Consider the following 107,936-nt stretch of genomic DNA (forward strand, 5'->3'; position numbering starts at 1 on the left):
AGCATAGACTTTCACTTAAACTGGCATATAGTGTTTGATTGCTTCCAATAGTTCAGATAATTTATTTATAGCTCAGTGCATATCTGTGTACCCTATTCCAATATCTGCAGTATTAATGTACCTACCCTTTATTTAAAATTAATATGCATTAAGTAAATGCAGTTATCCAAGTCCGAGTAATGTAGTGCAAGCAAGTCCTTGTGCCAGATCTGCATTATCCATGCTGAGAGGGAACATCAAGAAGATGGTAAAGAAAGATATGGGAGAATCCTATTATCAGTCTGGTAATATGCATGTTTCCCTTATAAAGCTGTCCATGAGAATTAAATTTAATTTTATATGTGAGCTACAGGGAGTCATAAAAAGCTGTATAGTTTCAATATTCCAATCCAGTTTCTGCCCTTCTGCCAAGCGTGTTGCTTTTGATATCCTACCTACCTGCAGTAACCCCATAATTGAGACAGGACTGACACAGGCTTGGTTCTGAGGCTGCACATAGAAAACTGTAGTGGATTCCCACAACTTTCTTCCTCTCCTCCCACAGATCCACACTTTGAGGAAGGTAAATTATATTTATTCTGTATGCTGAGGACAAGAATCATAATGACTCATTGATAAATTAATAGTAATGAGAAACTGTGCCAATAAACGATGTGAATTATTATAACAGAGATCTGGACTCTGTGAGTTTACATGTGGATTCATTAATTTATCTTTATTTTGCAGCAGCTAAGTTTTAATTCATGGCTGTTGTACCAGAAGGTCAATCATCAAAGCATGTTTCAGTTTCATATTTGAGTGTATGGGTAATATAAAGAAATTCACTTGCTAAAGTTTAGATATTTGCAGCACTGTAGTTCTACATGTATGCTAAGTTCCTCCTGACCAAACTCTCCAGAAACTCTTGTTGTGAAGGTATGAAGGACATGAAAGCTGACAGTAAACTAGATGCTTATCAGATTAGGAAATAATCTTGTTCAAGTTTGTCTCTTTTTCAGAGAGTTATGTATTGCCTAATTGACTTCTTCAAGGAGCAGTTTGGCAAGGCACCATCTCTTCATCTATTTCCAATGTCCCTTTACTTTGCCTAGAAAAATTATTTCCATGAAATTGGAAGACTATGAAAATAGGCAGATGTTCTATGGATATTTGATAGTTTAGTTATTCTCAAAGCATGCATAGATCTACAGTGACACAACTTGTGACTTATTCTGCTTGTGGTCTGCAGATGGTCTGATCCCTGCACACTGAGTGCGCTCGGCAGTTATCTGTCTTACAGCAATGAATACTACAAAGTATATGTGAATATATTTTGCCTGGGAAATATCAGAAGAAACAATGATTCTATTCGCAAATGTTCTGAGTACCTTATTTTCCAAAATTTGAAATGTTGTGCACTACTCATAAGAAGGTCACTCAAACAGACATGGAAATGTAGAAGGGAAAAATCTCATTCCCTCCAGGAGGGTAGGAAAGAACTCAGTAAGAAATTAATATTTTGTGTATTATATTCCTTCTTATGTTGAATTGCTAGTGCAATGCTAAAGAAAAAAAAAAGAAGCCCATTTGGATCAAGTAAGCAATCTGTTATTATAATCCCAGTTATTCAATTAATATTTAATAAATCCCTTGGTGGAAATCAGGAGTATATCAGTTGATTAATTGGCCTGGTATCAATATTTATCCATCCCCATCACAGATAAGTGAGAATAAATTCATTGACTATAGTAAAGGAAATACAAACCTATTAGGTAAGCACTGTGATATGAGAGATGAAAGTGATTTGGGGTTAAGACTGTAGTGAATGCTGTATGTATTTAGTATTGACTTTTAAATTTTATAGAAGATTTCTATTTGCAATTCTGAAGACTTACAATCATTGAAATGTATGAAGAAGGGAAAATGTATCTGGAATATCATCCTCTAATCTGTTAAGTAGAGGATAAAAAGTAGGTAATCTTCATAAAGCTTCCTGAAAGATTTTAAGTACAGCCTACTTAGATTTAGTTACATCTAAAGGTGTAGCTATCCAGCTCCATGTACATTTGAGAGACCAGAGAACATTCCAGGATTAATTATAGAAAAATAACATGGAGTTCCTTTCTATATAAAGAAATACAGGCATTATTAGAAAAGGCCACACCATTTGCTGGTTTTAAACTCAGTATATAAACACAGTAGCTGAATCAAATGTTTTTGCAACGTAGCTAATGGCTGTGAAGCATCATGTTTCAGTGCACCTGCAGACCAGTCCTGAGGTAATCCTTGTCCTGCATGCCAGGGTGGACATTCACTGACCTAAAGGGTGATCCTGGCACAGCACCCTACAGTTTCAGATCTGATCTTTGCTGACTGTTCCCTGGCCTTCCATTTCCTTCCAACACATGAGACTGCCCTTGCTACTGTCCAGCACGTCCCTCCCACAGTGCCAGGACTTGTTTGGCTTGGTGTGCCCTCGCTGGCTACTGTGGCAGGGAACACTGAGTGTTGTTTGCTGGGGCGGTTTTGGACAGTGAATGAAGGTTTCAAAGGAAAAATGGCAAAGGGGAAAGCCACCCTCCTGAGTCTCACGAGGAGGAGGAGGAGGAGGAGAGGGAAAGGCAGACATATCTATGTAGACTCATTTGTCAATGCCCATGGGGAATGGAGGAGAGGAGAGGGAGAAGGAGTGGTCTTTGTCCCTTCTTTTGCTGAGTAAGTTGAGCAGAGAAGATGTCTTGGCTGTCTGTCTTGAGTCTCTGTATCTACCTGAAGCCCACAGAGCAAGTAGGATCCACCTACAGCTGTGTCCCCCACAACATTTGGATAACAGCCTAGTAGGAGATCTGTCTTCCAAACTGTGGTGCCACTCATGGGGATCAGTTTGAGATCTGAAAACTCAGTGATGTGGCTGATAGTTTTTTCTTCTTCTTTCCCAGCATCCACAAGGTGTGGTTGAACATTAAGAAACAATGTCAGAGTGTACAAACAGTGAGTTTATAACTTCGGTAGTTGTGACTGAAGTGTCAATTCACAGAAGTAATCAGAACCATGAAATAGGGAGCTGAGGACTGTCTAGAGGATACTCTCTATGTGGAGACAGGCAAGATTTTGAATCCCTTTTGGCTGAGGTATGTTTTCTTATATCCTCCCCCCTCCACCAATGGAGAGAGATCAGGATTATTCATTTTCCCTTGGAAAGAAGGGGAGCTGTACAGAACTGGTTCTGGCATGAGTGTCTACTTTGCATGGGTGAATACTTTGTGTTTGGTGCGAGATCAGCTCACTTTAATTTTTTTACAGTGAGAAACTTGAGACCTTGTTTCTTTAGAAATCATTCCTCCAGTTGTGGGTGAGGATTTATACACCTGTGTGAAATGTGGGGGATTTAACTTTTTTTAGGAATCAAGATATTTGTGTTTGTGGAGACTGTAAGCACTTTGACCCCTCTTTTTTGTTTTACACACCGTATTTGAGTACTCAGTACAATATATGTGATTAAGATGTGCTCACCCTGGCACTACTGATCTAGAAAATTTATGGTTTATTGCTTAATGTAATTTGGTGACCTTCCTCTTTATTTCCCAGCTGTATTTTTCTTTCTTCTCCCTTTGTCATCTAATTACTTATTCTCCTTATTGACCTTAGTAGAAAGTTAGCCCTATCTGTATTTGCTTACCTTTTTGCTCCTTTCCCAGTAATCTGTTCTTCCACCTATGTTTTACTTTTCTTTATTTTCATCATGTCATTTTTATATTGCTAATCCTCCAGTTCCCATTTTTTATATTTTTTGTGTTCTTCATTTTCTCCCTTAATTCTTCATTAATTTACAATCTCCTCTTGAGCCATTCTTTTTCTCTATTCTTTTCATATTTTCCAGCATCTTTCTATAATTCTTGGGGTTGTTTGTCACCTTTTAATTTGTTTTCATGTGTTTTCCCCCAACCATCTCTTGTATTCTTACTTCTCTTTCATTACATATTTCTAGCTTATTTCAGTGACTACTGACCTGCCTTGACCCTTGAGTCTCCTGAAAGGCTGACTGATCATTTCATAAGGATCTCTGCAATGGGTGGAGACTGCATTTATCTCTTTACATTCAGACATATGCACCATTGTGAGCCCAAATATATATTTTACCTGTCTGTCTGGTGTCATTAGAAATTTATTTCAGCAGCATGGAAGATGCCAGATCTGTAGTCTTAACAGGACTTCTTTTTTTCTTCTTTTTTTTTTTTTCCTTCCCAACAGGTTTGTTTTTGCAGTTGCAATATATAAATAAATACATATACTAGAATACTTCCAGAATTTTCCAGTTACAGCAATTGAATAAAGAACCAGACACACAGTAACAGCTAAACTGAACTAATACTAGGCAATTGCTCTTCTTCTTATCTAGAATAACTTCCCATACAAAAACTTGGAATCACCGTTTTAATATTTCATAATATATGGACCTGATTTTTTTTAATAGAAATTCTGATTTCACAGTGCTTGTTTTCTGATACGTTTGCTGATCTCAGTGAAATTTTCTGTTAGCTCTCTTGAACTGTTCTATTTATAGTTACCAATGTAATCCTGATTGATTCCAGAGGAGTGTGATTGTAATAGAAGTAGAGTTATGAGGAAAGAATGTATTTAATTATTCTTAAACATCATACTTTTTCTTCTTTGGAGTAAAAGACTATCGTAGTCCTGAAGTTGAGAAAATTTTACAGTTTCAATAACTAGTGTAAAAATACAACTGCTTTTTACAAATACCAAATTACCAGCTAAACTGCTTACTTTGTCTTTTCATAACTTTCAAATTGTGTATTTTAACAATTCAACATACCATAAACAATAACATTTAAAAACAACTGCTACATCTTTCTTACTTGGTGATTTCAGCTTATTTGACTTCTATTTTCTGCTTTCTTTTAGTATTTTCCTATGCAGAAGAATAAATGGTAATTAAAATGTGCAGGATGAAAAGATGGAGCAGTCAGTGCTTGTACCACCAGGACCAGACAGCTTCCAATACTTCACTAGAGAGTCTCTTGCAGCTATTGAACAGCGCATTGCTGCAGAAAAAGCTAAGAATCCTAAACAAGATCGTAAAGACGATGACGAAAATGGGCCAAAACCAAACAGTGATTTGGAGGCAGGAAAGACACTCCCCTTTATATATGGCGACATACCTCCAGGAATGGTGTCTGAGCCCTTGGAAGACATGGACCCATATTACATCAATAAAAAAGTGAGTCTAATACCAATCCTGTTCATATGCCAGTGTTTGGAGTGCGTTATCATGCTCATTTCATTTTCTTGGAGTGGATCATATAGTTTGTTACTTCAGTATGTTAATTTGCAGCCAGAATCCATCTGCCTTAATGGTTACCAACTTTTCACCCTTTTAATTTACCTCAAAATTTATTTCTTTGATACAACTGACTTTATATCAAAGGCACACATATCAAAGCTGAAGCATTTTATGTGGTCTTTGATTATAAGAAATATGTAATACAAAGATGTGGATACATAATACATAGATATTTTGTGAACTTTTAAAAAGTGAGCACACATTCATACTGAGTACACCAAAATTCTCTAAGGTTATTCAGATTTAAAACTGACAGCATGAACCGATGCATAGAACCTTTTGTTCACAGAAATCTGCTTTGATAGCAAGTGCTTAGGAAATTTATGGAATCAATAGGGAAACAAACAGATAAGCAGGAAATTAAAAAAAAAAGTAAAACTGATTTTAAAGTTTTTAGTAGAACTGGCCTTGGAGAGGCCTGAAATCCTTTCAGAATGATCCTTTTGCATAGCCCTTAAGCAGCAGGAAAAGTTCATGCTTTATAGAGATAGCTAGATTGGGTGATACTTTAATTACTGGGTTCTGTGATTGTAAAAACTGTCAATATTAAGACAGGAGCTATTTTGATTTTCACAAACTACTGTGTTCTAAGTGTCTCAGCTTGCGAAATTTCATGTGATTTATGAGTCCTATTTTGACAAGAGAGAAAATACTGTGTGAAAGAACAATATTTTTATCTCTATTATCTGGTGCCTCTGAAAGAGCCTTTATCTGCCATTCATAGCATATGAAGATTTATCTTTAAATCACAGTTCTACTTTTACAAAGATAAAAGATGTGTTTCTATAAAAGCAGGCCTTGTAGATTTCTGTACTGATTGTGTCTGTTCATGATACAGTATTCCATACAATTTTATCCCTACCTGCCCACAACTCATCCTGCACCTTTCTAGCCAAATCAATCTGTCTTATGTGTCTGGCAGTGAAAACAGATACATGATATATGCCTCTTGAGCCCTTAGGAATGGAAGACCCTTTCAGTCCCTTCACAAATGGAGCTAAAAACTTACTACATCACCCAGGTCTGGTGGTAGAGTTGCAAGTAATGGAGAGAAACCAGCTGAAAATATTCAGTCAAGTTTCTGTACTGCTTGAAAGGAAGAATCTTTTTATTTGCACACCAGATATGTATGGTCCAAACACACACCCTCTGGGATTCTCTTCTTTCTGCTGAAGTCCACATATCCTCTCTATGTACGTGCTTTAATCTTCTACAGGACAGAAATAGAAACAGCTCTGTCAGTCCAAGACAAGGCAAAAAATTTCTCAAATGCTATGATTCTCTCTGTTTTTTCTTCCATCAGTAAGAGGAAAATAGATGTTCCTAACAGAAAATCAATACCTATTTCAATTTTTCACCTGCAGTTTTACTTCAAAATATCTAATTTCTTGATTTTATTATCTAGCTGCATGTGAACTCTGGAAATAGTTATGTCTTGTTTCACTTGTATTTTGAAAATATTGGAAGCAGTTGATGAAATTCTCAGAAGGAGAAATAGTTTGAGAAAAGCTTGAAGCAGAAGGGAACATCTCTAAGAAGACACATAGGAATCTTAATGCTGAATGTACGTATCTCTGAAATGTTTAACATTTCAGCTTTACCTCTCTCTGAATTCCACCTTGTAAAGCCAAGAGGTCCATAAGCACACCCTCTCCAATGTAATAGTCTGACAAGTGCTGCACAATCATTTGAGATTTTATGTTTCTCCCTGGTGAAACATCTATCTAAAATGTCATGGGTCTAATGAAAAACACCAGAATGAAGGAAAATACTTATTTGCAAGAAGGGTTTAGGACAAGTGTAGGGAAATACCAGATGCCACTCTTTCTTCAAACCTCTATTAAGATCTCTGCATAAACTACAGCTGATTTACTGGCAGAAATGATGAGAAAGTTTGGCTTCTAAACTTTCAAATAGGGAATAGCTGTATAGGAGTTTTAGGAATTGGGTTTTTTTTTGCAAGTTTGAGTCATGAATGAAATCATCCATCATTTGCCTTATATGCAAGTATTGCATCTCTCCTGTTGGTTTTGGTTTTTTTTTCCTATTATTTTTTGTAGCAAGATTGATCAAGCTCAGTGTATGTTTCATGTGGTGAATGTTTAAATGTCATCTAGAGTGTTTTCGTATTCCATCCTTGGGACTGCTTTTTCCAAGCAAAACATTAGTGCATGCCATAATTTGATACAGTTTAATAGAGAATAAGAAAGGAATAAATACATATGTTAAGCTGGTTTGAAGAGCCCTAATTTGTGCCTGAGGTAGCGCTGAGATGATACGTTAAAATGAAAAATCTTTTAAAAGAAGCAAAACCAAATAGGTACAATAGTTTTATGGTTTTGAAAGTGTGCTTCTATGCAACACCTAACACAAAAGAGGACATATTTGTACTCAATACTAATCTGTACTTGAAAAGAAAAGGAAAATAATGACAACTGCTGTTTGACAATAGGACAGTCCATTAGAGCAGGTTTACACACTTGATAGTATTTTTGATTTACACTGTATCAGCCCGAACGCCAGCAACTATACCCTTGAAATGCAATTATTTTATTGAAAAGAATAGAATACCGTTCTCATATACTTATGATTTCTTTATGCTGAAATGCTGCTGACTGTGGTGATCAATAATGCTAGTCTTTAGAACTGTGAAATTTAGCATCCTAAAGAGTTGCAACGCTCTTTTTTTAGGTTGTTTTTGGTTTTCTTTAATCCAAAATTGAGTAAAAGTGAACTGGAACTTCACTCATGTTTTGTGTTCTGCTTCTGTGTAAGTGCAAATCTGTGTGCTCCCAGTATAATAGTGACTGCCTATTCATGCTCAAGCTGCCATCACAAAGGATCAACGATGTTCACATCATTGTCTATAGAGAAAAGATCAGCTGGAATCCCCTAAGATCCTGACCTGTGGGCATGAATCACAATCTGGTCCACTTGGTTTCATACTTTAAGGGCTGGCTCTTTTCCCTTGAACCTAGGCTGCTGCATTAAAGAGAAGGGAGAGAGCAGGTGAAACTAAGTGGGTAAACCTTCACTTTCCTACTGCTTTGATAGAGATACAACATTGTTTGTTGCCACTCCATGTCCTGCCTCTTGCCAGAAGGATCTGAATGACATCTGTCAGTAAAGAGGCCTCCTTTTCTCCTGGCATTTGGTGATATCAGTCCCTAATCTGATCAAATCACTAACTCCTGGGTTTCCCAGACATGTCTTGAGCAGCAAAAAACCCAAAAAGATTCTGTAAAGTTGCTTCACATTATTACATCAGCAAAGGTGAATGCACTAGTGATTTTGGATATTTTCATAGTTTTAAGTGCAATAATTTTTAAGTGAAAAGTTCTAGCAAAGCAAAAAGTGAAGGACTTGCTAGAAAACACTGTTTCAAAAGATAAGCACAAAACCAAGAAATGGCAACTCCGCATATGCCATGACGTTCCTGTTCTAGCTGCTGCTGGAGCTTTTCCAGAGAAGCTGAGGACCCAGCTCAATGTTATATCACCTCCTGTTTTTCAGAAGGTGGAAATGCAATGTGGTAGCAGTCAGTGTACTAAATCCAGCCTTCTGGAAACTACATTTACAGCTAACTAGGAGGAAGGAGAGGAGATACAAGGTTTGGGAACTCTTTATCCCAAGAGACCATATCTTTGTTCAGTGTTGTCTCTTCTCTCTTAGCTACGTCTTCTCAAAACACTCCTCCTCCTTTGCCCTGCTAAGAATTTGGTTTTTGGATTTATTTCAAATATGGCAGAAGATAACGAACTGGGTTTTAGGTTACAGATGAAAAGTAGCAAATCAGGGACTTGTCTTCAGGGAATTCTTTGAATTTATATTCACACTCAAATACTTTGAGTGTGAGTCGGTTTTGTGCCTTTATAAAAATGAATAAAACATGATGCCTGAAATTTATACATAATCCTTCATGTATCAGCATTAATCTTACAATTTGTTTAGAATTTATCTAGCTTTTCTCAGTGTATGTCTACTTTGTCCTGACAGTTTTGGGTACAACACTTCATGTTCATCCACACTACCTACACATTGGCTTGCATCTGGGTTGAGAATGGAGTGAGATATAGCAGGGAGCTTACGCAGGGCTTGCATATCAGCTCTTATCTGTACTTTTTAATGAAAATTCTTCTTCAGAGATAAGGTACAATTTTAATTCATGTTTAAGGCTAGAAGTTAGAGGACCAACAAAGTCACTGAAAGCTCGAGTCACAAAGATGCTTTGAGAGAAAAATTAAAACTGAGGTAGGGAATTTATGTCTTGTTGGTTCTGCTTATGCAGGGCAGCAGAAAGTAGAACAGCTAAAATAGCAGCAGCTTCCAACTGAAACTGGAGCTGTGCCAGCATGCTGTTATTTTCCATAAGGCATGTTAGAAAATAGATGTATGTTTAATATGCTTGTGTTCAAAGATTTTTTTAAAAATGTAGGTTGACTAAATGAAGGTGCTGCAGTCTTAGATACAGAGTTAGTAGGAAGTGTGATTTTTAATGCATTTTGTCGACTACCTCATAACTACAAAAAAGAGCATGAGTTGGAGGCATCTGAGATGTGAGTCCTGGGGGCTGGGGACAGACCTGGGAGAGGAAATTCACCTTCCCCCTTGGGGTGTGAGGCTTTAAAACATTGTGCCAAGAAGTCATTCATCTGGTTGGTTGCTTCAGTAGCTGAAATGAAAGCTTAATGTAAGGTCAGGTCGTCTGCAGGTTGTTACCTGTAAGCCCCAACTGGAAGTGGGAAATTTGGAAACATTAGCTCAGGGTGTCCTCAGCTTCATGTTTCTCCATTTCTATGCAGAAGTGGGAAGTCATATACATATCTTATACATTCCTACACATCCTGAGTTTGTACTCAAGATAGTGTAAAGTCTGCCTGGTAGTGTCCCTTACTCCTAAGTGGTTTGGTTTGTATGAGAAGGTGTGCTGTGTAGAGCTGTGATGGAGGGACAGCTCAGGGAAGAAGCTGCTGGAACTGGGACTGGAGCAGGTTTCACTCATGATTTAATCCTTGCTTCTGCTCTGCCTTCAGTAAACCCCCATCTCTGCATCCCTCTCCACTTCCTGTGTGGTTCTGGACATTCGTATCTATACTTCATGGTCCATGCATACTAAACTTTCCAAATCTCAGCAGACTGAAGCATTGTCCTTCTTGAACCTCGTTGGCATATTTTCCCTGTCTACCAGGCTTCCTGGAAGCAGTCATGTGGTTCACTGCTTACAGTCTTGAACCAATACTTGATGTCACAGACACCAGATGAAACCAACATACCCAACATACCCACACTTCCACTGCAATTCTAGTTTACAGCTCATTTCATCATCAACTTAACAAAAATCAAGGAGTCTTTCTCATAGCTTATTTACAAAATATACAAGTCTGACAATGGAAAAAAGAAAAAATTTTAAAAGCAATTTAAGACATTTCCCTTTAATTTCATTTGAATTTAGGTTGTAATCCTTGAATCATCCCTTCCACTGGATGCAGATTTCTTCTGAGTTACTGAACCTTCCTTCCTTCTGCACTGTTTTTCATTCTTTTCTGATTGATCTTGCAGTTGAACAGCACCTTAGTGAATCAAAGAAACCTGACAGCCCACATTTTGTGTGCTGTAGTGTTAGAGCAGGTGCAGACATGATGGCCTGCAGTGGAAGCAAAGCAGTGTTTGCAGGGTTTGCTCTCATACTGTTTATGTTTAGCTCATGGATTTATTTGAGACAGTTAACCTACAGAGTCTTCTACAATTCTCTGATGTAAGGCTTGCATGCATGTAAGTTTCTCTAAATTTGATTATCTCCATAGATATTTAAACTTAAATTTTAAAAGTCTGTATTTTCTGGGAAAGTTTCACATCGGAAAGCACAATTGTGCAGGAAGATCATTTGGGATTGTCGCTTGCATTCCTCCAGTAAGGTATATTCAGATGTTCAGTCCTCAGAGACCTACCTAAATATGGCTGTGTATGTTACTGTTATTTCCCTCACTCCTTAGCAAAAAAACCCAAAAATTATAAACAAGTGGAGAGTGGATAAATCAGCTTGCAGAAGTATTTCTAGTTAGTAAGACTAATATGTCATTAAAGTCCACAGGTGAGGTTACCCTGCTTGTGCTATTTCAAACTGGGGGAGTTTTCTGTGGGAAAACATGAATAAAATTAGAATTTCAGTTAATAATTTGTGCATCTTTATTTACAAGGAACCTATTAAAAGGAATAATACTTTATTGAGCTTGTTTAATGAGGAAGTAAAACAAAAACATTAATGAATTGAATTAATTAAATTTTCATATGTCAGATTCATCACGTAAGTACTGGAAATAATTTTTATTTGAAAAATAAGTCATGCTTTTTGTGTATCAACAGTTCAAAAAGTTACAATTTTGGTGATTGCTTGCTTGTAACAGTTTTTGAGAATCTATATGAATAAACACTGATAACATGTCTTTTCTTTCTCTTTTCCAGACCTTTATAGTATTGAATAAAGGGAAGGCAATCTTCCGATTCAGTGCCACCTCTGCCCTGTACATTTTAACTCCCTTCAACCCTCTTAGAAAAATAGCTATTAAAATTTTGGTACATTCATATCCTTTTTTAGTGGTTGTTCAAAACATTACACACTGAAATTAAGCAAATGTAATTATTTCATAATAAATAAAGGTTCAAGGTTCTTCTGGGGCCATCCTCAAGATCAGCTTTCCAGTCTGCTGCAGCAGTGTGCCTGGAAGCCTGGCTCGTGCATGCTGATTCTCACATTCCCAAACCCGCCCATTTGCACCATAAGCCTCTGCCAAATTTACTACATTGCCAGAAAGCATAGGCAGCATTCCTGCAGGCGGTTTGTAAAGCATCTGCACATGCAGATGGTGGACAGATTGGGAGACCATAACTGATGGGATGTGCACAAGGTAAAGTTTTAGACTGACATGGGGGATTGCTGCCTGATGGTCATAACAGGTTGATGAGAATTTCCAGTGGGTGAGGTTTTGGTGCAGTTGGTTTTTGTTTTGCAAAACCTCAGGACTGGGAAATGTAGTTACCAAATTAAAATTTCAGTGTGACAGTAAGACTTTTAACATTGAACAAGTAATCAAAGGCAGAAGCCTTATTATTAGAGAGTGCTGGCAGAATTTTCTAGGTCTTTGGAAGAAGTAAGAAACAAGGCTGATGGTTGCTGGCTCAGAATACCTTTCACTCTGAGCTCCTGGGAAGTTAAAGCAGTGGGAGAAGGGGAAAAAGGTGTCTGGAGAGGAGTCAGGGAGCATTTGGGGACAGTAGCTCAGGGACCTGACAGAGACCTACAGACACAGTGGTGGTGATGGTGAAAAAACACAGCCAAATACTGTCAGATCGCAGCCTCCAATGAATGCTCATCCATTCACACGACCCTGGTTTACAATACCTTCCCACACTGCACCCGGCTGAGTTGTGGGTAATGCTTTCCACTGGCATACTGGTTATTGAGTTTGGTCTTGGTTTTAGGTTTCTCCTAATTGTGTTCAAAGAGTATCCAGCTGGTCTTGATGACATTGTGAACAAAAGAAATTCTAATAGACAGTATGTCATTTCAGTTTTTTTCCTTCTATCTATTAACCGATTGTGTAATTTAACTCTATTACAGGAAGAGGTTTTCTTTCCGTATATGGACTGATTTCTTTTTACAATCAGCTAACTATAGCTGTTACAGCTGTGTAACTATTTTTAGATATAGACATAAGATTTTTTTTATCTAAAACATAAGAATAGATGTGCAGGGTCTGTAATTTTCTTTTTTTAAATTTTTAATATTTTTCATTATAGTACAAACACTGCAAATATTAAAGTGTTTTAACTAAGAATCATAAAATATGTTTCCTTTTGCAGTTCAAATTTCAGCTGCTTATACAAGGTTACCTACCTATATAAAAAAGGTTAGGGGTAAAATTATTATTTTTAATAATCCTCTGACTTTTATCAATAAACTCTACTTCCTCCACATTTTGTGGCAGGTATTTGGCATTTTGGCCTTTGTAACAAAAATGTGCCTTTCAGTGTGAAAGACAAGTGTTGAGCACAATGAAACTGGCACATTGGTTGGAAAACCTTCATCTGTCTGTCCTCCAAATTCTCTGAACCTCTGTATAGGGCTCTCTGATCACATGTGCCCAGACGTGAGCAGATGTTGCTGCCCTGCAGAGAAACAGAGGGTGTCTCTTTCCAGTACTCACAGAGTTTTCCTGCAATTATTCTCACTGCCAGTACCTACTGTAATACTGGATACAGAAACTGGTGACAGCATGAATTTCTCTCTGCTGACTCATCTCCTAATAGTCTGCTTTGTTTTTTTTTCTTTTTCCCCTTTTGCCTGCCTGACTCAACTTAAGGTAGAACATGGAACTGAGGGGCAACACAAGAGTGATGGGAGATGGTCAGGCTTTGGCAATTAATAAGAAAGAATGAAGAGGTGAGAATAAGTAGTGTTGAACAGTCAAAACCAGGGAGGTGGCCGTGGCTGGAGCTGCAGTGTTAAGGAATGTTAGAAAGAACTGGGGAGGTGTTCTAGAGAAAATGTGTAAGTACCCCTGTGCCAGGCTCTGGAAGCTGACATTGCAGTGTTCCTCAGTGTGGCCTGACTGCCAGAAGGTATCTGTGAAACCAGTTGGCAATGTTTGGGTTTTTTCCAATTGTTTCATCTTCCACCAGTCCACACAGGCGATAAGAGACTTCAGCTGCTCCTGTAATTGATTAGCTTGAGGCTGTGTGGTGCCTCTGCTTGCCTATATGGGAAGAGCATGAAAAAAGCAGTACATTTCCATGAAAAAGTCATCAGAGATCAGAATTTTTTGCCTATGTGTATAGCTAAATTATAGAATGTAAAATAGTGAATTAAGGGAACACTGAGTTGTAAATCAATCACGCAAAATGTGGGAGAGGACAAAAGAGATACACAGACATTGAATGTGTCAGTTATGTTTGAGATTCCCGTAAGAGAAATGGTCAGAGTTTATATTTCTAAGTATGTTAGCCCTTACTGAGCATCTGCTCCCTATCAGAGTCAACAGCACTTTGGCCCCACAACTCCCAGATGGGGTAAGTTTTGTACAGAGTGAGCAACGTGCAAGGACCTACCTGTGGCTCTTGTTATGAATGGTACCATGACATTGAGCTAGAAGTGCACAACACACTGCACAGGGGTGAAACCTCAGCTCTCCTAAGGGCACATTGCATTTCTCTAACTCTGAGAACGTCTTTCAGACGACTGAAACTGCAGCCAGGCATTTCCAGGTTGGATTCCAAAATGGATTCTCTATACTTAAAGGAATTTCCCCATTAAATTAAAACAGGCTCTTTAGACTGTCTGTGGACTGTGGTGGCAAACACCCTAAGGCATTCTAATAATTTATTCTAAGGCACTGAATGATTTTTGCTCTACAGAGCATGTTTGCATTTAGGCAAAGGTCACGCACCTGTCTATGGGAGTCAGGCAGCTAAATCCTTCCCTGTGATTTCAGTGTTTATTGAAAAGGTAAGCATAAGTTTGAATTTTTCAGCTGCTGTAAGCAACAATCTTAATGATGGCACCAATTTTCTGAGAAGTTTAGACCTTGGTGCTACTTCTCTTATTTCTCCTTCACCTAGAGTGAAGGGTTGCATTTTTGGTTTGGGTTTTGTGGTGGTGGTTGATTGGTTTGGTTTGGTTTTTGTTTCATTTTGGTTTTGTTGATGGTATAAAAATATACCCAAAACAACCAAATGCTATGTACTTGATTAAAAAAAAAAAATTCAGTTCTGGGCTATCAGGTACAAGCTTAGCTGTAAATAGCTTTCTCTAGTTTAAACTATTTTCTTTGTCAGTTATGGTGATGCAAGTACTTTTAAGGGACACATAATTTAGAGAGATGACTAGAGGAAAAATAAGTTAACCATTCGGTATAAACGTGTAGCACAGCTTATTTTTTGCTGCCATCATGTGGCCATTCTGAATCGGGTTTTCGTCTAGTTTGGTTACTTCAGTATTTCCAAATGTTTGAATCGAGTTTATTGCCACAGAAAGGGAAGAACTGCACTGTCTGAAGAGGCAGTGATCTGGTGGAAAAAGAACATCGCATTGAGTGTCATGAAACCCCAGTGGATTGTCCCACCTCCCTTGAACCAGCCCATCTGAGCTGTTAGTCTGGGTTTCATAGTCCCAGAGTACCTAAATGTTCCTTGCTGGAACTTCAAATAAAAATTCATTTTCATTATAATCTTCACCAGTTTTCTGTGCTTTTCAAGCGATTGACCACACTTATTGAAGCATTTTCAAATTATAACATTGGTAGAAACAAATAAGATGCTTTTGCTGCTAATGTGTGTTTTGAGAGAGCCCCAAAATAATACTGGAAAACTATTCACATTAATTTCTGAGCTCTCTGTGGATTTCTGTTTCACTGATTGAAGCATGTATCTGCTAAGCTAGTGTTAGGGAAACATGGAATACACTCACCTCAGCAATTAAAAACAGTATTCTGTGTTTTATTCTGGGTTTTTGACAGACCAGCTGTGCTGGGTGCTGGAGTGGCACTGACTCAGCTCAGCTCTGACTCCGGGTAAATAGCAAAACCTGTTTTTACCTTGCATATGCTAGCTCTTGGGTTTAGTACCAAGACTGTAGAAGTGAACTAACACTTATTCAGTCGTTCTAGGTATGTATATATACTCTTGCAAGTTATTTTGGTTTTGGCTGTTGCTCAACACATATTACCTCCCAGGGTGTGAGGGCCATCTCCTTTCAGTACCAGCTGAAAACAGAACATGAAGACACCAACAAACCAACATCAGAGTGTCAACAAATCAAGACCAGTATTAAAGTCTAAGGTACTAAAGTGAAAAATATGAGGTTAGGCAAAGTGTATGTCAATGTTTACCAATGTCTAAAAGTTTTGTGGAAGTGGCAGTATTTTGCTGTACTTAAGTAATGACTGGTGTGATGTTGTGTGAATAACTACTGTGTTTTCCTTAACCTTACCTACGTTATTCAGCATGCTTATCATGTGCACTATTTTGACCAACTGCGTATTTATGACCATGAGTAACCCTCCAGACTGGACAAAGAATGTAGAGTAAGTTGCATGCTATTTCATTATGTCTTTGTCTGTTCTACCTCTAGGAGTTAGCATGCCAGTAACTGCAGTTCAAGATGTGCTAGCAGGAGCTATCATGAGGCACTATGACTATTTCCTCTCTAAACTGTGTAGAAATGTTGAACAATTATTTGAACCTCAGTCTAGTATACAGATAGTATTGTACTGAGATTCCATTAGTTTTCTCCATGGTTTAGCACCTCCCCAATGTTTTTACCCTTCCTTACACCACTGCATTAGTAGCAGAACCATGGGCACCTGTATGCACATCAGTTAAGAACAGCACAGTAAAAGTATTACTAAAGTGAGAATGAGGATTCAGTGCATTCTTTCACCCTTCCCTCTTTAAAGCCAATACCAGGTGTTTTACATGTTAGTGATTCAGACAGTGTCCAGTAACTTAATGCTCACATCTTTCTTGCTTAAGAGTAAGGGACCTAGTATGGCATACTTTTAAAATGAATGTCACCAATAAATTTTAATATGCTATGTATTTGATGGATTTATTTATTTTTATTTATATGCAAGACCAGGACAGCTGAACTTCAACAGTATGTCACAATTAATGCATGTAAATACACAAGTATGTCTGATTCATGCATTTTAGAAAAAATTGCTTATTTACTGTACTTCTTCTCCAGTTGTGAAAAAAATCCCCTTTCATTTGATCCTCGAATTTCTTTCAGAATACCAATGTCAAATGTTGCTACTTCTTTTGATTAAATTTTCCCATATTTTTCAGGTATACATTCACTGGCATTTACACGTTTGAGTCACTAATAAAAATCATTGCAAGGGGCTTTTGCTTAGAAGATTTTACTTTTCTTCGAGATCCATGGAACTGGCTTGATTTCACTGTCATTACCTTCGCGTAAGTTCCTGTTCTTTGCTATTTCTTGGAAGGAAAAGGGCAAAAAGGGCATGAAATTAGTATCAATACATATCAATTTTGTTAAATGGAAATTCTTTTATGGACTTACTTTTGTCTAAAATAATTTTCACATTCAAAAATGCATATTTTGATGTAAACATAAATACTGCAGAAGCCATTAGTACAGCTAGTATTAGAGAGGCTAATTTCATGTCCTGCTTTTTTTTTTCTGAGCAGAAAAGGAGCTTCCCTTTGACTTCATTCTCCGAACTTACCAATCTAGTCTAGATAAATTTTAGGCTTTCAAAGTAAAATCAGTGTGATTCACTTCAGAGATATTTAATTTAGCTGAAGGCTCTGAAAGTATATTAATGCAAGGCAAACTGCAGTGAAAGGTAAACCTCTGACTGTTGATATTTAAGTTTTTGCTAAAAACGCCAAAGTGGTCTTGATGAAAGACCCAAGTAAGTAGCATAAACTTTGCCTAAATTCTGAATAACTGTGATTTAATCCTACAGGTATGTAACAGAATTTGTAAACCTAGGCAATCTTTCAGCTCTTCGAACTTTCAGAGTATTGAGAGCTTTGAAAACTATTTCTGTAATTCCAGGTAAGAAGTAACTGGTGTAAGGTGTTAGGCCCCTCGTACCTCCCAACTGTTCCTTTTTATCCTGTCATTGTGTTTGTGTGTGAACTCCCCTATTACAGATATGTGACAGAGTTTGTGGACCTGGGCAATGTCTCAGCGTTGAGAACATTCAGAGTTCTCCGAGCTTTGAAAACAATATCAGTCATTCCAGGTGAGAGCCAGGTTAAACACTGAGGCTGACTTTAATTCACTCAAATGGAATTCATATTTTTTAAATATAAATCTTATTTCTTTCCACAAAAAAAGCAGGAATCAGAAGGTATCAGAATTCACTGAAATCTCTGATTCCTTGCTTTTAAAAATGAGCACTTTCCTTTTGAAATCAGCCTTTGAGTTTAACAGATTCTTGCATGAGACATTGCAGTACACAGCGTGTGTGGTTTGCATCGTATGACGTCAAGCTTTCTTCTCCACATTCAATGAATATAAGTAGCCCTGAAGTTTTCTTACCCATGTGTATCCTACCTACATGATGTTATGTGGTGTTTGTTGCGAATATTGGTGTCTGAAAAATGAAACTGTTTGAAATGTTGACTTACCAAGAAGATGAAGGAATAAGATAATAAAGAATAGCATGGGTGTTGCATGGGGGATTTATTATCTTAAAAAGCTACAATTTTCCAAACCATTTCCAGTTTTATAGCATTAAATTTGAATCCTATTTGTTGTTGAACAGGTTTTCTGTCTTCTAAACCTAGTATGTTATAAAACTGATAGTAGTAAAGGTTTGGAGCAAGATGTATTGACAAATGAAAAGAAAGAAGACGTTTATGTGAGATTAATGTACAGCATGAGTAAAAAATAGTTGCTTGTTTTATCATTAAAACAAGTGTTTTGAAATATATGCAACTCATTCCACTCACTGTTTCAAATGGACATTAATTTCAGCTATTTATTCATTTTCACAAGTGAAAAATCTCTTCACAAAAGTGTTGTTTCACAGACATTACAATCATGTATTTGGGCTTCTGCATGAAATCTGTAACTTTACTGGGAGACACTGCCATATTTGTGCTTTGAAAAAGTTTCCAACAGCAGAATAAAAATTCTTTTCCATTTGCAGGCCTGAAGACTATTGTGGGAGCCCTGATTCAGTCTGTGAAGAAGCTCTCAGATGTGATGATCCTGACTGTGTTTTGTCTGAGTGTATTTGCACTGATAGGGCTGCAGCTGTTCATGGGCAACTTGAGGAATAAATGCCTACAGTGGCCTCCAGAAAATTTTACTTTGGAAACAAATATTACTTCTCAGCTAAACAGCACCATAGGTGAAAATGGTACATTGGTTAATTCAACAGTGACTCCGTTTGACTGGAAGGGGTACATTGAAGATGAAAGTAAGTATTGTCTGCAGAATTCCCACTGAAGTGTTTTGTGGCTGACCCAGTTCTTAGAAGGAAGGAGAGGAAGGGATGATACATTTAGTTACGACAGAAGTGTTTTCTCTCTCATATGTCTGCTCTAAAGGCCTGCATGGAAGAGGGAACAAGGGGCATGGTCTTGCTACTTGATACAGTTCTTTTTCTCAGCTCTATCTGCCAAATTCACATCTCCCCTGAGACAGAAAGGACTCCTAAAATTACTTAATAGTCTTAAATATTTTTCATTCTGTTATCCAAAGCAAGATGAGCAGCAGCATTCTATGTCTTTTTGGGCAGATATCAGAGACTTCTGATATGCAATGAGAAGTCCAGTGATGAAGTCCTCAGTATTTTCACCATCCATTCATTCTTGTGCCTTATTATTATTATTATTATTATTATTATTATTATTATTACTACTATTACTTTTATTGAGGTGGGTTGAGGTCTAACAGATATTTTCTGCTAAAATTAATGCTTATTGTTCTTATAAACTGCAACACAGGCATCAAAAGCAAATTATTCCCTGTCATTAATCACAGTTTCTGAAGTTTTAAGAGACTATTCTTATGTTTTCATGCCCTGTTCTCTCCTCTTTCAATCTTCTTGTATGCTAAACAACACGGGTCATTAACCATTTTCTCCTACAATGTATTTTCTAGATGTTGATCTCTCATCCGGATCCTTTCTTTTTCATAAGCATGCTTCTTAAAGTGCAGCACCCACATACAGGCATTTCTACTCCACATAGGGAGTACTAAGTAGGAAAGAAGTAGTAGCATAGTGACTTATACTTCTGTTTCATATATTCTATATAGCTTGCTGTTTGCAATGGTAGTAATGTTTTGCCTTTTGTCTACCTGCTCCTGAATCAGTTTATTGTTCCAGCCTGAACAACACCCTATTTTTTTCCAACTATTTCTCCAGCTGTCTGGAACCTTTGGAAATTGAATTTTTTCCTCAAACTCACCACCATCCTTATTGGTGTCATTTCCAAATTTGATAAGTGTTCTTTCATCATCTAGATTAGTTAAAACGTTGAATAGCAGCAACCTCAAACAAATTTCTTCAGACATTGTTTTAGTGCCTCTTTCCACTTTGATAATTTCCCAAAGTATGAATTTTCAACCAGTTTTGCTGATGCAGAGCAGTCTGGCAAACTGAGAGTAGATAAAGAAATGCATTCCAGTACAGTTAAATGTGAGCGAACAAACCTATGCTCCCTATCCTACAAATGAATGCTCACAGTTCATGTTGAGACAGGTTTGCATAGAGACTGTAGGTGATGCCATGCATCATCTCTAACAGTGAAAGTTACTTTTGGAGTAAATTAAGAACTAATAAGGAGAGAGAGATAGAAAAGGAAAGAGAAAAGAGATCACAGTGACCAGCTGCAAAGAGGAGTCGAGGGGTCTCCAGGTGAGTCTCCTCACTTGGGTATCCTTTCCAGTGCAGCAGTGACACTTTTCCCATAGCAACTTTGTGATTTTCGTTAGCATCTCCTCAAATTCCCTACAGCTTGCTCCTTCTTACAGTGCTATTAGCACTAGTTGGAGTGCCCTTTGATCAGAGTGGGTGCTGCTCAGCTGTTGGTTTTTAAGCTTGTACATGCACATTATTAGGTCACTTAATATAAACCAAAAGCTACAAGCAAAGAGTAGGAAAAATGGGGAGAAAGAGGGGTGAATCTCACACCAGAGACAATTGCTTCCTGTGAGCACCTGCTGTGGCAATAGTGTGTTTGCAAGTGTAATGTCATGAGAATAAAAGCAGCACGAAGAACAGCATGAGGACAAAGGAAAAATAGTGCCGCAGAGGCTCTGGAAAACACTGCCCCAGCAGCTTACATGTAAGGCTGCAGGGAAACTGAAAGGCAGGATATAAATTGCAATTGGAAAGCCCTTAACAATAGGGATGCTGAGGCACTTAGGGCACTCTGGGACAGCCAGGACTGACTAATTAAGGCTAAAACTCTGCAGCCAAAAAGCTAAATAATATCCTGTTCACATAAATAAATTATTGACCAGGAAGAAAGAATTACCCCTGTATTTAGCACTACTGCAGCTGCTACTGGAATACTATATAAAGTTCAATTTAGATAGAAAGTTGAAAAAAATGGAGGAAGTTCAAAAAAGAGCAGAATGATTAAAGGGTTGGAAAACATGCTTTATACCAAGATAGACCAGGAGCTCAGCCTACTTAGCATATCAAAGAGAAGGTTTAAGGGGTGATTTGATCACAGTGAAAAAAAAAAAACCATGGGGAGCAGAATTTTCATCCTAGACATATCTTTGATCTAGCAGGCAGAGATATAACAGGTTCAATAGCTGCAAGTCAAAGCCAGACAAATTCTGAATAGAAGTGAGACAGCTTCTGACTGTGATCACACAACTAATCAATGACTATGATGGATTTCCATCTGAATTTCTTAAACCAATCTTTTTGTGAAGCTCAATTTACTTGAACACGTGAATTCATGGAGATCCCATGCTATGGGGTATAACAAAGTCTAAGCAGCCTCCTAATGAAAACTTAGACTTCAAGGCCAAACTTAATTTCCTGGCTTTTAAACAAAGAATTTATAAACTCAAGTTCTGATTTCAGTTGACTTAAAGAAGACCTGAAGCACCCTGAAAACAAAGATCAATTGAGTTAGTTCCAGGAAGTACTTTACTGAGTGGCTACATGAACCCTTGGTATATTTACAGGATTTCATATGTATTATGAAATTTATAATGAAATTACAAGTCTTATTATGAACTTAATAACGTTGTCCTTGCTTACCAGCAATTTCTAAGAGAAAAATTATCTTCTCACAGCTTCCTACTCTCTTTTTGCATATGGGCAGGCAGACAAGATACAAAAACCAGCTGCTTCACAGGGCAATAAGAAGTGCTCTACCTCCAGCTCAGAGCAGTGCAATGGCAGTGTCTTTTTTAGGAATTATGGAAGTTATTACGCCATTACTTGTGTATACTATGCAGAAAAAGGCATGTAAGCCCTAATTTTACCACTGAGCTCATTTTTGGAGGCACCATTGAGAGGGTCTTCATGCAAGCTTTCCTGGCATTAATGAGTCAAGCACTTTTTTTTTTCCCCCTTTTTCTTTTTCCAAGATAAGAATTCTGATAAACTTAGTTCCAGATAAGATGAGGTTTATCTTAACAAGCTTTCCACAAGCAATTTTTTCTGAGAAAAAGCATCTCACAATTTATTTTGTGAAATAAAAATTATTCTCTGTGCTTCTCATGTTATACCCTATGCTTACTCAAACAGCTTTAATCTTGCTTGAAGTAAAGCACTTACCTACCAGGGAGATTTTCCCACTTCCCAATCAATTAAAGAGGAGCCAAACATACCTCATTGGTGTAGAAAGGGATTTTTCACATTACTTTGGTAAAACACAATTCATAGTTTTGCATTTAGATAGGGGCACATGCTTATACTGCTCAGCTTGTGTGTTATAAAAATTCTTCTATCACGATAATATTTTGAGCACTTGCCCAAGTGTATCAGTGCACTCAGAGAAAGCCTGTGTGGCTCTTGTTTCCGTGTAGCTGGCAAGTACAGCACCCTTGCAGGGCACATCTTGTCTGAGGCACAGAACCTGAATGCAGACCTGTTGTAGCAGTTCAGCTCAGCTGGTGCAGTGCTGATTAGGACTGACTGCTCCATGTAAGCTATATCAAAGCGGGTTTGCTTTCTTCCCAACCAGCTGTTATGTTCCAACATGTTTTAATCATGATTAGCTGACTGAATGCAGAATAAGATTTTCTTCCTAAGGGTCAGCAGTGGCCAGCATCCTGTCAGCTTTCTGTTTACAGCTGTGTTTCAGCACATAGCAGCTCTGCAATGCACACCAGCCCAGAGTGACAGCAGCCACACACAGGGCTGTGCACTTCACACAGCACAGGAGATTGTTCCCTCTGAGATGCAGATACGTCATTAGACAGTGAAAATGAGTCCTTCACACAGTGTCAGAACAAGGTCTCATTTTTCCCAGTGGTGAATTTTGCTCACAGGATGGAGCTGACCAGGTACTGTGTCCCTTCTTGCTGAGCCAGCAGCTTGTGACACCTCCTCAGACTCAGCAGCCTGGCTTGGGCAGCACGGGCAAAGTCAAGTTTAAACTCACTTGCACTCATTTTCAAATGAGATTTTAAGGGAATCTAACAGGACAGTTCAATGGAAAAGAAATCCAACGTGGGGTTTAAATCTTCTCAGGAAGCAAACAAGGTGCCACCTTAATTCTGAAGCTGCTATGCTTCTTAAGTATTGGAGCTAAGGAAGTGCTCGGGGGAGCACCACCATGTCCCTGCCCTGTCCTTACAGACAGCCTGAGACAATGCTTTTGGATTCCATCAGAGATGGGACACATGGTATCACCCTGTATAAAAAACATCCTTATGCCTGTGACCAAATGGGAGATTGTTACTACAGGAGAAGCTCCTCCTGTGATAATTCTTCCAAAAATCAAGACTTCAGCAATCAAGACTGCAGGCATCTGCTCTGAGGGGAAAAAGAAAAATACTTCTCAAGGATACAGTCAAAATGAATCTTAATAAGCACAAAGTTTTTTTAATCTCTTTGTTCTTGTAAGAAGAGATAGGTCAATGTCTTTGTTATTTAAACCATTTAAAATGTCCTTTAACTATGGCATTACTGTACAGACTATGGGATGGTTGGTTACACGGCGATTTGATGGAACTTACCCAATTTATTTTCCAAAGGTCTTCAATAATTCTGTCATGTACTCTTAAAATCTTTCTTACAGAAGTTGTGACTGCTGCAGTAATTATGTCTGAGTTAAATTTAGGTGTATGCCAGGGCCTTCATACAGTCAGTGGGTACAACTGCAGTGTGTGCACACCCATTACCATCAGAGCCATCAGCAGCTGGGTGGGTTTTTGCAGAGTTTACGTATCAGATAACAAGTGCTTGTAAGCAACAAACTGGAACCCCTGGCAATACCGATCAGAAAGTTTTAAATAAATTATGAGAATATTTTTTTCAGATCGATTGTAATTATTTTAATAAACAACTGTACAATACTATTTCATGGAGCATGATTTAGTTCAGTGATCAGACAGAAGGGAGAATCTACATCCAGAAGCATTTGACAGAATATTTAGTACATTTTGGCATTTTAACAGTAAGTGCTGTGAGTGATAGTGCTTAATGAAATTAATAATGTCATTTACTCTAAAGTTGTCCTGCTGAGAAAATAATACTGCTTGTTTAAAATTGGATCAGAATTCACCTTAAAATTTTTAGAGTCAAAATATTTATTTAATAGAGATTTAAGATAATGGCTATATTTGGAATTCTATAATGTTTTAAAATTCTTTTCTAAACAGGTCATTTTTATTTTCTGGAAGGGCAAAATGATGCTCTGCTTTGTGGAAATAGTTCTGATGCTGGGTAAGACCGAATTTTATCATACTATTGCACTGTGTAGAAATTAGATCCATGTTCTGTAGATGTGCAGTTGGAGCAGGGCTATATTTTGAGTGACCACTTCCTTTCACATAGGAAAGGCTTTTACACTGGGCTTAGGATCTGTGTTCCTGATCAGAGCTCAGTAAATTGGTCGGATAAACAGTCTTTGCATGGTGAGTGAGTAATTTAGTATTACCATAGCCCCTGCCTCATTGATAACAGGAACAGCAATATGGGATGGGAAAACCTGGAAAAACTTGTTATTTTGCAGTTCTGGCTGCACATATGAATACACCAATATCCAGTTGACAATATTAAAATTATTAAATAGGTAATGTCCAGTTTGTCTTTGTAGGCAGTGTCCAGAAGGATATACTTGTGTGAAAGCTGGTAGAAACCCCAATTATGGGTACACAAGTTTTGACACCTTCAGCTGGGCTTTCTTGTCACTGTTTCGGCTAATGACTCAGGACTTCTGGGAAAACCTCTATCAGCTGGTGAGAATTTTTTAAATGAAAATAGACTAAATATGTTTGTATCAGTGATGCAAGAGAACTAGAGTCAATTTCCTTATCTTAATTTTAACAGTATGAAAAACAGAGCTTCTGTTAACCTATTCTTGCTTCTAAATGAATTATTATTTCCAGACTCTTCGTGCTGCTGGGAAGACATACATGATATTTTTTGTTCTGGTGATTTTTCTGGGCTCTTTCTACCTGATCAACCTGATCCTGGCTGTGGTCGCCATGGCCTACGAAGAGCAGAATCAAGCAACCCTGGAAGAAGCAGAGCAAAAAGAGGCAGAATTTCAACAGATGCTGGAACAACTGAAGAAGCAACAAGAAGCAGCACAGGTATAGTTTATGATGTAGTAATGCAGGAGTGTAAGGAAGTGAGTTTAATAGAGGTATTCACCCTATAGTTTCTGAATTTGGAAATATAAAGCACCCTGTTGGTCTTTCAATGACAGAGCTAGCTCAGAGGTTTTCTATTCTGCACTGAAGACATGAAATTGTGAATGATTCAGCCATCAAGAAGGAATATTCAAAACTAGGTATAGGTTATTCACTATGTTTTTCTAGTCTAGTGTCATTAATACAATCTGTTAGACTTCTGCATTTAAAATTTACTCATGAAGGATGAGAGAAGTCCATGACCAGCACATATCTTGAGTCAACTGATTAAAAATAATTAGAAAAAAAACCTAGGGAGAGGATATCCTATAGAAAGTAGGATATAAGATCTGAGACTTTTGGAGTAGAAATTATGTATAAGTAAATTAAAGAAAGGAAAACATTATGTTGTGTTTTGCTCAGTGACATAAATTCCTTCTCCACCATGGTAGGCAGCAGCGGTGACAGCAGCAGCAGTAACAGCATCTGCAGAGTCCAGGGAGCCCAGTGCTGCAGGAGAAGCAGGAGGGCTCTCAGAAAGTTCCTCAGATGCATCAAAATTGAGCTCAAAGAGTGCAAAAGAAAGGAGAAATAGAAGGAAGAAAAGGAAACAGAAAGAACAGTCTGGAGGAGAGGAAAAAGATGAAGATGAATTTCACAAGTCTGAATCAGAAGACAGCATCAGAAGGAAAGGTTTCCGATTGTCTATCGAAGGCAATAGACTGACATATGAAAAGAAGTATTCCTCTCCACATCAGGTATTGCCTATAATTATTTTTAGTAAAAGCATATATTTAAAGCATCATAGGCTGTTTCAAAACTACTTTACTCTTCTTAAAGTACAGTAATGTGATGCTACTGCATAAACAAAGGAAATACTGATACTTTCATTAACCTTAATTAGCGTTGCTAGTGCTTGAGAGGAAGTGCTCTAGCTGCCAGACTGCCTTGTAAAAGAACCCCTAGATTTAAACGTAACCTCATATCTCTGTTCTTCTAATAGAATTATTTTTAAATCATGTTAAAATATTTTCTGATTGGTTATGTGGGGTTTTGTTCCTTTTAACATGATTATATATTACCTAGACCTGTTAAAATGCTACAGTATTTTTCTGTTATAATAGCCTCACATTTTCTTCCTGTTTAAAAGATGTTTGAACCAACGTTTGTTCACTATGGGCAAGATGCTTCATACATGAAACAAAGTGCATGTACAGACTTCCTTTCTTGGTAGGAATTATGCAACTAATCTATTTGGTAGCTTTAGCTGAGAAAGGAGTGTTCAGGACTGGTTTTGTCTTAAGAATCCATGAACAGCAATACTTCTATCTGCAAAATATATATCTGATGAAATACATGCAAAAATTTCCCAGCAGCATGTAGCTTCTGGGTAATATGGTTACTCTCATTTAAGAAAAAAAGAAAACCTATGCTAATCTAATAACAGTGCTAAGTCTGAGGATTTCAGCTAATAACCACATATTTTGTTTGCCTGCAGTCTTTGCTGAGCATTCGTGGCTCCCTGTTTTCCCCAAGGCGCAACAGCAGAACAAGTCTTTTCAGCTTCAGAGGTCGAGCAAAGGATGTAGGATCAGAAAATGACTTTGCTGATGATGAGCACAGCACTTTTGAAGACAATGACAGCAGAAGAGATTCTCTCTTTGTGCCACGCAGACACGGTGAACGGCGCAACAGTAACATTAGCCAGGCCAGTAGGTCATCCAGGATGCTGGCAGTGTTTCCAGTGAATGGGAAGATGCACAGCACCGTGGATTGCAATGGGGTGGTTTCCCTGGTTGGTGGACCATCTGTTCCTACATCGCCTGTTGGACAGCTTCTGCCAGAGGTGATAATAGATAAACCAGCTACTGATGACAATGTAAGAAAGTTTTAAATAGCTTAGGCATGGTGGCCTTTTTTTACTGCACCAGCCAGTGTTTTCTACAGAATGGAACCCTTGGCAATGCTTCCTGGTTGGTCAAGCTGTGAATGCTCCTGCATCTTGTAAAATCTTTAGTAAATAAACCAGCTGAGATAGGTTGGCAACCTAAGCATTTACTTACAAAGATTCTCATAACTAACAAACGCAACTCACAGTTTCCAAGTAATAAAAAAATATCATACACATTCATAAAAATGCTATGCTTTACTGTATTACTGTGTCATACTTTCCTTTAGCTGATCTAAAGGTCCATCTAGCTATCGTAGTTGACATACAATGGAAAATATTATACAAAAATGTTATATAACTGCAGTCAATATGATGCTGTATTACCACTATCAAAATTAGCATTATTAGTTAATTTTGATATCATTCTTCCTTATCAGCCTGGTTAAAAATGTAAGGAAGTTATCAATTCCTTATTACCATTTATTTCCCATCCCTATATATTTTCCATACATTTCTTGTGAAGTATTGTCGTATAGACAACAAATAGTTCATTGAAAGATCACAGTTCAATACATACTTCCAAAAATGAAAATGTCTGTGTGAACATATGTGCAGCACAAATTGCTGCCATTCTCTTACCATATACAAGGTAAGAGAAAATGTCTCCAAAAATTCTCTTGCTTAGTCAAAATTTGTCTACTCAGATTGCTAAAAAATACTAGCATGAGGAAGCATGAGGAAGTCAGACTTTTCTTACTTGCTACAGTTTGATTAGGGGAAAAGGCTATTATGTTACAAACCCCAGAATATTCTGTCAGCAGGACCACGGAAACAAATTGCAGTTTGCAAAATTTTGTGCAATATTTTGAACTCAATCCTTTTCCATTTTTTTAAATTACTTTTCATATCTTGAAGGAAAAAAATGCAAAATTTAAGTAAAGAAACTCTCTCTCAATCTTGAACTGTAGGTACCTATGACCTAATGCCTTTCTAAAATTATTTAAAAGGTACTAAAAAGTAATAAAAGTCCGACATGATAAAATATGAAGTGCACGGGGCACGTGTCCAAGCTAAGACACTACTAACAGGCTTATGTAGTATTTGCTTATCTCATTGTTTCTTCAACATGGTCTCACCTACTATTGTTCTCTGTATAGGGCACCACGACAGAAACAGAAATGAGGAAGAGAATATCAGGTTCTTTTCACGTTTCTATGGACTTCCTGGAAGATCCAGCTTTAAGGGAAAGAGCCATGAGTATTGCTAGCATCCTCACAAACACCGTGGAAGGTGTGTGTGCTATGCATAGTTTAATATTTAATCCTGTTTTTCCCATGGATTTCTGAAAAACTTGAGTTGAAACTTGAAAACAGATTTAAAATAGCTTAAGTAACAGATAACATCCCACAAACTGACACATATTTATCAGTAAATTCAAAGCTCTTTATTTATTAAGGTTATTACATAACTAAGCATTAAAGGTATTACATAAGGAAGCATTTCTATCTCGTTGTTCTGTCACCATCTAACTCATTTGCATGGTCATAACTGAGTGGATGCTTATGCATAGTAATTAAAAATGTTTTACTGGACTCAAAAAAGTGTGTCACAAAAAACACCGAATGTTTTTCAAAAGTATGCAACTATTGTTAAAATATATACGCATTTTTGCAGATATATTTATTCAGTTACTCTTTAAAGCAATTCTAGGTGTTTTTCTCTTGAATTAGGAATGAAAATTTTTACTTAAATGCCACAAATTTCAGAATAAAAATATTTACATACTAGAACAGTAGGTGGGAGAAACAAGTTGAAGTGTAATCAAGGAAAAATTAAATACATAATACAAACTGATGTATAAATTGATGCTGATTGGCATAGTGATTGGAATACAAAGAAGTTGTGCTTGACAGATAAGATTTGAACATAGTAAATATATTTGATAGCAATTTTTAAAGACCTTTCTTAAAAGCCCTGTAGAATAGAGGCTTAAAGGAGCTTAATCAGCACCACTACAGACTGAAAACTGGATTGGTACAATTCATATTGGAATGAGGAAGGTTAGAGAAATCACATAGTTATATGTATAAAATTTCTTCTCCCCACAGAACTTGAAGAATCAAGACAGAAATGCCCACCATGTTGGTATAAATTTGCAAATATTTTCTTGATCTGGGACTGCAGTCCGCATTGGTTAAAAGTTAAACATATTGTCAACTTAGTGGTAATGGACCCGTTTGTTGACCTGGCTATTACAATTTGCATTGTTTTAAATACACTCTTTATGGCTATGGAACATTATCCGATGACGGATGAATTCAATAGCGTGCTTTCAGTTGGAAATCTGGTAAGTCTGTTGGGTTTTTGTGTTCATGATTTGGAAGGAAATATGCCTGTAATAACTGAAAAAAAGAAGTTTTAACAACTTTTTGGATATTTATTGGCCTCCAGATATAAGTATCAGAACATTTTTGGAAAGTTGACTGTCAACCCTGACTCATGTAGCGTAGGATACTGTAAAATCAATATATTGCTGTGTTCTGCAAAACTAAATTAAAAATTTAAAAATTGGCTCCTACTACATTAAGTAAAGTCCATCTTAAGCAGAGTTTGATTTGTGTAACTACTAAACCAGAAAATGCATTGCTTCCGTGAAAGAAGCACTATGCAAATAAATGCAGTGTTAATTTCTCAATCAATACAATACAAATCTTTAAATTATGAATGTATTTTTAATTGCTGTTTCCTGAGAAGAAATTTACAATAGCTAAAAGATCCCTTTAAAAGTACTTCTAGAATTTTCTTCTGCAAAGGTTTTTTATATAGATAAGTGTATCTTTTTCTTTCTATGCTTCATGTGAAAAATATCCTGCCGTACTTTTTCCTCTCCTATTTTTTATTTTTTTATCCTCTGATAATTAGTAAAATATATTTTCTTTATGTTGTCAGCTGTATTTTCTCCCTTTCTCTCTGCTTCAAAAAGATAAATTATTAAAGATTTCATGAGTGAACTTTTTGTAGTTTTTATGCTTTTGAACTGACAGGTTTGATCACACAGAAGTATCTGCAGCTACAGTCCTACTTTATCTCTTACTTTAAGAATTTATTTCTTATAATGTGATTTTTAATAATTTTTGTTTTGTAATGAGGAACAAATAGATCATGTAAATAACTATAGGATTTAGGAGGGAGAGTGAACAGAAAATTGTACATCTGATTTTCATATACTTAAAATAAGGGAAATTCTGAGCTTTTGTTTCCTAATAAAATGTAAAATCTTGTATTGTAGCACTTAATAGGTTTGTTTTCTAACCAACAAAATTCAATATAAACCTTGATTTACCTCTGACTACAACGGGAGTGTGAGAGAACTTGTCTATAAGCACCACATTCTTCCTGATTTAGCCTCCCTAACATAAACCCCTTCTGCAATAGAGAGGCTCTCGGAGGTTGCCTGCTCCAGTAGTTCCACTTTAGAGCTCCTTGAAAACCTTCCTGTTCTGACTATTAGGAACCTAAGTCAGCATTTCAAACTGTATCATTTCTATGTCTTTCTCAGGGGTTCCAACCCTGTAGCTTAAACATTGGTAACCTTTCCCTCTCTGGTGTTTGTATCTAGAGTGTATTTAAAGACTGTAGCAATCTATCTTGAGTATTGGTGTTCCTAGGCAGAGCAAGTCAGACTCTTCTTTCCTGTCTCCTGATTATCCCAGTTAGATTATTCTCTTTAGCTGTCCTATTTTCTGTTCAGCTTGCTAGAAAGTGGGTTATCAAAACAAAACAAAACAAAACAAAACAACAAAAAACAAAACAAAAAAAACACAGATAACATTTCCGAGCAGGGCTCAAGACTTTTTTAATGGTGGCTTTAATACATTCCTATTCTACAAGAAATTCTCCCAAGACTTCTCTCAAAACTACTCAGGGTCATTACTTTGGTGGGTCTTAAATATAATTCCTACTTCATTCAGCATAGCAACTCCTGATGAGAAACCACTACCAACAGTACTTTGTTTAAAATGCATTCTTAAATACTCTTTCATTCCTGCTTTCAAAGTGATTGAGCCAACCAATTTTGTTGAACTCACCGGGCACACCCAGGTAGAAGTTACTCTGCTTCAGGAAATTGCTTTATCTCAGTACATGTATGTCAGTTGCTCTATCAACTGAGATACATTATAATATACCATTTATTCATCTGGTATAAATAATCACAGCTCTGTTGAACTGAATGGCAGGTCATAGCAGCCAAGAAGCTGCCCCCCTGTAGTCTTAGATTTGGCCTCATTTGTAATTTGTATACCAAGAGTTATACCATGTAATTTCTTGGAAAGCATTCTGGTTTATGGTCTGAAAATCAAATCTGGGATATTGTTTGTACAGTACATTAGAAAGTCCATATCCTTACGGAGTTGAAACTGGATTTTAAATCTGTTATAAAAGAGAAGTTTATGTAATTTGTTTAGTATAAAATTTAATTAATAGAAAAATTACTTGGTTTGTATGACACTTGTTAAGGGAATGTGGGCATAATAAATTACTACAGTAAATGTAACTGTTTTTAAGTATCACTTTTGGATAAGATGTAGCTTGATTTAAAAACCTAGACAACAGCTAGATCTGGAGTATTATATTTCACCATGAAATAACAAACTGCACTTTGAACTCAGGTCTTCACTGGAATCTTCACAGCAGAAATGTTTCTCAAGATAATTGCAATGGATCCTTACTATTATTTCCAGGAAGGCTGGAATATTTTTGATGGTTTTATTGTAACCCTTAGCTTGGTTGAACTTGGTCTTGCAGATGTGGAAGGACTATCAGTTCTTCGATCATTCAGATTGGTAAATATATTTCAATTGCACTGATTTTTCAATGGGGCTTCATTAAAATGATTTTATTTTTGCCTTAAAAATTTGCTTGATGTTTGCTGTGGTACTGATCTTAATGCAAGTTTCACTACCACAAATCCTTATTAACTGTGGTATCTTACCATCTTCAATGGGAATTGATAGGGATCCAGACAAACCAATAGCGGTGGGTGCCCTGGGCCTGTTTCCAATGTATCCATTGTATATACACCCTTTCAACATCCTGCTATGCAGAATTAAATTGACTCACTGTATGTATTATGCTCTGATTGGCATCACAGGAATAGATCTCTACAAATACTAGTTGAACGGTGGTCCAGATGATTTTAACAGATGAACCCTAGATTTTAAGTTCCAATCAGTCGCTTCTTTGGCCTTCAGCAAAAGCTATGCTTTGAGGATATCAAAATACAATTTTACAATTTTTTTTGAGCGAACCTTCCATCTTCATGCTTTTAGACAAGATGATACCCTCTGAACAGTCCTACTCAAGGCATATTTTGCACTAGTACCTTTCCACTAATTAACTTTAAATTATCTTTGTGTCTTTCTGGTTTTCCTAACAATATTTTTCTTTCCTTCCAGTTACGAGTTTTCAAATTGGCAAAATCTTGGCCAACACTAAATATGTTGATAAAAATCATCGGTAATTCAGTGGGAGCTCTGGGGAATCTGACCCTGGTACTGGCCATCATTGTGTTCATTTTCGCTGTGGTTGGGATGCAGCTGTTTGGGAAAAACTACAAGGAATGTGTCTGCAAAATTGCAAGTGACTGTGTGCTTCCTCGCTGGCACATGCAAGATTTTTTCCACTCTTTCCTGATTGTATTTCGAGTGCTGTGTGGAGAATGGATAGAAACGATGTGGGACTGCATGGAGGTTGCTGGCCAAGCCATGTGCCTTACAGTCTTCATGATGGTCATGGTGATTGGAAACCTAGTGGTATGTAATCAAAGTGTTAATGAAAAAATGGTTTGGCGGTAGAGTGGTCTCAGTCGTGAAGTGACGTAAGTGCTCTGGCTCTGCTTCAACAAAGCACTTAAGCAGGTGATTTAAAGCAATGCTTAAAGTTAAGCTTAAGAGCTTTTTTGGATAGAGAACAAAATATTCTGCAATATCAAAATCTTAAGAATGTCAGAGTGGGTACTTAAGAATGTGACTAATTTCTCTTTTGGCCCTTTGAAAATATTTTGTTCTTCAAATAATTTTAGTTTATGGGCTCTTTGTAAACCATTTGCTGTGGATTTTTTTTATTATTTATGCCTTATGATTAGTTGCCTAAATGATCTAATTTCTGTTGTGTGATGGGATAAATTAAACTTTTTAATGATGCTGAACAGCAAATCTGGTATCTCCATTTTTAGATTATAAGATTTGACACCAAAATATAAATATATTGTGGGGAATTAAAGACACATTTACAGATATTAGTCAGTTGTACAAATATTTTTGAATAGTGAACAGGACCTATGCTAAATGAAATAAGCTTGGTTTTTATGGAGAAGAGAAAAAGTTTTGACGGTAAATTTTTGGTTATGGTGAATTATTGGGATTTCAGTGTTTGATGTCAATAATAGGACTTTTTTTTTAAAAAATGGTTTTTTTCAGAATAAAGTCTAGAACATCCTTTTTTTAATCTTTCTGCAGGTGCTGAACCTATTTTTGGCCTTGCTCTTGAGCTCATTTAGTGCAGACAACCTTGCTGTGACAGATGATGATAATGAAATGAACAATCTCCAGATTGCTGTGGCAAGAATGCAGAAAGGCATAGATTATGTGAAAAGAAAAGCACGTGAATTCATCCAAAAAGCTTTTGTTAAAAAACAGAAAGCTTTAGATGAAATCAAGCCACTTGAAGATTTAAACAACAAAAATAGCTGTATTTCTAACCATACAACTGTGGAACTAAGCAAAGACCATGACTATATTAAAGATGCAAATGGAACCACCAGTGGTATAGGCACAGGCAGCAGTGTGGAAAAATACATAATTGATGAGAGTGATTACATGTCATTCATAAACAACCCAAGCCTCACTGTGACAGTGCCCATTGCTGTGGGTGAATCCGACTTTGAAAATCTAAACACAGAAGAATTTAGTAGTGAATCAGACCTGGAAGAAAGCAAAGAGGTATTTAGACATTTTTTGCATATCTCCCTGATCTTTTGACTGTCTTTGTTATGTGGGATTTAGTTTGATTGTTTGGGGTTTTTTGTTTTACTTTTCATAAGCCAGTGTATTCAATTCTTGATCATTTATTTTGACACTTCTTTGTGGGCATAAATGAGTGTATAAAGGAGGACTTAATTCTTGATGAACAAAAATGTGGGAAAGGGTTAAAAATTATAGCCTCCAAGAGGGGATAAGAGGCCAGGTAATGGGAGACTCAACTAATCCATAACAACTATGTATGGTCCATATGGTAGTTGCAACAACCTGTAGAGGACAGTGCCTTAGCTGCAGCATTATTCCCCCAGAAACTTCTGTTTGCCTTCTGTAACAAGAGTTGCATGAGGAGTGTGATACCTCGTCTCTCTGCCTCTCGAAAAAGCAGATATAAACCAGAAAACATACAGATAGTTTAAGTAACTCCTTTAGACATTTCTCTAGACATATGAATTCTTTTAGATTTTAAAATTGTCAGCTCTTCTAGACCTAGATTCCCATAAAAAGAAGTCTTAACCATAGACTCTCCCATATACTTCAAATTCATGTGGTTGTTAAAACTGAAAATTACCAACAGATGAAAATACCTACTATTGCTAAAGGAATGCTAGATCAGGTTATTGATATAAATCCTTTTTGAGAACTGTAATTTTAAAAAGCATATTAAAGCTAAAATTGTTCCATTATGTGACTTTTTGTATGTTGCTATTTTAGCAAAATAATTTTAATTGATTCAATGACAGAATTTTTAAAACAACTACAGTCTCAATGACTTATTTTGTTGCCATTTTAGTCAAACTAGAAATTTACCTTTCCAGGCACTTAACAATATTAATTTTCTCACTTGAGAAACCTAAGCCTTAACCAGCTAATTCCCATTTTGGTAGCAGTGCAGTTTCTTTATAGGATAGCTCACCTTCCCCCTTCCATCCCACTGTTGTACTTCTGACAGTGCTTCAGACACCCCATTGTGGGGTAGCTGAATTCTTTACCACTGTCCTTTCAGTGTGTATAAGAGCCCTCTAGTGCTCTCAATAAAAATTCAGTGTCAAGCTAAGTGCAATTTTTGGATCCTCCTCCAAGAAAGGAGATCTGTACAAAACAGACTCTCCCCATAGCAACTTATTTCAGAGACAGTGTTGCTCCCTTTTCCCAAATAATATCTGAAGTTTTAATAATTCTTTTCCTGTTAAATATTAGCTAAAATGTCTATAATTAATTTCACTTATGCTTCTGAACCACTGCTACAGTAAAGGTTCTAAAAATTTGTTTCAGCACATTATGAACCTCCTTCAGCATGAAGAATTTCAAAATAAAACATTTAAACAAAGATCCTTTGGAGGAAGACAATGTTCATCTACTCTCCACAACTACTTTCATGCTGGCCAGTTCACTCTTCCAACCCATCACAGACCAGACAGTCAAATAGAGAGATACCACCTGGTTTTTGACTGACCAATGGAGAATTGATCCTGCTTAGACATAGATTCAGTTTAGGAAAGCTTAGGAAAGCTGTCTGCCAATGTGCTGCTACCTGTAGGAACAGGGTTACCTTTTATCCCCTTGAAAAAGTACTTCACTTCTGATTTATTACTACCACTGCTTTAATAAGCGTTTTGTTGTTAGTGTGTGGTGGGTTTTTTGTCCTCAATATCAAAAAGCCTGCTGCCACCTAGCAGTGGTGAACCCAAGAGGAGGTTGTAGGGAGGTGGGGATCAGTCTCTTTTCCCAAATAAGTGACAGGATGAGGAAATAGCCTCAAGTTGCAATTGGGGAAGTTTAGACTGGATATTGGGAAAAATTTGTTCACTGAAAGGATTGTCAAGCATTGGAATAGGCTGCCCAAGGAACTGGTTGAGTTGTCATACCTGAAGGTATTTAAAAGATGTGGCAGCTGGGGACATGGCTTAGTGGTGGTCTTGGCAGTCCTGAGTTTCTAGTTAGACTCAGCGATCTCTACTGCAGTTGTTTCATTATTTTGTTTAACCATACATCTTTAAATATATTTCCTTCACAATTTTGGCCAAGTTTTAGCCACAATACCAAAGAGCTAGATTGCAACCAGGTTCCAGCTGCATGCTATGTTACAACAGTTTTAGAATTTTTAGGATCAGCATTATCTTAAGTGCATTATTTTATTTTTTTTTAATTTGATTTCCACCTCATGCCCCTCTCTCTTTATGTTCATCATGTTATTGAAAACTTCTTGATAAAACAGAGTCTGGTTTTCTATGGGCTTAAACTACCTCATACTAATTGTATGCAGATTCTGCTTCACTCTGAGCTAGACTTACAGCAATTTTAATCTGGAATTACTAATCTCTGAAGTATGGCATTCTCTGCTTTTTCGCCTCATTCCTCTGAGCTTTCACCTCATTTATGTAGTTGTTTTTAGACTCTTACCTGCTTTTAAGTAGACACTACAAATTCCTGCATATTTGTTAAAGCTTCATTATTTCTATGTAGGTCAAGGGATCAATATGACTATGTCTTATTGTGGTCATAAATCCTCTCAGGTTTAGCATCATTACCCTTTTTTTTCCAGTTTAAAGCATAATTTTATTTAAAGTCTGATCTATTAGTGTTACACCTTCTATTTAATAGATTCATACAGTGCAGGAGGAAAAACAGACTATATAAATTTCTCAGATGTTTATCAGCAATTTACTTATGTTGAAGTCTAGAACATTCGAAAACATTGTCTAATTTGCTTACTCCAAAATCAAATAATGTTTGCCTTAAAATTATTTACTGTGCATTTGTGATGCTTCTTTCCTTTACAGAAGTTAAATTCATCTAGTTCATCTGAAGGTAGCACAGTTGATATTGGACTTCCTGCAGAGGAACAACCAGAAGCTGAACCTGAAGAAGCCCAGGAGCCAGAGGCCTGCTTCACAGAAGGTATTTGGAACAAAAGTACTAGTAATACTTATTAATAGAATTGCAGAATAATTTTTCTATGCAAGTTAAGGATTAAGATTTATGAATCATACTATCCTTTAGTTAGTGTTTAAGCGCTGATTATTAGCAGTAGTACTTTTAGTCCATAACATATTATATGGACACTGATATCACAATTATACTATATATTGGACAAACAGTTAAGAAAACATTTTATCAGAAATGTATCTCTATTTTTAAAATAAGAAAAATATGGTATTTAAAGTTTAATTTTAGTATGTTACTGTACTTTATGAGTTTAGTTACAATCTCTTAGATAATAAAATAACACACTATTTTAAAAATATTCTTCACAGATGACTAAGTGCTTTATAAAGCATAAATTACTAAAACAGCTGTTTAGTGATAAATAAAAACTTCACCTAGATGGTCTTGTGCAAAATGCTAAATGAATCTTCTACAAATTGGCAAAAGGAGAAGGAAGAGCCTTGTGTGCCACCTGGGACAAGAACAGTCTCACCTGGTGGACTCCTTCACCTTTCATTCTTCCTTCTATTGGCCCACAATTCAATAAAACCACAATCTGGTCATAAATGTTTTTCCAATGGCATTTCCTTGCAAGAAACCTTATGGATGTGTGCCTGTGAAGGAGGTGGGGAAATAAAGATTTTTAAAAGAGTAATGTAAGGATACAAATGCCATTTTTGGTATCTGTAAGCAAAGGTAGATTTTGACATTTGAAAATAAATGCTATTGTCAGGTTGGGTTATTTCTGGACATGAAAACAGATCATTCTTTAGAAATTTACATTGAACTTGTAAGAGGTAGTACTGTAACAGTCTAGGATTTGTCAAGGAAAATACCACTATTTTTAACTAGTATTTTTCTACATAAAAGTCAGCAGCTAAATCATAAAAGCTTAAATATATTAGGGGCACAAGTTAGATAAATTAGCTGGTACTGAAAAGCCCAGAATTCAGATAAGAGGCTTAGATTTTTTCATGCAATGAATGCAACGTTGTCTGAATTGAGTATCCTGAACAAAAGAAGGTACAGTTTAATATCATTTGTTCATATTTTACTACATAAACCTACCTGACATTTGGATGAGTTTGTATATTTTAACACTTACTTTCTATTCTATAATTTGGCTTCACGTTTCATGGGCTTTTATCTTTTTGTGTGCATTGTATTGAGCACTTCTTGATAAATGAGAAACTCTTTCTTCTCGCTTGTTCATTAAATTGTAAATTCCAATTGTCTCAATGTTTTTTTTTTTTTTTCTTTGAAGTAAAAGAAGGTTATCTAGGTGAAAAATTATTGGTTTTTAACTAAATAGCACAGTAAAGATAGCATTGTATCATTACCAGAATGCATAACCAAAATGAATACAACTCAACAAAGTCTTCTTTTTTTCCTCCTCTCATTACATACACTGTTCTAAAGGCTGTGTAAGAAGGTTCAAGTGCTGTCAAGTAAGTATAGAAGAAGGGAGAGGAAAGCAGTGGTGGAACCTCAGGAAAACCTGCTTCAGGATTGTTGAACACAACTGGTTTGAGACTTTCATTGTCTTTATGATTCTCCTCAGTAGTGGAGCTCTGGTAAGTAAAACATGAACAGAATGTTGCCATGTTTTCAGGAAACTCCTTAAAATTGTCTCTTCTAACACTGTTTTAACTTAACACAATTCCATGTCTTCAAATAATAGGACTAAATTTTTATTCAGGCCTTGGGAAAAATAGCAAAAAAAGTCTCTTCTCAACAACATGTAGGAAAAAGAAAAGACATAAGTGATTAGAGAGAGCCTAACGCCATTGCTGGAAGTGGCAGTGTACACCACTGTACACCTCAGGTGGACAGGAGCAACATGTGAAGAAGAGAATATACCAAACTTTGTTATTTGAGTTTGCTCTCTCATTCACTGCTATTTACAGATGTAGCTCAGGGAAAAGAACTGTCACTGTTGAAGTGTTTGGAACTCTAATGGCATAAACAGTTCACAACACCTTGCAAGGGCCAGGGCTGGATTATGTAGTCCGATAAATGCTGTGTGCTAGAACAGCAAAAAAGCTAAGACTGTGTGGGGTTTTTGGATTCCTTTCTAAGAATTTATTATTTAGACTTACAATTTAGCTTCTACTGACTCATATTCATGATGGAAGGGACATCTGTAAAAACATGAATTTGCTCTAACAAGCATGCAAGGGCAGAATAAAAAGAAGGCAATCATAATACAAATCTACAAAAATAAATGAAAGAAGTCCTAATAATAATATCTTGTTTCAAAAATAAAAATAATGATGAAGAATAAAGAAATTAGAGATGAATTTTTAAATTGAAGTGAGCCTGGATATATACTGAGGTGAAGTTTCTTAGGTAAACTCTTTGCTTTTAGATAATGTAGAGTATATCTAGTATCTACCCTGGTAGATTTAATTACCCTTTGGCAAATTAACTTCCTACATAATAAAAAAAATTGTGTTGCAAAATTGTATTATAAGCTCCCAACACTTTAAAAAAACCACTCCCAACACTTTAAAATACTGTTGATACTGTTAGCAGTTTATGATAATACCCATCACTAGTTTTAACTACATCTCTGAGAATTATTCTGCTTTTGTTTGGTCTAATAGCAACACAACCATCAGAAAAACAACTTTTATGCAATACCATGTGACACCTTTCCTGTCATTTAAAACCCTCCAAATAACAAAAAACCTCAAGTCTAAACTATTGAATTTTGGTTCATACAACCAAGTGGAGAAAATCTCCAGTGACAAGAATTTAAATGAGAGAAAAGTAGTGGAGGGAGATCTGAAAAAGGTGAATTTCTATTACTATATTAGAGGAAGTATGAGACAAGATCCCATGGTGTTAGTATATCATGCTTGTGAGCCTAAGGTGTCATTCACAGAATCTTTATTTTGTGAAAATATTTCTAAGACAGTGGATTATCTCTGGAAGTGTGAGACTGCTCTCCCTTTAAAGTGTTTTGTGATAGTGAAAAGGTCTCTTTGTATCTGCCAGCACTGTATCTCAATATTCACCCCAAGAACATGCTCCAGACAAATCTCACGGCCATCACAGCCAGGAAATGTGGCAGGCACAGGCAGGATGCAAGCTGCATGCAAACCCCTCCCCAGGGCTCTCAGGCAGGGAGCAGACACATTTCTGCTTCCGAGAGCGCTGCTCGCTCAGCCTCTGGCATAATCCCACCTGTACAAATGAAATGACATGTGCTGACTTCCCAGTTTTTAGTGAATATACATGAGTGTCAGGTACCATGGTGCCTGATCTAAGTATAACCAGAATTACACAGATCTTAGCCTGATGTCTGATATACAAACACTAATTATTTGAACTGACAGATGTCAAGTGATTCAAAAGCAGGCTGGGTAAAAATGAATTTCAGTATCAATAAATATCCAAATCTTTGCAAGCTAGAAGATCATACACAAAAAGCATAAATAACATGGAAAGGAGCTCAGAAATTTTATGTATCTCATAAAATTAGAGTAATAAATCAAGTAATTGATTTAGATAAATAAGTTTTTTGAGAAAGGAAGAACTTATTTTATGATTTATAACTTAAAATTTTCAGGAATCCAGAGGACTTATAAGGTAGATTGTATTGTCATTGTCCTGAAAATTTTACAGCTATGGCCCTGGATTTTGCAATTGGGTCTACCTACATACAAGCCAAATGACCTCAGTAGGATTCAGGTCAGGCACAACATTTTGCAGAATCAATTCTCTTTGTCACTGTGGAATATGATCTGAGAAGAATAATTCACTATCAGCAATAAATAAATACATTTTAAAAAATCTCTGACCAGTGGAGTGGTTGCTGTGTAATATCTACTTCTTTCTCCTGTGAGCTGGAAAATATATTTCCATAGGGAAAAAATGAGTATATACTGAGTTATCAGAAAAAGAAGCATTACCTAGAAATTACATACCCTTGCCTTTTCTTGAAGACTATTTCCTTTTTTTGTTGCCTATTTGGTTTGTTGTGTTACAACCTGAAGCATGTGCAGTAACAAAAAAATAACATATCTTTGAATGTTTATACTCACAGGCTTTTGAGGACATATATATTGAACAACGTAAAACTATCAAGACCATGCTGGAATATGCTGACAAGGTCTTCACTTACATCTTCATTCTGGAAATGCTGCTGAAGTGGGTGGCCTATGGCTACCAAACATATTTTACTAATGCCTGGTGCTGGCTGGACTTCCTGATTGTTGATGTATGTTGTGCATTTCCTAAGTGACACTTATATTTATCTGATTATTTTTAAAATTAATTTCTCTGCAACCATAATATCTAATAATGCCAACTAGTTTACTTTTCAGTTTAAAAAGTAAGGTAGCTGAAAAAATTCCATGTTTCTCTGTCTTTTGCTTTATGCTTGCAGCACTGCCTTGCTATAGCACAGATTTAAGAAAGACGGGAAGTTCTCCTGCTAACAGAAGGAGCTCACATGGTAGTCCCACAAGCAGTTAGAGGGTTTATTCCAACACTGCTGTTGAAAGACGTCCTGCTGCCCTGTATTCTGGCCTGGGCTTCTCGGTCCCACCCTCAGACCCACCATTCCTCCTGCTGTGGTCTAGGCTGAATCCAGCATTCAGATGGGTGTCTGATCCACCAGATATCAGCCACCCATCTGAATCGAAACACCTTTGGCAAGATAATGAACATCATGTCCACAAGTGTCAGCATATGGATAAATTAGGGCTCCACAAGGAAATCAAGATATATCTCCAGCATTGGTAGTGTGGCTTAATTAGTACTGAGGTCCAGTAAATATTACTGAACTTGCAGCATTCACAGCCATGTTTGAAATCTTTGCTGCAAGGGTTATCTGATAGTTCTAGTTCTATGCTACTGTGCTGTGACATGGGAGAGAACATTTCTTGATGCATTGATACAATTATGGAGAATTTAAGAATATCCTAAGTATACCCCCTGGGAAAAAACCTCCAAGTGTGCAGGAATGCATACTGTTTCAGCAGTTCATGAATTTCTGTGGGTGAACCTCGACTACTATGTTTTACACAGTTACAAAACCAGAACCAGCCCCTGTATTTTCAAGACAGTAATTTCTGGTAAAACATATACAAAAACCAAGTACTGAACAAACTCAGTTTTAAAATTAAGATTCTTTTTTGTCCTGGTTTCAATGACTTAGAAATGTACGCTAAATAGACAAAAAGCAAACTTTATAAGAATTTATTGTCCCAAAGTATTGCCAAAAATCCAATGCTTTTTCAATCAAGTGTTGCCATCATACAAGGGCTAATCAGAGCAATTAATTTTCTTCAGCTTTTTTGGGGGGGGAGGGTGGGAGGTTTGATGGGTGTTTTCAACATTTTTGATTTGTGTACATAATGGTTTAAATAGATCCAAAATTCAACTCCACATATACAGATACAAATAACCATGTTTCATACAAAGAAAGTACCCTCTCTTGGAAAACACTTTGTTTTTTAGTATTGGAATTCTCAAAATGGGTATCTAAGTGACACCTACAACAAAAATGTTTGAAGAATCATGCAAGCAGAAGCAGCTGTTCCTTTTCTAAACTAATTTTCTCTAATATTTGACTTTATTTAAATCATAATATCCAAAAAAGCCATCTTGTGAATGTGAGAATTTGCATACATCATTATGTGAAGGTATAGTACATATTCAAGTGTCTGAATTAGTTCATGACAAATGCTGGATATTTTCTTTAATTTTGCTTTAGATTACAGCAGCTTTAAAGTTTTTAGTAATATGACGAATGTGCTGGAAAAAGAAATTTAGATTTCAAAAGAACAAAGCTATGTGGGTTGCCAGAACTGCTGAAAAGTTCAGAAAAGATATTAACTTTTAAAAGCTAAAAATTTCACATATAATGCTTGTTTTTAAATATGAGTACAGGCCTAGAGTTCTCTTTACCTGATACACTGTTATTTATAATGAAAAAGTACATGAGAACATTATGCTATTTTTGGCCCAATAAATAGTTAAGGAATAGAACAGCATAATGAGGGAACATTCAGGGGAAATGGGAAACAAACAGAAGGTAATATTTTGGACAGGAGCCATAGAAAATGTGAAGAATGTGGTATCTTGCACTGAAGTAATGTAGGGACATGGAACATATAAAGGCCTGTCAAATTCTTCCACCTATGGAACTGCTCTTCTAAGGTCTTAGAAACAGCACAGTCCAGGTTAACATCAGCTTGTAAAGCACACAATTTCAGCAGTCAGGCAAAAGGATTATCCAGTATAACTGACTGTAGCAAAAATAATCCTTTTTACTAATTTTCAGAGGAGGAATGTTGTTCTGTGACCCACGTGTTAGTTCAACACAAACTTCAATCACTTCCCTTTAAGTTGTGAGTAATCAAATGACATTATCAACCACAATTAGTGATCCCAACAGTATTGTGAAACAAAGAAAAAGTAAGAGCAATACCGAAATTGGTAAAAAGGAGAGATTCATTTAATTCAATTTTTGTGGTTTTAAGTGTCCTCAGATCAGTAGCAAAGGATGAAACTCAGAAGTACTAATGTTTCCAGATATCAGTTATCTTATGATATTTTTGTTTGTTTGTTTACCTATTCTTCTTTCATATTACTTCTTTCTTTTTTTTTTTTTTTATCTGAAAGACTCCCTATTCCTGAAGAAAGTGATCCAAAATTAGAATCTTCTAACGAAGTGTATATCTCACATCTATGGTATGTAAAGTAGAATGTACAGTATAATAATTTGTACTTTCCTGTTTTCATATAGGTCTCTTTGGTTAGCTTAACAGCAAATGCATTGGGTTACTCTGAACTTGGTGCCATTAAGTCCCTTAGGACACTAAGAGCTTTGAGACCTCTAAGAGCTTTGTCACGATTTGAAGGCATGAGGGTAAGACAACATGAAAGAATCTGAAACTATGCATGCATAGAAAGAATACATGCATGCACAACAAGGAATGACAAGTCCATGCAGAAGGGCTGCACTACCTTTTTATCGCATATCTTTTACTAACAGATAAGCAAAAAGCTTCATCAATTCACCTGAATCCATATGCAGTATCACATAGAACTTACATTCATTAAGGTTACTTTACTTTCTAGCCAATCTCAGGAGTTTTTCATATGAGTCTTTGAAATCGCCAACCATGAGCTCTCTTAACAGAGTCTTAATAATAAATAAAATGTAACAAAATTTTATTAGTTTTTTTACTGATAAACATATCACAATATTTGTACAGGAATCTAATTTAGCATTAGTTAACAAAGATATTTTCTGATAGAAATTGAAATTCTTCATTTTTCATTATATTTTATAAGCCCCCTTCCGTCTAACCCCACTGAATTTTATTAGATGATACTACAGATATATTCATACCCACTAGTGGTTTAAATCTATTTCTGAGTTTGGCTGACTTAAAAAGCAAATCAAGTTCTTTGATTCCTCTATGAAGTTTTTTTTTTTTTTGTAAGGTAAATGCTTTTTTATTTCAACTAATCTCTATTCAATATTCAATACAATGTATATAAAGTTATTTCTTGCTACTCAATAATTTAGAGACCCTGCTTACTATTCATCTCACTCAAGTAGGCATTTTGACTTATTTTTTCATTTGTTTATACCTTCTGTTCCTTAAAGCCACTGAATACGAACTAACTCTATATGCATGTCAATGAAATATGCTTTAAGAGAATGCTTTTTCCTGAATCATTGCAACATAAGAGGAAACAATGCAAAATCTTTAGAAAAAAATCTAAGATTAATGAAGTCAAACTGAGGCTTTGAATTCTTTTCCTGAAATTGTATTCAGCAGACTACCTATCTCTACTTCAGAACGCAGCAGAAAATACATTGCTAACCAGTAATTACTAGATTTAAATTTCAGCCTCATGCAGCAAATTGACTTTTAACAGTTTTCTCTTTATTTGAAACTCATGAACTGATATTCAAGAGGGTAAGAGCTGGTCAAGTACTACATAATATGCAACTATTTGATTTAGCCATTTTCTCTTTGTCCTTCTTTGTACATACTGTTCATGAACATTCAGATAAATGTATGTGGTTTTGTGCAGAGAAATGTTGGGAAACTGCTGTCAGCTTTACTTTTTAAATTATGTCCTGGTCAGCTGCAGGAGGACTGGGAGACCAGTACAGATATTACGCAAGGAGGAAAAAAATGCAGCTCTTAAAAAGATACTAGAAGACAAGGTCATTTCTAGAAAGATGTCAAAATTGATTGCCAAATGTTTTATTTCATTTTTCTGTATCTTTACGTGACTACCTTAGTAAATTTTCCACTTAAAAGATTTAGGATATTCACGCATAAAGAAGCTGTTATTAAGGTACCTGTTATTTGAAATCTATTTACTGCTTTCCCCTATTGCTTGCTGAATAATTATGAAACTCTGCCAGAAGCCCAATCATATGATAGAATTTCAGCTACACAACATTAATAATTAATGAGCAATTTACTTTGTAGGAATCACAGACAAGCTTGGAAAAGCAAATAGGCTTCAGCTCTGTCCTCCAATATTAATGGTAGTCAATGAAGTACCTGATTCCAGTCACTTATCAGATTTGACTGGCCAAATATATATAGGCCTTATGGTTACTACATGCACTTCTGAAATAGTGGGTTTTTTCCAAAGCACTTGGCAAGCATTCAAAACAGCTCACTGACAGTTGTTGGCATTACTTTATGAATGACTCACGAACAGTAAAAGATTCAAATAATAAAAAATTGACCAGCTCATAAGACTGTAGTCAAATTGCAGTCTTCTCAGAAACTGAGTTCATTACATAAGAATTAATAAAAAGAGATTCTTTTTTCTGCCTGCAGAAAGTAAAAATAAATCAGCCCTCTTTGCTTTCTTATATTGCCCATACCTACACTGAGCTGTGATAAAACAAACAGAGATTTTATTCAGCATGTATTTAAATTTTACTGTTTACCCATGTTCAAAACGGTGCAAATTTTGCATTGAAAATGTAGAATATCCTAAGCGTTCCACAAGAGGCTGTGTATATAAAAGGCCCTGGATCATTTTGTAAAACAATTTGCCAAGTACTCGCTACTTTAATTCAGTCAATGTTTTTCTTAAGTAAGTTTTCCATTCTGGTGAATAGGAAGAATGCAGCATTTTACACAGTCAGTAAATGCTAATGACTATTTTGTTATGCCTAAATATGAAACACACTTCAGATTTTAAGCTACGTTCTTAGAAGTCTTCCGCTATCCTCTTTAGTTACAACTTAATTTTATAATTATGTTGTTTCATAAATGGGATCAATTCTCTCTTTCCAAAGTAAATATAAGATACATGAATCACCTGTATCAAAATAGGGTACAAGTGATCCATAGCCTGTGCTTGCCTTAAGCACAGAAGTGAATTTTGCCATATTAAAGGCATTTAGAATATCTGCTAGTATACTGAATTCTGAGAGATTTTCATACTTTCTATATTGAATCTCAAAACCGACTCCACCCAGATGCTGGAAGGCAAAGTAAAGGATTGCTTTAATTTAATTTAAATTTCTGTCTTAGGGTTTATATTCTCATCTCAATTAGTGTATGTACTAAGCAGAAGTAGCTGCAAACTGAGATTTGAATATACCCATTGCTTTTTGTTTAGCTTTTTAGTACTCGCAATATAATGCTTTTGCGCTAGTTCTGAATTGGTATGCTACTTGAAAATATAGAATACTGAGTACATTTGCTTTGCTGAGTTAGAGAATTAAGTGACAACAAAGCATGCATTTGTGTCTAATTTCACAAAATAAAGCATGTCATGCTGTGCTTGATTTATTAGAGAAATAGTAGAAGGCAGCGAACAATCTGAAATCCACTTGGCACTTTCAGTTTTGCATGCCTTATGCATACTTCTGGCTGATGGCTTTAAACATTTACTGTATTTCAAATTTCCAGTCCAATTTAATAACTTTTAAAATTAAATTAGAGCATTTGATGTCTTCAATATCCTCTAAAATTCAATGGCTATTCCTTAAGATTCCCTTACCAGGAAAGTGACAATGAGGCATTTTCAAGAGTACTCAAAACTTCACTAGTATGAAAGAAACATTCCTCATATTATTGAGTTATAAAACAAAGTATCAAGTGTCTGTCATTACAGATTCACAACTAATAACAGGCTATATATTTCTATTTAATTTAGGATACATTTCAGCTTGGATGGGGTGGACCACTTGTTCCTCCCCTAATCTGTATTATGGGTACAGTATTTCTCCCTTTTCTACCCTTAATGAGTACACTCTGACTAATCACTACATTGTATATTAAGGGTTAGGAGGAGAGACAACCTTATCTGCAAATCCCAGTACCAGCAAAAGTAGATTCTATATATCCATCCTCCATTGCTTCTCAATTGGTTTAAGTCTTTGGAAATAATTCCTTGAAATTTTGATGTTAAAGAAAAAACATGAAAATGAGCAAATTAGTTTTGTTTTTTAGAGTTTCTGGAGGTTTTTTTTGCAGGAGAAAGGTACCTTTCTCCTGCAAAAAGATTTTTAGTTGCCTTTTTAACTGAGATAGAAGTTGGCTTTGCTTAAAAATTTCAATCTGGCTTTTATATTGTTTTGGAAAGATCTATGCTTTACCCCGTTACTAAATTTATAGCTATATATTCAAAATAACCTGTAGAAAGTTGTGAACATTACTCATAATACATGAAACACATTCCAAAATACTGTGATCTGAATAGTCACAACTACAGATATTGATATAATTGCAGTTCAAATTTTTGCATAATTTTAAACACCCTATATGTTACATTAAGCAAATCACTCCAAGTGTATACACACAAGAAATAACATATAAAATCCCTTCTTGGAATATGAATTCAGTCTTCTTTGGCCTGTGTTGGAAACCAGTTTTCATAATTTTTTATAAAATGCCAGTAAGAGTATTATCTTTCTTGGTGTTTAGAAATGTCCTGCAGGAGACACGTCAGTGACATAAAATTTTCGCATTCACTACAATCATTAGTAAAATGCACACCTTAGAGCTACAACCCTTGCAAGGACCAAGTGCAGGAGGGTATCATTAGTGCTGGGGTTTTTACAGCTTCAGTGTAAATGATGTGTCAATACTAACTATGTTCAGTGTAAATTTAGCATCTTATCTCACAGTTAGAAACTATGTATTCACTCTCAATAAAGTGAGTGAATATTTTCTGCAAATTTCTCTTAAAGAAAGAGGAATATATTTTGTAGATCTAAAGATTACGTACTTGGAAGGATTTTTTGAGGACTGTGATCTTATTCATCACCTTTGAGTTTTAAAGAAAGTTTATTAGATGTTTTATGTCTCCTGAAAGGCAAATAAAAAATTTATAAACTTTGAAGTCTCTCTATATAGATGTTCATAAACCATATAGGAAACATCTTAGTATTTTTTACACTGTAATTCTACAATTAGAAGTGAACTTTTGAAGAGTTATCTTATGCAATTGAAACTGATACCATTTTTTTCCAGATTTGCATTTGTTGCATCTTACAGAAAACTCTTACTGTTAGGATCAAAATTTAATGAAATTTGAATGGGATACATAATATAGTTTGCATTTTAATTGAAAACATTATAGGGCGTGTAAAAGTCGACAACATTTCATTAATGCAACAAGGAGGGCAAAAAGTTGGGGCTTTTTTAACTGCATCCAGTGAAATATGAAGATACTATTCCCACATCAAGTAACTGCTATGTTTTCATGATCATGTCTCTTTACAATATATACCAGGTCTTCTCAAACAAGTGGAGCCATGTGATTTATTGCTTGGCAGATAATTATTGTATTTTATCATACAGTATGTTAAATTATGTCTTTTCTTCTACATTGTCTTCAAAAGTACTTTTTGCATACTTGATTTCTGGTGAGAAACAGAATCAGGCTGCTCCAAAACCTCCAGTCTTCTGTTAAATCCAACAGTGTAGCTCTCTTTAAACAGACTGTTACATGAATAACAAAGGCTTGTGTTTCTACTTTAAACAAGTTAAACTTCCTTATAAAAGCTAGAACAGAACTGCAGAATCATGTAGTTGAACACTTCCGTTAACAATTGTGGCATTCCAAGATACAAACTCACCACACAATAGCATAAAATTTCTCCAGCACCAAGTGTTATAAAAACAGTTTGTGCATTGTTTGAGAAAGTATTTTGCTTTCTTTGAAGATAAAATTCACTATCAGAAGCATTCTTCAGTCCTGTGCACTTGTCCAGTAACAGTTACAGAAAAGTAGAAAATACAGTAATTGGCTTATTCAGGGACTGATTTTCTCCTCCTCTGAGATCTTTTATCCCTTACTTCAGTTTTATTTGTTCATTACTGTTCAGGTTAAGATTTACTTGTAACTCCTTGACAGGTCTCTTTGGTTCTTTCCACCTGCCTGCCTTTGCATACTCTCAGTTAAATCCAACTCTTTTTTTTTACTATCACTGCTTGAAATGGTAGTTTTCTAACAATGTTCACTGTATATTCCCAGTACAGTCTTTATTTTACTCAAAAAATTGAAGACATTGTCGTAAATAATTTTTTAATTGGTTCAGACGAGATGCTTCTCATGCCTAACACTGACAAAATGCATTCATTGTTTCTTTCAGGAAACAACCTTTTTTGCTTTTTAAAAAAATTGATCTAAATAATGGTATAGTCCCACCATCATAATTTACTTCTACAAACTTTTGGTTTCCTAAATTTTTAGTGATCATGACTTAAAGATAAGCATTAGTTTTCTAGAATAAAAGGGTTTTTTATTTTTTCAAATTTCTTACAACTTTTCTAAACATTTTTCTAAATGTTATTTAATTCTGGCCTTACATAAGCCTGGACCATGTAATTAAGAATAAAATACATGCATGGACATAGAATTAAGGCAAACTGTGTAGCAAAGGTGGAAACGAGTTTTTTACTACATATCTCTTAATGTCAAAGCCAGACTCTTCACAGATGTGCTCAGTGGTAACAAGAGAACAGCTGTAAGTTGGGTTATGTGAAATTCTTATTTGATAGAAGGGGTTTAGTGAGGTTTGTGGTTTAATTTTTTTCATTTGGGGGATGGGGGTATTTGATTTTCATTTTGGTGGGGATTTTTGTTTGGGTTGGGATTTTTTTTTTTTTTTTTTTTTCCCGTCAGGTAAATACTGTTACAATGGAATGTAATTAATGGATTATAGATCATACATTCATACCAACATGGTGCATCACTCTGATTTCTATTTGTGGGACAAACTTAGGAAAATTAGTTTCTTGCAAGAAATCCATTCAGATAAAATAGAGAGGAGTAATTAATTGAAAATGAGAAAGTTTGAATTACTTGGATTAATCTGCATTTTTAGGTTCCTAGAATCTAAAAATTCTCCTGATTCCTCCCTAACCATTATTTGGATCATGTCAAGTAAGTTGCACTTTCTCTCACAGACATACCTAATTTTCATCCACTGTTGTCTCCTACAGCGTGTTCATAGCTGATCACCAAGCATATGCAGCATGCTTCTTCCCAGGGTACCATTCCAAGCTATTCAATGAAAAAATATGTAGTTTTGAGGTAAAAGGATTATTGCAATCTCTCTCTCCCTCAATTCCTTCTCTCCCTTCCTTCCTTTCACTTTCTGTCCTCATCTGCTAGACTGCAATATCACATACGTTTATTACCTGATATAAACATTGATAAAATGGGATAATTTTTTGTTATTATCTGTGAGTAAAATTCCCATCTACAGTACTGCTGTGGAATGTATGTATAATTTATCCCTTCAACATAAAGAACTTTAATCCTTAGGTAGCCATTGTGTGAATCGACAGGTAACCAGGGCGACCACCAAAACATAGCTGAAATGCAAAGAGTAAACTTTTTTCATTACCTTCTGAACAATGCTGGGAGGCAGAGACACATGGGGACGCTGCCTCCTTTAGGATTACTTCATCCTTTTCGGGACAGCAGGGCTTGCAGCCTGCCCCAATATATGAAAGGACTTCGCGCATGCGCAGCTTATCACAAGGCTGTGCTTTTATGATCTCTCTCTGTCTCCCAGCAGGAGGCTCAAGCATGTCTGTGAGAGTGCATTATCTCTACACAGGAATTCTATTTCTCAAAACAGGCAGAGGATAAACAACACTAGGCCTAATAAATGGAATTTTCCCACACTGGCATGCTTAGCATTCCCAGCTGCAAGTTCACGTTGAGAGAAACTATTCCCTCCTCACCAAATCTTCCAATTTTAACCTTTCCCTCCCAACAGCCATACATCTTCAATCCAGCTCCATGTATACAGTCAGATGAGACAGGGTATCTCATGTGGTTATATTTTTCCTGTACTGCATCACCAGTTATCTTCCTTCATGAGTACCTCCAAACTTCACACTAAGCAACTGTGGCAGAGATCCCAGAGCCTCTACTGAGGGTCAGTCTTAATCCTCGGCACTGGGCTGTGTTTTAATTCCGTCTGCTGGCCCACAGCTCCACTACCTCCATTGCTTTTGTGACAAACACTTTCCACTGGCTTAGCTGCTCCTAAATTAAGGCCCATAACCATTTCCTCCATCCCATTGACTTTCTGCTGTGTTATGACTTGTAGAAGTGGCTCCTCTAACCGGAGAAAGGCAGTTTCCATGATCAGTTTTATGGTACCAGGGAGAACAGAAAGCCATTATAACAGAATCAGATAGTGCTAATCTTTTTGATTCAGGGATGGGCTTTCTTCATGGTCTGCCTCAGATGCTCTTTTGATCCCCTGACTGGGATAGTTATTGTATGTTTACATACAGTTACTATGTCTTTTCCTCCCTTGCCTCAACTCTCCCACAGTTTAAGAGAGAATACACCTGTCTGGGACTTGATACCCACTTGGTCAAGTCAGTGTGGTTTCAGAATCTTCTAGACTTCCTTGTGTATTGTCCCCCAGGTCCTTCACTATGAACACATGCTAAATTCAGATCCCATATGTCACCTGCACCTCCATCCGTGTCCATTCATGGCATACCTCCTGCACATTCCAGCAATCTTACCTATGTGCTGCACCAAGAATCTAAGCCAATGTCTCCTAGCTCATTTCTCCATCTTTCAGTGCAAATGTTCTCTCTGGCAGCTCTTTGGGAACTTTTCCTATTTAAGCATAAAATTATGAAGTTGACACATTCCAAGTGAAGGCAAATAAAGTACTTTTTAATTTTAAGTAGAAAGAATGTTCCAGACACAGTCCTATAATCTCCCTTTCCATCCCAAAGATGGTAAATTCCTCCTCATTTGCATCAGGAACAGAGTTTGGAACTTCTTCAAAGAATCTGCAAAAGTTATGGGAGAAGTGGATAAGTACTACTAAGATTTTTCCTTGTTTGTTTACAGATTGCAGGAGGCCCTGATATATCCATTACTCAGCTCCAATGTAGGAATTCCTGGAAAGTCTGTGTTGGCTGAGGTGCCAGGATCTATGGAAAATACTCTCCTCTGGCAACTAAAATACATTCATATCTCACTATGTGTTCAGCTATGTCTGCCACAGCAGGGCTCAATCTAGTAAAGCTTCCTTATATTCTATTGATACAGCAGGGATAAGCTGGTGTTTTGTACAATTCTTATTCTGCACATATGAGCAGTTCTGATAAAAAACCTGATTTTTGGTCCAGTTTTGGTGTTTTTTGGAGAGTTTTCCAAAAGAAGATACAAACAGCAACCATGAAAAACAACTGGACTACTAATTTGTCTTGACATAAAGTCATATTGGCCAAAAGATAGGACATACAACTAGTATTGCTGTAATTCTTTTATCTTATGCATAAATCTGATATTGGAAGATAAATCTTACAGAAATTTAAACATGAAAAATTGTGTATATATATGAAATACTGCTTTCTTCTAGAGGAGACATGGTTTCCCACAATGACTTTTTTTTTTCCCCTGGATGAATGTTGACTGAAATGTAAAATAGTCTAGAGCCCCTTCGTCTTTTTAGGCATCAGGTGTTGCTTCTCACTTGTTCTTATTGCTGTTACACCTACCTGAAGCTATAGGAAGGTGAACAAGCAGAATCAACTCGGGCTGTTGCAGCTTTGCTCACTGGAGTCAGCCTGACCAGCAACATCCCAGGCTTGAGAAAATGCATAGGTAATTTATAAAACCAAACAAACACCTATACAAACATCTTTTTCCAATTTACTGGCATTATATTCTGTATCAAGAAATAACAGAAAATAGGCCCAAGAGAACCGCCCCATTTAAAATAAAAAATGCATTTTGAATCATGATCAAGATTTAAAGAGCAAATAAAAATAAGAGCTGTAGTTGCCAACATTCTTTTAACCTTCTACAGACTCTTTCCAACAAGATGAGAATGACAATTTTTATTTGCTCAATTAATGCATTAAGAAATGCTAATTGACCTCTTTTCTGCTTTCAGTTCACTTTTCAATTGGTTCTCCCTTTCTTCTGTCCACTTGCTGTAGCTTATGTGTGTAGGTGTTGTCTGTGTATGCATGGGTGCTATCCCGGATACATATTAGGTTAATATCCTTGTTATCCTGAGATACCTCAGCTAATTCCTAAAGCAGATACAGAAAAAAAAAAAAAACAACAAAGAAAAAAAGTAAACCAGAAAAATGCTGTTAAGGCAATCACTTCCAACTGTATGTGTTGAAGAAATTAAAGACTTCTTCCTGAGGACTTTACAGTCAGATGAGCATCTGACCAACGTGTAAAAATACAGTTTTCATTGTTGGGGAAAAAAAATCAAACAGAAAAAAAGTGCAAACAGAAAACAACTTCTAAAAGTTTTAATTTTCTTTTCTTCTTTTCTTAAAAAACCTTCCAGGGGGACTGGATAGCTCAAGGGGTTGGTAATAGGATACAGAGCCTTTCATCTCTAGGTCACCAGTTTGCATCCAGGCCAGGTCAGTAGTGACCAAAAATTGTTACCATTTGATGGATTTTCAGTGACCTATATTAAATAAGTTGTTGGAAGCATTGTTGGAACAGTTGCTGGAAGCTGTTCTATTTTCATCCAAGAAGATGTGGCTTATCTTTTCATAGTCTCAGTGGTGAGACTGCATTACCTGTTCATCTAAAGATGCAAGAAACATTGATGCTTTTTGTAGAAATCTTTTTTTCTACGACTATTATCAATTCATAATTGTTGTAACAGTTATTGTTGCTGTTAGTATTCTGCTGCCTGTTCTGGATCTGTGCTGTGGTTCAATGGATGTCAGGGTTGTTATAAAGGTAACTGCTACAGGCACTCAATTCATGCAAAACCATTCTTTGTGTGAGCAGAGGTAACCTTAACTTATTTGAGCTGCAGAACTAAATCCCCATCTTTCTTTCTTGACATCTTTATTTTCAGGTTTTTCATCAAGACTAAACAGAGGAATTCAATCAGTGTAACACATCTGGAACATTTTTATGAGTGGGGAGAAAAAGAGATAAGACAAGCACTAGCTGGCCTAGAATTTCAAAGCAGCAATAGCCTAATACAGTGTCATAGATCAGGTCAGACTTGGAACAAATTTCAGAATTTCTAATTCCATTTCTAATTTTTATGTTGTTCTCAGTTCCATTAAGCTAAGTAGCAACAGATTTATCACTGGGATCTTTTAATCACCAAAACCACAAGATATTAAAAAAAAAAAAAAAAAAGAAGAAAGAATAACTAAATTATTTTTTAAATCATGGTTTTATAAAAGATAAGGATTATTCTGTTACAGGAAGGTCCCATTTCTACTGTCTGGCAATGGAGGAGACCCTTCTAAATGAAAAGAAAATATGGCCTGGAAATAACATTTCTACCTAAGATCTCTAAACAGGATCTAACTCCTGGCCATAACATTTGGGAGGAGGAGGGGAGGAGGGTGCTGAGTGATGAATAACACAACCACAATATTCCACTTTCAAAGACCTTCTAGAGGCTGTGAAATACAGGTAGTAAGACTGAGCAGTTCTAAGCTTGCTCACAACTATTTTGGTAGTGGGGAGGATGCATCTGTATCGTAGGGAAAAAAGATGAACTAAGACAACTTAATATATTCCATTATCCATGCCAATCTTTTCCTGCCTTGCTGCAGGACTTAGATGACCAAGAATCAGAGCCCTGCTTTATATTTTATTTTGCCTTCCTACCAGGTCCCAAAAGTTTACAGAAGAAAAAATGTAAAATTTAAAATAAAACATAACTTGTAAATGAGAATCTGGAATTGGATACTTAAGGAAAAATAATTTCTCATCACAAAAGTTTTGATAGGTCTGACAGACACATGTGATTAATTACTGTAATATCAGAACAATACACCTTTAAACTACATCAGGTTTATTGACATCTTGCCTGCAAGTGTCTGAGAAGGCAACCCCCCCAAAAGTAATTAAAAATGCAAAATCAGAAGTCCTAAATACATCCTTTTTTAGATAAATGAAGGGTATTGCTAACTTAATACATGAAAAAACAAGACTGGAGCTTGAAATAAATTATGTTGATTCAAGTAGACACATACTGCAAACCTGTCTTGCTTTCATATACAAAGAAAATAATCTTTGTTATAATCTTGCATGGAACAATAAGGCAATAAAGTTCTGTATTTAATTCGCGCATAATTCTTATATGTAGAGCTTAGTTTCTAGATTCATGGCATTTGTGTTTTCAGCTTGAATTTCCGAACTCTGTTGATCAAATCTAAAGGTTGTCATTTTGCTTTAAACATTTTTTAAGCTATGATTTCATGCATTTTTAGAATTTTATTATGTCTATATTTTTCATTTAGCACATTTTTCTTTTTTATCTAGAACACATCAGTGTCAGGCATCACCTTACTACTTCCAGGTCTTCTTTTTTGATTTTCTATTAATTATTTTCATGTTTTCACTCATTTTCTTTTCATTACATGTACTACTGTTAATAATGTAAAAGAACGATGCAATGCTACGGTTATTAATGTACTGCTTTAAAAATTACAGTATTCGTTTCTGAATAAGCCTTTATTAAGGAATGGTGAAACAGTATACAAAAATATATTGCTGTAAATATGCTTATACTCTTTTCTCTTTCCCCCTGTATTTGTGTACTAGGTGGTTGTGAATGCCCTTTTAGGAGCAATTCCATCCATCATGAACGTGCTTCTCGTTTGTCTTATATTCTGGCTAATTTTCAGCATCATGGGAGTAAATCTGTTTGCTGGCAAGTTCTACTACTGTGTTAACACCACAACTGATGAAAGGTTTGAAGTCGACCAAATCAACAATTTTAGTCAGTGCGAGGAACTCATAAAAAACAATCAAAGTGCCCGATGGAAAAACGTGAAAGTAAACTTTGATAATGTAGGATTTGGGTATCTTTCTTTACTTCAAGTAGTAAGTGATCACTCTTTATATACCTTTTCCTGTTTATATGCAGTAGTGAAAAGCAATTCTAGCAACAGAGAGAAAACATTTACCTGATGATTTTTATCTGTGACTTAGTAGTACTGCTACACTGGTAGTTGATTACTCTTTTCATCATAAGCAGCAAGTAGAGTCTATTATGATGAATAAAGAATTTTTAGGACACCTAATGACACATCTTCCTATTTATGGCTCCCTTAGTCCTACAGCTCCTTCTAATATTTAAAGTTTCTAGAAGTACCTAGGAATGGTATTCAGGTATCTAAATATTTTAAGTTTTCCAGTTGCTGAAAAAAAAATCTCCATTGGTGTGATTAAGTCACAAAGAATTCCAGGTAATAAATTTCATCTCAGGGATGTGGCTGCCACCAGTGCAGACCTATGTGATATAAAAAGCAATTTCTCATTCAGAAGAGAAATAAGAAAAGAAAAATAGCACTCGATACTGTAATCTATGAAATATTTTCCTGATATTTCTGTGCACAAGGACCTCATGGAGTTTAGTTGGCAAAAACTGAGGGAAGAAGAAAGAAAATATATGCAGAAAGTTACTATAAGTTTATGCCTTCGCTATCAAAAATTGTGTCCTCACTACCCCGTCTATCTTTGTATTTTGAAGTAGCTAACAATGTGACCTAGCTTTAATCAAGAAAATGAGGGACTCCAATCCCTGTTGTGTACCTTCAGCAAACTCTATGTATTTTTTTTTTGAGGTTACTCTCCAACTCTGCAGTATCTTAGGTTTCATTTTTATTGCTTTTAAATAAGTTTCTAGCTTTTATGTTGTTTATATAAAATCTCAGTAGAACAAATCATTAACATGATGGAGTGGTGTGGACATTGTCCTGCACAAGGTCTAAAACACTAGTTCTGAGCAGTATGAACTGCCTCTCCCAGCTAATACAGCATCTTACTTGTGTGATTGATAAGTCTATCAATTTAAATTTCATTATGATTACTTACTTTACTGTCACATCAGGAAGGAGTGGAGAGTGACCAATAGTACTAAAGAAATAAAATACTGAATACAATTTGATTTTGATAACTAAAGACTTTAAGTATTTATTTTCCTTGCCTTATTTATGAAATCTACTCACCCAGGGAGGCAGAATGCTTCATTACAGGTGTTCAGGAGAAACAAGACATCAACAAAGCTTTTTCCAAGTAGTTTGCAACTCTGTTTCTAGTAGTAATCTATTCTACTCTGAGACACAGGTAATTATTCTAGGTTCATTTCATTCCTGGCTTTGTGGCCACAATCACCACCCCTCAGCTACTTGCAGTCATATCTGTTTCAGTGTCCTGTCAGGCTATGCACAGATTATTTAATCTTCTATTTGTTGAAAAGCAACAACTGTTTCTTACATGAACACTTAGATTCTTAAATTACTGGAATTTTTTCAGAGGCAAATTAGGAGAAATTTGCCAATTGTTCCCACAATTCCAAAGGAAAAATTAATCTAGACCTACCACAGAGGGACGTAGCTCTCACAGAGGACAAGCCAGTTGTTTGTGCAGTATCTGCAATGTAGAGATTTTGCAAGAACATGGGACCCTCACTTAATGATGGGGGATTTTTTGTGTGAGTAGAATGTCCATGACAACAGCACTTAATTTTTCTGTATTGCTAAAATGCTTGTAAAAGCACGAAGGATTTTTTTGTTTGACATACCAGAAAAAAAGGGGCATTTCTGTCACTGCACAAAACAGAAACTTGGCCCTGCATCTTCTAGAGTTTGGTAAGTAAGCCAATAATAGTTATTTTGCAGTTATGGAATGATAAGAGCCCTAGGACCAAGAAAGAATATCAGCTTGATTTTCAGCTAATGCATTAAAATGTGTAGAATCTATGTTTTTTCACCTTCAAGAGAACAAGGCCACAATTAATCACTGTTTGAGATTCTTACATTGCTTTCTCAATCAAAAAACCCCACTGATAACGTGATTTTCTATTTGATATATAAAGTACTTTTGATCAAACTCTAGGACAAGACTCCAAAGCCATCATGTCCAAAACAAACATGAGACATGAATAGGTATGTCATAGCCCTAGATTTTCCTACCCTTCCTAAACAGCTTGCAGCAATAGAAAGATGACTAAATGCTAAGGTACTAACTAGAGGTATACATTACTGAGTCAGAAACAAGGATAAATGTATTGCAAGTTTAGTATTTGACCTAAAAGTATATATTGAGCATGAAAAATCTGATTAGGAAATCATGTGGATATGCTTTCTGTTAGCCTAATGTTATCATTAATGGCCTTTCTACTGAAGTCATTTGGTTCTCCACCTTAACAACCTCAGGCACAGATTTTATTAGTGCTGGACCTGAGAAAATAACCCCAGGGAGGTCAATGCCATTTTTCTAATAACAATCTCTGTGAAGAGTATCAGTGCATGAATTACTGATACAAGGCCAGGAGGCTAGAAAATAAATACAGAAAGCTTCCTCTTATTCCCCATTATTTCCATTCTCCATTCTGCCCTCTGGCTCATGCCCTTTGAGTCAGTCAAAGAATGTTGTAAATCCCATCAGCTTTTCTGGGTTACAAGAACCATAAAGTAAGTCCTTACTATCTGTATCACTGGCAGTTAGTACCATTTTCATGACAAAAAATTGAAATGAAAACAAGCCAAAAGAATTTCAACCCAAGGCATTGAGGACCTTATTATTCTGGGAAAGACATAAAAGAATCCCGTGAACAACTTTTTTTTAATGTTTTTAGCAGTATATGGGTCTGTTCATCACAGAAAACCCTTCTATTTTTAAGAGTGATATGGAAAAGAAACATATATTTCACAGAGAAATGCTCAAAAGCAAAGGGATAATTTCAGAAAGAAGTATTCTAGGTTCAAATTATAGAAATGTGTGATAGCAACTTCTTAAGCAAAAGGAACTCTCTAACAAGCTCTCTCTTGAGTTTGCTTAGCAGTAATGGTGGATGACTTTCCTGAATGAGGGGCCTAAGAAAAGAACATTACCTAATTTTTGTTTGACATTTCTTAGGTTTTTTTCTTTCATGGGAGGGGTTTGTGTGGAAAATATTCAGTATTATAGCAAATTTATAATTATTTCTGCCCAAAAATACAGCCTAACAACACATGTCATTGATAAAACCAAGTTCTATAGACTTTGTTGATCAGAGTGTTTTCCAGAATTCTTACTTAATTTGGAGTATATTTATTCATACCATCAGTCATATAAGTACACATTTCTTCTATGAGAATGTTTTTCTTCTATAATACAGCGTAGATCATGTTGGTTTATGTGGATCTTCAACATTCTTTTTTCATTTCTTGGTCTGAACTTGCTTGAGTATTTCTCTGTCTCTAAAGAGAAGCATCAAAGCAGAGACAGATCTGCTGGAGAAATTCCTTTCACAATTGTCATGCATCAATGGGTGAAGAGGAAGAGGCTGGTGTACACAAAGAGATGTGGCATCTGCCCTGATAATTTTATAGCCTTATGCCTTTTAACTTGAACCTAGTATTTGGATTCCTTGGTAAGTAAATCTCCCAAAGGCCTGCTTTTACCCTGCTAGTAAGGGTATACCCTGCTTACCAGGACAAAGTGTGACCCCAGTGGGTCTCAAAGCACAATATTATACTATACTGTTGTTATGAATATCAGTAGAAAATACATCTCTTGAAGTGTATGGTAAAAAAATCAGAAGCTGAATTCTAAGGCTAGAAGTTTAGGATACTTTCAAAGTTCAAGCAGGCTAGTATTTTAAAAGCAAGATGCTATTGTATCTCCAAAAGAGATTGTGAATCTTCATGGTGATTATTTCTGGTAAAGAAATTGAGTGGTGAAACTCCAGCATGACTTCATTAGAAATTATTTATCAGGGTGGAAAAAAAAAATCTATGTATTTTTACCAATAGTAAAGGAGATGGGGGATTTTTGTTCTGTTGTTTTTTCTAACTATGTTTGAATCTGCATTTGAATATGTGTCATTGAAATTTCCTTGGGGGAAAAAACATTTGGAACAGATGCTGGCTTCAGTTATACTGCTGTAATCTTTGAAATCAATTAATTACTCCTGATTTAGAGTCGCTGAGAATATACAATATATTTTATATGGTAATATGCTGAACAGAAACTAATAATTTGATCTCTTGGTCATTTTCTGTGTTATTTTCTATTCAGTATACACAAACACACAAATGATACCTTATTTCTGTTAAAGAGAACACATTGCAGATAAATATAAGCAGGTCTATGCATCTACAGTAGAAATAATGCTTTCAGTGAATGTGATGCCTTGACTCTCTTAATTTCTTCGAAAATTTTAATATCTTAGAGTTTTATGAAACTCATTGTGGAAAATACAAGATAGCAATATGTTATATTTCTATTTTTCCACCCCCACACTGTTTTCAAGTTTTCTTTTTAACAACAGCAACAACTACAATAATATTAATACAGCTCAGTCCTTCAGCTCTATTTTCTATCACTAGTTGAAAGGGTATTGTCTGTTTATAGTGCAGTACTTCAGTGACGATGGTGAAGCTTAATATTTCAAAATTAGTCTATTTTTTTTCATTGACTCTATTAGTCTAGGCTACACCAATAAATTTGCAAAAATCCCAATAATAATTCTGTTTTGCCTGGAGGATGATATGCAAAGATCACCGTGGGTTTGAATCTGAGGCAACAGCGCACACTTTGCACAAATGCCGCTCCATCATTTTCATCATCTTTCTGAAGTAAAAGTATGCTCATTATTTTCACATGGTGTTTCAGACTGAAGTGCTGATTTCAAGTTATGACATTCCAAAAAATGCAAGCAGTGTACAAACACAGAAACAACAGTAGCACTCTAAGACATGAAGTAATCATCTTGTCCTATTTAGACCTTGTTAGATGAAATACTGAGTCCTGTTTTGGTTGCCATTTCAAGAGATGAACTAGTGTAAGAGAGCCCAGAGGAAAATAATGAGAGTGATCAGAGTTCTGGAAAACAAGATTTACATGGAAAGATTGAAGGAACAGTGATCACTACTTAAAGAAGAAAGACAACAACAATCAGTTTGCAAAAAGTAAAAGATGCTACATGAAGGTGATTGCTGCAGTTCTCCAGATATGTAATGGCTATGATAAGTGAGTCTTAAATGGCAACGGAAGGATGTAAATATTAGGAAATAATAAAAGCAAGTGCCAGAATAAATATTTTTTAAAAGGTTGTGGAGTGTTCACCATTAAAAGCCTTTGAGGACAAATTCAACATATATTAGTAATTTACATAGAGTAAAGCTTATCTACCTCTCCTAATCCCTTACAGTCCAAGTATTCCACGAGGACTTTAAATTCTTCAGCTGAGACATCTACTTGTTTCAGATTTATTCTGGATTTACTGGTCCTCTGATACTACAGTTTGATTTCACCATTGTACTGTTAGTTGCCTGAGCTTCATATTTTCTGTGTTGACTCCAAGGTGTCAAAGTTGCTGCACACTGGATTTGCATCTAAGGATAATCATGCTCTTTTCAGTATTCCACTGTAAAAAAGTGTAAGGGACCTTTTATTTAAGAAAATAATTTCTTCTCATGTAAAGTTCACTTCAGGATGATGCCAAACTGCTCTGTGTCCTGCATAAAAAAAAGGTTTTTTGAAACTTTCACTAGAAATGAAACCTCAAGATGATGGTCATACAGCAAAAAACACGGATGAAGAGTGTTCCATTCCTGATTCTATTCTGCAACTGGTGGCAATGAAAATGAAGGAACCAATGATCTGCAGCCTTGTTTTGCAAAATTTTAATGAGGATTAAAGAACAGAGAACTATTTCCTTTTTTTGCTTTATTTTTGGGTACAACTGGATTAAAAAACAATTGATTTCTACTTGGAGATGTTGCCTAGTTAAAAGAGAACTAATTGCCACAACAGAAAAAATTACTTTATGTTTCGAACATTCTGATGAAGCAATCTACACCTAACTGTCAAATATAAAAATTTACAGATTTTGGGCAGAGGAAATAGTTACAAAATTTCACTAAATGCTGTCATTTATGAGGCATATAAAGTATTCAATGCACATAAACCACTTCCTGCTACTTTAGGTTAGGATGTATCTGAGAGATCTAGGCTTTGTAAAGCACAATACAATATATTTAATGTGAACATAGAATTATTAAATCTGGTAAAATCTTTCAAAGTAGATTCTGATTGATAGGAAAACACCTTTTTTGAGATTATAAAATTTTTGGTTTCCTTTTGTTGACACCTTTTTTATTTGGTAGGGTGGAACTACATATAAGTGTTCATTGGTGGCAACTCAGTTACATAAGACTGTACACCCAGCTGTACATAGCTTTTGCAGTTGACAAGATTTGATGAACTAAAATGCCTTCTACAGTTTTTGGTAATTAGAAATTAAAAATAAGTTAATCATACTGCTTAAAATGTTCATACCAAGACAAAGTAATGGGATACACAGCAGTATGTCCGATGAGCAGCTGAATAGAAAGCCAAGAGACAAAATTCTTTAGAAATCTAACGCTAGTAATTATTCCTGGTGCTGTACTGAGTTGCTGGAAATTATTAAATGAATTGTCTTTAGGCTCTATGCTTAAACAGGTGTGTACTGTTTACAGGCTACATTTAAAGGCTGGATGGATATTATGTATGCAGCTATTGACTCAAGAGATGTAAGTACTGCAAATGTTTTAAATTATCTTTTTTTTCCTGAATTCTATCTACAAGTGTGTATTTATCTTATTTATCTTATAAGCAATTAATACTTATTTATCTCATAAGCAATTATTATCCATACAATAAAATGAAAACAAATTAATTAGAATGAGGTTCTAATAAGCAATTAATACTTATTTATCTTATAAGCAATTAATACTTATTTATCTTATAAGCAATTAATATACATACAATAGAATGAAAACAATTAAATTAATTAGAATGAGGTCCTGTGGTAACAAAATGTAGAAAACTGAATGCAAACTGCCAGATACTATCAGCAAGAGGTGGAATAGACAAAATATATTAATATAAGTGATAGGAATATTGTCCAAACACAAAATATTGAGGACATTTTGCACAAGGTTGCCACTTGTTTGGCTGAAATTTTCACATCAAGTCTTAGGAATGATATTTCAATTTTTTTTTCCTTAGGTATTACAGCAACCCAAGTATGAAGACAACTTGTACATGTACTTGTATTTTGTCATCTTTATAATTTTTGGGTCTTTTTTCACCCTGAATTTGTTCATTGGTGTCATTATTGACAACTTCAATCAGCAAAAAAAGAAGATAAGTATTGTTTCATTTCCCTTCTAAAGATATTCTAAAATATTGCATTTTTGCAGGTGCATGATATATGGAAAGTACACCCATAGCTTGTTCAAAATTGAAAAAGCTGCAGTATACTAGGACATAAAATCATACCTGCAGCACTCATTAAAGTCATAAGATTTTTCATTTAGTGAGTGGGACAGATCCTTCTGTTGTCTTCCTCAAGTCATCTGCTTTTTCATGACTAACTTTATGAGGTCTTCTTGCATGATCCAACCCCTCAGTTAGGTCCCTACATTAAAGCACTCATAATTTCTTGGGTTTTTTTTCTTCTTGATTTGTAGTTATTCTATGAGCACACAAAAAATAGCTTGCTGGTCGTGAAACAAAGAATTATTTCATCACACAACTACAGATGCTTTTTTAATGATCCCAAGTATTCAAGTTCTACTTTGTGGCACTGAACAATCTGAAAGTATACAGAGCAGGAGTGGTTTGTAACTATTTCAGGACCTTTTTCTATTGTTTCACAGTGCAGATGTAGATAATCTCACTGGTATAGATGGTCTGACTATGAGATGCTTGCCTTTAAAATTATTTTCTGTAAATAGATAAAGCAATGAAAGCTCAAGGACCGAAGCAGCTATGAGTTACTAGTTTACTTATACTTTACTGGGCTGCATCACTTTCTTTGGGTTTATGTTAATAATGAGAAATACTAAGCAAGATTTTTGGAAGCTGTACATGGTAGAAACCTAGAGGTATATGGTTAAGGAGCCTGTCCAGCTTATGGTCCATGCATTCCCACATCTTCAAGCTTCCCACAAACTCATCCACAAAGGTCTGCTTCCAGTCCTATGTGTGCACTGGCATTCCTGGAATTAGATATCTGCAAGTATCTCTTATCAAGGTAAAAAATTTCTACAAGAAGTATGGGAAGTATCATAGGTTTTCATTCAAGCTGTCTCTTAAAGAAGGTTACTATAGATTTTGGTTAGGTTACTATGAAAGACCCATAATTCCTCCTTTGTCTTCACTGCCAGACTTCAAAGGCAGGTTCATGCTTTTGCTAAACAGACTTCATTGAACATGGATGCTAATCAAAATAAAAGATTTAAAAGAGAGCATTTTGCTGTTAATAGGGTGTTTCAGTCTTCAGCTAAGTTTCTCCAAAGTCTGATAATCCATCTTCTCAAGAACCTTGAAGACTTTGGGTCCCAATGCTAATGTGACTGCAAAACTAGAGATACCTAAAGCACATTCCTGTACTGAAAACCTGACTTTGTCTCTTTCCTTTGTTTCACTAAAATCACAGTTCTAAAGTGACAGTATTGAGCAGCCCAGACTATCTGAGTTTATCTCAAATACTATTTACAGTATCTCTTCCTATAAAAGAAAATAGGTACTGAAAATTATTTTTTCTTGGAATTCCATGAAAATAACTGTAGAAAACTGTTGCATTGCTTTTTTTTTGCTTTTTTTTTGCTTTTTTTTTTTTTTTTTGAGAGAGAGATGCAGTACTGGATGTCCAGACTTCCAGACTAAATGCTTAGATTGTAGACAGTTTTAGATTGTAGACAGATGCATTAGATTGTAGACAGATACATTTGATAGCTAAGAGATTTTTTTCCCAATTTAGTCGTCTTGATTTTTGAATCATTCAGTCATATTTCTCAAAGAGTTTTCTCAGCACTGCATATAAATGTGATTATAACCAGTTTTGATTTTATGTTTTTACTTTGGAGGTCAAGACATATTTATGACAGAAGAGCAGAAGAAATACTACAATGCAATGAAAAAGCTGGGATCCAAAAAACCACAAAAACCTATACCAAGACCAGGGGTAAAATTATTTATACACATCAGACAAATAGCTATTTACAAAGAGTTTTTATTGATACAGAGAGGGCAGAAATATACCCAAATGAAAATTATCAGTAACTAGTGCATTAGTCAACAGAAATGGAAAATAAAAACAAAACCAAAAAATTATTTTCAATTTGCAACTATTTTATGTATGAATATGCAACACAGGAGGCTGAACTAAGTTGTTGTATTTGAGTACTCCACTTAAGACCACTAGTTGTAATTTTATTGAAGTCTCATAAGCCTTACTGCATGTGTTTTTCTACTTTCTTCTAACAGGAAAAAAAAAAAAATACAGTTTGTATTGGATGTTTCTTTTTTCTTTCTTCCTCAGAATAAATTCCAAGGCATGGTCTTTGATTTTGTGACACAGCAAGTATTTGACATCAGCATCATGATTCTCATTTGTCTTAACATGGTAACCATGATGGTAGAAACTGATGACCAGAGCAAAGAAATGGAAAATATTTTATACTGGATAAACCTCGTGTTCATTGTCCTTTTCACTGGAGAATGTGTCCTGAAATTAATTTCACTTCGCCATTACTACTTCACTATAGGCTGGAACATTTTTGATTTTGTGGTTGTCATTCTCTCAATAGTAGGTAAGTCTTGTTAATTAAACCAAAAAGAAGGGAAAATGAATATGAGGTGAACTTTTACTTGACTAGAACTATATGGTGAGCTTTTCCAATTGCAAGATTTACAGCCAAGTCATTCAACTTTACATTTTTACTTGTTTTATTTTTACTTTATTTAGCTAAACCAACCATCAAAACTATTATGATCATCCAACATATATTGCACCTGCAAATATTAAGTACAACTGCTAAAACAGAAATTATGCAAGTGGAATCTACAGAATATCTTTAATTGCTACGTAAAACCACTGATGTTAAAACTATGTTTCTAAATTTCTATTGTGATATGGAGATTAAGTGGTAATGTACCTTGGTTTTCTTCTTTTCTTTTTTTTCATTTTTAGGTATGTTCTTAGCAGAGATGATTGAGAAGTACTTCGTATCCCCCACACTATTCAGAGTCATCCGACTTGCCAGAATCGGTCGAATCCTGCGCCTCATTAAAGGCGCTAAGGGAATCCGCACTCTGCTTTTTGCTCTGATGATGTCTCTTCCTGCTTTGTTCAACATTGGGCTGCTGCTCTTCCTGGTCATGTTCATCTATGCGATATTTGGCATGTCCAACTTTGCCTATGTCAAGAGGGAAGCTGGGATTGATGACATGTTCAACTTTGAAACGTTTGGCAACAGCATGATCTGCCTGTTTCAGATCACCACGTCCGCTGGCTGGGATGGTTTGCTCGCCCCGATCCTTAACAGTGGAGAGCCAGACTGTGACCCCAACAAGGCTCATCCAGGGAGTTCTGTGAAAGGTGACTGTGGCAACCCTTCTGTTGGGATTTTCTTCTTTGTCAGTTACATTATCATATCCTTTCTGGTAGTGGTGAACATGTACATCGCTGTGATTTTGGAGAACTTTGGTGTTGCTACTGAAGAAAGTGCTGAACCCTTGAGTGAGGATGACTTTGAGATGTTCTATGAAGTCTGGGAGAAGTTTGATCCTGATGCAACACAGTTCATGGAATTCGAGAAATTGTCTGATTTTGCAGCAGCACTTGAGCCTCCTCTTCATCTACCCAAACCAAACAAAGTCCAGCTTATTGCAATGGATCTGCCCATGGTGAGCGGTGACAGAATTCACTGCCTTGACATCTTGTTTGCTTTCACAAAGCGTGTCTTGGGGGAAAGTGGGGAGATGGATGCCCTCAGAATACAGATGGAAGATCGGTTTATGGCATCCAATCCTTCTAAAGCTTCCTATGAACCAATTACAACTACATTGAAACGAAAACAAGAGGAAGTATCTGCTGTCATCATTCAGCGTGCTTACAGACGTCACCTTTTAAAACGAACAGTAAAACAAGCTTCCTTTATCTATAACAAAAATAAAACTGAAGGTGGGGCTGGTCAGGGTATGAAAGATGAAATCCTTATTGACAAGTTAAACGAAAACTCATTTACAGAGAAAACAGATATAACCGCATCAACAGCAGTTTGTCCACCTTCTTATGATCGTGTAATGAGGCCAGTCAAAGAAAAGCACGAAAAGGAAGAGAAAGATGGTCAAAAATAAGAGCAAATAGCAAGCAAAATCATATATGTGCAAAGTAGTTCATAGCCTGTAAGGATCATGTGTTTGTGTCAACAGGGCTCCTGAAGGAGGTCTATGCCAAACTGACAATTTTTACAAATATACTGTACATTAAAGGTCAGTGCCTATTAAAAGACAGTGACCCCTTGTCAGCGACTGTGACTGTGATAAGAAGAAACAACCTTGACAGGAGGTTACTGTTCTCACTACCAGCTGACACTGCTGAAGAGGAGAGAAAAAAATGGCTATACAGACTGTAGGGACCAGTTAAAGGGATGTAAAACCAAGTATTTGTGTGCTTAGCATAAAACAATATGATAATTGTATCCACTGTTTGCATTTCAACTGCCACATACTTCATATTTTTAAAAAATCTGTGTTGGTGGATTCATCTTGTTTTTATTCATACGTTGTTTCTTATATGTGACTATTTTTGTAAATGGGGCTTCTGTTGGGGAAGGGAATTAAGTACACCTTTACAGGTACAAGGGCCAGGTGTTCTATTATACGACTAATATACACACAGAAATTATTTGCATGAAGGCATGCTGCACTTATAGACCATGCATGAAAATAACATTAAGTCACAAAGAACAACAGGTTTTTTTAGTACAGTGTTTCTGGAAAGGAATAACAGATTTTGAGGTGCTTAATTAAAATATTCATGTTGTATCATGTTCAAACAAGTCTTAGTATGCCTGTAAAGTCCTCTACAACTCACAAGAACAGTAAATATGGTTTACTTTTTGCACAGACCATTAAGTTTCAGAAGGTGCAAACTTCTTCCTAGGTCTGGAGTCATGGATTTTGTCTTTGTCAAATGTCTTTCTGCGTACGAATACTAAATGAATCTGCCTCAGCCCTCCAAATTGATCAAAAAGAGCCCTCTATAAAGTTGTTCTGCTTTATCCTGCAGTATTGTTTAGCCATCTTCAGCTCTCAGTAAGGTTGATGTTGTACACGTTAATGAAAAGCCCTCTGCTATGTAAATAATTTTTAACCAGTGGTGCATGTTTGAGCAAACAGATAATGACTTTAGCACATTTATTGCATCAAATATGTACCACAATAAGTGTAGTGCGCAAGCGTTCAACAGGTAAAATTACGTATTATCTACCATAATAGATAGTTTGGATGCAATCAGTGCATGTTTCTATTGCCTATGCTGCTATTCCTTTGACTGACCAGGATTCTTAAACATGGGAAGCCATACATCAGAGCTAAATGAAATAAACTACTCAAAAAGACCTCATTCCTCCATACCATTAAGCAATATTTTGCAGCTATTTAGGAGCTTGTTTTACATTTCTGAATTTTCAGTGAAAAAAAAGCATATAGTGTATATCCAAACTGTACAGACATGTTGAAAACTACTAGACCTGTTGAAAATAATGTTAAGATTTTATAAGCAAATATAAATACTGTAAAAATCATTTTATTTTATTTTTCAGCATTATGTACATAAAACAGGAACTGAATTTTATCTTCAGGTTGATGTCACACCATTTTTGTTACTTTCTGTCCATATCTTTTCACACAAGAACTCCAGAGAACAAGATATAACTAAGTGAATGGATACCTGTAGGTTCTTATTTTTTACAGTATTTGCCAACATATCAATAATTTCTGCGAAATAAGTTCATAATTTGCTTCTAAAAAGCTAAAGGGTTTTTTGCAGTTGGGAAATGGTCTAACGTTCAAATTGAATGTCTAAGCAGTGCCTGCATCATGAGTTTTCAGACACAACCTTTCTTTCACAGAATCCTGAATCTTTTCTCATATTTATTCACTGATTTTTTTTTTTTTTTTACATTCATGCTGCACTAGAACAGTTCTAAATGTTATCTAGGGTTCACAATATTTTTTCACAAAGAGAAAGTAGCAAAATTGTATAATCCAACACATCAGGACATTTTATGTTTCTTACACAGGAAAATTAAATATAGATTACTTTTATTAAAATTATTGACTAAATCTGTATTAGTGAACTGCATGCAGGAAAATGCTATTACCCTAACTGATGCTAAAGAACATTATTAATGCGTCAAAATAATAAAGATTACATTTTTTATTGTACTTTCCTTTTGTGTTTATTATCTGACATTAATATAAAAGAGGTATGCTTCTAAGCCACAGCATGAGAGGATACTGAAAACAGCCAGCTATGCTGTTCTTCCATGTAAGAAAATCCTTGGGGCTTGCTTGTTAGTCACTAATTAGGAATTTCTTTTTTAATGTGTGTTAGATAGTGAGCATGATGCTTCTGCATTTATCAGTAGTTCTGCCCTGAGTGACTTCATGCAGCAGCTCCATTCAGCGGGGTGCACAGCCATGGAATATCAGAGCTGTCCTGAGTGTGTCCCAGGAGGCTCAGGGCAGTTACAGGAAAGAGAAGTGGGCATTCAAGAGTTTACAAAGACAAAACGAGGGCTGAAAATAGTACTAGATCCATGACATTCCCCAGCTTGGATTGAGAACCAGTTTATTCTTGCTGGGTGCTGTTCACAAACAGGCTACAGAGCATCTCACATTTGAGCCCATTTCTGAAAAAGGCAAAATGGTGTTGGAATGAATAAATCATCTGTCTTTTCCTCGGGAATTTTAAGAATCTCTCTGGCAGCATCACGTTCCTAGAAGCAATCATTTGTGAATACCGATATGGAAAAACACAAATGCATCTGGAAAGTGGGCCTGTTCCTTATTCTTTATCAATTGCTTCAGTGAATTTCTGAAAATATTAATTTTATATGTTTACATAATTTTATACTGCATTCCCCTGCAACTTACAATGAAAACACTCAGAGGTGAATACTGAACTTAGTAAGAAACCAGTTTATGACCAATTGTAGTCTTTACACTTGCTTCAGTGGCTAATGCAGAAACAAAATTTCATAGCATTTTCCCTGAAATTCATCAAAAATCTTTCAAGGGAGGGAAATTTTTCTTTGTAAAACTGTTCTGAAATACATGAAGAAAAAAGGAGTCTAGAACTTTGATAAAAAATGCCTAAGTATTGAAATGAACCAATAAATATTTTCAGATTAATATGTGGACAAAATATGTCTTAAAAGGTTACCTTAAAAAGTACATAAAAAATTACTTGTTTCTCATACCTCTTACAGGTTTTAAATATCACAGAAGCCTAAATGTTGCTTCAGAACAAGTCAAGCATAACTTAAACATAGCAGGACATTCAGAGGATTGTCTTGGCCAACAAGAAAACCCAACTATGCTTATTGCATAGTGCTTCTTTGGCACCTTCCTGATGCTGGGGATGAGAAGTGTGTGACACCGGAATGCTATGTGTAATGGTCTCGCTAGGAAAGGTCACTCTGAGCACTCTCTGCTAGAAGAGCCAAACAGCTGCTCCTACAAACTCAGCACAGGATGGGTTCGGCTCCTTGGACTTGGTGGCATTACTGGTGGCTTTCCTGCTGGACGGTCTGCACACCCATCCCAAAGGAACGCTCTTTAGCATCCTTTGTTTCTGGTGTCTCGAAATGATGGCTGAGGATGCTTTCACCTCCAGAGGAAAACCTGAATTTTACTAGTCTTTGCAAATCTAATTCTGCAGGAGGAAAGAAAGGAGGGAAAAAAGATGAAGTTTCTCTATCTGATTTGACCCTATTGCTATTGTATTTCTAAGAGAAGTGTCACATAACTTGAAGTACTCGGTTACATTATGAAATGTGGGCCACTTATTCGTATGTTCAGCCAAGAAAAGCAAGGAAATAAACAGATTCCCAAAGCTTCCATTCGGCATTCCGGCTGTGACCGCTCCCGAGGCACATCCGCTCACCCGCCGGCAGGGGGCGCCAAGGCGCTGGGAGCCGTCCCGCCGCTCCCTCGGGATCGCCCCGCGGTGTCCTGTCCCGCCCCGCCGCCTTCCAAGAGTTTTTCTTCCCGTGTCTCTCCCGCCTCCTTCCCGTCCAAGCCAATGGCAGGAGGCTGTCCTCACCCTTCCGGAGCCCCCCCGCAGTGGCGTCGGGTAGCAACGATGGACGCTGAGGTGCAGCAGGTGGGCGCCACCGCCGTCCCGCCCCGGCGGAGGGAGGGAGGGATGGGGGCGGCCGGCGAGCCGCAGGAGGGGCCGGGGGAGCCGGGCAGGAGTGCGGCCGGGCCGGGCCGGGCCGGTGGGCGCGATGTCTCCGGGGCCGTCCCGGGTCGAAGCGTTGGCACTGGTGACCCGTGGCCGCTTCCCCGCAGGCGCTGCTCAATTACTACTGCCAGGAGGGGCGCTTCCAGCACGTCCGGGCCGCGGCGGACGAGGCGCTGGCGCGGCTGGGCGGGGACCCCGTGCTCCTCTTCTACCGGGCCTACGGCGCGCTGAGGACAGGTACTGGGGCGGGCCCGTTCCTCCCGAAACGCTGGGCTTCCTTGCCTCGCCTCCCAAAGCTCAGCCGCTAGTCTGCTGCACAGGGAAAAGCGATGTTACGGAGTCTGAATGTATTCCATGTTGAGTAAATTACCAGTGTGTTATTATCTGTCACCGCTCCTCCTTAGTTTGAGTGAAAGTGATCGGGACAGCATCGTGCCAAAGTGAGAAATAACAAATTTTTTTGGTTTTTTTTTTCATGGTTACATGAACGTGGGTCAGGTAAGTGGGTTCCTTAGTGGGAATTTGAGCCCTGCCCAAACACATACTGCATTTGATTAGAAAGTCACTAGTGTTTTCCAGCTAATAGCTCTTCCTTTCAAAGCAGCTGTGTCTAATTTTGTTGTCTCCTCTGTCTCAGGGAAACTGACAGCTAATACGTATTGGGGGGATCTTTGTGTAAATTATACTGTTCTGGGAAATTTATTTAGCTACATGTGTATTTCAAGGATGTCACAAAATATTAGCAAGTAACTCAACATGGAGGAGGGCTGAGACTAGTCTGGGAAGGTGTTCTGGTTTTGAGGTAGTGTGTTTGTTCCCAAACTCCCAGATGTTCTTGTTTGTGTAAGAATCCTGTCATTTTTCAAGATACTGTCTGTTCTGCTGATGTTCAAAATATTTGCACAAACAAGGTAAAAATCCTGGCTATATAAAGAAACAGGAACAAAAAGAGCTGCTCAATGCCCTGTATAAAACAAGTAAGAAATATGATTTTCATCTTTATCACAGTTGGCAGAACTAGCACACAATTCTTTTCAAGTTCTTTGCATTGAGGTGCTATTTTCTTTCCTGTGTCTGTTTGAAAGATGTACACAAACAAGTGAAAGTGGATATAGGCATAATGAACAAAAAGCATGGAAGAAAAAATAGAAGAGAAAATTTAAGTCAAACTGATGTTTGATGATGATATTCTTTGTCTTGAAAAGTGTTATAGCTTATTCTGTGCTTGTTTTCACTAGGTGATGTCCAAGAAAGTATTCGACAGTTGGAGTCTATTAAAAACAAACAGGAGGTGTCACTTTGTACAATGATGGCTCTGATTTATGCCCACAAAAAGAGCCCTAATCCAGGTATGCTCATTAAGATATGCTGTTTCATGTTTTAAACAGCTGTGTGTGAAGGCCTGAGAGTTGCAGGCTAATTCTGCCTATGTTAAAAAGGTTTGCTCTGGCTTTGCATTTGACATAGGATCTATTACTGAATTGAGTGATGCTTACCAAGACTGTAAACAAAAATACCAAAACCTCAAAACTCTGAAGCATAAGAGTGAATGTTAAAATAAAGCACCCAAACCCAAAATCTGACTTATCTCCTATGATGAAAAATCTTTGAAGGAAAAAAGAAATTGAATCAAGCTTCCTCTGTTTGTTGTTCACTCATGTCTAGTATTGATGCTTCTGAGCAGAACTGCAACTTGAACAGTCTTTAAAGCCACGCCATTTCTATCTTTCAAGTTATCCTGACCATACAAATGGAGAAAAGAATTTTTTGAATTTTGGTATTCCTTTCTCCCACCTAAAAGCTGGGGTGATTTTGTTAGGAATTAACATTCTCAAAGTAAGAGTTGGTTTATCAGGTACATTGAGTGGTTGCTGAACTTTTGCTGCAGTATCTTTCTCACTGTGCAGATTTATAGCTGCTATTGACAGTTTGTTAAGCATATATGATGTGAAACAGCTCTGACTAATGGCATCACTCTTACTTGAGTCCCTGAGGATTAATACTGCAGGACAGCAAAATTATCCTGGATCTCAAGACTCTCTGAGAGTGAGAGCCTTTCCCTCATTCATTAGGTGGGTCACCATGTCATCTCAGGAGATCAGGTTGGCCAGGCAGGGCCTGCCTTTCCCAGTGCCTGGCTGAGCCTGATCCCCTGGGAGTCGTATAGGTGCTGTGTGATGGCACTCAGTAATCTGATCCATGACCTTCCCTGACACCAAGGTCAGGCTGACAGGCCTGTAGTTTCCCAGATCTTTCTTCCTGCCCTTCTTATAGATGGACATCACACTAGCTAACCACCAGTCATTTGGGACTTCCCCACTTCTGGGACCTCCCCATCAATCATGTTGATGAGAACTCTTTTCTGCCTTTTCCATCTGTACCTGATAAATATTACTAATTGGGTGGGATTGCCTGCATGTTCATCAAGGTACAATACAGAAAACAGTGTTTGCTTTGGAAGCCCTTGGCTTATGTGCTGCTCCTTTGTAATATCTTGAGAGGCTATCAACAAGAGCTCTGAACAAAACCTTTGCAGATCGAGATGCTATTCTAGAGCTGGATGCAAGACTGAAGGAACAACGTAAATCAGCAGGACAGCAGGCTCTGTACTATGCTGGCTTGTTTTTGTGGCATCTTGGTCGTGAGGACAAAGCCCGTGAATATGTTGATAGAATGATCAAAGTTTCTGGTGGTGGTAAAGAGGTAACTGGTTTTTACCTTTCTTTAATGTAAAAGATTAATAGGCATTAATGCTGTTAGGAGGTTATTCTGAACTATTTTGTGTTCTAGTACTTTCTTTCTTGATGTCATAAATTCATTTGACACAGCTGAGTAAACTACCATAATGATATTTTGTCGACTACTATTCATTTTCACTTAATAAATAATAGAAAATGGCTTAATAAATGAAAATAAATCACTTAATAAATGGATATAATATGCAGTTAAGCAAGTATTGCTACTTGATACCAAGCCGCATAATTCCTAGCAAAAAAATAAGCATCTGGATCTGAAGGCTCAAAAATACCCGAAGGATTTGGGTTTTAAATTTTCAGCTGTTGTTAAAGGCAAAATTTGCCTAGGTTTTTACTGAAATAAGTGTTGTATATAGCATTGTCTTTGGCATTTATATACAGACATCACAATTCATTAGAATCTTGTATCTCTAAAGAGGTTTCTGAAAACTTATTAACGTCATGTTTTTAAGGCGGGTATCAGCTTCAGTTCAAGGAGAGAAACATGAAAAACTGGGGGTATTTTTTGTTGTCAAACATCTTTGAGGCAGAGCTGTTAACATTGAAGCCATAATTGTACAGTAGTATTAAACAAAAATGTTCCTCCTCTGTGTGGTTCAGTACTTGTTCAATTTGTAATGGTTGATCTATTACGAGTTAAAATCTGCAACTATTCTAAACATTATTTTCTGAAATTATGATTTAAGTAATGGCTTAGCTTTCAAACTAACAGTGATTATTAATTTAAATTGGTAGTTATTTTAAATAACAGCTAATTTATTGGCTAATTTATGCTAATGTAAAAATAACTCATATTAGTGGAGAAATAATGAAGGACATCACAAAGCAATAATATGGTAATTCCTAAAAAGACTAATGATAGTTCATTTTGGTGAAGCAGCAATATTTATGACTTTTTTTATTGAAACAATAGTTGTTTGTTTTTGTTTGCTAGTTTTTGTTATTAGGAAATACTGTTTGGATATGTTGCTTAGTATGAAATATTTCTAGCTGATGTATTTAAAAATATTTGAAGTAATTAATTTTTTTACAGACGTGCATACAGATGAAAAAGTACATTAGTATTTAAATATATATAAAAAAAATTTAAGTTCACTTATGATTAGCTCTTTTTCTAGTTTCACAATACAAAATTATGTTTATATGTTTACTTTGATTTTTTGAAACATGGTTCACAGTGTTTAAACTTGGTCAAATAGGATTTGCTTAGTGTATACTTTTTTGATACAATACTTTATGTACTCCTTATATGGAAATACAACACCTGCCTTTATTTAAAAAAATGATCAAGTATATAAAGTTTAGCTGGTTTCCATTGCATAACAAAATCATGACCCTGATCGTTAGCAATTACAAAATATGGCTCTTCTACTAACCTTTGAGTTTTAAATACAGAACTCATTTCTTTAATTTTATGTTCTAAAGAAGCTAGTGATTTTTTTGTATTTTAAATACATGTTTTGATGGCAATTATAATTTGATTAAATAGTTCAGGACTTCAAAATATGTGTTCCAAACATTAATTATAGCTTAAGTGAATAAGACCTAAGAGAAATAAATCTCATTCATTACAAGTAATAAGTTCTTCAAGGAAAAGACACATTGCACCTTTTAAAAGTTTGGGTGTCCTTTTAATAATACTTTTGAGGATTTGAGAAATGTTAAGAATTTTGTCTTTTACATACAAGTTTTTCTTTTTAGTCAGGAAGTAGAAGAAAAACCTCAATTTTCTCACTTCTTTCAGCACAGTATGTTTCTCAGTGTCTCATATAAGCATTATCTTAAGAAAACATTGTGCAGAAATGTTACAGAAAATATTCTGTCTAATGTGATCATTTCTGTGAGTTTTTGTTCTGACTGCTGAATATGTTAGACTTGTTTGTTGCCACTGATGTTTTTTTCTATTTCTGTAAGTAAATGCACTATTTTATTAATTTAACTCTGGAATAAATTACTAAAGTTTTAGGTTATGCTAAAGGGTGGTTATAATTATGTCTCTGAAGTAGTTATAAGTCCTTTATTTAGGTTATTTCTGCTTATTGTATCTTGTATAATTTTCTATTGCCTGGTTAGCAAAGAATTCCAATTTGTATTTTGTTCACAGGGGTTAATTTTGAAAGCATGGCTTGATCTCACCTGTGGGAAAGAAACTCACATTAAAAAAGCTCTGAAATATTTTGATGAAGCACTGCAGGAAGGCAATGATGTTTTTGCACTGCTTGGTAAAGTAAGTTTACTTCATTATTTTGAATCTTCGTAGGTGTCATATTAGTCTTGTAGAGTGATTAGAGAGATGCTGAGAAGAGTAGTACATAATGAGCTTGTCCAAGGAATAGAAATACAGCTCAGACTCTGTAGGTACTTTAGGGTTCTTTAGACACCAATGTAAAAATAAAGGTATAGGTTAAATACAATCAATCTAAACTTATATTGTGGTTATGATTTTGCTATGCTTACAAGAAAACCTTTCTATTCATGTATTTATATATACAAAATGAGTTTCAAATCACTTGAAAATTTAAAAATGTGTGGTCTCTTCCTTTTTGCATGGGACACCTATGCACATTACAGAATTGCTGTGTGCCAAAAAACAGTAGTTAAATACTATAGTGAGATTTTTTTTTTTAATAGTGTTAACACTCCTTTTAAGTTGTCATTAGTTTGTTTCGTGTGTTCGTTTGTGTTCATAGAATCATCAATGATTATATTTCATTAAAGGAGTGGCATGAATTGTTTTCTTTACACGTTTTCTGTTTCAGAGCATATTACTTTATATCACAGACATTGTTACTCATTAACATGATGTTTGTTTAGCATTCTAAAACTAAATGTAGAAAAATTGTTCAGTGAATATTAGAAGAATATCCTGAATTCAGGAGAGTGTGCACAATGGTATTTGGTTAGGTGTGTGTGCTTGGCTGCACGTGGACCACTGAATTAGATTAACAGTATATGTCAAAAGTAGTTACTGTAATTAAGTTTCAGTCAGGCAGCTATCTCACTAGGGCTTAAGAAATTAACTCTCAGAAGCTACTGTGTTTGCACCATTTCTGTCTTAAAAAGATGAAATAAAATGACACACATACAGTCACCTGGAATATGGTAAGTAAATTCAAAGCAGCAAAGCAAAACAGGGTCTAAGTCCTAAATTTATTTCTAGTTGAATTTATTTAAACCTGTGATATTTGACTTCTGAAGTAGTTTTGTATTTGTAATACCGTGCAAATCACATTGCAGTTAGAAAATTGTTAATTCTGGCAACAATAGTTACCTGCTCAGTGTGGGTTTTTACATGGTACATACCTCAGGTCTTGAATAAATGTTTTATCAGTGGGTTGTGTTAAATATCCCAGAATTGTGGGATACTTCATACAAAGTTATTTGAAACCTAATAAAACAATTTTACTCTTCAGCTATGTCTGTCTTTTTCTTGCTTGCAACTGATTAGTAAGTTGTAAATACTGCAGTTACCTTTGTTAGAGTGTGCTTACCACACACACCAGGCTTTACACATCATCCTTTGCTATTTGAATGTTGCAATGTGTCTAGTTGTCATTGATACTGAGGTAAAACTATTACTTCACTAGAGAGTTTTTTCTCCCTAGCTCTTTTTCCTGATTTCTGTATGAAAGAACTTCTGAATCCTCCCACCTGTGTGAGTGTACTGGCTTTTGATATGGCTCCTTTTCCTTCCATTAGGCACAGTATTTTGAGGTTCGACAGAATTATTCAGGAGCTCTGGAAATTGTGAACCAGATAATTGCAAACTTCCCAAACTTCATTCCTGCTTTCATAAAGAAAATGAAGCTACAACTAGCCTTGCAGGACTGGGAGCAGACAATTGAAACAGCACATAGGTTGAGTATGAAGTAGCACACTACTAAATTATTTTCTTGCCATGTTTACACTCTAAGGACACTTTGATACAAAAGTAGATAGGTTTCTATTCATTGTTAATGAATCTGAATTACTTGCATCAGTTTTTTTAAAATAAATTTCAAGTGAATTAAGTTTTATTAGAACCCAGCCTTGCAATTCTGTGAGGATACTACATCAATACATGAATCTGTTCTGGATGGAAGAGGGTCTTCCTTCAGATAGGCATGAAATAAGAGCTGTGCTTTTATTTGAGATCCATGATGTAAAATGACTGCGAAATACAAGTTATTCTATTCCTGGTTTAGGATGAAATAGATGATTGAGCAAGGGTTTGGTTTGGTTTCTTTGCATTTACCTTTTGTTTGGCTTTAGACTGTTGCAGAAAGACCCCCTCAATTTAGAAGCCATAAGAATGGAGGCTCTGCATCATCTGTGCAGGGAAGGAAATATATCTGAGGTGAGTGTTTTTATTAGCAGAACGTTGAGCACAACATAGTGCATGTGGCATCTAGCTCCTACAAAGGCTATCTTCCTTATGTATTCTCCTCATATACTTTGTCTGGTCATGTGCTGCACTGATCTGCAGGAGGTATATTCACCTCTTCTGATTTGAATGGCTGCTCTAGCTTATTGCTGGGGTGTTTAGTGGATGCCAAGGAAAAGATAATTTTTAACCACTGTCTTTCCAGAGAACAGGTGTCAAGCCAAACAGAAATCTGATCTGGACAGTTAACTGAGTCATGTTGATTTGAATCATTTAAGTGATCTTTTTTGTTTTAATGCTCTTTTGATAAATTCATAAGCCTTCCATTATTTTAAAATCTTTTATTAATTGAAATAAGGGAAATAATGAGGTCTTGTAGTGATAGATTTTGGGAAGTAGGTCACAGTTGTTACACCTGTGTTTTGTTCACCACTTTTTGGCAATGAGTGTGGGGTTTTTTCAGCTCTAAGAATCCTATGCTACTTTTCCTTCCACTCCCAAAATCCATTGTTTTGCACAGGCATACATGCATGTGTTTTGTATGTACGATGCTTGTGCCATTTTTCAGGAAGTTTTAAAATAGTTGATTTAAATTGGCACCAAAAATTCATTCTATATTTTTTCTCATTATGCAAAAATACTGGTATAATTTATGTGAAAATTTAGCAAAAAAAGTGTTTTCATTGTGTTGTAGGTGTTTTCAAGTTCTAGAAGAAAAGATATTGACTTCATTTAACACATTTTCAATTATTACAAAGAACTTAGTCATTAGTCTACTTATAATCAAATTTAAGTCTTATGCACAATCATGGGAAATACGGAGAAGTAGTGAGAATTGCTTACTCCAGTGAAGCCATCCAAAAGGAACCTTGCTGGACACAGTAGAGTGTTAACTGAAGATTCTGGGGTAAAATGTCACATATAACTAAGAGCCATGTCTATGGAAAAATTTCAAGGCCTGTTAGAGTTACACATTTCAGGTGCCTGCATCTAAAATCATATTAAAAAAACCTGTGTACCTTATTACTGTATGCCCAGAAAATCCCCTTATGTGTTTTGAGAAACTAATGTTAAAATCTGAGCACTTGGAAGTGCTTTGCTTTTGAGAATGTGTGTCTTTATTACACTGAAGCCCCAACAGGATTCACAGATCAGATTCCTCAGACTATCTTGCTTTATGGGACTCCTCTGTTATATCAGACTTAGCTCAAGCCTTTCACCTTTTTAGAGCATGGATAAAGGACACATGGTCTGCTTTATCGTCACTTTACTATCCCAAAGTATTTTCTTAGGAATTCTCAAGTCTAACTCCTTGCCCTGAAAACCTCTGAATTTGTATTTCAAGGTATTAGTGCATAGTAAAAATGTGGCTAGTTTTTAGTGAAAATTGTTCAATTGTCCTAATCTGTTAATTGTTTCTATTACTTATTATATTATTCCTTTTTCTCCAAGGCTTCAGCAAGACTGGGAGACCTAATTAAAGCACTGGATAGATTAGAGCCACATAATTCTGAGCTGTTCTGTAAAATGGCTTTAGCTTTCAGTAGAACAGTGAGTATGCTTTTTTTTTTTTTTTTTTCTTAAGCAGTGTACAGCTATCTGTATCTGGGTTTGTTCTGTTTTTTGGTAGGCAAATGTTAAATGTTTACTAAAAAGTAGAAAATTGTGGACAATTGAAATAGATTAACTCTTGTAGCCTTGGTAACCGCATTTTTCAAGCCTTATATTCAGTATGAATTGCAATGCTTAATCCATCTCATTCCAGGAATGGTTTTACTGTTTGCTTTTAAGTGAGAAACAGTGAAATTGCACTCAAATGTTCACCAACCATATTCTTACTGTAGGAAACTGATAAGGTTAATCACATAACCTTGGAAGTGAAGGTTTCTTTAATCTCTGTATTTATCAAAAATTGCTGTAAGGAAGCATTCAAAGCAACTATTCCTTATTGTATGGTATTATATATTTATGTTTGAATCCATCCCACTTTAATGTCACAGTTTTTATAGAGTTACTACAGACTAATTTATTCTACATGAGATGTTGTCTCAACTGATCTGGCTACATTCAGTGTGTTTGTCTAATTGAATCTGAAAACTAAGAAAAACTTAAGGCTTAAAGATTGTTCTTGCCATTAGTGTGGCCGGAACCAGCTCATCCTTCAACATACACAGACATTAGTTGAAAAAGCATTTGATTTGGCATCTGACAATGCAGAATTTGCTACTGAACTTGGCTACCAAATGATTCTACAAGGGAAAATGAAAGAAGCTCTAAAATGGTACAAGACTGCTATGACACTTGATGAAACAAGTGTTTCTGCACTAACTGGTAAGGTCTTACACTTCCTTTTGATTTTTTTACTGGACAATGCTTTTTTGATCAAATTTTCCTATTACTGGTACTAGGAAAATCTAGAACTATTAGAACGGGAGCATTAGGTTGTATTTTCATATTCATGGTGTGCTTTCTTCCTTGTAGCCAGTGTCTCCTTACTGGATATGTCTTTTGGTCTTCCTTTTTGAAAAATGAATCTTTTCTAAATTAGAGCTCTCAAAGTAATAGTAGGAACAGACATTTTGCTGTATTTTACTATTTTTTTATTTTATTTCTATAGTGCTTGGGAACTGGAGAACTATTAGGCACTACAAAAATAAGAAAACCAAGGGCAGGCGATAGAACAAGCTGTCCATGTCGTCATTTTTGTCCAAATTAGGTTGAAAACCATAATCAAGTAAAAACATCATACTTTGGATGTATGTGTCATATCCAAAAAAACCCCACTTTATAATAAGTCCCATTTGTGTCAAGAAAATTGAGAGTAAATATGTCATATTTGCTTGACAGATTTCTCCCTGTATTTTTGTTTCTCCTTGACTATGCCATGGCCTTAATATTAAAACTTTAGATGGCAGGAGTGGTTTGTATGTGCACTTGAGGTTGTTTTCCTTCTTCTTCTGAATTTAGAAGCCAGACTTTATGGTGCTTCTGCTTAATCTAGAACTACTTGAAGATTTACTATTTCCAGCTGCTTTATAGCATATTAATGTATCAATCGTGTATCATCTACCCATGGTTTTTCTGAGTATGTAAAATTTGCATTACCATAAGTCTCGATCCGTTCTTTCTTTTCATGTCACTGCTTTGTGAAGAGGTTGAGGAGAGAAAAATTAAATTCTGGAAAAGAAAGCATGTGCTTGACTAGGAAGATGAATTGGCAATGAAATCTTCCCATGTGTTACAGGAATTATCCGTTGTCAGCTAATACAAGGTCAATTAGAAGATGCGGAGGAGCAGTTGGAGTTTCTTAATGAAATTGAACAGTCCATTGGGAAATCTGGGGTAGGAGACATCTTTCTTCATTGAGATACTTTGATTGCAGTCTGAACTGTGGCCTTCTAGCTATTACGTGTTCTATATTTCAGTCGCTTGAGTAGAGCATTCTTAATGGACTACTGTTAAGTCTAAGTTTCTGTTTTTCTTCCTACTTAAGTTAATGTGTTGCTTAACTTTGCAACACAAGGCTGTTTGCTTGCAGAGCAAAAACATCATCACTTTCTAGCTGTGTTTGTTCTCTGAAGATAAGTTTGAAATGTGAAGGAGAGACAAATATTAATTATTTTCAGGATTTTGTGATCAGACAAATGTAAAGGTTCTTGCTCAAATTAAAGGAATTAATTGGTAGAATAATCATCAAGTGTCCTTTACAACATACTTAATGTCTTACAATATCCCTAAATACAAAGAAGAAGTGGCTAACATTAATAATTATGTAGTAGTATTTGAGTAACAGATAAATGTATCTGGAATATGCAGAATGTTTAGGGTTTTGTGTTTTTGTTTTTTTTCTGTAGGAATTATCATTCTTGCGTGCAGTCCTAGCTATGAAAAAACATAAGAGACAAGAAGAAGTTATTGCTTTATTGAATGATGTTTTGGATACTCACTTTTCATCTTTGCATGGATTTCCTCTTGGCGTGGAATATTTTGAGAAACTAAACCCTGATTTCTTGCTAGAAATTATTAGAGAATATCTTAATTTTTGCCCAGCACAGGTAAGCAGCTGTAGATCACATCTGTTTGGGAATGGGAATTACTTCATTTTGAGAGCAGTTAATCATGAAGCAAAGGATTAGAAAATTTTACCTCTTAAAATGTGAATTTATTTGAAGTAAGAGTACATTTTAAGGTATTACACCTCTGTTTAGTCAAAGTAACGATAAAAATACTGTTTTGTGATGTGAGCAAGTGGTAGTAATGACATCTGAGAAAACATGGGATATTTATTCCATGCAGTCTGTGTGTGTAGTTGTACCGTCTTAGTATCTCTTAGGAAACTGTAATGATACAGTGAATAGAGCTATCTCATTGTGAAACTGGGATGTTCATATTGACCACCCTATTCATGGTATTTTTGTTGGCTTAGGATATTTTTTCAATGTATATAAATTCCTTCTTTTGTGTGTTGGTAAAAATCAGTGGAATACTTTTTTTATATTATTGTTAATAATATTACTGTTGAAAAATCTCACTTGCTTAGGAGGCTTAATTTTCTGTGGCTGAATTTGTGTGCTCTAGTTTTGGCAATGAAGGCATGTAGAACTTAATAAATTGAATGGGGAACTGACATCTTTAAGGCAGAAGAAACACATTTAAAGTTTCTTTAAATAGTGTCTTCCTTAAATAGATTATTCTTCTGAAATAGCTGGGAGCTGACTTCTGTTATCCTGTCATTATTTCTAGTCTAATTATAGAACCTTTCCATAAATATGTTTATGTAGAGTTTTAAATTCTTAACAGGAAAACAAGTAGCTTTCTGTTGCTATGAACTGCGTCACTGTCTATAAGAAAATGATAATGTTTGAAAGTCTAAAACATCAGTAGCAGTGACATTTTCATGTCAAGATGGAGATGATAAGAAGTGTCATTCTATGAGGGAGTTTCTCATCTGAAGACCTCCCTGGGATACGTTCCAGAAGTACTGAATGGCAATGATGGGTTTTAATTTGGAATTAAAACTGCTTTTCTGAATTGTTGTTCATAAAAAGATTTTTAGAAGAAAAGATAGGCTTTTGCTAAAGTTTCCTTTATCTCTTTATTGCAAAAATGACTGTCTGGTGTTTGAAAGGGAGGAGTTAGCTAGGTGGTGGAGGCTTCCATTTTGGTATTGGAGATCGCTGCTTCTCCAGGACACCTGTCCTGTGGAAATACTGTTTGTGGACAGAATGATGTTTAGGTTGCCTTTTCCTCTTTTAATGTATAAACCAGTTACCAACTAGCTAAAGTAATAGAAGGAAATGAATAATGTTTATAAAAAAGAGCAACTAAAATGTGGTATGTTGTACTAGCAGTTTGCATGAAAGTAGCTATTTTTCAGCTGCTGTTTCCAGTTTGTTGCTAGCAATATGGATATGTTCTGTGGTGTGGGATGAGGGTAGGCATGACAGGACCAGAACCTTTTCTTCCCAATCTTCTCATCATTCATTTCAGCTTCAGCTTTCTTGTAATTGAATTAATGGTACTGCTGTGTTGGTAATTCGGAATGTGTCACCAAATGTTTATGGCCTGACTCTTCTGCTTATGTCAGGTCTAAAGTGTTTTGTGACCCTTGAAGTCTCTGAGACTCTTGTGTTCCGTCTGATATCAAGAAGTTGCCCCCTTAAATTTCAAAGATTTTTTTTTTTCTATTGCTTCACAATGACAGCTGCTCGGACTGAATGAAATAACAAGGCTTTGCTAATGCTCATTTGAGTTTAAAGTGAAGCTCAGACTTAAAATGAAATCTAAATCTAAAACCTGTTGACTCAAATGCTGTTTTTTGTTAGTTTGTTGGGGTTCTTTTTGTATTGCTTACTTGTTTTTTTGCTCCTAGCCTACAAGTCCTGGGCAGTCTCCTTCACCCCTTCTCAAGCACTGTGCTTCAGTTCTTGAAACTGTTGTAAAAACTGTGCCTGGTCTTCAACAAGCTGTCTTTTTAATTGCAAAAGTGAGGTACTTGTCAGGTAATAGTTATATGAATGGTTAGTTAACTGCTTCTTTAATTTATTTAATATAAAAAATTAATTTCATACTTGTGACACATAATGAATATTTTTCTTTCACTGCAGAACAGTATGTTACAGCTAAGTGAAGAACATTTGCACTTCCCTTTTTTGTCATTTATATAAGAGTATCTTAATGGTACAGACATATAAGTATAGTATTTTTTAATCTATTTCTTCCCAATAAGTTAATTTATTGAATGATTTACAGATGGAACAATGGGAAAATGTCATACCTTTGACCTGCTTTTGATTTCATGTCATGACCTTAAAATACTTTGTATGAGTTTATTCACTAGATGCTGACATTTATTTAAAAAAAAATTGGTGAAAAAAAATGCTACATATATAACCTCTGTATTTCATATCAACTGCTTTTTCACTTTCCCTTCCTTTCCCCACTTCCTAGGGGATATTGAAGCAGCCCAAAATAATCTACATTACTGTCTGGAAAGGAACCCTTCTTATGCAGATGCACACTTACTGATGGCCCAGGTGTATTTGGCTCAAAACAATACCAAACTATGTTCTCAGTCCTTGGAACTTTGTCTAAGCTATAATTTTGAGGTGAGTTGAACAAAAGAATGAAATAATTTTATTCAGTCAGTCATCTGAAGTTGTATGGTTTTGTATGTAATAATTTTCAGCTCAACTTTGTATAACTCTTCCACTACAAATTTAATATCTAAATGTTTATATGAATGTGGTATCTGAATATTTATCAAAGAAGTGATGATGAGGACAAAACTAACACCTCACTAGTTTTACTTTATGTGTCTTACACATGGCTATATGGGATTTTTGTTTTATTGACATCAATGGAACTTTATGTAGGATTAGTAGAGAGTTGGGAACACTGTACACACACCCCAAATTAGGTCTGAGTTGTGCCCAAGTGTCTTGAGACCACTTACCTGAAAACTACCATTTCTTGGCAAGCATGTCCCATCTTGCTTTCTTCCTCCAGGTGATACAAGAATGCTGAAGATTAATTAGGTACCTAATTGAGGTCCTTGCTATTTCACAGAGCTGTATTTTCCTTACAGACTTCTATTTTCATGTGAAGTATGTTTTATGAAGGTGAAGAATAGCATGCAGGACTTGTGCCAAATAATGATTGTATACTTCTTTCAATCAATAGCCTGGGTGAAGTGTGCACACAGCAGCGTGGGAGACACTCAGAATACCTTAAAATTCAGTCTAGTCTAAAATAAAGCAGCAATGAATGTTTTTCTATCCCAGAGTCTCCTCCCATGTAATAGTTCTTTGTAATTAAAAACTTTCTAAATTACTACTTTGCATATTCTGAAAATTCTTATATTTTCATCATTAAATTTCTGAAATTGGATTTGTGTATATTTTGAGGAAAAAAGAAACCAAAGTCAGTGTTAAAACAAATCTTGCAAGGGGTTTGAATACTTCACATCAAGTAAAATTTGGAAACTCTTTATATTTTTTTTAGGTGAGAGAGCATCCTGTGTATCACTTAATTAAGGCCCAAACCCAAAAGAAGGTGGGAGAAATATCAGAAGCTATTAAAACCTTACAGATGGCAAGGAATTTGCCTGGAATGAGAAAACCTACAGCTTCCTCAAAAACAAAAGGAAAAAGTATTGAAATTGATGCAAGTGATCGTGTGTCTGTGTTCCTAGAGTTGGTAGAAGCTCATCGTTTGAATGGAGAACCGGTAAGATGGCAAACCTGTTAAAATACAAAACACACCTGAAAACAACTCCCTCTTTCCATTCCCATTCCTATTAGTTCAGAATAGAAAGCCATCACTTCTTTTACCAAGAGGATTTACTTAGTGAAATTTCCAGCATGTGAATATCTGATTTGAGAACTTAAGTACCTTAAATTGTACAGAGGGGAAAAAAAACCTCCTTGCAGGTGCTCAATTTTGAGACTACATAAACCATTTCATACTGTTGATGTTCATTTGCTGGCATGTAGATACCTGTTTTGTTGTCAGAATGCTATTAGCAATAGTTTGGGTCACGTCCTTATCTTTGTGTAGCAGCATCCCCACTATCAGCTGTGTCTGGATAAGCAGTAGGACACTACATATGTGTAAGGATATAAGAGAAGCCATACAGTCCTGTGGTTTGGAGGCCAGCCTGCTCAAAGCAGGAGCTGTTAGAGCAAAGTGCTAAAGACATTCTCTAGTTGAAGTTGTATGTATGCAACGCAAATGTAATTTTCTCTACTAAAACTTTTTTTAGTAGTCTATATCACAGGAGTTGTATTTAAAAAATCAAAAACATTATAGTAAAACAAGTGGATGGTATGGTCTGGGTTTTTTGTGATTTTTTTGGTTGGTTTGCATAATGCCCATGTCTTTACTTTTGGCTGTTCAACAACAGGAACTGAGTTAATTCTATTGTTTTTATCATTTGCAGCATGAAGCTGCTATAGTTATCCAAGATGCCATTAATGAATTTTCTGGAACTCCTGAGGAACTAAGAGTTGTGATTGCAAATGCAGATCTGGCAATTGCTCAAGGAGATGTGGAACATGCCTTGACTATGCTCCGAAATATTACACCTGAACAGCCTTATTTCATACAAGCTAAAGAAAAAATGGCAGATATTTATCTCCAGTATAGGAAAGATAAGAAGTTATATGCCGCCTGCTATAGGTAAAAGTTTGTGGTATGCATAAATAGTTGCCTAGATGTTTACTGATAGAATGATGAACTCGATTTTTTCTTTCTACTGCAATAAGTAAGAAATATTTAGTGACATGAATTCATTTGAGTAAATGTGGTAACTTTTAAAATGTTAATTGGAAGTCTTATTTTGAAAAGATATTTCAGATTTTTTTTGGTTTAGTTTCAGAAATAAAAACTAAAATCTGCAGAGGATAAAATTGTTGTGCCCTTCTCTTGTTTAGATACCAGTATTGACATGTTAAATACTGAGCAAATTTTGTCTTCTCTTTCCAGTGACCTAGTAGAAAAACTGCCAAGTGCTCACACTTTGCTTCTTCTTGGTGATGCATACATGAATATTCAAGAGGTAGGTGCTTGCTTAAGGTGAATGGAATATTTGAGTCGTTTGTTGACTTTGTCTAGTTGAAACATTGTGTCATGCTGACTCTTACTGATTGGTGTTTGTCAAACAGAAACTGCTTTAGGATGTAAAACAATATAAAAAAATATTGACTATGATGTAGCTGTTAAAATTAAAACTGTTGAAAATATATTTCTTCTATAAGCTTACTTGGTGAAAGTCAAGGAGGGAATGTTTTCTAGAAGAACACTGTCTCATAAGACTAACAGAGTGAGAGCTAAATTAAAATCACAAAGAAGCTGGAGATGTTTAGAAGTGTTCTGAAACTTTGAATAATTCCAGGTAACTTAGTTCTCATGCTGATCATTTTACTTAAATTTTTAAATTATATAGTTCCTATACATTTTTTGCATCCTTCACTATCTTGGTGAACTGGAAATACTATTTAGTGTTGGCAGAGGACAATGTAGTGAAGTGGATATAGGAATTTGAAGGCTACACATTTAAATTCATATGTTGAAAAAATAGATTGAGTTAGGACATGCAACTGATAGTTTAGATTGCTAGTTTGGAGATCTGTAGATAATTAATGGTTGTTTTTATATTAATGTTTACATGTAGTTTTCTCCTTAATGAAGAATTATCACGCAAAGTAGAATTTGTTTGATCTGCTGTAGCGTGGCTAGAGGAGAAAAACGGATGGTGATCCAACAGTAATGTGTTTGCCTCTTTAACTAGTGCAGATAGAAGTAGAGAAATTGCAGTGAAAAAAGAATGAGATTTATTCAAACTCATTTGTTTGCCAAGTTCTCTCCATGTTTTTTTTTTTTAGCATGAAAATGTTGATTTACACAGGCTTTAGACTTCCTGCAGTTTCATAGTCACCATTCTTCTCTCAGAAGTACTGGAGTGTATGAATCAGTAGTGCTTGTCAGTCATTCCTGGAGTTGTTACCAGATTTTGTTTTCTTCATACAGTTTTTATCTCAATCCTTGACTTACACATATTTATATTTTACTGTTGAAGCCTGATGAAGCCATAGAAGTCTATGAACAGGCCTTGAAGAAAAATCCAAAAGATCCATCTTTAGCAAGTAAAATTGGAAAAGCCCTAATCAAAACACATAACTACTCAAAGGTATTCTATAAATACTGTATTAGGTTATTGACTACTGTGTTAACATGTGGGCTTTGCTTGACAGGTTGGGTAAAATATTATATTTCAGAGTGCTAAAACAGACATTGTATCCTGAAAGTAAGTTTGTAGATTCCCTTCAGAGCATCTGGCCAAAGGCACAGTTGGTGGATCCATGCATTGGTGGATTCAAATCTGTTGAATTGGAGTTCTGGTGACTTGCAGTGGGTTTGGGCCTGCACTCAAAACGATGTTTTATTATTCTCCATTGGAAAAAGTAAAGAAAATTCTAAACAACATGTCATTAAGTACCTAAGTAACAAGGTTGTTGTCTTTAAGATTTGTCTTCAAATTATACACAAATTCTTGCTTCTTCCTTCAAGGCAATCAGTTACTATGAGGCTGCAGTGAGAAATGGTGAACAGAACTTCCTTTGCTATGATTTGGCTGAACTTTTAATGAAACTGAAGCAGTATGAACAGGCAGAAAAAGTACTTCAGCAAGCTTTAGATCATGAGCCTGGTAGGACTGTTATTAATTCACAGGAAAACATACAATTTCTACTGTTATTTGTGTTTTCTGCATGATTCTAAGATGGAAATGAGTTCATGTGCACTTTTTTTGCAGTGGTTTAATTACATTTATTAACCTTTATGGCTATCTGAATAGAGAAACAGTATTGTTAGTAGTCCATTCTGTAAGTTTTTCTTATGTCACTGTATCACTTCCATGCTTTGCAGGACCATGTTGCTTTTCCATCTTGTTTACTTCTTACTGAAAAAAATCCTCTGATTTAACATTGTATTCCTGTTCTAGTTAAGCCTTTGAGGATCTGGCTAATTTAATAGTCATGCTCAAGACAGCTTGATTTTTCTAGTGTGGAAAAATAATTAGCAGTAAATACAGTTTGCCCCCTGTACTTTAAAATCTTCTCTTCTGCCTTAAAATGAAACAAAGTCTTTTTTTAATTCTTTTTTTTATGTCAGTTCCTTCAAGAGTGATGTTTGTTTAATGCCATTCTTACAGTTAATGAATTGTCTTCTCTGATGGAAGATGTACGTTACCAGGTACTTCTGGCAAAAATTTACAGCAAAATGGAGAAGATTGACAGAGCTATTGTTTCATTGCAACAGGTAAAGGGGAAAACCAAAAGTACCCATGAAAACTCAGTGTCCTCATGTTTACCCCAGGTTCACTTTCATCCCATATTCTAATCGTAATATTCGTGTGAATGTGGAAAATGAGTTTATGATAAAGCACCAGTGACTGCTGCGAAATGTGAAGTACATAAGGCGTTAAAAAGTCTGAGCTTTTTGCAAGCAGTGTTATCTGAGTTTTAGATCAGAATGCAGGCTTTTACTGCAAGCCTGGAGTCTTACTATGCCTTCATTTGTGTGTGGAGCATAGTTTTAGCATATCAGGTGAAAATGAAATTGGCCTTGAGGGCAGCTAGATTACATATCTTTAACTTAGCATTGAAAACCATTCACAGAGCAAAATGGAACAGCTTTCAATGGCTACCTGTCGTTTTGTTGTACTGCTAAACAGCAGTATTAGTATTAAATAGCAATAATAAGATCTGTTCATTCTGGAGTTCAGTGTTATCCCCTCAGACTGAGGCTTGAAAGAACAAAGTTGGAAGCTAGAGGTTTAATCCCTTAGAAAATGCTTTCTCAACAAAAAGGTTTAGCAAGAGGTCAGTACATTCTGTTCCGTTTATACCTCCACTCTGTGAAAGTGAAGGTAAAAGAAATGGTAAGCCTTGGTAGCATCTTCTGACCAGCAAGACAAGTCTGCAGATTGGTTAGAAACGTAATTGTATGTAAGGGTTTAAATACCAATATCAGTAGGATTTATCTTTGTTAAATTCTTACTACTTCTTTCCTTATAATGTACTCTTTTCTTTCTCAAAGTTGACTTTTTCTCCCCAGTTCTCCTTTAGTAAAATTCCCCCTAAGCAACCTCCTTCTCTTACTCTTTTCTTTACTTCTTTAGTAATTCCAGGTTTCTCACTATACTGCATTTCAAAAAACTTTGTCCTTTTGAGGTTTTTTGTTGTTTTTATTACTGCCCTCGAAAATGTCCTTCCTTGTACCCATTCTCTTTGAAATGTTTTCCTGTTCCTTTTCATGCCACATTCACTTTCACAAAAACACCTGCATTTTGATTTCAGCAGGACTAACTGCTCAGTCATGTTGCTGCATCTTAAAAACGCTTCTTCCCTTGGTTTTCAGAGAGATGTTAGAAGTTTTCCCCAGATGTTATTTTGTGTTTTAGTTCTAATTCCCTGCTAGGCAAAATGGTGGGGGTGTAGGAAGCAGAATAGTATTAGTGCTTCCTTCTCTTAAAAAATTTAAGTACACTGTGTTATAGTAGATGATAGAAAATTAATTCCTTTGACAATTTTTGACTGCTCACTGCTTTCCCCACACCAGGCTCGGGAATTACAAGGCAGAGTGCTTAAACGGGCTCAAGTAGAACAGCTGGATGCAGTTCCTGCACAGAAACAGTTAGCAGCTGAGATTTGTGCTGAGATTGCAAAACATTCGACAGCCCAGCGAAACTATGAAAAAGCAATTAAATTTTACAAAGAAGCCCTTGTTCACTGTGAAACCAATAACAAGGTCAGTTCTCCCTCGGACTATTTTGCATTGTTTTTCCATTCAGTTTTTAGATCTAGCAAAACATTTTTCCAATTATCCACAGAATAGAATAATTTGCAATTGCTTCTGCTTCATGATATACATAGAACCTTGAAATTTCTTCCCTTCTCTGCTTATCATGATAGAATACTTGCATGTACTGCTAACTTCTGTCTCTTACACAAACTCCTGACTCAAGAGGTGTCTGCATGCACTCACAGTGAGCCTGTCTTCAGGTACCAGTAATGATGCAGATTGTTTCAGTCTTGCTTGGTGCCTGTCCTCTGAAATGAACTCCCATTGATTTTGGTCAGTACAGACAATTTCTGTCTTTTCTTTGTCTGCTTCAGCAGTTTTAGACTTTTATCTGGACTTGGTAGGATTCTGATTTTAGTCACAAAATATTGCTGTTCTTGAGCAGGATTGTTTTATTGCTTCTCTCTTCTCTGCACTGTCTCTTTCCCACGGGTTGATAAATACAGGTAAATTTGGATTTATTTTTATCCTCCTCTTCCTTCTTATCATTTCACAACCCTGGGCTTTGGAGATAAGAGGGAGAGAAGCAAAAGTCTTAAGAAATTTATAATTATAATGAGCATGAAAATTAAGTGTCAACTTTAGTGAGGTTTTTTTTTAGATTAAAAATAAATAAATACAATTTTTGTTCATTTGTCATTATTTTCTGTCATAATTATGGTATATACTTAGGTGTATGTGAAGATTTCTTATTCTGATGCTTGTTACTGAACAGTTGTCACATGCACCAGCTGCTAAATTACCAAATTATCAGCTTATCACCTAGTTTTAATATTTGAACTTGTGTGTTATGGTTCCAAGAATCTAGGTCAGTATATTTGAGACAGACTTTTCTCAAGGCATCTTTTAAGAATGATGTGGAGAAAAAAAATATGTCGGAAAAGTAATAAAAACATCCTTAAAATGGTGACTTCTCCATTCCACCTTTAAGAGCAAGGAGATTGCCTGTCATGGTACAGGTACAGCTGTGGCTTTTGTATCAGTATCAAAGCCTTACTTTGTCTTTCATACCAGCACTGAAATGCCAGCATGGCATTTCCCTTCAGTTCTTGCTAAAATCATACTTTGGAGAGATTTCCATTGTTACAAGATGTAGACATCTGTAGTGAATATCTGTTAGATATTACTGAAGGTTTTTGCTTTAATACTACTTTGCTAGCAACACAGAATACAGTGACATCTTAGAAATCGAAGTCTGAATTTATAATGAATAACTTGTTGCCTACTTGTTGAGTAATGAAAACAAAGTATTTTATTACCCACAACAAGTATAAAGGAGTTATCTCTATTTTTATAGTTTCAGTAGATTTGAACTTATTTTCTTCTCTCCATTTCTAAAAACATCTCTAGTACAAGATTAGAATTGAATTATTTTAGATTACAAAATAAAATTTTGAGCTGTTAAAATTCACCTGTTTCTTGGTGCATTCTGAGTTTTACTTTCCTTAAAATTGTATATAGAAATAATGGAAATTTCTTTGAAACTGTCTGTACCTTGTTTCATCAGAACTAAATCTTCTATATTTTAACCAAAGTAACCCAAAATGGATTGAAATACTACATTAAACGATTTATTCAGGTAAATGTGAACAGGTTGCATTCCATGTCATAGGAGGGTTGTGTTGTGTTGTTTTGTTTTACATGGGTAAATCTGGTAGGTCGTACCCTCCCATTGTTTACCTGATCAGGTAAGAGGCAACACAGTTTCCACATGGAGACTTGAAGTGGATCACTGATTGTATCATGCACATAATTTCATAGTATCATTGTTGTTTGTGTTGGAGTTGAAAATTTAAAGACCACTTCCACTCACTAGAATCTAGTGTAGAACTCCAATTTAGCTGGCTTTTTTCAGGAAGTATTCCTTGACTCCAAGACTGCTTTTTGGTATTCTGAGTTGTGCACGTAAGAATAGCAGCTTAAAGAGTGCTTTCATAGTTAAAGTTCTTACATGTGTGCATTTTCTGTATCATTTCAGTGCTTACCCGCCTGCTTTTCTGTTTCAGAATTACATGGTATACGTTAGAGTATGAGCAGAACAGGAAGTAGGAAGAAAACAGTTGTTAAAAACTGTGCAAGTAGACTGCATGTCCTGAACAGGATGTTCAAAACACTGTTCTGATTCAGAAGTGCCTTTCACAAGTGTAACTCGCGAAAGAATTATGATGCAATTATAAATGCCTCCCTTTTGGAAACAAAATCAAAACACCATTTAAGTAGGAGTGACATCTTTGCTTACTGTTTATCTACTGCTAATTTTGCTTTGTGATCAGTTTACCTTCTGTTTGCTTCAAAAAAAAAACTTGATTAAATCTGCGGTAACTCATGTTTATAAACTTTTCTGTGGCATTTTATTCAGAATAGTCTATGTTGGGACTTCAGCTTTAAGAATGTATGCTGGTGTGCATTTCAGTTTGTCAATATTTACTCTGTGGTGACTTCTCAGAAATGGATTCACAGAGTCTTAATGTGGTAGGTTGGAAATACAAATAAGAAAATAGTTTCTTCTGAAACTTACTTGTACTCCAGAATTAATTGGTGAATATTAATGAGGTATTTGGTTTTTTCAATACATTTAAAACTACTTTCACTTACATTTTTCCAAGAACATTATTCATACGAAAATACTGGTGTCTCAGAGCAATACTATCTGAGCAGCCCTGTTTTCAATGTACCTTCAGAATATCCCTCAGAAGAAGAAAGGCTTTGTGTGTTTTAAAAGGTGAGGGAATGAAAACGGATTGCATTAATTGACCAAGAGCCCACAGGAAACAACAGAGAAGGCTCTCTCTTTAGTAGAGATACAATTTTCCCCTGAAGCCCTATAATATCAGGCTGATACTCAGAACTGAACCAACTTTCTTCATCTTTAAATTACATACAGTTAAATATTTTAATATACAGGCAATGTTGGAACTTGCGCGTTTATATCTTGCACAAGACGATACTGATGCCTGTCAACATCAGTGTTCCTTACTGCTGAAGAATGACCAAGATAATGAAGCAGCAACAATGGTATGTGCTATTATACTAATCCTGCATCAATTTTTTTTGAAGTTTTCATGCCTGCAATATGGTATATTTGTAAAGCACTACTTTTAAGAAAGCCTACAGCTTGTGATTTCAAAATAATGTGAAAAATCCATGGCAACAAAATGGTTTTCTGTTTATGCCAGCTGATGTTTCAATATGAAGTTTCTACAGTCATAGCCACCGTTCTATCTCAATATAAAATGTTTCTTTAGAAGTAGAGGAAAAAGTAGTAGTAGTAAGATTGGCTAAAGTGTGGCTCAATGCATGTCCTGTTGGTAATTGACTAAAGCTTAGGGAAGAAGCTATTTTTTCAGCACAGTAATATTAAAACAATTATTTTTTTTAAGTTCTAGAAGAAAAGATCTATGTACTTAAGGTAATTTTACAGCCTCATTCAACCTTAGTTAATCATATTCCTACTTAACAAGACTTAATCACAACTGCAGGTTCCCTGTCCAGGACTTTTATACTTCCTGGCCTGAAAGACAGCTCAATAGACTGAGCAACTTCTGATGTAACACACTAGGAGCAAAATTATTTCAAGATGGGAATAATTTATTTTCTCATAGCAGTCTAACATCTGAAATTTATTCTAGTATAGTGCATGAACAGAAGTAATAGCACTCTTGAAATATGTGATTAAATCTGTCCTATTGTAGCTACCTATCAGTAAAGAGAAACTGAAATGAAATAACTCATTTTACCTTCCCTGCTGAAGTGAGCTGCCATCTTTCTTTTTCCCTAACTTTAAACTAACTTTGCTTTTCCATGTGCTTAATCTGCAGTTACAGAAAATAAAATAGGAGTAAAACTATGCAATGGTAAAAAGATGTTTTTGAAAGATGTGGCAGACTGCTTAGTTACCTTTTAATTTTCACCTTATGTGCAAAGGTGTTCCTGTAAGTGTTTGTTATTACCCTGTGTGTGTTGTATATAGTGTTCGTTTCCCAGAGAGTAATAAAAAGTCCAACTAATTTTACTTCTTGTGCAACTCTTGCAGCACTTTAAAGCTACATTTTCAGCTCTGCACTTCACATAACCAGAGTTCATTATTTCATAATTTTTATTTTATATTTTTGCAATTTATAATATCTTGTTTTGTTTTCTCTAAATTACTCAATACTGTAGATGATGGCTGATCTCATGTTCAGGAAGCAAGATTATGAACAAGCTGTTTTTCATTTCCAGCAGCTCCTAGAACGCAAGCCAGGTGAATATTTAGCAGTGATACTTTTAATTTGTTCCAATACATAGTTCTAACAAGACAGAGGAATAAATAGCTCAAAAATTCTTTGCTTCATTAAAAAGAAATGTGTTATTTATAATATAATGGATACTAAAGCCAAAGACCATTACTGTATCTAAAACATAAAGATATTGTAGGGGAATATGAGAAAATTACTTCTCGTAGATACAGTAATTTACTTTGCTGCAATGCAATTTGCATGGTTTACATTAAGCCAAATACAAATAGGGTGTTATTTACTTGTTCACTGTAAAGCACTTTCTTTTGTATTAAAAATACCAAGTGCATGAATACAAAGGTAATATTTTATTTGAAGACTAATAAAGGAAACTTGTGTGGACAGCAGAAAGTTTTTTGTAGCAATTTTCAAGTTGTGACCAGAGAGAAAGCTACTAAAATCTTTAAATTGTACTATAATGAATGTAAAGCTTTCTAATGGACTTTGAAAGAAGTCAGGAGAGTGCAATAAATGGTTTTGAGTGCTTTTGAAAGTGAAATACAATTATACTTCTATAAAAACCTGTATAAAGATATTGCAAATATCAGTTGACATCTTTATTCTTGTATTTGAGTTTATGTAATATGTCTTACTTATTAAATCATACCTCATTTTTATATGTGAAAAAATTAAGGCAGGGTCTTTATTTCTTAAGTTATTCATACAGCAAATAAATAGAATTACAGTGTCCTAATTATTTCTGTATTTAGATAACTATGCAACCCTGTCTCGATTAATTGATCTGTTAAGAAGAGCTGGGAAATTAGAAGAAGTCCCAAGATTTCTTTTAATGGCTGAAAAACATTCTTCCCGAACAAAGCTTGAAGCAGGATTTCACTACTGCAAAGGACTGTATCTTTGGTACTTGCAGTTGTAATTAAGATAAGGTTTATTTGACTATGTAGTATGTATTTAAATTCATTTTTTTGTCATCCATTATCATGTAAAGGTGCTGTGTTGATTTAATTACGGTGTCAGGATTTAAGAAAGGATCTCAGTTTTTCTGAATCTCTCAGGATGTTCTTGTGGGTTCAGTAATTTATCTTCAAATTTTAGAAGTTCTCAGACTATTTTTAGTTCGCAAAAACAAGTTTCTTGCAATAGTATGTTCAAACCTTGCAGTATCAGTATGTGCGCACTTGGGTCATCTGTTTTTAAATACTTGGGTTTCTTGGGATTTGGGTGGAATTTGGAGCAGAGAATTTTACTTGCCCAGCTTTAAATATTTAAAATATCTGTGTAGGTACACAGGTGAACCTAATGATGCACTGCGGCATTTTAATAAAGCTCGAAAGGACAGTGACTGGGGACAGAATGCAGTCTACAACATGATTGAAATTTGTTTGAACCCAGATAATGAAACTGTGGGTGGAGAAGTCTTTGAAAATCTCGATGGTGATATAGGGTAGGTGAATTAAATAAATATTGCTTGGGTTCTTCTGTCATTTCCTTCTGTTGCCCCTTGACAGAGATCATCTAATGCTTTGACTATTCTGTGTTATTGTGAGAGACCATTCTATACTGTAATAAGTGAGTCTCAAGCAGAAAATGGAGAAGATTTTCTCTGGAATGCTGGTCACTTGCAGTGTTACAAGCAGCTTGTTGGGTTTGGAATTGCTGTTGTTGAAGAGACTCAATATAGAATGCCTACATACCAGAGCCATTTTTATACAAAATGACATGTATTTACCACAGAAGCAGTTCTAACTTGTAATTAATCTGGTGTGTATTAAAAAAAAATCTTCTATGAATATTTTCTTTCTGATAATAGTAATTCAACAGAGAAGCAGGAGTCTGTGCAGTTGGCTGTAAGAACAGCAGGAAACCTGCTGAAGGAGCTCAAGCCTCAAACCATTCAAGGTCACATTCAACTGCGAATCATGGAAAATTATTGTCTCATGGCAACCAAACAAAAATCAAATGTTGAACAAGCACTGAAGACTTTCACTGAAATAGTTGTAGCTGAGGTTAGTAACATCTCATTTCCTCACTCTTCCCTTTCATACTTTTTAAACTAGTCTTGCAGTTTACATTCAGCAATAGTGGCACATGTTAGTGCTGTTTGCTCTAAGGATTATTTTCCTATCAAAGAGTATATTATGTAAAATTTGAAAAAAATGTTTCTGAAATAACGTGTTGCAAATGAATCGATGACTTAGGTGAGGAGAGACATTGCAGGCAACCGATACGATTGATATAAGCAAGCTCCGTTTATTAGCAATACAAAGGCACTTATATAGAGTATTGAATACAAGCTTATCAGTTCTTTAATTAGTTGAAACTTATAAAAGCACATTCTGACCTCTACATAATTGGGTTAGATAAAAGACTACATTTGGCAAGCTTCTTATTGTTTATGTTTTGTCTTGAGAGATCAAAGATCTTCCTCCCTTCTTAGGGATGGTCCATCTTATTAGCACAGCTGCACCTTCTCAAAAACTCCCTTCTGGTTCCCAGCCTGGTTTCTCACACAGGCCTTTTTACTTGTACAGTTGGATTATTGATCCAATAATTCTATCAATGAGCCATGTCCCTGCTCCTCTAACCATTCTCCAACAACAATGTATTTTAGGAGTTTTCAGTTGAATTGCAAATTTAGAACACAACTAAATGCTAATATTGCTAGTTAATGAAATTTGAGTAGGCTATTTGGCTGCTGGGCTTGTTTTTTAATTCCCAGGCTTGCCAGCAGCGTGTCTTATGACATAAGTCTCTACAGTCCTTCATGGCAATTTGACAGCATGTGGACTGCAGGACAAGATTATCCATCACCTTAAAATTCATCCTTGTGATAGAAATCTTCAGTGTTTTATAACTCTTTGTAGTTATTAGTTTTAGGCTTAATAATGGATGTTCCTGTTACCAGCAACTTTCAACAGGTTTTATTTCAGCAGGTGTAGACAGATTTAGTCCATCAGAATGCATAAAATGTGTAAGTTGCTACTACTCTTTAACCCTGTGCTAAACTGCACCTTGTCTGAGGCAAGTATATCAATGCTGATCTTCTGTATAAGGCAGTTCTGGGAATCACAAACAAGGTGTCTCTTTGCCTGCAGTACTGGCTTCCCAATCCTGCGCTGAATTGATCTGAGATCCTGCGAATGTGGCATCTTTTTCTCGTGGTGACAGTTCCAGTAGGAAGAATGCTGCAGTTTATTTATTCTTCCCCTTGGGGTTGCGTAAAAAATACAGCTTTAATCTCTTCAGACTTCTGAGATTATTGATCCATGATAGGTGTGGCTATTGAGTGAGAAGGGGGATGAGCTTATTATGTGGAAGAGGAGCTTTTGGTGGGATTTTTTTTTCAGCCCACTGTGACAAATGTATTTACAGCGCAACCTTAGAGAGAGATGTAGAGACAGAATACCAACAGTGAGTCAGGAGCACTGAGAAGGAGAAAGCATTTCAGCTAGCCGCTGATAGAACTACTCTCTGCATTTAGGAGGCAGTTGCAGTTGTAAGGTGTGAGCCCCATTTTCATCCTTTACTAATGAAGGCAGGATGTCAAAAACCACACTTGTGCCTGCAGTTCTTTCTGCTTGCATTTGAGGCTCTTGCATAGAACGGTGGCTTTTAAGAATCCTGTTTGTTTATATATAGTTTAGATGCATACAGTTTAGACATTAAATTTTTAGGAGCTGTGCACCTAATAAGAGGAATCAGTCCCTTTCACTGATATTTGATAAGCACTTCTACAAGTGAAAAATACCACTTTTATTGTAATTTCAAGTGACTCCAGATTTTATCTGAAGTATTTATTTGTATAGAAAAAGGAAAGCTCTTAGTGGTACCAGATTTCTTTTCTTGTGAGATTAAATACCTTTGGATTTTTTTAGCATTTCTTGTACCTGGTGGCTATCATGATTATAGAAATAATTGTAGCACTAGGTGGAAAACATGTCTTTAAGATTAGATGCTCTATCTTTATTTCCTGAGATTTAGCTTTTAGTTTAGTTTTTAGATACCCGGTGAAAGTCTTACTTTAAAAAACAATTAAAATCAAAATTAAAAAGTACCAAGCAGTCACTGTACTTTTTACTGCAGAAGGATCATATACCAGCACTTTTGGGAATGGCCACAGCCTACATGATCTTGAAACAGACTCCACGAGCCAGAAATCAGTTAAAACGCATTTCAAAAATGAGCTGGAATCCCATTGATGCAGAGGAGTTTGAAAAGAGTTGGCTTCTGCTTGCAGATATATATATTCAATCTGCAAAATATGATATGGCAGGTGAACTTTTAAAACGATGCCTTCGTCATAACAGGGTAAGTCAATGCACATTGAAAGTAACCTCAGTACCTTTCTATTTGAATTCATCGAAATGTTTCATTTTCCTCTGAAACTGAATTTTAAAATGTATTTATTTGTTCAATTGCCTGGTGTTTCACTTACTAAGGAGAAGTAGACCAAAACAAGACAGGAAACCAGCAACTTCACGCTGGAGGGTTGTAAACAAACCTGTGAATGCTGCTTAGTCATTTTTGTTTGTGTTCTGTTGCAACTAATGCAAGTTTTAGCTGGGGGTACTCTAAAAGCTTTGAGTGTTTATGAAATGTCAGAGATGCATTTTGCTGAGTCTCACAAAACTGATGAAGAAAGATGTGGCTGTATAAATTTTGGAGACTTGCTCCATTTACTGAGATGGTATCTTCATCTCTTATGTTTTTAAACATTTATGTTAATAAGCCTGCTACAGTGCGGGATTATTCTTTTTAATGCTGCTATTAATCTTTTTCTGGGGCAATACTGTCTGGTAGATTGTCAGGGGACAAGGTCTAATGTGTTGTTTACCTCAGGGTTCCTGAGCAGGCAAACTGCACAATACCCTGCTTTGACTGTGGGAACAAGCACAGATCTCAGCTTGTGCTTATTTTTCATTTTGATCAGCAAAGAGCTGATCATGTTTTTCTCTCTTCACTTTCCTTCAAGTGAGGCAGTCCAGTAGGCTGGTATTCCATACACAGTATGCTGCAGATTCAGGGTACTGTTTATAGAGCACAGATTTCGTTTAAAAAAGAGCCCAATGCTGTATACTTTTTTATTAATTCATTAGTATGGAAGGTAAGGTTCATTATTCGGTCACATTTTTGCAACTTCCTTGAGAGAGAGATGTTTTTTGAACACCTTTTATTTCTAAATATAAAATTGAGACACAGCTACAACAGCTCTTGGTATAATGGTATTATGTACTTCTGCAGACAGGCCTCTTTAAAATAGGATGTGCTCAGTTTCAAAATCTATACAGCTGGAGGATAAACATGAGTCATCTCCCAAAACAAGACTTAGCTTGAAATAGATGGTCAGTTGAGCAGGTATATACCATGAATGGTGGTTTGTTACAGAAATTACCAAGTGTAAAAACAGAGCCTACCAAGTAATTTGTTTTGTTCTAAGAAGTTTGAGACCCAGGAGAGATTTAGATAAACAGGCTCTGCTTACAGCAAGGAGGATGGCACATTGGAAGTGTGTATATCTGGTTCCTTGCAAAATCACACAGGAAAGAGAGTGACTTTTCTCCAACTTGCATGCAAAGCTGGTAAGCAGGAATTGTGCTCTAGAAATAGATGTTGAATAGTTTACATCTTAACATATCTTGTCAATTCACAGGGCAATACTTTATGTGGTATTCTCCAATTTGGAAGACTTGATTAGATTGAGAAAACACGTTATTGTGATTCGTTAGTTTTTAGGATTATTTTTAACAGAATTGAATGAGATACACGTACAATTTAAGTAAATATGTTGAGTTAAAATTTCATAAAAGCCTAGTGTCATTTAATAAGGATTTTTTTGGATTTTAAAGGACCTAGGATTGGTTAGTGAGATCTTACTGAGCAGACTGTTTCTGTGAAATTGGGACTTCTTACTGATTACTCCTCTTGATTTTGATCTTTTTGTTTTGTTTATCACAAATGAGAGAGGAAGTATATTTTTATCCTCAGCTTTTAGGCATTGCCGTACTGATCTCACTATGCTGTGATTTGAAAGCTTTTCATCAGTAGATTTTGAAAGCCTAATTGGAAATAGTAAATTTAAAGATGGAAGGTAATTTATATATCAGTATTGCTTTGCACTGTTTATGTTTTCATGTTTTTCTCTTGAAAATATTTGACCTATTGGCAGCCTGATAACAGAAACTGTTCATGGTAACGGCATCCGGTAGTTAGGTTTTTTAGAAATTATTTTTCGGCTTTATGTACTAAATGTAAGGTTTCTGTATGAATTACTATATCTTTCGTATGAAGTTTTATTATGGAATTAGATGGGTTTATATGTATGTATAATATAAGCAAGGCTGGTATTTTCAACTAGTGCTTAATAGTTTTTTGGAACCTGTTTTTTAGATGCTTGTGACTTGCCGCTTGCATTCATAAGAAATGAAATACTTAATGGTTGATTTTTCTCTTTAGGTTACTTGTGACTGTCTTTAAGCTTTAATTGGAAAATTATAATGTTAAACCATTTCCAAAAACAAAGCTATGAACATACTTTCTTAAAAAAAAAAACACAACAGTTTTTGTGGAAGGTACACCACTTTCCAGATAGACTTGAAATGCAGCTGCATGGGATTATTATTAACTGAGAGAGGTATCTTATTTTTGTAGGAGTCATTGCAGTGGCCTCTCTGATGAACTCTGTACCTGACCTGGAGTAGTGCATAATTCTGTATAACTCATTTGTAATACAGATGCTTTAAATCAAGACTATTGTGACATCAAAGTTAGGATGAGTATCCCTTGTGCTTTCCAGTTGTATGGATTTGGAGTATTTTAGCAATTAAGTTGTCAGTATTATTATATGCAAGCTTACCTAAATTAATATTTATATTTTGCAGTCATGCTGCAAGGCTTATGAATACATGGGATACATAATGGAAAAGGAACAAGCATATAAGGATGCAGCAATAAATTATGAGATAGCCTGGAAATATGGAAACCAGACGAATCCAACAGTAGGCATGTATATATAACTTTAAAAGTATGATTTTGGGCACTATGGTAGGAATGAAACAACTACCTTTTACTGGAGAGACTGCTTCTAATTTTCCATAGAAATAAAGTATCACTGGTTTTCCTCACATAAAAACCACAAATGTTTAAAGGTATACTGAAAAGTCACTTGGAAAGCCCCCATGGCAAGAGGTAGCAGCTTTAGGATACTTCAGAAGTTTCTGTTTACTGTTTTACTACAAGGTTTGATATGAGACAGTTTTATTTGGCTATTTGTGAACAACTTTCTCTGTATCTACAGCATTAACTTTAATAGTGTATTTATAGTAATCTGCTATATGCTGTTTGTAGTAGAGAATCTTTTATAATAATATATATGATAGTGGCAGGTCATTGATTTGATTATTTCATTTTTGATTCAAAATTCAAATTATCTGTATGGATCAGGTTTTATATACATGAGTTAGGATTTAAAAAATAAATTATTTTAAATGTCTTTAAATATATCTCTTGAAAAAAATAGCCAACTGAAAACTTGAGGCACTAGTCAAGTTTCAATTTGGATAATAAATTTAAATTTGCACTAAATTGTCACATATTGAGACTGTTTAAATGTAGGAAATCCTTTTTGAAAAGGATGCATAGGATAAAATGTCATTTTCTTACTAAACACCTAGAATCTGTCTGTAGGTCCCAAGGCTGGTGGTTGACACAAGTTCTGTTCCAGGTTTTGGGATGTGTTTATTGCCCCTTGGAAATACATACAACTTCCAGTCTTTAATCTATGGTCTTTCTTTGTGCCCTTTGGTTTTTTTAGTGTTAGGATGAGATAGCCTTTGGCATCAGCTGAAAAAACAGTCTTTTTAAAAAAATATTTTAACTGTTTCATGCACATGAAGAGCCAAACATTTTGTTTCTTTACCTGTAACTGCTGGATGCTGCAGTGGTTTGGTTCATGGTTTTATCTAATATGATCCATAGATTAAAGTAGAATTTTATTAATGGGACTAAATGTTTGTGGGTTAGCTCCTGCTTCTAGAACACATTTCTGAAAATGCACATATATGAATGGATTACCAAAACTGTGTGTTACCATATGTACTGTGAGTCAAAAAATTAGGAGGGTCAAACCAGAGGAAGGCTTATATCAAAATAGAAATAAAAATGACTGATAGAAATCTGACTTAGGTTAAATGGAAAAATCTCTAGATATCTATGTATGAGTTTGGGTGCAGTAATTTTTAGTAGATATTCCTGTAGACTGAGCCATGGTGGTTTTTGCTAAAATATTACAGTTGTTAATCAGATAAAATGTATTAGAAAGAAGTTTTAATAGTAAAGAGTTGTGATTTCTTGAGATTGTACAGAACATAGATCAAGACTTTTTATTTTGAAATCTTCTAGAGAGTGGTAATTCAACAAATTATGAAACCTTTTGATGGAGATGGGAGAGTTCCTTAGTGAAATTAAACTGTGAAATAATCTTGCATACAAAAGACAGTATAATATTGAAGATACTTTGTGCACTTGTTTCTAGTTTTGCATTACAGCATTGTGAGGATTGTCATGCATTTGAACAAAAATGGTTAAAGCAGCACAAATTTCTGTCTGGCAAGTAAAGCCGTACAAACTGGTATCAGATCCTGTATTTGCCAGTGAGGATAAGCTCAAAAATGAAAGATTTAAAATTTCAAGTTCTGTAAATTGCATGCTTATAGTGTTTTTTTTCTCAGGCCTAGTCTCTGTCCAGGCTAATATACTTGAGCTTTACCTCTTAGGTTGAAAGTATCAGCCTGGCATGTTGCTGTGCAACTTAGCTATTCCATGTGACTTTTTGTATCAGTGGTCTGCTCATAGTGGAACTGAATAGTATTTTAATTCCCTAGTTTGTTACTCTTTTTTTTTTTTTTTTTTAACTTTTGTCCTTTAATGATGGAATTACCTTTACAGAGGGACAGTGTATGGCAGGCCACAGTGAGAAACTCTGTGGGATACCATGGTAATTGAAAGAAGGCAGCCGTTATTTATTTTCTGTAGTAGCACATGCTCTCCAGAATAATGTCTCCTTTTAATTCAGACATAGATATCAGTGTGTAAAGGAGTTTTATTTACTGCTTGAAGTGACTTTCAGTAGAAATTTTGATCATTACAAGGCGTCTAGGAGAGAACAGTAGAAAAAAACCATGCTAACTTTAGAAACACACAGTGACCCAAAACAAATTCAAATGTGATATTTTTGTTTCTCAGTACAGAAACTGAAATTGTTGCCTTTCCTCTCCACCTCTCCCCTCCCCCCTTTAATTGCAGGATACAAGCTGGCTTTCAATTACCTGAAAGGGAAGAGATATGTTGATGCAATCGATGTGTGCCATAAGGTAGAATTTGTGTTATATGTGTTATGTGTTTTAATTGTGTTGTATGTGTATATGTGTTTAATAGTCTGTCTCCTGTAGCAACATTCTTTTGCATAATGACCCTTCTTTTGGTTGAGTTTAAATTTCTAAAATACACAGTTTAATGTCAGAAAGGTGCCCTATCTAATAAGTTTGATTAAATTAAATATCCTCTTCATAATCTGCTCTGTCTTGAGCTCCATGGAACCAGATAAATAAGAGTTAAAACTTTTGACTGGCCTATCATATGGGAAGGGATATTCAAATGGCACCACCTTCTTTTGGCCATGTGGTTGCAATTTGGTGAATCTATACAGAAGTATAGCTGCAAAGTTTATCAAGTCAAATATTAGTATCAGAAGACACTGTTAGAAAGTAACTTGAAGTGTTTTCTTTGTATGATCCAAACATAAGTATAATGGATGCAGAATAAGAGCAAGGGCTGCTATTAAAGAAGCAGAGGGAACATTATGAATTAATAATTGTATAAATAATAACATTCATTAAATTTACTCTTTTTGGGAGAAATAAAGGTAGCTAGAAAGGACAAAATGAACGGAAGGATAAGAGAGAAGAGGGAATTGAAGGGAAGAAGATTAAGTAGGTAGAATATACTAAGAAAGAGCCTAAGGGAGTGCAAACATAAGGCAGGCAGTTCATCGTTGCAGAGAAAGTATACTTAAAACCTCAGAAATGTCTCCAGAGGTCCCTTCTCATTCATGCATTTCAAGCCACCTGGAGGCTTTAGCCCTTTACCCCCATGTCTTTTGCACCAAGGTGAAAGGACAGTGGAAATTAAGCAAGTGTCTTTGATAGAGCTGGTTTTGACTTGCGTATGTGGTAGTCTCTATCCACAATTAAATACTTGTGCATTCTTAAAACAAACTTGTCATGTTGTTATTTTAGTTTTCAAATGTGTAAGCTGAGTGATGAGGGGGATTACCAACTCAGAACTTTTGAGTTGTATTGTCTTTTGACAGGTCCTTAAAGCACATCCAGACTATCCAAAGATCAGGAAGGAAATACTGGACAAGGCCCGTGCATCTTTAAGAAACTGAATTTGGTTTTTTTATGACTCATGGACTTTTGTTAATCGGTCTTCGGAAACTATGAATGAAATACTGCAGTGACAGACCATGTCAGCAAAAAAGTACTGTGGAAATGGGGACTTCTACTATATTAGAGGTCTGGATTATTTTTAAGAAAAATCTGCAATGCTGAAAGAAATTGTATTTGTTCTCATTCAGGAAAGAATACCACTCCCATGTGTGTTATGTAAAGTGTCATCCTAACAAAGTGTTATTGGCCTTATAAAAATATTTTAAACATATAACTCAGTATTCTGTTGTGTTTATTTGGAATAACACTAAAACAACAACGTGTCTTATCTAGTTGAGGTGCATTGTTAAGATGCTGGATTTCAGTTTGTATAAACCACTACTTCGTAATTACAATGTAATCTTTATTAGTACAGGTGTATTTCTAAATTATGAGGGTTTTTTATTTCTACATATATTAAAGGCATGCTTTATTTTTTAAAAAATCTTGAAAACACCTCTGTGCATTATTCTTAATTAAATTTACGTTCTAAAATGAAAATGTAACAGTTGAAATTTATGTGGATATTCAATTAAGACTTTCATAGTTCATACAGGTTTTACACAGAATTTGCTTTCTGCTCATGCTATTATCCACCTGTCAGATTTCCACAAAGAGAAATGTTTAATTTGTAGTGTTTAGTCTTTCAACATTGCGTGTATAGACAATAGAGTTATATTTGCAGGAATTGGCACTTGTTTAATCTCTATAAAACATCTTTTTAGAAAAATAGTTCTTATTACAAGGGATTATGAGCTTGTCTCAGAATATATCTGTGAATCTTTAGGGGAGTAGTAGTGTGTCATGAATGAGTGAAAGGAAGGAGAAAGATCAGGTTTCTTTTCACTGATGCAGAATGTTTGAAAAAACACTGTTGTACTGCTGTATTTGGTTTTCAAACAGCGCTTGTTGTGTGTCTTACTAGAAAAGTAATGTTTTGGCATGAAAAGGAAATTCTTAATGGTACTGATTA

General features: G+C 35.8%; 2 protein-coding genes across 19 annotated transcripts; both read left to right on the forward strand.

Annotated features, from left to right (window-relative positions):
- Positions 1-4,954: 4,954 nt before the first annotated feature.
- LOC138113370 (sodium channel protein type 1 subunit alpha) lies at positions 4,955-68,267 on the forward strand. Of its 15 annotated transcripts, none has more exons than XM_069021535.1 (27): positions 4,955-5,218; positions 11,804-11,922; positions 16,330-16,419; positions 17,183-17,311; positions 17,830-17,921; positions 19,024-19,296; positions 24,678-24,741; positions 25,115-25,256; positions 25,407-25,613; positions 26,105-26,410; positions 27,151-27,498; positions 28,701-28,833; positions 29,652-29,890; positions 32,214-32,387; positions 33,000-33,356; positions 34,062-34,544; positions 37,364-37,481; positions 38,928-39,082; positions 41,560-41,733; positions 44,269-44,391; positions 56,559-56,840; positions 63,470-63,523; positions 64,002-64,139; positions 65,860-65,964; positions 66,322-66,592; positions 66,973-67,980; positions 68,032-68,267. In XM_069021535.1, exons 1-27 carry the CDS (start codon positions 4,955-4,957, stop codon positions 68,139-68,141), a joined length of 5,958 nt encoding a protein of 1,985 aa, XP_068877636.1. In that variant the 3' UTR covers positions 68,142-68,267. The 15 variants fall into 15 exon arrangements, with proteins under 15 accessions (XP_068877636.1, XP_068877640.1, XP_068877628.1 ...); XM_069021539.1 differs by lacking the exon at positions 17,830-17,921 and adding an exon at positions 18,020-18,111; XM_069021527.1 differs by having other exon boundaries at positions 27,151-27,531; positions 66,973-68,267.
- Positions 68,268-72,097: 3,830 nt separating this feature from the next.
- Positions 72,098-107,410, forward strand: TTC21B (tetratricopeptide repeat domain 21B). 4 transcript variants are annotated; one of them, XM_069020775.1, is made up of 29 exons: positions 72,098-72,177; positions 72,366-72,495; positions 73,497-73,607; positions 74,795-74,961; positions 77,119-77,241; positions 78,714-78,871; positions 79,266-79,350; positions 80,830-80,928; positions 81,516-81,708; positions 82,622-82,719; positions 83,232-83,432; positions 85,250-85,379; positions 85,828-85,985; positions 86,881-87,105; positions 87,818-88,056; positions 88,363-88,435; positions 89,456-89,566; positions 89,947-90,085; positions 90,590-90,696; positions 91,999-92,187; positions 95,146-95,256; positions 96,403-96,484; positions 97,229-97,379; positions 97,762-97,923; positions 98,290-98,485; positions 100,563-100,787; positions 103,358-103,482; positions 105,780-105,847; positions 106,846-106,933. In XM_069020775.1, exons 1-28 carry the CDS (start codon positions 72,157-72,159, stop codon positions 105,823-105,825), a joined length of 3,855 nt encoding a protein of 1,284 aa, XP_068876876.1. In that variant the 5' UTR covers positions 72,098-72,156; the 3' UTR covers positions 105,826-105,847; positions 106,846-106,933. The 4 variants fall into 4 exon arrangements, with proteins under 4 accessions (XP_068876876.1, XP_068876880.1, XP_068876879.1 ...); XM_069020779.1 differs by having other exon boundaries at positions 72,142-72,177; positions 103,358-103,478; positions 106,846-107,410; XM_069020778.1 differs by lacking the exon at positions 72,366-72,495 and having other exon boundaries at positions 72,148-72,177; positions 103,358-103,478; positions 106,846-107,410.
- The last annotated feature ends 526 nt before the right edge of the window (positions 107,411-107,936 follow it).

This window comes from Aphelocoma coerulescens, chromosome 7 (assembly GCF_041296385.1).
Source record: "Aphelocoma coerulescens isolate FSJ_1873_10779 chromosome 7, UR_Acoe_1.0, whole genome shotgun sequence".
Classification (NCBI taxonomy): Eukaryota; Metazoa; Chordata; class Aves; order Passeriformes; family Corvidae; genus Aphelocoma; species Aphelocoma coerulescens.

Bases quoted from the DNA above. Each gene is read 5' to 3' on its own strand.
- TTC21B (XM_069020779.1), top strand. From the start codon at position 72,157: ATGGACGCTGAGGTGCAGCAG. The intron at 79,351-80,829 runs GTGAGTGTTTTT...TTTTTCTCCAAG, and splicing joins GGGAAGGAAATATATCTGAG to GCTTCAGCAAGACTGGGAGA. The intron at 81,709-82,621 runs GTAAGGTCTTAC...CATGTGTTACAG, and splicing joins AAGTGTTTCTGCACTAACTG to GAATTATCCGTTGTCAGCTA.
- LOC138113370 (XM_069021527.1), top strand. From the start codon at position 4,955: ATGGAGCAGTCAGTGCTTGTACCACCAGGACCAGACAGCTTCCAATAC. The intron at 25,614-26,104 runs GTATAGTTTATG...CCACCATGGTAG, and splicing joins AGCAACAAGAAGCAGCACAG to GCAGCAGCGGTGACAGCAGC. The intron at 32,388-32,999 runs GTAAATATATTT...CTTTCCTTCCAG, and splicing joins TTCTTCGATCATTCAGATTG to TTACGAGTTTTCAAATTGGC.